Source organism: Rhinolophus ferrumequinum, chromosome 7 (genome assembly GCF_004115265.2).
Source record: "Rhinolophus ferrumequinum isolate MPI-CBG mRhiFer1 chromosome 7, mRhiFer1_v1.p, whole genome shotgun sequence".
In the NCBI taxonomy this organism is placed as follows: Eukaryota; Metazoa; Chordata; class Mammalia; order Chiroptera; family Rhinolophidae; genus Rhinolophus; species Rhinolophus ferrumequinum.
Window position 1 is genome coordinate 46,292,346 of NC_046290.1, and position 144,179 is coordinate 46,436,524.

The 144,179-nt window shown below is 43.8% G+C and overlaps 1 protein-coding gene and 1 long non-coding RNA gene across 2 annotated transcripts; one reads left to right on the forward strand and one right to left on the reverse strand.

Moving 5' to 3' along the window:
- Positions 1–12,560: 12,560 nt before the first annotated feature.
- On the reverse strand, positions 12,561–97,505 carry LOC117024487 (uncharacterized). The gene is made up of 10 exons (XR_004423463.1): positions 97,147–97,505; positions 56,383–56,516; positions 51,021–51,146; positions 35,735–36,961; positions 33,453–33,611; positions 29,803–29,910; positions 20,887–21,132; positions 16,015–16,085; positions 14,467–14,588; positions 12,561–13,552 (listed from the first exon to the last, which is right to left on the reverse strand). It is a non-coding gene; the product is annotated as an uncharacterized LOC117024487 (long non-coding RNA).
- TMEM174 (transmembrane protein 174) lies at positions 19,676–20,891 on the forward strand. Its single transcript, XM_033109836.1, has 2 exons — positions 19,676–20,343; positions 20,514–20,891. Exons 1-2 carry the CDS (start codon positions 19,718–19,720, stop codon positions 20,617–20,619), a joined length of 732 nt encoding a protein of 243 aa, XP_032965727.1. The 5' UTR covers positions 19,676–19,717; the 3' UTR covers positions 20,620–20,891.
- Positions 97,506–144,179: the final 46,674 nt, after the last annotated feature.

Sequence of the window (144,179 nt, forward strand, 5' to 3'; positions counted from 1 at the left end):
TGGGTGTTTTCTGCTACCTTGTCTTCCAAATCTCTAATTTGATCCTCTGCTTTATCTAATCTACTATTGATTTCTTCTAATGCAATCTTCATTTCAGTTATTGTATTCTTCATTTCTAACTGTTTCTTTTTTATGTTTTCTATCCCCATTTTTATGTTTCCTATCTCTTTGTTAAAGTTTTCACTGAGTTCATCTACTCTTCCCAAAGTTCATGAGCATCCTTATAACCAGTATTTTGAACTCTGCATCTGGTAGATTGCTTATCTCCATTTTGTTTAGTTCTTTTTCTGGAGTTTTGTTCTGTTCTTTCATTTGGGACGTGGTTTTTTGTCTCCTCATTTTGACTGACTTCCTCTGTTTGCTTTTATGTATTAGGTAGATCTGTTATCTCTCCCAGTTTTGGCCAGTGGTTGTTTGTACTTAGGTGTCTTGTGGGACCCAGTGGTACAGTCTCCCTGGTCACCAGATCTGGGTGCTCCAGATGTGCCCCTTTTGTGGGTTGTGCGTGCCCTCCTGTTGTAGTTGCACTTTGGTTGCTGTTGGAAAGTCAATGGGAAGGATTGGTCCCCAGGCTGATTGGTTTTGAGGACTGGCCATGACTACAGTGGAGGAGCTGTTGTGCAGGAGCTGACTGCATGGAGCAGGATTCACTTTAGTGGGCCTCTGGTGCCTACTGAGTCTTCCCTTTGGGTGTGTCTTTTGTGGAGGTGGCTGGGTGGTGCTCTGGTGTGGTCCAAAGCTGGCTACTGGGTGGGTTGGTTCTGGGGCCTCTTAGGAGGGGCTCTGCTGCAGACCAAGGTCCGCCACTGCCTGTGCCTAGCCCAGGACCATCTGGTATGAGCTACAGAGAGATCTGCAGATGGTTACTACGAGTGTTGGGCTTGGGGCTGCTTAGCAAGTTATATGGGGAACGCTGAGGCCAGACATTCAAATGTTTAAGAGATTTTAGGAAAGTCTACAGCACAAGGCCAGACAGGCTTTTTGTATGGAAAAGCTGCTAGAAGCAGCTTGGGTACGCCTATAAGTTGGGTGGACTGGGGTCTCAGGGAATTACCAAGGCAGGGTTGTATATAATATATTATATATTATAGTATATAATATATAATATATTATAGTATATACTATGTGTAATACTCTATTAATAGTATATATAAAATATATACTATTATATATACTATATAGTATATACTACATATAATATATAATGTATGTAGTATATAGCATACATAATATATACAATACTATATACTATATATAGTATATAAAATACTATATACCATATATAGTGTATAATATACTATAGAATATATACATCTCCTTATTCTTAGGAGATGTGTGCTGAAGTATTTAGGATTGAAATGTCATGATGTCTACAATTTACTTTCAAATGGTTCATTAAGAACGAAAATATGTACACAAACTATGATCTGCAGATGAGTTGTCTATTTTAGTAAATAAAATTTTATTGGAATATATACTATATATAGTATATATTATTAGTATATTATATACTAGAGACGGTAGTATACATTATAGTACATATTATAATATATACTATACTATACTATATATAATACACTACATAATATAGACTATACTAGTAGTGTAATATATATTATATATATAGTATTTAATATACTAATACAAACACTAATATATGCTGCTCTGCACCTTGCTTTTTTTCATCTAATATCTCCTGGGAATCACACCCTATATAGAGATCTTTTTCATTGTTTTTTTTTTTTTTTTTGGTATAGCTACATAGTACCCCACTGTGTGAATATACCATAGTTTGTTCAACCATTCCTATAATTACGGAAATTTAGGTTGTTTCCAATCTTTTAATATTACAAATAATATTACAATAAATACTTTGTGCTTATGTTGTTTTTGATTTGAGAACTTGCATATTACTAAATTTTCCTCTATAAGATATGTACTTCCATATGAAAGTGACTATTTCCTTAGTTTCAAACCCAACTTTTGGATTTTTGCCAGACTGAGAGGCAAGAGATCCTATTTCAGGGCAGTTTTAATTTACATTTCTCTAACTATGAGTGAGATTGAGAATCTTTTGAAATATTAAGAGCCTTCTGAATCTCCTTTTCTGTGAACTATATGTTTATATTCTTTGCCCATTATTTACTAGATTGTAGTCTAATAAAAAAAGAAAAATCTAACCCAAATCTTTCTTGATGCAAGCAAAGTCACTTTTCTCTTGTACCTACCAGACTGATTTAAATATAAAATCAATCAAACAAGGAAACATCACAATATTGTACCTTACTCCCTCACCCCCAAACTCACTCTAAACCAAAAAGTATTGTTGAGCCCTTAAGTTTTAACTTTTCTTCATAGGCTCTATTGAGTTGATTGGAGTATTTTGGCACCAAAACGTTGTTTCATTATTTTTCAAAGTCATAGCCAGTCAGCTTGTTTTGTCAGAACATGGTGTTATTGACTCACCAAACTGTCACCAAGTGGCAGTTTTGATACCCATGTATGCTATTGGCTCTACATCGAGAAAAGGTGTTCCCCAGCCAGAAATGGGGCTGCCCACCTGCCTTACACTCACACATAGACTCAAAAGAACACGTTGTGGGTAAGGAAGGGGCAATGGCATCATCTCCAAACACATTTCACCCAGGGGGTGGCTGCGACTACTCCTGATTCTTTGGAGGCCTGGTGTAGGCTTCTGACTGGGAATTTCACTGTGAGGTCAGCAGCCAGTTAAGAAGACACATGTATCAAACAGGAAAGCATGCAGAGCCCTGCATAGAGTTGTTCTCAAATAGAGTGGCAGATGGGGCTCACTGGCACCACTCCGGCAGTAGTCCTAAAACTATGTGCAAAGTCCTTGTATCAGTTACCCACTGCTGCATAACAAACTACCCCAAAACGAAAAAAGCTTAAGTAATAATAAACATATATTATGTTATATGTTTCTGTGGGTCAGGGATTCAGCAGCAGTTCAGTTGGATTGTTCTGGCTTATGAGATCTCACGAGATTGTAGTCAAGATGTTAGCCAGGGCTGCAGTCCTCTGGCTTGACTTAACGACAGCTAGACAGCCCTCTTCTGAATGGTCACTCACAGGGCTGGCAGGTTGGTGCTGGTTGTTGGCAGGAGGCTTCAGTTCCTTTCCATGGGGACAGTTCCTTTCCTGGAGTGTCTTCACAACATGATACCTGGCTTCCCTCAGAGCAAGAGATTTAAGAAAAAGGGGCAAATGCAATGCTTTTTAGGATCTAGTCTTGAAGTCACACATCATCATTTCTGCCACATTCTATTCGTTTGAAGCAAGTCATTAAGTCTGGCCCACCCTCAAAGGGTGAGGAATTAGCTTCTACCTTTTGAAGAGAGGTGTCTCAAATAGTTTGTGAACAAATTTAAAGATCAGCACAGTCCCTGAGGCCAGGATGCTTTTTCTCTTTGACCCTTGGCTGTGAGGCATGTCTGGTAGACTCAACGGTAAATCAGATAAGATGGGGCCTCCTTCCAGGTGACTGCTTCCCCACTTAGGAATTGACTTTCACCACACCTGCTTTCCTTTGACCTATTATAACAGTGGAACTGGTTAAAATGAAGATGTCTGGAACTCATCAAGAGATCCTATTTCATTGGGTCCAAGGAGTCGCTGAATCTGCATTTTTTTACAACTATTTCAGATAAAGTGAGCCCTTTGGCCCTGGTCTAGAAAGATATGGTGAGATACTGGCTTTTCTAGCACCATGCTTTTCTGCTGCCCAGCAGTCCTGCCCCACCCCCCAAGGGTAGAGTGGACCCTGTCACTGTATCCCTCAGAGCACTCAGCACCGCACATGGCACAGGGTGAGCGTCATAGATCCTTGATGCGTGGATGATGAGTGGGGCAGTGAATGGGTTCATCAATGATTAAAGAGCAGTTGCACTGACTTTGATGATACTTTTTCAAAGTTAACATTCCCAACATTACCCAACACATTATTCTTGACAAAAAATACTTAACATGACTTTCATGAAAACCCCTCATCTAATGAACAGTTTATAGAGAATACAGACGATGAAGGAATACATTACACCAAACTTTGAGAAAATAACTAGATGAATCGAGAATTTGGGGAATTCAATAAGAGGACTGGCTTGGACTCTTGAAAGAGTCTATGTCATGGGGGGAAACGGACAGAGGTACTGTTCTGGAACAAGGGTCACCAAACTATGACCTGCAGGGGAGTTGTCTATTCTAGTAAATAAAATTTTATGGGAACACAGTCATGCTTGTTAGCTGACCTATTGTCTATTGCTGCTTTTGTGCTACATAGTTGAGAGACTGCCACAGAAAAATCGTGGCAGGCAAACCTAAAGTATTTACTATCTTGTCCTTTCAGAAAAAGGTTGCATCCAGATTTGGTGAAAACAAAGCTATAAAAGATATTAAGATAACTGGGGAATTTGAATATGGCCTGGCTATTAGATAATATTATAGAATGATTGCTAAGGGTCTTCAGTGCCATAATGTTATTGTGATTGGGTGGAAGCGTGTCCTTATTCTTAGGAGATGTGTGCTGAGTATTTAGGATTGAAATGTCATGATGTCTGCAACTTCCTTTCAAATGGCTCATTAAGAACGAAACTATGTGCACAAATACACACAGAGGTGAAACAAATCTGGCAGATATTAATAATTGTTGAAGAAAGTGCAGAGTATATAGATTTTCTTTGTACTTTGAACTTTTCTGACTTTTCAATATTTCCCATCTACTTTCCATAATAATACAGTAGTCATCATCATCATAATTTATTATTATTATTATTGGAAGAAAAGTTAATATTGAGGTATTATAGCTTACCCCAAAGTCTACAAATTCTTCCTAAGGATACTTATGAAGACACAGCTACAGGTATAATTTTCTCCAAATTCTTCTAAGCCTGTGCTTTTGAACAGAACCCCAGGAACAAAGAGTGTTATCTTGTTGCAGCTGTGCTGACCTCTGGCTTCCTTGGCAGCTCGCTGAGGCACAGAGTGTCTCAAAATGCGCTATGTCAGGAATACCAGGTCTGGGGCCACTTCTCCACTGCCCTTGGTAGGAGGGAGGTGAATGGTTAGCCACCTTGCTAACCATTGAAGCCATCTCTGAGTCTGCCCAGGTCGCTCCCTGGCTGAATTCTGCTTGCCAGGCTAAAAGTCTCACAGCAAAGTCACAGGAAAAACAAGGCCCAGGTAGCCCTGTTTGCTAAAGAGTGAAAACCCAGTTTACTTAGGCACCTCACAGAAGGCTACATTTTTGCATTAAAATGTCTTCCCTGAGAGCTCAAACTCACTGATACCCTGAGACACTTTCCAGAGCCGGGGGCAGGTGAGGTCTTGGAGACGAGGGAAGGGTAAGAAAACCTCAGCGCTTCCTTAGTAATGGGGCACTTTTAGCAAGTCGGGGGCGGAGCCAGTGAAGGGAGGAGACTTAGAGTCTGAGAAGGGAGGAGTGACATGGTGAGGTCCAAACCTTGAAAGGGGAGGGGACTGAGTTCAAAATGCACCTAGGGTAGACAGTGTGAGATGTTACAGAAACGTCCAAGGTTAAGGGCTGAAACAAAGTTCAATAGACATGGTTGCTCGTGGGCTTGGGCATGAGGGCCAGAGTAATTTCTTGAAGGAAAGGTGGAGGAAATGAAGGTACAGGTGCAAACTATTTTTCAAGAAGTTTGGTGCAACACTGGAATGGTTGTGGAAGAGAGCGTGAAGCAGGCACAGGAGTGGGTTTTCAGTGTTTGGAGACCTGAGTGTGTTTGAGACACACAGAGAGTCTAGGACAGGGAGCTAAGAGCAAAGAGAATGGGATGAGGTCATAACCCACATGGTTTAGCAAGAAGAGACTTCTCTGAGATGGAGGGAAAGAAAGAAGAGGGCAAAGAGACGGGAGTATTTTGGAGTCCTGGGTAAGATACCAGTGCTACCCAGCCAGTTTTTCCACTACAGATGCTACTTTCACATCTTTAGAAATAAGAATGACTGTAGTTAATACTGCTGTTCTGCATATTTGAAAGTTGCTGAGAGATGTTCTCATAACAAGAAAAAATATTTTGTAACTGTGTATGGTGACGGATGTTATCTGGACTTACTGTGGTGATCATTCTGCGTTATATGAGGCCTGACAATTAAGTACGTGAACTCATCCTAGAAAAAGTGCTATGTACCTCATTGCTGAATATCACTATGGTCACCTTCAAAGCACTCCCTTGGGAAGCTATGCACTGATGTCAGCACCTAGTCCACCCTTCAAAGCAATTTTGGAACTCTTTAACCGGAATGGCCATCAGAGCTGTCATAGTACTGCCCTTGATGTCCTGAATGTCATCAAAATGTCTTCCTTTCAATTATTTCTTTTTTCTTTGGGTAAAGAAAGAAGTCATTGGGGCCAGATCAGGTGAGCAGAGAGGGTGTTCTAATACAGTTATTTGTTTACTGGCTAAAAACTCTCCCACAGACAGTGCTGTGTGAGCTGGTGCATTGTCGTGATGCAAGAGCCATGAATTGCTGGTGAAAAGTTCAGGTCATCTAACTTTTTAATGCAGCCTTTTCAGCAATTCCAAATGGTAAACTTGGTTAACTGTTTGTCCAGTTGGTATATATTCATAATGAATAATCACTCTGATATCAAAAAAGGTTAGCAACAGCATTGCAACAAGTTCTCGAATTTAATTGTCAGACATCGTATACAAATATCAAATCATTACATTGTACACCTGAAACTAATATGTTAACTATACCTCAATAAGAAAAAATAAGAACCTCATTTTATGTATAGATGTGGATTTAGGCCTACTTCTAATCAGGAAGAGAAATCAGAAGAGAGAGAGGGGAATAAAGAAAAGGACAGATGTCTTGGGAGTCTGAGATGATGAGGGAAGTCAAGCGACGAGGTGATTGAAAGGCATGGAAAAAGTGGCAAAGCAGAGAAAGATACAAAGAAGAAATCACATAAAAACCCAAGACATGCATAGTTAGGGCACACACAGAGAACTCTCCTGGGAAAGCAGACTCAGCGTGTCCCTCTGGCCGAATCATTGACTTTCACAGGACAACACACTCTTTTAGGGTCTTTTTAGTTTGGTATGCTTTCTTGCATCTCTAAGGAGAAGTCACACGGCCTATAGCCATTATAGGCAATGCTAGTATTTCAGTCCTGCACATTTGTTTGAGAAATGTTTCTAACTTGGCGGGGATCCATTCTTGTGGAGTAGAGACTGACAAAGAAGGTAGATCAGATTTTGTTTTATAAACATTCACATCCTACGTGTGAAGCATTGTCTTAGTGCCCCTACAGATATAAAAGTGAAAAAAGAAGCTCTGTCTCTGAGGCAAAATGGTTCGGGATGAAGGCTGTGAAGTGGTCTGTAGCAGGGAGCCTGAGCTCAGGGCTGGCAGGCTCAACGGCAGAAGTCCAAGCTACGGTAGGTTGAGGCTCAGAGGTAGTGATTACCTGGAGGAAGGGGCTGTAAAGTAGATACTAGACTGGGCTTTTTCTGCCTGAAGATGGTGCCATCTTAAGGCTAAAGAGGGCAAACAGGGCTTTTGTCATTCTTACGACAGGTCCCTGTGGTGGCTGCCAAAGGTAACACTTCACGGTTTTGCTATCAGTGTTTGGGGCTATCATTCAAGGGCATACTTCCAGAAATATACAAATCAGGGAAATAATATTGCCATCTGAGAGTTAACCTTAAACACAAATCAACTCAGCACATATTGGAGAGACCAGAGATAAGTAAATTTACTGAAGGAGACAGGATAGCTGTAGGGACGGAGTCCCAGAGAGCAGTTTCCAGGCTCTCGGCCTCACGTGGAAAGGTGCTGGCTCGGGTAGTAGATGGCCATCAGCTGTAATCAGATGGCCATCTGTTGTGGCTGGGTGGCCATGAGCTGTTACCGGTTAGCCATTAGCCACTAATATAACTGCCATGGCTATGCTGGCAAGGGGGTTGGTTGGCAGAGAAGCTGACGGTAGATTGCGGCTAGCAAGTGCGGTTAGCAAACGGATGGCGGATTGCGGATCATGTTGATCCTACTTCCTGTGTCTCTCCCGGCCGCCAGCAAGACTAGGATGTAGGAAGACTCCCCTGTTGGGGTACTGGCGGATGTTTGCTTTTGTGTCTCGACCAGCCGCCATCGAGAACATAGTGGTATGACTCCCCTATCTATGGCTCCGTTGTTCTTTCTTTTTGGCCTCACCATATGCTGTGTTCTTGTGCAGGGAGCAAAAGCTGAGTCCCTGCATTACAATAGTTCCTAGGTATTCCAGAAAACAGACATGAATCCCCAGGAGTGTGTGCCTTTACATGTTGTTCCCCCTGCTGGAACGCCCTTCCTTGCATCCTCTAGTTACCAAAATGCTACCACCGATGGAGACTCCATTGAAATGCTACCACCCCATGTACTTTTCTTTCCTGATCTTCTCAGTCAAAATCAACACTCCTTTCTCTACACAGTAAAAGTATGTATTTAACGTTGTTGTCATTCATATTTTACTCTATCTTGGAGTAGAGTTTATGTTACATGTGGGTCCTCCCTACTCCAATATAAACTCCTTGACCAAAGGAACCGGATCTTATTCCACACTCTTTGCATACTATGGCCAATAAATATTAAATGAAAGACTGAGTGAATGAACGAACATGGGTAACCCCTTGACTGTGTGTTGAAAGCTCTGGAAGCCAATACCAGCTCAGCACATTATTAGAAAGAATGCATGCACTCTTACTAGTAGCCAATCACATAAAATCACACATAGATTTCAATTACCTAGTGCACAAAAATGGTTATTCACTTACCCTAGGAGAAGTCTGTCCTATGTTGGGATCCCCAGAAACAGCCTTAGACGGGGGATTCTTGTCCGTGTGGTATGTTGAGAAAATGCTCTCAGGAGAAAAGCCTTCAGGAAAGAAGCGGGGAAGGGGGCAAGGGACGCTAAGCCAGGACGCAGCTCAGCTGGAGACCAGTGCCAGCCTGAGCCCACAGAGTACTGGAGCATGAGTTGTGCCACTGAGTTGGTACTCTGTGAAGCAAGGAGGCTGGCCAGTTGTACCCCCATGTCAGCTTGACTCTGATTGGGGGTTTTCTTGGCGGTGGGCGTACTCCTCTGGGAGAAAAGGCTCCCGTTGGCCGAGGGCAGTTCTCTGGATTGGGGACAGCTGTGAGCCAGTAGCAGCCCAGCTAGAGCATGGTTACCAGGGTTTGGGTAAGGAAATCCAGGCTGGGATTCTTAGTTCATTTAGCACTCATCTCTAATGGTCCACAGGAGCTCTCCTCCTCTAGTCTCCCTGTCTCTTCCCTATTTTCTCCCTCTCAGCCAGCCCTACAGGGTCCCAGTTCCAGCCAACTGGTTCCACAAGTGGTGCCACTGTAAGGGCCACAGGGAATTCACGCAGATGGTGACCCCATATGGCTCAGGTTAAGTTCTATGGAGAGGCACACCCACAGAGAAACAAACATTTCATACACTAATACTATTCACCTTTCCCAGTGTAACTCTGAAGTGTCCTTCAGCTAAAAACGATCTTTCCCAGCAATGGTGAGGAGGATGGGGAATGCAAGGAACAAAGGATACCAGCAAATTTCTACTGTCACCCATGTAAAGATGCTACTTAGAACTTCCTCTACTGCAACCGTGTGACACTGGCTAGGGTCCAATCTAAGCTGCTATAACAAACAGACCCAAAGTATTCATTGAACAAGACAGATGTGTATTTGTCTCTCACAAAACAGCCTGGAGATAGGCAGCTGTGGGCTAGAGAGGGGGCTCTGTTCCACGAGGTCGTGCAGGGACCAGGAACGAGAACCAATCTGCTGTCACATTATTATCCTCAATATGAAGCTTCATCGCACAGGCTGTGATGGTTGCCCCAGCTCTTACTGCCGTATCTGCATTGCAGCCAGGGAAGGGGGAAAGGGTCAGAGGGGCTCACTTCTTTTATATGTTTAGTTATTTGTTCATTCATATTGTGGTAAAATACACATAACATAAAACTTACCATTTTGACCATTTTTAAGTGTACAGTTCAGTGACATTAAGTACATTCACGTTGTTGTGCAACTGTCACCACTGTCCATCTGTAGACCTTTGTTTATTTCTTTTAAGGGCATTATCCAGAAGTGGCATATATCATTCCACTCACTTCCCACTAGCCAGAAATTAGTCATATGGCTACACTTATGTGAAAGGGAGATTGGGATGAAATGTATTCTCTACCCAGGCAATTATGTGCCCAGCTGAAACTCGAAACTTCCCTCGATAAAGGAAAATGTGCAGGCCTAATATCCCCACTCTACCTTCTTCTATCCTCTGTTCCTTTGAGGCTCTGTTCCTTTGCCCATTTGTACAGTCTTGTGTTTGGTCTATTGTCTGTATGCTCGTCATGCGTCTGCTGGCACCAAGGCTGGGTGTTTGGGGTTCTGATGCCTAGAAAACAGAGAAAACAGCTGCTTTTAATTGCTGGTGGTGGGCCATGCATTCTCCTGAAAGGTTGAGTTGAGATCAATTCTTGTAAATAAAAATAATTTTCTTTAACTTATTTGAAATACCTGCTTATATAAATGAATATTTTAATAAATCATTTGGTAAAACAAATAATTGTTTTTAAGATATCGGCCGCTCTAATCTGTCATTCATGTAAATGTGGAGTCAATTCCTAGCTTGGGGCTGCCTACTGCACTTAGCTGGGTCCTTTTGGTCCTGCTACGGCAGTCATGATTCTGAAGAGAGATCAGGACACAGGTTTTTATCACTTCTCAAGGCCAGCTGCTCCTGGTATCTACTGCTGTATAAAAATCACCCCCAAACTTAGTGTCTTAAAGCAACAACAATCATTTTGTTATCTCCTATAAACTATGGGTCTATGGTTTCAGAATCAAGGGAGGGCTTAGCTGGTCACTTCTAGCTCAAGGTCTCTGAAGCAGTTGTAATCACATACTGGCTGGAGTTGTAAGAGAGGAGGGCTGAAGCATCTGAAAGCTGGCCAAGCATCTCTCACCTCATGTAGTCTTAGGACAGCTCCATGTGGAACTGCTAAGAGTTCCTCACACCGTGGCTGCCCCGGGCAGTCAGACAGCTCACATGGCGACTAAAGGCACCCAGAGCGAGTGCTCCAGTGAACAATGCAAGCTGTGTTTGATGACTTAGCCTCAGAGGCCACTCAGCGTTCCTTCTACTGTACTCTATGAGATAGTCGCAAAAGCCCACCAGTTCAATGGTAGAGGAAGTAGACCCCACCTCTTAATGAGAGCAGTGTCTAAGTAACAATGTAAGAAGAGAATGAGCAATGTCGTCACAGCCATCTTTGGGAAAATCAATCTGCCACACCAGCTTTGGCTGATTAAGAGCTTTGTGAGCTCCAGAAGATGTGAGGTGGGAGTCCATATGAATTCTTCTTGGGTGTTCCAACTTGAAATTTGTAGGTGTCCTAGATTTTGCTTATTTCTTTTTAATTTGAAAGATAAGCAACACTGTTCTGGAGAGAACTAGTTTTAATACAGAAGAGTCTTCTGCTATAGCAGTCTCCTTGGCAAGGAAAGCAGAAGCAGCAGCAACAGCAAACAGAAGCATCTGGAAAGAGTCTCCACAAGGATCTGCAATTGGCCACGGTGGTTTTCAAGGAAGAAGCTACTGGAAGTCAGTTTTCCTAAAGTATAATCAGTGTCCTCTACTTGCTCATCGTTTCTGCTCTTAAGTTTTGTTTACATGTGACTAACATGGCAGCTCTTCAACTCTCCTTTCTACAGCATGGCACTTCCGGTTCAGCCAATGGCCTCCATCTTTTAGTCTCCCAGTTTCTAACAGAAAATCTGATTTCCCAAGCTATGGTTTTCAACCTGGCCACACAGGTCACAAGTCCCTTCCTGATAGAGTGACCAACTTGTCCTCATTGCCTCTGTACTTTTCCAGTGTTAGCACTGAAAGTCCTGCATCCTGGAAACCCCCTCAGTCCCAGGCAAACCAGCATGGTTGGCCACCCTGCCCCCTATCTATGGAAGGGCTGCTCTTGTATCAGATGCCCACCTCAAGAATAGGAAGGCGGGTCAGCTGGTATCCAGCAGGCCTACTATCTTTCAGCAGCATGGGGTCGCTTCTCTGAGGAGTTGGGCCATCAATGATCAACCTCTCTAGTTAAAACTATACCTGGATGAATTTCTCATTAGAAGGGAAGAAATGAGGTATTGTAAGAACATGTGCAGCAGTTTGATGTAGTAGAAAGAGCAGTGCAGCAGGAGTCAAAATACCTGGTTTCTGCCACAGAGTGGCAATAAAACCCTAGAGCCAAAGAATTCATCTTCCAGAGCCTCAGTTTCTCCACCTGTAAAATGAAAGAATTAAACTAGGGCTTGTTTCCTTTTTTACCTTTTGTTTTGGAATTTCATTCTAGAGGGTAGAATTACTCATATGCCTCAAGACAAGGTCTGCTATTATCATTGTTAAAGGAAGTTTCTCCCCTCCCTTCAGCTCCCCTCTCTTACCCCCCTTCCTCCTCACTTCCTGCTTTTCCTAAGCACCATTTAAAAATTATCTCCATGGGTACTAGGTATTGGTCTGTAAGGCTCCTTCCATGGTGACATATTATGGTATGAACATGGTTTAATATTGCAGAGTGCTCTGTTATCCCGCGTTCTAGCTACCTGGAATCAAATTATTGGTGTGTTTTCTAGAGTGGCAGAGGGGAGAAGAAAGTATCTTTAATCACCCCCCCCCAATTATATAACTTTGGTCTGCACGAAGCAGACCAAATGAATTAATATGTAGAGCACGTTAACGAGGAATAAATGAAGTGTTGGATGGCAAGAGCAGTTATGAATGCGTCTTTGGGCCTCTGACTCTCTGAACTATGAAGCCTTCCCCAAACCTCCCAGATCTGCGGTCCTATGAGCTCTCACTGGAGGAACTCAGCTTCTGCATGAAGCTGGTGGACATTTTTCTAGGGGAGATGGGAAGAAGGGTTTCCTGGCTCTGGCTCTTCTTTCATCAAGTACAGAAAAGTATGGCAGACGCCTAAGACCTCCGCCAGAGATGGACCTCAAATAGTGCGTAAATCTGCAAGCTCTGACTCTTCCTCCCCAGGCAGGAGAGGACCCAGCCGGCGTTCTGCCCAGAGAGTTCCTGTGGTTATTAGTGGTTATTAGCAGAACAGTGTCTCTCAGGCGGAGCTGCTCTCCTGGTGGCATTGAGGCTAAAGGAGCCATGTGGTGTCTGGGAACGGGCTGCAGGTGGGGAGCAGCTGTGGGGATTGGCCCCTCATGTTATTGCCTGCCTACGCCTGGTCGAATGGATTCCATTTCAGGCAGCAGCGATTCACACTGGGTGGCCTCGGCCTTCCCTCCCACGTCAGTGCCACCGAAAACTACCCAGAAGGCTGAGAATAGCGTAGCTCCCCTTGGAAGAAACAGGCCCTGCTGAACGGCGTCTCTTCTCTCCCATGCTTGCTGCTCAACGAGGTCTTACTCTCCATTCAGGCCTCTCGGCAAACTCAGGCAAGATCCTGGAAGGTTTGCAGTGGGTGGCCACGTAGTGTAGTCACATAGCGGGAACCTGCGCCTGTAGAGAACAACCTTGAGTCATATCCCCGGTGCATAAGCAACAATGAGCGGACAGAAACATAATCGCAGGAGAGATAAGCAGACCCAGGGAAAGTTTTTAAAGTCAAGCATGAACATTAGTTAAATGAGCTGGCCTGTAGTTAACTTTACCTCCTTATCATAATAAAATACACTCTCGTTGGCGGAGATTTAAGATGCTAATGAGACATGCAATGCACGAAGTAGCATGTAGGTCCACGGCACAGGCGCAGGGAAGGACCCACCTCAACATGCTTTGGGGAGGGGAAAAAAAAGAGGAAGGAGTAGCCCCGAACCCCAAGAGCCCATAAAGCCGCTGTACCTGTAAACCTCGGGAGCCACATCCATGCTTCCCTGGAGAGTGCTCCCTGGGTGCACCAAGCTTTCACTTTAATAAACCTTTCTCTCTGCAAAGCTGTTTTGCCCACTCTCTTGGTTTCTCGTCTGACAGCGGCAAGGACCCCTGCGCCTGTAACAGTTTGGTGAAGCCCGTGAAGTTATGGTGGGGTGAGTGGAGGGCGGCTTCAGGTTCCCCCAAGTGGCACACCTTCTCACCTGACCTTTATACAAAGGTACCTCTTGACTCTATTCCAGGCCTTAACTATTTCTGCTCCTTTGAAGACGCAAAACAATGACAACAAAATACAAAATATAAAATAAGCATACACACACACACACACACACACACACACACACACAAGGCCTACTGTTTGCAGCCCTCTCCCCACATCTTGGCTGATTCTGCATTAAGATATGTGGTTTCCATCTTGTGTTCCTCTAGTTCCTTAGAGGAGGAGATAAATGCAGTTACAGGACTATGTACACACTTTATGTAAGTGTCTTCCTTTGCAGTGATAGGACTTCAGTTGACCCTAAGAATCAGAGAAAATTCACCTTGGCCTTCATGCCTCATAGCCGTCATCCTCAGTATCCATGCAATGGCTTCAGGGCCTCCTGACAAGGGCCTGGGTGCTCCAGCCCTACCAGGGACCCTCCTCAAGTAGCCAAGGAGAAAGCTTAAAGAAACAGAGCAAATAAAATAATTATAGCTGATACTCGCTGAGCTTACTATGCTATGTGCTCTCTGTATTATCTCACTGATCTTCATATTCTTATGAAGGAGGCACTATTATTTTTATAAATGAGGAAACTCTGGCTCAAAGAGTCAAAGCAGCAACCCAGCTACACAGCTAGTAATTGGTAGAGCCAGGATTTGATCGCAAGAAAGATTTCAAAGCCTGAGCTGTCAACCACCACATATGTATAGAGACACACACACACAATGGTGCATACAATTGGTTTATACAGAGTAATCATTTCTATAGTACTCACAGGATCATAGGTGGTTGGGGGTGGAAGCCACCCTGGAGATCTCCTACCTAACTCCTTCCCAACTTTGCATTTCCACAAAAAAGAAAACTGGGGACTTGCCTTAGAGAAATAGCTCTCGATTGAGCAAGCATCAGAATCACCTGGTTAAAACACAGATCTCTGGACCCAAAGCACAGAGCATCTAATTCAGTAGGTCTGGGGTGGGACTCCAAATTTGCACTTCTGACCCGGTCCCAGGGGATGCTGATGGTCCTGGGACCTCACTGTGAGAACCACTGCAGTAGAGTCAATTGGATGTGTTAAGGCCCATAAGACCCACTGCAGTTACGTAAACTGTTTTAGCAGTGCTGATGAAGCCCAGACAAACACATTCCCAGGAGGGTCATTCTTCTCTGAGTCACTTGTTCCTCAATAGCTCTCTTTGGCTCTCAGCAACAGAACAGAATGTGGTGGGCAGAATGCTAAAAAAGCCCTCCTCCAAAAAAAGATCCCATATCCCTTATTCTCCCAGAACCTGTGAATGTGATAAGAATATCATTCCTGTGATTGTCTTATATTATATGGCACAGTTGACCTTAAAAAGGGATTCAATGGGTGGGTATAATTTAATCACATGGGTCCTTAAAAGCAGAGCACTTTCTATGGCTGTCTCAGCAGAAGAATAGGGAAGAAGAAGATAGAATGGGAAGTCAAGGAGATCTGAAGTCTGAGGATGACTAGAAGTTCTGTAGCTGTTTTGAAGGTGGAGAAGGCCACAGGGAAGGAAAGTAGTTGATGCTAGAAGCAGAAGTAACTTCTGGCAAGGAAACAGGCCCTCACTCCTGTATTTACACGGGGTTGAATGTGCCAGCAACCTGAATGAGTCTGGGGACAAATTCTCCCCTAGAGCCTCCAGGTAAGACTGATGTCTGACCTACAGAACTAACTGTGAGCTACTAAATGAGGGCCATTGTAAGCCTCTGTTTGTGGTTATGCCACAGTAGAAATCAAATACACAAATACAAAAATATCTGAGTTCCAAAGGGAACTACTGCCCGACACAGACCCCTACCCCCCACCTCACCATCCAGAAGATCCTCAGACCCCAAGCTAGGCCCCCGGGAGGCTCACCTTGTTGTTTGCTGAAAACGTCAGTGGCTGTGACCTAAATTCCAACTCCATCAAGGTAACATTCATGTTAGCTGGAAAACAAAAAGCTAAAGGTTATCCAAGAGAACACCTGGAGAACCACCTGCTGCAGCAACCCTCTGCAGACACAGCCTGGCTCAAGACCACAGGCAGAGAACACTTGTCAGCGAGCATGTGTCCTTCATGGAAGAGCAGTTTGAAAACAGTTTAAGAAAACAGATTGTCCTCCTGCACTGCTGCGCAGTCAGATAACATAATTTCCTGTTGCTGAGATTAATCATCTATAGAATTGAGGCACCGTCCCTCACCTGGTTATTGGGAAGCTCAAGCAAGAGGCTGGGATAAATGTGCAGAATCCATACAGCAACGATCCCCACCCCCTCCAATATTCTTGTTATTCTTGTAACAAAGTAAAATGTGTGGGGACAGTTTTGGTTTTCAACATCACCATGGTATAGCTATGATTGCACAGCTATGGCTCAACCACCATGTCTTTTTATTGTAAAACGTGAATATAACTATCTGTCGCCATAATCAGACACAATTCAAGTAAATGAAACAGGTTAGCAGTGGATAATCCCTATTGAGATTTCCTCCAAACACTCTCCTCCAAATAACCTATAGACACCCAACATTCATTAAAATGCAGGTTCATCTTTCAGGGTTGAGGTTACACATCTGGTCCATTCGGAACACTTAACTATGCATCAATCCTCTCTCCACAAGTCCTATGGGGGTGCAGTCGAGTAGCATATGTGGTCTTGTTCATGTTCCCTGCAAGTCTGCGACCTTGGCCCTCCGAAGGCACAGAGCTGGTCAGGGCATGGCTTTCAGATCCTAGCCACCCCTCTACATGACAGCTGCCTGCTTTTGCTGCTCTAGCCCTAACGACCAGCCATGTCATGGAGGAAGTACCTGCCTTATGTGGGACACCAGGGCCAGTCTAGCTTCTGGATTTCTGAGCAGGGTCAGGAGCTGTGCTTTCTGATCCCCTTTTCCTCTCATAGCTACGGGATGCAGAATTGAGCCCATGGACCAGTTGCCTTGAGAACCTAATAATGCCCTCCAGACCTTTTCTGACTGTGTTGATTTTCTCATGATTGCGGGATGATGGGGCCAGTGACAGGGCCCTACGGTGCTGAGCAGAGCCGCCTGCCCCCTTCCTACTGTTTCTTTCTTCTCCCCCCTCGCCCTCTACTGTGTCTCCCCCTCCCACAGTGAGCCGGGTGTTAGGGAAGCCAAACAGTGTCTTTTCTACCCAAATGTTTGGGAAGAAATTCTTTCTGAATTTTGGAAATGTTGAACGGTTTTGAGACACATTATTTGAAAACATAACTAGCAGATTGCTGTTTTTTCATGTTGCTCAAGCTCATGGCTTTGTTTTATTTTATTTTGCTTTTCATGTGCTTTAAGTGGTTGAAATATGTGGTACTTTTTGTTACTAGAGAACTGGTGGTATTTCATCCGTGGTCAAATCAAAGAGAATATGGCCCAGACTGCTGTGAAAACAGATTATACGGCAGGATCACGGTCTGAGCAGCTAGATTTTTGAAAGATGAATTTGTCACTTTACCAAACTTTTTGAAAAAGGCATTTGATCTCTCTCTCTCACACACACACACACACACACACACACACACACACACACACACACACTCTCTCTCACACATCTTCCACAAAGCAATTTACTTCCTGCCATGATGTATTCTATCAAATGTTTTGTGAATATACGACCATGCTAGTTTCACTTCCCACAAAAATTCTCTGATAAGCTCTGAAAACCTTTTTGTGGTTTTAGTGTCACTTTTCATTCATCTCTTTGAACTGTAATCATTTCAAAATTACAATTTTTAACTAGGAATGTGGATTGGTGGTTACAAACAGGAGGTTTGATGTGTAAGTCTGAAAAACAGTGAAAATATACAAGGAACTCAGGAACATTCAGAACTGGACATTGTTGATGACTGTGTCAGAGTGCTGCCCATGTAGGTCTCATCAAGAACTTGCCAGCAAATAAGAATGAGGTTATTAACCAAGCATGAGTGAATGAGGATACGGTATGGTTGAACTAAAATCTTGGGACACCCTTGGATGTCCACACGGACAAAAAGGAAAACAGCATCACAGACTCAACAGTGAAAAGCCCATATTCCTTTGTGGAAGATTGTATTTTCCAGTAAGCAGCAATATCTCCTATCGCACATGTTCTTCTTTACAGTGACCTTGACATTCTTCCCATAGACAGGAAGAATCTAGTTCCCTTCCTTTTGTATCTGGGTTGGCTTAGTGACTTGCTTGAGCAATCGAATGAAATGGGGCAGACCACTCTGATTGCAACACACTCCATCCTTGCTGCTCCAGGACATGCCCAGGAAGATAACCTGCAGGGTCATCTGCTTGCCTTTCCATCTGGTCGGCAGTGAACTTGGAGATTACAGGTTTTGTCCTGTAGCAGGGAGAGGCATTTTGGTGGGGGAAAGAGTCCCTCAGTCTACCAGGAGCACTTGGAATCAACTTGGAGTAGGGTGTCCAAAGATTCCTGATGGCAAGAGCCACCTGGCGCACTTATTCTCCCTTGGAAATTTGGTTCTGTTGTTCTGAGTTTTGAGCTCAGATTTTTGCCTTTTAAAAAAGTGGCCTGGATGATTTTTATCATCAGGGAAGTTTGGGAAGCCCTGACTTAGGGCAAGAGGGCAACTCTTTTCCTTCCGTTCAATGCTGTGAAAGGGATCTGATATAATATTTAACCACGGAACACAGACGTCTATTTGCACAAGATCTGTCTGGGGAAAAAAGAAGGCTACTATTCTGTGGAGGAAGACATTTGTGGGGTTGCTTTGAAGAAGCTCTGTAGTTATGAATGACAGATAATGTCATTGAAGTTGGAGCTTTCTTCTCTACATCAGCTTGGGTTTGGTTGCAAAACACAGCAGGCCTGAAAATGCAGCTGTTTACTTCACCTTGGAGGCCGGGGACTAGGCTGCCACCTCAGAGGGAGGGTCTGGAGCACATTTTCCCCCGAGACACCAGGTCACGCCTGATGCTCATTCAACCTCTGCCAGGGATGTGGGACGTGGGAGGGTCTCCTGTGGAGTCCTTCCTCTGCCACAGCTGGAATTATTCCCCAAATGCTGAAAGCAAAGGCACATGGGAAGTGAGAAGGAATACACACAGTCAAGAAAGAGGTGTCTGCCCATTTCTAATGAGCTGACCCAGCAGGATAGTTGGGTTAGGTGTCTGAGCATGTGGTCAACACATCAAAGGCCATAGCATAACCAGAGGTCCTGGGGTCGCTCTGCCATTTCTACAATCCTGGTTTTGGTAAGATGCTAACAGAGCCTTGGAACAGGGCCTTAAGTGTCCAGAAAAGCACCTCCTAGGACATAAGGCAGCTAACTTCATGCTTTTGAATGAGCGAATAAAAATGTGAGTGAGACAAGAGCTTGTCGTTGAATTGCAGAACAGAGAACTGCAATTGTTGACACTATATGAGAAAGTCTCCAGTGGCATTTCTCAGACCTTTATTCTTCTAAACAAAGTTCAGGCCTCTGCCTGTTCTACTCTGTTAACCACAGAAGCCCAAAGTTCTTCCATAACTAATCTGAACCTGTGATTCCCTTGCTCTGTTCTTAGGAGCTCTCACAACCCTTTTCCCTTCTAAGAAGCGGGTGGTTGCCTGAGGACGATGGAGCAGGGCAGCAACCGCTTGGAGGACTTCCCTCTCAACGTGCTTTCCGTCACTCCTTACACACCCAGTACGGCGGACATCCAGGTGTCCGATGATGACAAAGCAGGGGCCACCTTACTCTTCTCAGGCATCTTCCTGGGACTGGTGGGGATCACGTTCACCGTTATGGGCTGGATCAAATACCAAGGGGTCTCCCACTTTGAATGGACCCAGCTCCTTGGGCCCATCCTGCTGTCAGTCGGGGTGACATTCATCCTGATTGCCGTGTGCAAGTTCAAAATGCTCTCCTGTCAGTTGTGCAAAGACAGTGAGGAAAGGGTCCTGGACTCGGAGCAGGTGGCAGGAGGACAATCATTTGTTTTCACTGGTATCAACCAACCCATCACCTTCCACGGGGCTACTGTGGTGCAGTATATTCCTCCTCCTTATGGCTCTCAAGAGCCCCCGGGGATAAACACTGCCTACCTGCAGCCAATGGTGAACCCTTGCGGTCTCACACTGTCTGGAGCAGCGGTGGCTGCCGCACCAAGCCCTCCTCAGTACTGCACCATCTACCCTCCAGAGAACGCTGCCTTTGTTGACGACCAGGACGAACCTTCCTTCGTGGATGGTGGAAATGACAGGTATGGTGTGTGGGGGGGATACTCCCCTTCCAGCTCTCACAGTCATGGTCTATCAGGAAAGTGACAGGCGAATACAAATCTCTGTGCAGCCGGTTGCGAGGTTGGTGGCATTGGTTCTGGGAGTGGTGCTGTGGGCTGTAACACATCTGTGTTTTCTACTCATCTTTCAGGTCCAGCCCTGAGGTTGAGCAGCTAGAAGAGACACAGCTGGGACACGAGGACTCTGCCGGCTTCTCTCCTCCCCCCTATGAGGAAATATTCTGCCTCCCTCGCTAGAGACTATGAGGCTGAGGGGAAAGTATTTAAGTTATTGTTGCTGACAAATGAAGTGCTCTATGCTGTGACCTTCAGAAGTTAGACAGCAGAGCAGCCCAGGCTGCCTGGCAGATACCATTCAAAGGGGAGGGTGGGAGGTTGTGGGAAGTAAAATGTCTCAGATGGGTAAAAGTTAGGCTGGGATGGACAAATTCCTTTCTGGTACAGCTAGAAATCTCCCACATGCAGTTCAGGGGCAAGAATCTCACCTGTTTATCCAACACCCACCTCTTTCCTACAGGAAGGCATTGGTGTCTTAATTTTAACTCCAGCAGCCAAGGGAAAAATCACTACTGCTGGGACGTAGGGAGTTTCCATAGTCATGAAAGTGGGGGTTAGGAAGGAAGCAGGGGCGAGGAAACAGGTCCAAGTGGAGATTTCCCAGTGTCTGTTCTGTCCCCAAAGTGGATGTGCTTATCCCAAACAACTTGGTGGCCATCTGGTGTCCCTTGAGGAGTCTGGATACTTCAAAGTCTGTAAAAATAAGTAAGTAAAACAAATAAATAAATAAATGAAATGAACTAAAGGATATCTCCTGTTAGAATATTAGACAGCTGGCAAAACTGTACAAAATAAATAATAATAGGACAATGACGTCATGAAATCCTTAAGTTATCACTGAGTCACAGAGACTCTTGGCTGCTGATGTCCTTAACAGCAAGGTTGAAGCTTGACGTGTCCACCTCAGGTTGGGATCTGTGCTGAGCACTAACTATCTGGGCCCAGTGGTCAACAGGACCCGGGGACTTCTCTAAGCAGCCATTGATGAGTTCTGTTGCATTAGAATAGAGCTGCGGGTCAACACCTGGAAAATTGTGAATCATGGAAAAAATCTTTATGGCCAAGACAAGCTCACCTTCTTTATAAAAAAAAAAAACTTGGCTCCCTTCATTTCCCTGGATCTGGACTGTGTAATAAACAACCAGAACAGATTCACAGACTTTGGAAGAGACAGTTAAAACCATCAGGTTTTCAAAGAAAATATTTTCCTTAGGCTACAAAGTAAGGCCATTCAAGGTAAGGGAGGCTTACAAAAAGCAAGACAGGATTTAACAATTCTTTAAAGGTTTGATACAATGCTTATATATGGAGTGACTTTTACTAATTTTTACCAGAAATATCCAGTTTTCCAGGGATATGATTAATATAAGCTTGGTATATTAATGTGAGCTGTAGTATATCTCAGGAACAAAAGGTTTTTATATGAGAATTCATTTTCATGTTTGATGATAGAAGGTGGTGGAAAAATATAATTCAGTTTACAGAGACTAGCTTTAGTCTCAACATATTCGTGGAATACCTAATTCCTAGCTGAGGGCAATTGGCTCTGGGGAGGAAGTTGGGTGACAGGGACAGGTTTGAGCATCACCAGTGTCCCACCAGCAGTGACACTTGGAGCCCTGCGTGCTTGCCTCCCTCACCCCTTTCCCTCCTCATCCTCATCTACCCCACGACTTTCTGTTCCTGGGTTTGGATTATAATGATCACCCAGGGAAGCTCAAATTGGATAAGATGTTAGGAAAGGATATCATGGCATGGAAGCTGGGAGGGTAGGACAGCCCCTTTGTCTGAGTGACGCTGGGAGTACCATAAGTAAGGAAGTGGTCTTGGGGAGTTTTTAGCTCCAGGCAGCCGTGTCATTCAGCACCAATTATCCCTGTTCCAAGACAGAGAAAAAGTGCTAACTGTAGAAGTAATTGATGCTTCTGAAGGCAGTGCATCAGAGTTAACAGCTTCAGGAGCTCAAGGTGGGAGGCCAGCCTGTGACAGTCAGGGGGTCAGAAAAACGGAATTTGTTCATTTACTCAACATTTATTGATTGAGCATCGACTCTGTGTCAGGACCGGGGCCATCGTGTGGGTACATAACAGTGAAAAACCAAACCAATAGAAGAGCAGATATGGCTCTGCACTTGTGGAGCTTCTAGTCTACGGGGGGAGACAGATACTGATCGCTTCTTCTCTGACACCAGTGAGGGGTCCTGGGGCTTTAAGAGGGGTTTGGACTCGTCAGGAGAGTCACAAGGGTTTGCCTGGAGGGAGTGAAGTCAGTGCCCTAGCTGCCTGTAACTCCAGGAAGCAGTGTTCACATGAATAGTCGGGTGACTGGTGTCGTTCAGCCTCTGCGGGTTGTCCTGGTTGCTGCATAGCTGATCCCTATACAAAGAGGAGCAGGGAGACGCCTGGCAAATCCCCTGAGTGGGAGGCAATATTAGGAGACACCGTGCAGGCTGTATAAACCTTTACTTTCACTGCTGCTACAACCCTCAAACAGCTGTCTGCCTGTACCAGCTCTCTTGATTCAAGACAACCCCACAATGCTCTCTTTCCGTCTTTATTTGGGGGTTGTGGGTGCTAACACGACGGGAAGCCCACTGAGTGGCCCCTGGACTGATATCGGTCTTTGCTTCATCTCTTTGACCAGCGAGGACCCATTCCTGGCAGAGTTTCTGGCTTGTCATCCAAACATGTGCCTTTTATCATTCTCTCTGTATCTTATCATAGATGAATAAAGAACTGTGATCTGGGGATAGTGAATTGAGTCCATCTGGCCCCGGCCATACTAGCCACCCTGAGGTTATCAGTGAAGGAAGTGGCCTGCTTTTGAGCATGTGCTCAAAGGCTCAGTGTCTGGGCCAGCTTTGTACAACATTTTAGTATATCTTTGCAGAGCAATTAGGAAGCCATTAAAGTGTTTTAATGAGATGTGCGATCTGATGCTGAATACCTACCATTAGGGCAAGACCCAGAGGCACATAGGGCATAATACTGACCTTGCTGGCAAAGCTCAGACCTAGGTGACCAGAACCAGGAGACATCCCTCTCCTCCACCCGCAGCCATCCTGGGCCGTGCAGGTAGGCTTGCTCTGGCTGTCTACATGGAACCCCAGATAAACAAAAAGGTCTCGTTAATCAAAGCAGACAAGTTTCTTAAGAACTTAACCTTATCTGGAAACATCTCCTGCGAGCCCAGTTGGGCTCCTTTTGGCTGGAGAGACGGAAGACAGCTGACACTCTTGGTGAGGCAGAGACGGGATCATCCAGGCCTGGGGAATGATACCCAGACACCAATGGGAAGAAGCTTTCACAAAGCTCTTAGGACTTCTTTCTTCCCGTGAGCCAGTGGAGGGGCTGATCTCTTTCTTATGCAACGTGAACCTGCACTCACTGCCTTTGGCAGAGCTCTGGGAGGCGTCTGTCTTGCAGGGGTGGAGAGTTTCCCAGAGACTGCAGTCCAGTTCTCTTTTGCTTCAGTGAGCCAGGCACAGGGCCGAGCTTCAAAGGCACCACATGGCTTTATGCTATGACACCAGCCCTTTCAGTGCTCTCCCCACTTTTTTGAGCAGTAAGTACAAAAATAAAGCCTCTTGTTTGTGAAGAGCTGGCCCTGGGTGTCTGTTTTCAGCTTCTGACCTCTGGGTCTCCTCCCTGGCCTTGTTTACTGTAAGATGAGTGGAGTAGGTTTGCGATGAAGCCCCACAGCCCTGGGCAGCTGGTGTTTCTCCTCCACCAGAAACTCCTCACGGTAACTGTGGGGTAGATGCCTCCTTACCACCTGAGAGGAGAGAGATTCCCACACACGTCAGGGAGGCGACTGCGGCTTAGTTCTCAGTAGTATCCCCACCTGTCACAGAAACCAGGGCGCTGTCTGCAGAGACTGCAGCTCCCACCACGGGGCATTCACCAAAGATCTCATTCAGACCTCTCTACACAACCCGCACTCTCCATTCCTGTTGAATAAAAATGTGAAATGAATAAATGAGAACTTTTCACATAGATGACAACCAGTCTAGCTCAACTTAGCTGTTTTGTTGTTTTCTATATTATGAAAAATGTCAAACAAGTGCAAGAAATTTTGTATAAATTTCAAACAACTACAAAATTTCAAGCAAATACATGAAACCTTATGTAGCCATCACCAAACCTCAACTCACGGCCAATCTTGTTTCTTCTATACTCCCAATCACAGTGCCCCGACTGGAGTTCTAAAAAGTTTGAAAAAGTAAATCTAAACTATCATTTTATCCTAAAATATTTCATTGTGTATTTTTAAAAGATAAAGACTCAAAAATTACAAAACTATTATTACACCTAAAAAATTATGATCATTTTTTAATGTCATCAAATATCTAGTCAGTGTTCAACTTTCCCCAATTTTCTCTCTATTGCTTATTTTATTTTTTCCTCCTTGTTTTGTTTAAATTAGGATCCAAATGAGATTAGCTTTTTGCTAAATGCATCCTAAAGTTCTAGCTACACTATACTATATTGGGGAGGTACACAGTTGGCAAACTATTCATGGTAGCAGGTTCATATTTATTAAATTTCACTTTCCAAACAAACATGTTTTTCAAGATTTTTCACTTCATATTTCCTTCTCTGTCAGTTCCCTGAAACTCTAGGACTCCTCGGGAATTAGAAACATTTTTTTTTCTACTTTTAACATAGTATGAGAGATTTTTCTAAACACTGGCCTAGAAAAAAAAGTGCATGAAAAATACTCATAAATGAGTATTTAATTGAGAAATACCTGTTGTAAAATAATTTCAAGAGAATCAGAAAACGCTGACAACATTTAGCATTTTTGGCTTGGCCAGTAAAACATTTTAGAAAAAAAAAAAGTTATTTTCTTCAGAGATCAGAAAAACTTCTCTGAACATTTCAAGGTGGGAACCAGAGTCTCCTCCTTAAGAAATAAAGGGCAAAGCCTCTTGCTCTATATGAAAATATTACCTGGTACAATATAATTCTCAGAGGTCATCGACTATGAGCCTCTTACCAATGAGTTCTCAATTCTCCTCAAATTAAATGAATATATTTTCTGCACATGCCTACAACTCTCCCTTTAAAGGTGAATATGCATAAGTGTGTGTGTGTGTGTGTGTGTGTGTGTGTGTGTGTGTGTTCCCATACTCTCTCTTAGTATAGAATGTGATTTATGGATTTCTTGTCCACTTACTGCTTGTAAATCATCAAGAGTTTTATGTCCAAGCAGTCAGCAGTTGGTTATAAAATCAACAGAGAGCTGTACTAAATAAACCTTTACTGGATTGCTCTTAAGAATTGATGACAAATCAGAAAGTGAAGACAACTCCCCAGGACTGATTCTCACCTGCCTCTGGGACACCATGAAGGTCTCAGATATGGGAATTTTATTTGTCTTGAGCTTTTAGGAAGATTAATAACCAGAAGAACTGGGAAGGAAATCCATTTTCTAGGTTCCAGAAGTTTTCTTATAACAAAAAACTTGTCCTCCAGCACAAAACCTATACATGTGTAAATCACAGACACAGATATGTGTGCTGGAATTTGTGCTTACACACAGGGGCTGAAAATGAAGCTGAAGTAAGAAGATCTTTTCCTGTTTAACCTTCCCATTCAATAGCTTAAAAGAACACATTTTTTAAAAAGAGGATGTGTGTATGTATTCTTTTATAACACATAAGAACTGGTAATATTCATTCCTGGGGCAGAGGATGGGAGATTTATTTTTCAGTTTACTCCATGCTAATTAATGATTTATTTTTTATCATGTTCATAAAATTATTTTTAGAATAGAGGAAGAAGAGAAGGAAATGATCTTACTCCATATACTTTTACTGCTATCATCTTCTTGGTCCCAGAATAAATAATGTTCATGGCCACTGCTGCTTATGTATGTAACAGATAAATACACATAGGACACACAGATACTAGTGTGGTAGGTTTACATACTCGTACATCTATGAGAACACAAATACACTGTAATATGAATAACACTTTTACATGGACACATGCATATGAGGTCTCTGGGGGACAGAACAGAGCTTTTATCATGTATGTAAGATTTTTCACATATACAGAGGGTGCCAAAACAATGTATATGCATTTTAAGGAAGGAAAACTGTATAAAAATTGTAATAATATATACCGATAACAAAAGATGAATACAAGTCACGTTTGACTTCTGCAATTACAAGAAGCACTCAAAGTGGTTACCATCAGCGTCCAGACACTTCTGATTACAGCAAAATATTGCTTGAGCGACATTGACCAAAGCGTCCACTTGTATACATTTTTTTGGCACCACTGGTATAGCTGAAGTCCTCTGCTGGCTAATGTGTGACACTAGGTAAACCCTAACAAATATCAGCGTAATAGCAGCACACAACAGAGTCATAAATCAAATTCCATGGGGTTCTTTGTTTGACAGTTTTTTCTCAGCCCAGCCTCCACCTTCACTCCTGGAAAACCGTTCACAGCAAACGGCAATTTGCTTACCAAAGAGGTATCATCTTTGTATCTTCAGACACGAGACTGAAAGAACCTAACTAAACTGGTTCCTCATCAGAAGGAGCTGCAGGGATTAACTTCGCACTGTTTCCACTCGGATGGGTGTGAGAGGGAACCAGTGCCCCTTTCCCACTTGTTCCTCCTCCTCCTGGGCCTCTGGGGCTCACCGATCCCACGTCAGTCAGGAAGGAGCCCTGATCCCTCAAGGGCCAGAGCAAGAGCCATAAAAACATGCTTGGAATTTTTCAGAAGGAAATTAGATCGCAAAGGGAAACAAAAGGCTTTGTCTACAAACCTTAAAGTGGACAGGTTTAGACTACCATGTTTCCCCGAAAATAAGACCTAGCCGGATCATCAGCTTTTGGAGCAAAAATTAATATAAGACCTAGTATTATATTATATTATATCTGGTCTTATATTATTATCTTATTTAAGACCCAGTCTTATGTTAAAATAAGACTGAGTCTTATATTAATTTTTGCTCCAAAAGACGTATTAGTGCTGATGGTCCAGATAGGTCTTATTCTCGGGGAAACACGGTAGAATGTGTCTGTATCCTGGTAGGCCACTGGGAACTCACCTGTGGGGATTACTTTTCTGGTCCCTGTGCTCAAGTGACACCCCGACTTCCCAGCTTACTCTGTGGTCTTTGAAGGCCTGTGGCAGGAGGCACTGTGGCTATTCAGACTTGTGTATTTGGCAGACCTTTTCTCAGAACTGAACAAAGTTAGCCTGTCACTTCAAGAGAAATAACCAACACTATTTGTTGCCAATGAAAACATTCAACGTTTCAGGTGAAAATTAGAATTTTTGAAAACTTATGTTTGTCATCATGAGCTTGACAACTTCCCCAAAAGTGGACTTTTCTTTTGAGATCTGTAGTGATATTTAACTAGATTTTTAAAAATTTATATAATAAAGTGTGTCAACATTTGAAAGGTTTGCATAACTCAGTGAACAAATATTTTCCACATGACCACTACATGGTATTACAGAATCATACACAGGTAAAAAAATACATTCACTGTACAAGATAGACCAATGGATTTTTATGTAAGAGAGTACAAAATACTCATTGACATAATTTTAGATTTCACACAACAACTAGCCTTTAAGAAACTACCATGTGAGTTTTGGTGTAGCATCAAAGAATAATACCCCTAATTATCTGAAAAGCTTTTAAAATATTTCTATATTTTTCCAAGTATATATCTATGTGAGACCAGATTCTCTCTATATTGCAACAGATTAAATGCAGGAGCAGATATACGAGTCTGGCTGTGTTCTGTTAAGTTAAATATTAAAGAAGTTTGCAAAAATAGAAAATGATAACACTCTTCTTGTTTTTTTTCCCCCTTTGGAAAATATGTTATTTAACATGCAAATGATTTATAATTGTAACTTTATTTTAAAAAATTTTGGGAGCTGTTTTTCTCCTCCAGTTTTATTGAGGTATAGTTGACAAATAAAATTATAAGATATTTAAAGTATAATGACTAAATGTTTTATTTGGTTTTAATTTCTAATATGTAAAATACTAATAAATATTTCTCACATAAAAAATAGTTATTTGGATTTCTCAATAAATTGCAAGGGTATAAAGGATTTCCAAGACCAAAAAGGCAGAGAACTGCTGGCTTATATTAGTAAGAGAGAAGGGGGTGACAATGTGCCCAGTTAAAAGACTACATTTCCCAGCCTCTTTTGCAGCTAAACTTGGCGATGTGATTAAGTAGGATCATTGGATTTAAGCAGAAGTTTTCAAAAGGGGCTTCCTGAAAGACTAGCTGGAGAAGAGATAGCTGGGAGGAATTCCTTTTTTTGACTTTGTGCTTTTCCTCATTCTTGAAGATTACAATTTGTATGTGATTGCAGCAGCCCCAGCAGCCATTTTGAATCCTAAATTGAGGCTACCTGTTACAAAGACACAAGAAGGCTGGGTCCTTCGTGACTGTGATGCTGCTTGACTGTCAACTCCAGACTTCTTTTAAATGAGAGAGAAATCAACTTTTACATTTTGTGTAAGCCGCTATTATTTCGGTTTCCCTACTGCATGTGGCAGAACCTAGTTCTGTTTCCGTTAAGTGTGACAATGTGCTAAGACAAGCCACAAAAGACCCAGCTTTATATGGATTATATAATTATTTCACATGTATTTCTAAGACTGGGTTTTATTCCCACATCAACCACTGTCTTAATGTGTGTTGTTGAAAAAAACATTATTCGTGGTTAGTATTACAGGAACTCAAAAATTTGTTCAACTCGTTGAACAGCAAAAGTTTAGGAAGCCCATCCCATTGACAGGAAGTGAGCCCGGCACTGGGCATCCATGTACTCAGAGTCCTTGCGGTCCATGGCGGGAATCCCCGTACTCCAGGGCCTAGCATTGCTCTCACAGCTCTGCTGCAGGCCCAGCGTTAGGATAACAGACTGTTCCCAGTATGGAGAGAGAAGCAGACAGCTGTCACTTAATTAGTATTTCCAGGGCAGGACTTAAAATTCTCTTGAGTAAATTTTATTGTCACTCACACTCATTGAACCAGAATGGCCTAAATAAACAAAGAGCCTTCCTTCTCCCCTCTCCTTAATTTTGATGGGTTGACATATCTCATTCCCCCAATTAGCCATGTGAGTTGTTGAGTGCTCTTTCATGCTACATTATCAATATAGTAACTGGATAAATTTGAAAGCATCGTTGTAGGTGGCCAACAAACCTTGTCCCGGAACTACCTGAAACTAAAATCCTCTAAACAAAGGTAACTTTCTGTGGAAGTTCAAGTAGTCTCTTCCCTCCTGTTACAGAGTCTATTACCATTTACTGGGGGCAACATAGGTGGGGGCTAGATGAAGGAGAGATACACAGAAGACTTACAAAGGCCAGCATATTCCAGAAGAGACAGCATATTTGGGGTAAGCAAATCTCTCCCAGGCTCCTTGGGTTTGGGATGGATCAGGCCAGACTTGACCACTGAAGAGCCTGCTGAGGATTAAACATGGAAATATTGGTGAGTAAAAACTGCAAATGCCATAGAGCTGTAGTTATTAATTGATGCTCCTCTGACAGGGAAAGCAGGTTCAAGCAAAAACATAGGTGGAATTAGAATACTGGCTCTGCCACTTATTAGCTGGGTGACTTTAGGCAAGTTGGTTAACGTTGCTGAGCACAAGAAATAGTTACATACATTAAGTTACATACATTTTTTCAAATAATGCTGTTCACTGTACTAGATGTACTAACTAGATGCAAAAATGTTGAGAGATGACTTTTCTGTTAATTTTACCATACTATAATCTATCATTTACAATTAAATTTGTTTTCATGTAAGTAAAAACTCCAAATAACTCTCACTTAAACAAGATAAATTTATTTCTCTCACACATATTAAAAGTTTAGAGGTAGGTAGGACAGGGATGATCCCTCTGTTATCAGTGGCCCAGACTCCTATCTTTCAGCCATCTTCATTCAGCACCTAGCTTTCCTCTTCAAAGTCATCTCCTGGTCCAAGACAGCTGCTGGAACTCCATTATGTCTACGTACTACCTTGTTTCCCTGAAAAGAAGACCTAGCTGGACAATCAGCTCTAATGCATCTTTTGGAGCAAAAATTAGTATAAGACCCGGTCTTATACTATATTATATTATATAAGACTAGCTCTTATAGTAAAATAAGACCGGGTGTTATACTATACTATATTATATAAGACCGGGTCTTATATTATAGTAAAATAAGACCCGGTCTTATATTAATTTTTGCTCCAAAAGACGCATTAGAGCTGATTGTCTGGCTAGGTCTTATTTTTGGGGTAACATGGTAGAAGGCAGAAGGAAAAGAAAGGAAGGAAGGAAGGAAGGAAGGAAGGAAGGAAGGAAGGAAGGAAGGAAGGAAGGAAGGAAGGAAAGAAGGAAGAAAAAAGGGCACACCTCACACCTGATTCAACTCTTTTAAAGAAACCCTTCCTGGAAGTTCCACGTTATACTTCTACTTCTACCTCATTGACCAGAATTAGGTCCTATAGCCATATCAAACTGCAAAGGAGTCTGGGAAATGTAGTTGCTTTTGTTACTGTTGTTCTAAGTATTACAAAGGGAAAAGAGTAGAATAGATGTTGGGTAAGCAACTAGCAGCCTCTTCCATACTTGGTTCTCTTTCTCACTTTGGTCTAGATTCAAATGTCTGCTCAAGAATTCGGAATTTTTTATTTTTTACATATTTATTTTTTTAGGAGGGCACAGCTCACAGTGGCCCATGTGGGGATCGAACCGGCAACCTTGGTGTTATTAGCACCATATTTTAACCAACTGAGCTAACTGGCTACCCTGAATTTGGAACTTTTTAGAAAATGTTTGTTTTGAATCCCTCTGATGAACCAAAAAATACTAACTTTGAAATACCAAATATAAATATACATGCCAGATGTAAGTTTTCAGCCAAAGACGCTTGACTTGTAATTTTAGAATGACGGATGCACTCATCAGCGGGGAGCATCAATGAGTTACAGAGCATAAGTTGTAAAATAGGCAAGCTTTTGACTGAACCACGACATCATGGACTTGCTTGTGTCACATATTTGTCTCATTTTTCTGGTTTTCTGTGGGATTTTTGGTCTCCCCTATCTTCCCATTTGAAGGACATTAGTTGTTATGGAAACGGTGACATTAAATTCATAGGGCAGGATTTGATGGTATTGACACATGCAAAACAAAGTAAGTTCATTCCAGAAGCTACGATTTAATAAGTTTGAATTGTTTAGAATTTAACTTGCTCCCTAGGGTTGGGGTGGAGGAAGGGGGAGAGTTTGGGAAGCCAGACACCTTTGGGAGCTGCCATAACTTCTTTGGGGCATTGGAGCTATATTTAGTGCAATCAAGTTGCTAATTCAGTAAAAACCACACAGTTCCCTTGTGGCCTGAAAAAGTAAAATGCAGCTGCTAATGGTGGCTGATTTATAACCAGGGAATGACCTAGGCATCAGGGGAAATGAGCCAGATTCTTCCGAGAGCCTAAATCACTCTCTCGGCTAGGCGATCAAAACAGCATGTTCACCCTGGGCAGAGCACCAGAGCTGGGCAGCCTCCAAAACCAGGCTTGAAAACTTCCAGTTTTCAGCAGGATTAGACCCCTGCCTCTCCCTCATCCCTCAGATGGATGTAGGAGGTGTCAGAGAGCCTGCAAAGGCTCAGGGGTCAGTACCTACACTCTCAACCTCAAGTCCAACCCTAGGGAAAATACGACTCAAAAGGCAGAGAAGTATGTCTTTAGTCTGTGGTCTCTCCTACTAGCAATTTCATATCACAGACAATCGTGTATGAAGAGTGGCGGGGGCAACGAGAAGGGCTAGCCGGCTGTATACCACATATTCCCCGTGGAAACCATCAACAGAACAGTCTCATTCAATGGTTCTCAAACATGACTGATTATTAGAATCACCTGGGCAGCTTGAAAAATCCCAATTCCCAGGCTGTACCTCAGACCAGTTAAGTCAGACTCTCTGGAGGAGGGACCAAGACATCAATAACGTTTCAAGTCCCTCAAGGGATTCTAATGTGCAGCCAAGTTTAAGAAGCAATGGTCTGACTCATAGACTTTGATGTGAATGGCTCTCCCTGCAGCTGTGCTGGGGACAACTTGCACAGACATGTGTCATAGTCCTTGGCTGGGGTGGAGAAGCAGCGGTGTCAGAGGACAGTAGGGAGATGGATATGCCTTCCAGACGGAAAATAACTCAAAAGGAAAACTAGAAATTGGACCTCAAAGCCACAAGCTGTGACTGGGGTGAAAACATTCAGGCAGTGTATGATTTGGGGTTCCTGAACAATTTACATATCCCCAAATTTCACTTTTAATTTGCCCCAAATTCCGGAGCTTCACTTCTTGGATATTTTCTAAGTCATTCATTCTGACAATTAAGTTCGTGAACTTGTTGCAACGCTGTTGCTAACCTTTTTTGATACCAGAGGGATTATTCATTATGAATTTGTACCAGCTGGACAAACAGTTAACCTAGCTCACCATTTGGAAGTGCTGAAAAGGCTGCGTGAAAACGTTAGATGACCTGCTCTCGCATCACGACAATGCACCAGCTCACTCGGCACTGTCTGTGAGGGAGCTTTTAGCCAGTGAACAAATAACTGTATTGGAACACCCTCCCTACTCACCTGATCTGGCCCCCAATGACTTCTTTCTTTACCTGAAGATAAAGGAAATATCGAAAGGAAGACATTTTGATGACGTTCAGGACATCAAGGGTAATATAGTGACAGCACTGATGGCCATTCCAGAAAAAAAAGAGTTCCAAAATTGCTTTGAAGGGTGTACTAGGCGCTGGCGTCAGTGCTTAGCTTCCCAAGGGGAGTGCTTTGAAGGTGACCATAATGATATTCAGCAATGAGATATGCAGCACTTTTTCTAGGATGTGTTCGAGAACTTAATTGTCGGACCTTGTATGTAATTAAAACAGCAACCCACACTCAAGTATCACTTCAGACTTCGCAAAGCACTTTTCCCCTACCCATCATCCTTACCAGGTGGTACAACTCATAAAGACTCTGCCTCCATCTGGGGAGTCCAAATCCTTTTCCCTCTCAGATCCAGATGTCATTAGAACCAGAGGGTTAGTTTCCCATGTATAGTTTCTGCTGGGAATTTTTTTTCTCTTTTTGTCTTCTCTGAGTTTTCAATTCCTGTGGAGTTAGAAAATAGAGTTTAAGGGCAAAATCAGCATTTGTGATGTAGCGTCATCCTCGGCAAACTTCAACCTCAAGCTGGGTCCCAAGATCAAATAGCCCTGCCTACCCCCCACCAAAGACCCAGTGTTTGGAACCAGGGAGCTACTCAGTGATGCTTAGAGGAACATGTGTGTGGGTAAATGATACAGGGGCAAACCCTGTTGGAGGCGGTAGGTGAGAATGAAAGTTCTGGGTCTGGAGAAAAATGGAACATATTAAATGGTATAAATTTGGCTGGGGGTTCTTCTGACTTCAGTATTCCCTCAGCTTTGTCAAAAGCAACAGACAAAGGGGCCTCCTACACTGTCTTGGTGAGGCAGCGTGCAGGCCCAGGTCACGGTCCTGGTCCTCTGGTGGCCCTCATGTTCACCTGCAGTCACCAGGTTTCTGGCTTGCATGCAGTAGAGCACAGCAGTCAAGAGCTACTTCTGTAGCCAAAGGACTCAGCCCCTTACTGGCTGAATGACTTTGCGTCCGTACATCCCTGAAAATTGTCATGCCTCTGTCTCCTTTATCTGTCAAGTGGAATTGTCTGGGCAGCTTAATGTTGCTGCAAGGCTCAGCTTGGTGCTTAGCACAGGCCTGGAGCCCTGGTAGGAGGTTTATAAATGGTGGAAATGTACCCCCACGGGCTCTAGGTCTCAGGTTTCACTGCCTTCACCAGTGAAAGCCAGCAGTGGAGCCTGGTCACCCTCCAGTTCTCCCCACTCTGATCTGATGGGCCCTTTGTCACCAGGCCATGACGTGTGTTTGACAGATCTAGTGAAAACACACACTTTTAGCAGAATACATTTGAAATCCAAGGTTCTGGTTCAATGTTTTTCTTTAATGACATAGAATGGTGTTTAAGAAAGGAGCTTCTGTTGTCAGATGGGCTCATTTCATCCCATCGTTCTGTTATGACCTTTTGTAAGGTCTTAGCTTCCCTGAGTCTCAGTTTCCATCTCTGTGAGATGGAAGTAACACTACTATTCATGCCATAAGTTACTGGGAGACTCTAAGGATATAATGCATGGAACGTAATTAGTACCCGATTTTTAAAAAAGAGCTGAGATTATTGGGCTGTCCTGTTTACATCTCCTCTCCTCATAAACCAGGCCCAAAAGTTCTCTTCTTGGCCCCATGGCTTTCCATGACAGTTCCTGCCAACTTCAGGTCTGCGCAATTCCAAGGACCCCCAGACAGCCCCATTTTCCAGGAGTCCCCGTTCCGAAAAGCCCCCCACCTGATAGAAATTCCTTATCTCCTAAAAGAGTTCTTGCCTCCTAGGGCCATAACCACTCAAGAAAATATTCCAGCATTTGATCACCTACCTCAGTGTGCCCCATGAAGTCACCCCTCCCTTCATCCCCACTGCTCCTGTGGGCAGACCATGTCTTGTTTCAGCCGGGCCAATACATCTATTCCAAGACACTTGACCTATTTAAAATGGACACTTCCTCACACGTGCGCCACCCCACAGCCTCCCAGACCATTGCATCCAAAACACAGGGTTTGGGAGCGGTGACCTGCAGTAACTAGCAACTCCTAAACCTAATAATAACTCGCACCCTCTGTGATGAATTATTTCGTGTTTATTCGTGGCCCAGAGACCCACCCATATCAATGTGACATCACTGTTTCCATAGGAAATAATAATGTTCAAATGGAATAAAGCAGAAGCTGAACGCCCCACAAAATGCAGCCAAATGAGACCAACATGTTCCTGAAACAATGGTTACAATGGTATGGTGTGACCGCAAGTCTGTGAATTTCTGTTCCAGATGATTTCCATTCCTCAATGCACGGTTCCTCCACTAACGAGGAAAGCACAAGACTTGCAACTACGAAAACAATACAACACAACCTCCCATGTCCTATGGGAGCATATCTTTATATAGAGACATGACTCTCATATCAAAAGTTAGGACTTAATGCAATCCTGCATCTGGAGCATGTGTTAATCCTCAACATTTCAAAGTAAGTATGTGGACTTCAGTTCTTTATGGAATTTAAAATGCAGCCTGTAGTTTTACTCTCATTCACTGTCTGTAACCCTCATTTAGCACTCAGGACAGGTTCTTTCCGAGGCTGCCTACCTTTTAATGTTTAGGTGTGGAATACAAACTCCTTCGGGCCAGGGGCCCAGTCTTCGTACAGAGCCGTGAGTTCCCAGAATCCAGCACAGAGTCTACAGTTGGAAGTAGGTGTTTATGTTTACTGATGGACAGGATAACACCAGACTGCCCAGGAGAGGAGGGAACCCCCATGACAGGTAGTATCTGAACACAGGGAAGGGCGTTTTGTTCCAGGGAGTCCTCAAAGGACATTAACTCCTCTTCACCCTCAGGTCTCAAAGTGTGGTCCAAGGACCAGCATCCTGACATCACCTGGAGCTGATTAGAAATGCAGAATCTCAGGCTGAAGCCCAGACCTCCTGAGTCAGAACCTGCATTTTAATAAGATCCCCAGCTCATGCATACAATCGGCCTACAGACTGCACACTTGTAACCATTATGTTATATATAAGGAGGCCCCGTCCTTCTCTGGTCACTGCCTGGGGGGCTCAGTGCTTCCGTGCTGTTTGCCTGACCATGTGGCTGCTGTCCCTTGGCGTCACTCACCCAAACACTCCAAATTTCTCAGTGCTGTCAGTCGGCACCCTTGTTCTGAAGACCTTGTTGTAATCAGCCTCCCCTTGCCACCACTTTGCTGGAAGCATGAGTGGGATCATACTGGCAGGCTCAGCCGGGGGTTGAATTCTGGCTCCAACCCTTGGGAGCTTGTGTCAAGTTCTTTGTCTTCTCGGTGTCTCATTTTTCGTTTCTGTTAAAAGGGCATGATAAGAGTGCCTGCTTCATCAGCTAGTTTTGAGGGTCAAATAGACTCACCCAGAACAGTTCCTAGAACACAGGAAGCACGTAATAAAATCTAGCTTGAAGGCGCCGACCACATCTCCCTCCTCTCAGCACTTTGGTCTGTGCCTGAATACATACTTAGTGAGTGATCAACAGCTCCTATAGGAAGATAGAGGCAGTAGTTTGTGTGCCGATTGTAGAAACAGAAGACTGCAGTGAGGGAGGGCGAGCGAGTGGGGACGTAGCGGAGTCCGTGCCAGGTGGGTGTGAACCCATCACACCAAACTCCGCTGCCCCGGGTGCATTTCCATCCAGCACCTATATACACTCCGGAACCTGCAGGGTACCTCTGGAAGCCTCAGGCTGGAGCATCAAGCACTTCAGAAAAAAAGTGTCTTTTGATAAAAAAGCACTTTTGAAAAAAAAGTGTCCTCGCTCCATGAAAGAGTCATTGTAAGCTCCAAGCACCTGTGAACAAACAGCAGAGACATCCTAAACGTCAGGATCTGACAGCTTCAAAAGCAGATTATTCAGTTCCAAGTATATTCAAAGACTCCAGATTGATGTATAACTTCTGAAGATCTGTGCAAATGAAAGAGGGGACTCTGCAGGGAGAAATGTCCCGAACTGTCAGCCCTAGATGAATGCTCATTACTGGGAACCGGCGGGGACGCTGGAGGCACGTGTTACGGTTCAGGACTCCCTGGCACTTTCGGGCCCTCTCCATTGAAACCCACCCAAAAATGCCCCACCAGCAGCTTTGCTTTTATCTCAGCTCAGCTACCCTTTCTATGTGCCACTGTGGTTTTCATGTTTAGTTTCATAATAATACATATTAAGTTTATATTTAGCTCTATTTTCATGGAAAAGATGTGTGTAACTTCCCTTGGGAAGAAGCATTGTGGAACTCGAACAGCGTGAACGCATGTGAGATGGTCATGACGCAGGGAGCGGTGCGTGGGCTTGACCAGTGGTTAGCATCCTCATTAACTGCTCTAGCTCTCAGTGAGGATTCTTCCTAAGACGTAAGACTCTCGAAACTTCTGCCACATGGGGATGCAGCGGGCATGCATTTTTGCCGGACCTGCTACATAATTTTCATGTAAGTGCAAAATGAAAATGTGGGGCTTCTTGTTCAAAAATTACTAAGTGTTTTAAGGTGGTGACAGCAGAGTATTTAAAACCCAGTGCAGGGCTTTTCTAAGTGTGAGTCTCTGGGTAACAGCACAGGTCACATACCCATGTAGTCAACCCTGCATTTTAGGCCACAAATTCAAGAATGTCCCATTTCTTTCGTCTGCAAAATAAAATTTCAAAAACTCATGGTGCTCCCTCACCCAGTCCTGGGAGCCTACAGGAAACCTGGGCGTCTGTGGTGCTAAACAATGGCAGGGGCAGGAAGGGAGGCTGTGGCCTTGGGCCCTGCTGGATTCCCTCTTTACTGCTGTTGCTCCTTTGGCGACATGAAGCTACAGATGACCCTGGTCCTCACCGTCTGTCTTTTGGGCACCCTAAGAGGCTCAGAGAGGCCCCCATAGCTCTCCTTCCAACTGACCACAGTCTTGGCATCCACCAGCCACCAAATCTCTGCCTTCCCGTTTCTGGACCCTCCTTTTTCCTCCCCAAGTCTGGAAGCAGTCAGAACCTCTCTCAGGATCTGGCTGCTCCACCTGCTCAAGGCCTGGTCTTTCCCCATCCCTTCTAGATGTTTCCAGATTATCCCCCCTCAGAGGGGATTCAGAAACAGTGCTGCCCTCTCTTTCCTGAGGTGGGACAAGGGAAAGCAGGTGCTTACCTCAGTGGGGCAAATTTTTTATATTCTTGCCCCTGTTGGCGTCACCAAGGTTGTGGTGAGACCTGGGCCTCACATCTTCTGAGTCTTTAAATCCTTTTCATTCTTTGCAGCTGCAGAGGACTGGGCGGCAGCCATCAGGAAATGGGTAGGAGGAGAGCAGGTGGAATAAATGCAGTGGAGAAAGTGGGAGACCTTAGTGAATTCTGACTTCATTGCCCTCTGCGGCTGTGACCTTAAGTTCCCGTCTGTGCAATGAGTAATAGCACCTGCCTCCCAGGATGGTTGGGCTGAGGAAATCAGTGGAAGCATATACCACGCCCTTCACCACTATTAGTTCTCTCCTCCCGGCCCTTTCTCGCATCTTCTAACCTCAAAGCGACTCCAAGCCAAAGGTAATCGGAGGAGTTTTGTGACTTGGAAAACTACCTCAAGGCGTTGGTAACAGACTGTTGAGTGAAAAGGCAGGTGATAAACAAGCATAGCCTAATTCCATTTCTGTCACATTGCACACAGACCCATTTCCATCAGAAATGTTTGGAAGGATATTCATCAAAATGTTCATGGTGGTTTTCTCTGGATGGTAGGATTTCCGGTGATTACTCCCTTGTTCTTTGTACCTGGAGGAAGGGGCAAGGGATCTTCCTGCATCCTCTTTCATGGCAGCACTAATCCCATTCATGAGGATTCTGTCCTCATGACCTAATCACTCCCAAAGATACCACCTCTTAATACCATAACCTTGGGGTAAGGCATAAACATCTGAATTGTGGGGGGAGACAAATATTCAGACCATACATACATCAATAGGCACTTGGATAGTAAAATGTGATATATTCATATACTGGACTGTATATATATATATATATATATCTGTGGCAAATCTCAAAATATAACTCCAAGTCAAAAATCAAGTTCAGACGTCCTTTATGTGTATATTAAAAACACAAAACATGATATATGATATAAAAAGGACTCAATGGAAGCACCCCACATTCATATGAGCAGATATCCCAGAGCATGAGGGGAGGGGCATGTGTGTGAAGCAAATAGGGCTGAAGAGGGTGGTGGGATCTGGATACGTGCTTCAAATGTGACCGAAATGTTTTATTTCCTTTATAGAAAGAAGATCTAAAGCAAATGTGACAAAATTTTAACAACTATGAATCTTGGCTGGTGGGAGCTGGGGTGTTTGTTATTTATTTTTGTCCCGCTCTGTATTTTCAATTTTTCTCAAGAAGAAGGAAGAAGAGGAAGAGACAGAAGACCAATCATGGAAAACATAAATACTCAGCCATATGCAATTATTAATATATAACCACATACCGCTTGGCTCCAGAAGAAAAAATTTGTAAGGATGGTGGTGAGAAAATGATTTTTTTTAAAGCATCATTTATCCTCTGTTTTGAAGAATATAAGGAGTCGGTAACTTGCCTATACAAGGACAGACAACCGTTGAATCTAAGTGGCTTAACACAACAAAAGATAATTTTTTCATTCATGAGAAATCCACTGCACATCCAGGTGACTCTCTAGGCAGCAATCCTCCAAGTGGCAATTCAGATTCAATTCTGTGACCCCATATCTGAGCCCAAGGCCTCCATTGTAGCTGCAGCCGGGGAAGTGGAAAACTGGAGAACCACACAGGGGGTTCACTGCCTCGGCCCAGAAATAATGCAGACATTTCCATTCACATTTTATTGGCCAGGCACATGTTCCTGCCCAACTACAAGGAGTTCTTTTAAATGAGAATAAAGCTAAGTGTTTCTTTATGTTGCTATTGTTCTTTAAAAGTGGTCATATGTAGCTTTGTCTAAACATCTGAAATCAGATTTGCAGCCTGCTTTTGATTGTTTTTTAAAATGGGTTAAATGATCTTGTGATAATTTCTGGGTCTGTTTAATACGCTCATTGTTATGCAAAGAAATGACTCAGGAAACTACTTTATTTGCCTAAGAAATCATTTCACTATCTCAGACAGTGGCAATACGTAGTTCTGAAACTCCCAGGGAATGGGACTACCGTGGGAAGAAGGCATGTGACTCCACACTTTCTTTTACTTCCACGTAATACTTCTACATAAATTCCTGGTAGTCCCAAAGAGTAAAAGTTCATCCCAGCCAGTACATTCCCCCATTTCTGCCTCCACCTAATGCCACAGAGTCACTCTTGGCGTTGTTTTTTATTACTAATTTTCAAGTTTAAATGTTATTAAAACATTCTGCATATACCTGCAAGGCACCCTGCCCTAGAGTTGCTGAAATCCCCTGTCTATGTAAAGAACCCAAGTTTCACATATGGTGCCATGTCCTGGGCAGAGCAAACAGAGGGACCTCCCTACCCGGAAAAAGTAGGAGCTCCCCAGAATCTGAGCACCCTTCAGGGAACACAGTGCCAGGTGAGCAGAGGGTCTTGCCTGCAGTGTTTGTCTTTTAAGGAACGACCAGAACACTCTTCCTGGGAGGAAGCACAGTTGAGATGCCCTATATGGAGAGCCTGCGTGCCACCCACTAGAGAGGACGGATGAACACTGAACTTGTCTTCACCTTTCAGACCAGGGTTCCTCTCTGCCTCATCTCTCCCATCTTGGAATCGGCCCTTCCCTGGCCCTTATCCAGGCTCTCCTCCTTGCATCTGCCCCGCTGTAAGTGTTTCTGGGCCAGTCTTCCAGCCTCCAGTTTGTCCCACACCCAAAGTCCTCTGGCCCCTGCTCTACTGGGATTCCACAAACTTCCCTCAAAATTGCAGCGGCTCCCCCTACAGGACAAAGGAGGAAACTCAGTGGGGCCCGACAGCCTTCTCCAATGGGATCCAAACCATACCTATTTTCTGCACGTTACCCTGCACAGGTCTTCAGTCACACTGGGTCTAGTACTGGGTGGAGGGTAGAGAGGGTGAGCAGGACTGCTGTTTGACTGCAACCCCATTTTCACAAAGAACCTCAAATTTAGACTTCTGACATAATTTGCAAATTATATTATATATACAGTCCCAGGGATAAACTGTCAGAGGTTCCCATGCAACTTTATCTTAGGTCCTGTTACTGGTCCACATTGCCTGTGGGGAACTTAAATAAATAAATATATATATAATTTATTGGGGTGACAATTGTTAGTAAAATTACATAGATTTCAGGTGTACAATTCTGTATCACATCATCTATAAATTACATTGTGTGTTCACCACCCAGAGTCAGTTCTCCTTCCATCACCATATATTTGATCCCCCTTACCCTCATCTCCCACCCCCCAACCCCCTTACCCTCTGGTAACCACTAAATTACGTTCCCCAGTAAGGGGGAAGGTGAGGGGATTAGAAAACAATCAGTAACCACAAGATGGCCACAGGGTTTTGAAAATAAATCAATATATTTTTAATAAAATCTGTAATTTTTTATGAATGGTACAATTATCTACCGTGTTTTTGTATTAAAATAATTTAACTGTTCAATGTAAACATATTTTTTAAGTTTTCAATTACAGTTGACATTTAGTATTATTTTATATTAGTTTCAGGTGTATAGCACAGTGGTTAGACATTTATATAATTTAAGAAGTGATCCCCCTAACTAGTCTAGTACCCACCTGACACTATAGTTATTACAATATTATTGACTACATTCCCTGTGCTGTACTTTACATCCCCGTGACTATTTTGAACTACCAATTTGTACTTCTAATGTAAACATATTTTAAAATGACCACAAAGTTTGTCATTATCTTGAGCATTTCTTTTTCTTATCATTTTCTTCCTTTTTTCCTTTTTTTGGAGGGGGGGCTGAATTAATTTTTTAGTGTACAGATTTTTTTTTTTTAATGGCCTGGCTTTCCTCATCTCTGCCCTGGGTATGGCTTTCTCCTCTTCTCCGCCAAAATGTCACCAAGCTCCCCAGCCCAGAATTCTCCCCTTCCTGCCGAGCTCAAGCAAGGCTCCTCCAAGGCTCGGCTCTCACCTCCCAACTTCTACGGCCTTCCTGCAAGCCCTGACACTTCACTGAGCTGCAACACATAGTGTCAGCCCTTGTTTGGGCTTGGCATAAACTACCTTGACTTCATATTATCTTTTTGCTTGTGCAGTCATGTCTTTTCCACTAAACTGGAAGCCGGATTGTGTCTCATCCTTACTTGTTGCATCCACAGCATCCCCAATGTGCCCTGAAATCATGGACCCCACAATAAGTGCCCCATAAACCCTTACTCAGGCTGCTGAGGATCCAGCTCATGGTGTCTGTTTGTGGACTCCCCTTAAGGGACATCCTTCAGAATGGACATTCTTAAACACCCTGGACATGCCTGTCCCTGGACAGGCTTCAGGGTGCTCCAGAAAGCCTCTGAAATTGTGCAAAATCTTCTGCACCTGTGCAGTTTTATGGTGAGAGAGTTTACATCTCTTATCAGAGTCTCAAAAAAGCCTGTGACCTCAGAAACATGGTGACCTCCTGCTATGAGATGCTCCAGTATGTAGCAGAGTAATGAATGAAAGAACTCATCTGCAAAATAGGAATAATGATGATGGGTGCCTGCATGTGAGGGGTGCTCAGGAAATGGCAATGATTAGTGACCCTGACCTTATGCCAGAAATGCCTCTCAGGAAGGGGTGTCTCCTACCCCCAGGGGTGGGCCTTAGGTCAAGGAAGTATCACAATCACCTGGAGAGTTTTAAAAATACAGGTTTCTGATCTCCATTCTAAGACCAAAGGAATGACAATCTCCTGGAGAGGACCTGGAGATCTGCACATCTTTATCAAGCTTCGTCCCTGGTGTTCTGATAAATAGCCAGGTCTGGGAGTCGTTGCCCTGAGTGTTGTTCTGTGCTCCCCAGCCTCTCACCCTACTGCACCCTATGCGCCCCACTCCATGAGGTATTCTCACCCCTGCCTTTACTCATTCTGGGAGGTACACATGTTTAAGGAAACTGCCTGAGCCTCTGAGGGAACAGTGGGCTGCAAAAATCTTTCAGAACAAAGAATTAAGTATCTTTATAATTATATCCAGGCCTATATGTAGGCCATGGCTCATATGGCCTCATGAACTTCAAATAAATACCTTTTCTGGTCCTTGTTTGAACAGGTGTAACAATATTGGGGAGACTAGATGTATCCAGGCAGGAAGGCAGCTCCCCCAGCTGTCAGAAAGCAAACTGCCCTTTCATTCCTCACAAGAGGAAAAGCTAATTATACTGTCATAGAGCAAAATAAACGTCCAACTTCTACCCCGGAGCTCATTGAGCCACTCAGGGTAGACTTGCCTCTGGGCTGCTCGCTGGCAGGATTCAGGGTTTAGAGGCCACTGCAGTGGGGCTCTTCTGGGCTGACAAGGCCCAGAATGTCTACACTCTCACACAAACTCACCCACACACACTCTCATAAACACGGACGTACATCCTCTCATACACTGGCACACACTCCCACACACTAACGTACAACTCTCTCACACACACTTCTGCACCACTCACACACACTCACATACTCTCTCACACACATTCACAAAACTATCTCACACACCCACACACGCCCCTCCTTTGACTCCATAGCGCCACCACCCAACTATGAGATTTTACTCCGTGGATCTCAGACTTCCAGTTCCCTGTCCAAATGCCTGGGACGTTCCTGATTTTAGCGCATAAAATCTCACATCTGGGAACACCCCTCTCTCCTAAAGTCCTGGGCAAACTGTGATGGCTGGTCACCCTAAAACACACTTACACAGGGAGAGGCCCGGAACACTTCCTCTGCCACACAGTGTCCTGTGAATGAGGTTCTACAAGCTCTTCTGAGAGGGGCACCGGCACCTCTGCAACTTTTATAGCCAGAGGTTCAACTCCTCTCTCCGATAGGCCCTCATGTTTCCTGACTCGGCAGAGCTGACACATCCAGACAAGTACTCACAGTGGCAGCAGGCATCTACATATTTCAGGAAAAGGATATCATCTGACTGGTGGGAGATCCTGCCTGCAGTGGGCCTGGCAGCACATTAGAATCACCTGGGAGACTCTGAACCTTGATGCCCAGGCCCCACTCTATAAAGTGTGGTTTAATTGGCTGGGGTGGTCCTGGCCCCTGACAGGTGTCCCTTGCTAGTGTATCCGTGACTAGCACAGGGCCTGGGAAGAAGACATTAACAGCTACTGGGGGAAAAAAAAAAAGAATGGGGATGCTCTTTTATTCTTTGTGTTGTACCAGAGTGTTCCCATCAAATCCAAAAGAAGGTATTCTGCTCTCAAGTCATGTAATTAGGTTAATGGAGAATATTGATTTCCTATTGCTGTTGTAATTACCACAAATTTAGTGGTTTAAAGAATGTAAGATTTTTAACTTACAGTTCTGGAGGTCAGAAGTCTAAAAGAGGGTACACTGGGCTAAAATGAAGGTGTTGGAAAGGGCTGTGTTTCTTCTGGAGCTCCAGGGGAAGATCCACTCCCTTGCCTTTTCCATCTTCTAGAGGCTTCCAGCATTCTTTGGTTCTTAGCCTCTTCCTCCATCTTCAAAGCCAACAGTTGAGCATTTTCAAATCTTTCTGTGACTCGAACTCTCTTGCCCCCCTCTTTCATTAGGAAAAGGACCCTTGTTTTATAAGGACCCCCGTGATTACATTGGGCCCCACCCAGACAATCTAGGACAACCTCCCGTCTGAAGATCCGTACCTAAATCACATCTTCAAAGTCCCCTTTGCGATGTAAGGTAATGCAGTCACAGATTCTGGGATTAGGAAGTGAACATCTCTAGAAGGCCATTATTTTGCCTGCTACAGAGGGAGATGTTCGTCACTTTTAACCTTTTTCCTTTCCAAAAGTTTGTCTTTAACCTTTGACACCTGCTCCCACTTGACTGATAGCAAATGCTGGCAGAAGGCAGAAAACAACAGTGAGCAAATTAGCATTGACAGAATATTCCGAAGCTGGCAATCAGGGAAGTCAGCAGTTTCCTTTCTGTGTGTGTGGGAACTTGTTTACTTGTGATGGTGATTTTATAGTACATGCCGTAGCAGGGTCATGGTGATTGCTTGTAAAATTGTTCCTAGCACATTGGAGGGTACTAACCTGTGACATGGTGCCCTGCAGAGATGATGGTGACTTTGCAGGCCCTCTGACCTTGGACAAGTCTGAGGATGGCCCCTGAGGGCTGCCAGGCTTAGAATTTTACAAGACCACTCCTCCCTAGAGATGGGTACCCTTGGCAACCCGAGCAGGAAGTGGGTGGGGAGGAAGGCTTGAATATGCAGCGAGCTCCTATGTTCTTCAAATGAGTAGAGAACTCAAATCTGGAGTTTGGACGGGAAACTGGAACTCAGTGGGAGGTCTGTAAGGGTGGAGGATGGGGGGTGCTTCCAGGCTTTCAAAACACAAAACAGGTGGTTTTCAGTGGTGCTGGCTGGCTAGGGGAGAGATGGGGAGGGAGGAGTGAATACAAAGTAGGCAGGCTTCTGGAAGGTTGGGGCTGGCCCCCGCAGCCTGGGCTGACTGAGTGACAGGTGAGGGCTCTGAACCTCCCTGCATGCCACGCAGGGAAATCCTGAGACTGCCAAGCGGGGCAGGGAGAAACCTCAACACTGGACTGGGAAATGCTTTTCTCAGGCACAGAGGCCATGGGGTGAGGGGTACACTAAAGTACCCCGAAGAAAACCAGGGACAGAATGGTGGGTACTAACTTCCTCTGATGAAGCTGCAGTGATGTGTGTGACAAGGAATCTGAAGCCACGAGCCCAGCCAGAGGCAGGATCAGCCAAGTCTGACAAGCTTTAATTATTTTAGGGTAAGAAATCTGTGCTTTGTAAACATGCCAGATGTCTATGCCTTTGTATATTTTGGTTTTTTGTTTGTTTTATTTTTTGTTGTTGTTGATGATGTTGTTTTAGTAAAACTCTAAATGAGAAAAGGGTAATGGGTTGTTTTCCTGGCCTGGGAAGGCCCCGCTGGAGAATCCAGGAATTATTGTGCAGCGGAGGCCCCTGGTGAGGTGAATCATAAATACGTGATAAATCCCAACGCTGAAAGTGGCTGCTCTGGTGTCTCCCTGGGAGATTACCTCTTCCACACTTTGTGTGAATGAGGGAAATGGTGATTTTAGGGGCCCATTAGGTATGGGGACAGGAAGACCGGACATCAAAATGCACACCTTAGCCATACCCCACCTTGCTCACACAGAAGACTGGATGGCAATGCTTTTTAAAGTAGTTTGGCAGATAATGCAAAATGCCTTCTGGCTTCACCAAAGGGCTTGAGCTGCCAATTTTCCCTTTACCCTCTCTACCCCTTATGCAAATGACAAAATAAATAGAAGTCTCCAGTCTTCACAACAGACCTGCCTGACATCAATTAACTCTAACCTCTGGGAAGTGGCAACCTCAAAGAAGCTCCGAGATGTTTTCATCCTAAAGATTTTAATGTGTTCTCTAAATGAGTATTCTAATGGCCCTTTTCCTGACAACCAGGTTCAGGATAGTAAATGGTGACACTGTTAAGTGATCCTACGAGCAAGGGGTAAATCTGTGCACAGAATAAGGTCCAAGGGCCCCAATTCCCTGCCTAGTCCATTAGACATTCACCATCTCTCAGTCAAGCATGGAGCAAATGGGTGTCCCAGGACTGGCTACTGACTGATACGGCCCAGCGCTCTCATTCCAAGCTATTGTCCAGGGGGAGTGGCAGCTGAGAGGAGGAGAGGATAATTTATTCAGGAGCCTGAAGCTGAGAAATAGATTTGGTAAGCAAATATTTCAAAGCCCACTGGAGAACTCCCATAAAACACAAACCCTCTGCAGCAACTGGGGAGTGATTTAAATCCACTTGGAATTTCTAGGGGGAAGGAGTAAGACTTATCAACTCTGTTCAGAGTCTCATGAATAATTTCATCTGACATGGGACACTGAACCAGCAGAAATGTGGGATGCACAAAGGAAAATAGGTTTCCAACTGATCTTTGTGACTCCAGTCTTATTCCTATGTGGGGAACCAGGGTGGGTGAGGGAAGCCCAGACAGGAAGTTCACCATTTTTAGACACATTATATTTTGTCCTTGTGCAAGAAGTGTTGGATGGGAAACACATTTTCTGGCAGCCAAAACCTAGCTGGCTGGGTTGGCTAAGGGAAAGGCCAGGCACCCACGTACTACCCGGACGTGGAAGTCACTTGTAACTCCTTGTGTAGAGTCTAGTAGAGGCACTGAAAGGGGGGACTTAAAATTAAATCAACACCTCAGCACGGATCTCCAAAGGTGGTGGCTGTGTATTCTTGTTGCCTTGAACCCCAGGCTGCGACACCCCCCACCATCTCCTACCTCCACTCTGCAGATCCACTGCCCTCCCTCCGTTGATCATCAGGTTATTGTCAAAGAAGCAGCCAGCCCCGCGACGGGAAAGGGTTTCCCACTTGCTGTGGGTAAACAGCCTTAGATGGGCGGGTAGGGAGGCGGTGCAGAATTGCCTGAACCATCCTGAAGATCGCAGAAGGTCTCGGTCGCGCAGGAATAACCACAGCCCCCCTCCGAGAGCAGCTTTTTCTGTCCCCCCACCAGCGCGGCGCACCCGCGCGCGACCCCGGCGCCCACGGGGGAGGTGGCAGCAGTGGTGGCCCTGGCTGTCCTGGGCCCATGAGCGGCCGCGCCGTTTTGCCCCCGCTGGCCGCAGGAGGGCAGGAGAGAAGGACTGAGGAAACTGGCCAGCCGAGGAGCTGGCCGGGCGCAGAAGAGGTCCCAGGGCGCTGGAGCCCCGGCGGGAGGAGGGCCCGGGAGCCGCCCGGAGACACCCATCGCCGACCGCCTCGGCACCGGGCACTGAGGCCCGCGGCGACTCCTGGACCGAAACCCTGCAAGTGGCCGCACCCTCCCGCCGCTGCCCGTGCCTGCGCGCGGGACTCTCGGGAGTGACATGGTTGTGTCGGCCTAGAGGCCCTGCTGCCCCAAGAGCCGGGGGCAATCATTGCAGCTTCCGAGAGAAAGGCCGCTTTGGGAAGAAAGGTGACCGGCTACTCCCTGCGTCCCTTCTTTCCTAAGACCCGAACCCAGCTTCCTAGCATCTGGCGACCGGGTATTACCTACCCCCTGTTTGCACATACTGAGATCTGGAGGTGTTGGAAGCCTAAAGGACATAATTTAGAACATAAATCATAAATAGGCTAATTCTGAACTCTGTGATTCAGAAAGTTTAAATTCGGGAGCCAGCATTTTTTTTTTTTAATCTAATTGGCTGGAAACTGGTTCTTTTTCAATTTCCCTTCCACACCAGAACCCCCATTTCAGTACAGACCTCCACACATTTTCTTCATTTCACCCCAAAAAATTGCGATGAACCCGGTTTTGTCTTCCCTTCATCAGATCATCTCCAATTCTCCTTTTTTTCCATTTCCAAATTTAATTCCTGATGCATTTGAATCAAAACTAGCCATAAATTCTAGTCCAGAAAGCTCCAATATAAATGGAAATAGCACAGGAAAAGGAGGAGGGGGGAGAAACAAGCCTACCAAACATTAAATTGCATCTTTGTGGGTTTTTTTTTTTTTTACAAAGAGTGGACATGAACTTGTCTAATAAAATATTCTCATCTTTTGAAAAACTTTATAATAAAATGGCTCCCATCGACTTGTTTCATTGATGATATTCATTTTGACATTTCAAAAGCCTTACAGGCCATGTAAAATTTTTATGGTCATTAAAACTAGACCTGGTTTCAAAAGGATTGTGAAACATTTCTGTTCTGACGTTAATACAACCGTCAAGTTAGAAAACCTAAAAAGCACCAACAGGGGGGAAATAATAAAGTGAAGGTCAGTGGAATTTATTAAGTAGTCCTCAAAAAAAGGTCTTTGTTTTCCTTTTCCTTCCCTCCTCCTGCTGGTAGATGGTGTTCGACTGGGTAGAGTGCTTGGATGGGTCCACCACCTCTGGTCCTTTGTGCTGTGATCTGGGAGGGGCATATCCAGCTTATAACATGGCCTTGCTCACCTTGCATGAACTCACACAACTGGTCCAACTAGGCAGACAGCTTTGATCTAAGCATGGCAGCATTGCAAAATAGGATGGTGCTGCTCCTGGAAACTGCAGCCCAGGACTCCAAGGCACAGGCACGCGGGTGGTGGCTTCTTTACGCTAGGACTCCAGTGCCTTCCAGTCCTCAGTGTCTGCTTTTCTAGCCTGGCAGTGGACCAGGCCCCTGATTTTCCACTTTCCTTTCGATTGGCTTTGTTTCTGGCAGTGTGGCCAGTTTATTAACATCTCCACCAGAGAGTGGGCAGGAACACAGGGAGCTTGGAACTCCAGCCTTGCTCTTCTTAGTAGTCTTTCCAGTACTGGGCTTGGTGGGAAAAGAGCCGTGCTATTGGCTAAAATGAGATTTTGGGATTATCTGTGGATTTAATCTGGTCTTCTTACATCTACCATTTCTAGTAATTAGAGATTACTAGATACATTCAGAAGTTGCATTAGCCTTAAAGAATTTGGAGAAAATCTAAATAGGCTTAAATACCATCTTGGAATCCAGAATGTGAAGCTCTATGCTCCAGTTAATTAACATTTTTAAGGTCTTTCCCCTGCTGGCGCTAAATTCACTCCTATGTAACAATTTACTGAACACATTTTCAATATATTTTGCAGGAAGGGTGAGCTGAGTAGAAAAGCAGTTGAATCACTACAGGTGCATTAAAAGAGAAAAGGCCAGATAGCGCTGGCGACTTGAAACTTCTCTTTTCTCCAAAGATATATTCTGATCCTGGAGGTGGTGAGAAGAGCTTTTATGATGAATAAGTGTGACAGACCCGCAGGTGGAGGGCAGTTCGTGGAGTCATGTCCTCTCTGTGAGCATAGCGTGCTGACTCGCCTACTGGCGAATACTCCGGACACAGACTGTCCATCAGGAGAAGTGGGTGATACTGATACTGAGAGAGGGAGCATGGCCCTTCCTCAGTGCCCAGAATGCTCCTTTCAGAGAGCTTGAAGGGAGGCAGTGGCATACCTGTGATTCTTCTCTTACTAGTTGGAGCCCTACATTAGCACTGACATGAAAATGTTATCCTGTTATTGCAGGATGGTTGAGAATATAATAGGACCTTGTGCTCTGTAGTGTCTCACAGTTTTCAAAGCCATATTATATATGTTCTCTTATGGAATCATCATAATAACTGTGAGGTAAGAAGGACAAATATCATCTCTGTTTCTTTTTGATGGGGCGACTTAGTCACAGTCAGAAAGCTAGTAAGAGCAAAGCAGAACTAGCACTCAGGCCTTCTGACCACCCCCCCCCCACATACCATTAAAGTTCTGTAATAAAACATCATCGTTTCTTTTTTGATTACATTAGCACGCCTGCTATATGTCCTTTAAATGGCTGCTACACTCAAGCAAGCTAGTTTTACACTGGTTTAATTATACAAATTATACTTATAAAAAATTGTGTTTTTTAACACTCTCTCTCCTTTGCATTTCCATTATTGTAATTCAGGCTGTTTGTGGTATTCTCTCCTTCCCTGATAATCAGCAAGGCTTTAATCTAGTCATGTTGGCAATTTTCCAAAAGCTGCCTAAGTTCACTTATAAAATATCACCCAGTATTCACTTTATCCCACGGATCTTCTTCTCCATCACTATAATCCAAATGCACACTGAGATATTCCCCAAAGAAATGGACCAAGATCACAACTTACCAAAAAGACCCTGGCACAAATAAAATGTTGAGTATATATAATAACTATAAATTTTTATATCTATAGATATTTTTAGAAAGAATGATAAAAAATTCTCTGACATACCCCACATGGTGATAGTCCAATTCATGCTTGAAAAAGCATTCCAACTTTTTCCATCAGCACCATTCATATCTTAGAAGACTGGCTTTGCAGGGGCCTCCCAAAGTATTTCCTTAAACTTCTGCCAACCTGGGGAGAGAGGGAGTAGAGATATTACATAAATGTCAGCATCAAGTTCTTGGATAGAGTTGCATGATGGCCATATATGGTGAAAGGTAGCTTTTCCCCTGTGACTATATTCGTGGAATATGTTAAAATGCATATGTCTCCATTTCTGCTCCCAAGAAGCTGGTGTACAGATGTTAAGTACTGGGGTGGTAGAAACGCTGTTGTCTACAGTTTACATGATGTCTAGTAGGCCTCTAGAATGTGCTTAAAAGGCTGTGTTCAGAATTAGGCTCCTAACCTTCTTTGACGTAATTGTCTTCCTTTGGAGCCACATCTTAAAGGAAAGGATGACGATTTGGAAAGGGAATTAATTTTCGCAACCAGACTTATTATTTTTTCCTCTTGCATTTTATAGTAATCCTTTAAACTCAAAAAGAAGTCAGCTAATTATGGATTTCTACCTGAATAATGCTGCCATTGGAGTGGCTGCATGTCACTGTTTCTGGTTTCTAACCCTCAGTCAGGCCAATTCTGTCTGATTTCACTCATGTGCTGCTGCTTTTTTATAATCTGAACATTATTTCCACTCAAATGTTTTCAGCTTTGCAGAAAACCAAGAATTTGAAAGGGGGTGGAGAGCCCCTTACAGCTGTTATTTGGACCATTATCACTTTGAGTTCTTCTGATTTCTGCTGTAAAAAGAATACCCTGAGAGAAACATTTGAAAAAGTTAAAAGCTAACTTTAGTTTAACAGCTAAATTTTCTACTTTACATTTTTAAAAATAAGGCTTAGGCAGTCTCTCTGGTAATTAAAATATGATTTCCCCTTTATTTTCCATGTTCAATAAACTCTCTTACAATATATTTTGAAATGTAAAACATTGAGTATAGGGCATTAAACAAAGAAGTTAAAAGGCTTTAAGGAGATTTTTAAAAATCCAGTTTCCTAATATGTAAAATGGAACTTGGAAAGACTTCATGGTGTTTAATATGTTTTTTCCCTGTCTTCTAAATGCAATAATCTCTAACCACCACTTGATCATTAGAGATTTATATTCACTATAATTTATGTCAACTTATATCTGGGACTCTTTTTTTTTTTTTTACAACTTTTGGCAGCCAACTGCTGGTGGAAACTAGAATGTTTCACATTAGTCAGCAGCCCTCTTAAATTATTTCTATGAAATAATTTACTGTGGATTACAAATTCTTATATGGCATTTAAAGTTAATGATTAGGCAGAGAGATATATCAAAAATATGATTAGTCACATATGTACCTGACTTGCATGGTTTTAACTCTGCATGTTTTATAAGAATTGCTTTTTAAAAATATGTTTTAGGGCTTATGTATTTTTCCACTAAATTTCTTTTTCCATTTTTAAAGGAAAAGAAAGATAGAAAGATAGATGCACACACTCTTATAAACTCTCTCCTCTAACTAAACATCCATAGAATTATTTTCTATTTCATGATGGCCATTTAGAGCACAGGTATTGGTGTGTGGTCTGAAACTACAAGAACTGACAGTGGTAAAGATCTCTTGCCGCATCATTTGAAGTCAAGATGTAGAAATCCTAACAAAATAGGAGATTTTCGATCAAAGTTGTGATGTCTCATTTTCACTGTAAGGAAGTGATGTGCCGCCAACAGAGTAAGAAATGAAATGAAACCCAGAGCTCCTCATTCAAATCTTGGAATGAGCTACTTCCTAACTCATTTAAATTTCTCTACATAGTTATGGTTAAGGCTTTTAGATTTTTGTTCCTGTTGTTGTTGTTACATTTCATTTATCACCCAGGAAAGTAAGATGTAGAAGGTTACCCCTGATGGGTTGAAATTTTTATTTGCCTGGTAGCGTCCCCCAGAGCATTTCCTTTGTATTTCAAACAGATATTTCTTTTTCTCTTGTCTTCCCCTCTCTTCCTACTTAACAGTGGTTGTCTTCACCCAACTATTTATGATTCATTTCATGAAAGGCTAGGTTTTCTCTGAGGGTACTAAAAAGTCTTCAAGTAGTTTTAGAGACTAGCAGCAACAGGGAACTATCTTCCTTTGTGCTGTAAAATAAAGTCATTGTCAATAGCCTGCAACCTGCAATAAACTATTAAAAAAGGAATTTATGATGGCTGGTCATTATCCTCCTGAAATAATGTTGTTACAAGTCTGCCCTTGTCAGTCATCTGCAGGAGTCACATGCCGAATCTCAAACAAAGGGAGGGTCTGGATCCACACAGAGGCTCATGGCCAATTACCCGGGGATGGCCTGGCCTGATAGTCCCTTAAGCTCTTCATCACCTTCTCAAAGCAACAACAGAGGAAGAGCCACACATGTATTCTATCTGGAGTGCACAAAAAAGGCACCTGTTTGTGAGGTGGAATTTGAAATGGGAATTAGAAAAATATTTGCATGGCTGATAACAGCAAATGACGTGCTAATGCCTTGGGGCGTTTGGGGAATGGCAGGTAGGACTTTACAAAGACAATTGGAAGCATCCTGCACACACTTAAGGCTTCATATCATTGACTCTTCCTTGTTTATAACATTAATGTACGTCCTCCCTGTTCCTCTTTGGCCTGCGAGCAATTTCTTTTGCTGAATCCGGGTTTATCTGACATGCCCCTTGGGGAGTCCTCTTGGGTATCAGCAAGGAGGAGAAGAAGAGAGAGCATACTATCTTGTTGCTGAGTGTGATGTGGGAGCGGAAGGATGTGGAGAATGGAGGAAGGAATAGAATTATTCCTCAGTGGCTGGATTAGTCTAAAGTTCAGGAACTGGAATAGGTCTGCTGGTGTTGCAGATCACCAAAGGCAGAGGATCCACCTCAGAGAGAGAGAGCTCTAGAGAATGAAGAATAATGAAATTGTGTGTGGCTGGGGAAGGATTCAAGATGACACCAGGAGAAGGAATGAGGCGGAGGATTAAAGAGGAAGTGATAGCCTGAAAATAGTTTGACTGGATTTTAAGAGCGGACTATACAAAATTCCATGTTCTAAACCTTTATAAGGGAAATCAAGAAAGTAATAGAATTTTACTGGTAAAATAATGCTTTCTTTATTTAAAAAAAAATTATGTTGTGCCTGCAATTGTGGAAAAAAAAAGTTCTCCAAGATTTGGGGGAATATTGCTTAATAGTAAATACTGCTAAAGCAAAAAAAAAAAAAAAAAAAAGTTTTTAAAAATGAGACAAAATGAGAAACTAAGAACGGTCACTTTTTGGACATTAATTTACATAAGCATACTCTAACATATTGTGCCGTTCACTACGTGTTTCCGAAAGTTATCAGAAGCATATGTTGAGTATGTTCTGAAAACCAATTTGCTTAGTTCTGTGGAGCAACGTCTGGAGTTAGTGCCTATGGAAACATAATAGCATGCACACGACTTTAATCTCATTATTTTGAAAACTTGGAAAAGCTTTTTTATCATCTGAAATGGTTGATTTTCTTATATTGTGTACCTAGAAAAATACTAATGATTTTATTTAGGGAAAAAATTATGTAGTTTTAGAAAACTGAAAGTCAAAATCTAGAATTAAAATTGTCACTTCATACAAAGCTGTGATTTGTCTCGATATAAGTGGCATCACTTTGTTACTGCCTCGTAGGATTACCTCTATAGTTTCACAAGAGCTTTCTAAAACACATCTCGAAAGGAAAATCTAAAATCTACTAAAATATTTGAAAATTAAAGACCTAATAGAAATAAATATAGTGAAACGACAAACGCTATGAGCCAAAGTAATGCTAATTTATATTTACAACATGTTTCACTTTTTTATGCAAAATTTCAGAGCAGCCACTACCCACTAACACTTATGAATGATGGTCTATGTAGCAGTGCCTGAAATTACTTAATCACCCCATAAGTGCAAAGCTGGAACATTTGCAGCAACATTTATCAAGGGTCACTTTTAAGTGATTGAAACTATCAATGATAACCTTTTAGTAGACAATCTACTTTTGGTCAAAATATTACTGTAGAGGTCATCCCCCTTTGAAGTGCCATGTATTACATCTGCAATCATGCTGTCAAGATAAACTGTATTTAAGACATAAGGAAGAGAATTTCTTCATTAAATGCAGAAAAAAATACACAGTGTTCTTTATTGTAACATGGTCCTATTCCATGATTATCTGTAAATAGCCAGAGTGAAGGAGACTCAACTCAGTGGCCTTCTGGTCAAAAGATGGAAACTTTTACATGTTTAGCCATTAGAAACTTATGAGAACTTGTCACTGTACTGGAAAAATAAAATCCAATAGAAAGTATGATTTTCTAAAATATTTTTCTAATTATCACCTTATGTCTCTGTGGTTCTGCAAATACAAATAGAAAGCTAAGTCCTTTATTTCTTCCCAACTTCAAGTTTAGCTACAAAACTCCTAAATGAAAACAAGTTTTCTGGGGTTCTAAATGTCAGGAGTGGTGAAGAACAGAGATGCAAGAATTCTAGAACAGGCTGTGGAGGGTCCCAGAGGCTCGTGGGAGCAATCGGTGGTGCTGAAGAACGCCCTGGGTCTCAGGTTGTCCACTCCTCACCCTGATGTACTCATTACAGTTTGCTAAAAGACCATTTTGGACGAGTGGAGCTGCTAATGTTGGACTCATTATCACAAGAACCACTGAACTAGCTATCATCGATGTCACCGTTACTCCTTGGTAGCAAGAAGGAAAGTGGTCTCTCTGGGAATGGTTTCCAGTTAACTAGGGGCTAAATTGGGAATGGAGTAACTCCTGACTCTCAATCTACAGCTGTTTAATGTGTTAATATTAGAAATTGGTTTAGCCAAGGGATTATAGATTAGAACATATTTTGTTAGATTTATACCTAACTATTTCTTGGTTTTCTGTACCAAAATTTGGGATTCCCCAGAGTCCCGAATTAAACCTGAAGCACTTTTGCCCCATTTGAGCCTCAGAGACTAATGCTGTCCAATAAAAATATAATGTAAACTACACATGTAATTTAAAATTTTCTAGTAGCCACATTTTAAAAAGTAAAAAGTGGCAAGTGAAATTCATTGTAATTATAGTGCATTAGTTATTTATTGCTGAGTAACAAATTATCCCAAAACTTAGCTTAAGACACACGTTTATTATTTCACAGTTGTTCTGGGGCAGCATGCATGAGCCACATAGCTGGATGGTTTGGCTCAGGGTTTCCCCTGAGTTTGCATTCAAGCTATCAGTATGGCTCTATCATGTGAAGCATTGATTAGGGCAGGAGGATCTGCTTCCAAAAAGGTCACTCACATGGCTGATAGTTAGTGCTGGCTGTTGGCTGAGTTGTCTCAGTTCTTCTCCACATGACTTCTCATCCTGCAGGGCCTCTGTTCTCCACTTGGCATCTTCAGCAGGAGAGCCTGTTCTTTGCCTGTGGCTGGGCTCTAAGAGATAGAGATAGAGATAGAGATAGAGATAGAGATAGAGATAGAGATAGAGATAGAGAGCAAGCTAATGAGGGAGAGAAGGAACACTCAGGAAAGAAGCTGCATCTTTTAATAATCTAATCTTGGAAGTTACCTCCCATCACTGCTGCCCTATTCTGTTAGAATTGAGCCATGAAGTCCAGCCTATATTCCAGGGGAGGGAATTACATATGGACATGAATACCAAAACGCTCAGGTCATTGGGGGTCATCTTATAGGTGGCCTACCACAAATATATGTTAATTACGCCAATATATCTAAAGTATTATTTAACATATAATTAATACTAAATTATTAATGAGATATTTTACATTCTTTTTTATTCTAAGTCTTCAAGTCCAGTATGTATTTTATACTTACAGCACATATCAATTTGGACTAGCACATTCCAAGCATTTGTAGCCACATGTGGCAAGTGACTACTGTAGCATACCACACATGCTCTGCAGACACCTGAAGACCCAAAGACCCTAAGAGAATCTTCTTCGCTAGGAACTTAAACGATTTAAGTGATTTATCAGCAAGTGCTTTCCATGTGCCAGGCACAGTGCTAAATCTGGGGAACGCCGAATCAACAAATCATAGGAACTAAAGGAAATCGGATTAATAAGTACTTAAATTCTGAATCTAGATCTGTCATGTTGGGCCCATCTCAGAGAGCTCTAACCTGTGATGGGTTCTGGAATAAGCAGAGCTCAGTCTCTCCATAGTCCTTAGAAAGGTGGGTAACCCAGAGTCTGCTCAACTCAGCCAGAGCCTCTGACAATGACCACACACATCATTCACCCCCCCAGGCCCAACCTGAGTCCATGTCTCCAGCCCTGAGCTGGAGCCCACATGTTGGCCTGAAAGCTGATTTGCCTTGGACGTGGAACAAGTTAAATATTTGTTTAGTCAGTACATTGTACTTTCCACTATTCTCCACAAGCAGGGCCTGTAGGGAAAGGAGATGTATCAGGACACCTTAACTATTTTAGGCTTCTAGAGTGCTTTGGAGGGAGCCCTGCAGAAATGCTAGTACATGTCATGGTTGCACCAAGCTTCATATACATGTGACTAAATTTATGTGCGTAAAGAATACCCTTAATTTTATTTCAGCAGCTATGAATGGGTTTAGCATCAGAGAGAATTATTTTCAGTCTATTCTCTGTCCTAATGCCAACAATGCAAATTTCTTTGATTTGGCAGAATGTACATATGGACTTGAGTTGCATTTTTCTCACAATGTATGTCCTGAATTGTATTTGTGGTAAGTTATAAGCATCTAGGGAGAGTATAACCGTGTGCAACCAGGGCCTGCCACAGAAGCTTCCTATATTCTAAAATAGCACTTACATACTATTTATTAATGGTGATCGACCTGGCAGTTCAGCTAAAGCATTCCGGGTTTTATCTGGGGGAACTGCAATATAATTTTCATTAGCAGTAGAGGAAGGCAGCTTTCTGAGTGGTCTTTCTACCAGTGTAAATAGTAATCATTTGTTTTAAAGTCAGAAGAAAATCCATGCTTGTCTCAGTGGGAAGAAATCAGTTTCATTCAGATAGTGTCTGGAGAAAATGGTCTTGAATAACTTCTTTATTTTTTTGTCTTTATAAAAACCTTGTTTTAAAAAAATAAAACAACTGTGTCAGGACAGTTTCAAGTGAAGGACTACAAAAAAACCCTATATCTTTTTTACACATAAAACCCATCTCCAAATTTTTGTCATATATGCATGTGCTGTTTCATCAATGTTACATGAGTTGCATCTTTAACATAAAATGTCTTTGTTCCACAATGTGAACACAATAAAAAATGACACATCTCATTGCTGTGTCTAATAATGTCGTGATTTTGGTTGAGCTGCCGTAGACTACGGCTCAACCATAAAACCTGGAAAAACATTCAGGGGGTCTGGAACATAGAAAAATCCCCAAAGCTGTTTGGCTGGAATTTGAAGGGTGAAATTAAAGCTTCTGTTCTGTGTAAATCTGTCCAGAGTTAGTGTTTTACAGCATCAGACACTGTTCTGGGAGCCAAGAACTGACTCTGACTAAACGCCCCTCCAAGAAGAGAAACCCCCATGCCCTGAAGTCAGGATACCTTAGAGAGAGAAATGAATTTTAAACATTCCATAGTAAATTCAATGTATGCATGTCATCTTGTCACATGTAGAGTGGCTTCATTCTAAAAATGCACTTTGTTCCGGTTTTGGAAATGCTTAATAAAAACTAAAAGAAAATAGTATTTTAATTGGCCTTTGAGAAGACCAGCATGCTCAAGCTTGCCATATGTCATGGGATACAGGACTGTATTTGTGCAGTTTTAGAATGCAGAGTTAAGTCCACGTATATCCTGTAGCAAATATATATGGATCTATCTATATACACATATACACACACTCTTGCACATAATGTGCATAGGGACAGTGGTAAAAATATCTGTATTTTTTAAATTATAACTTTTATTGTCATTTATGCTAACATATCCCACAAAACAAATGTTTAGTTGCTGTAGTAGGGCAGGCAGCTATGAAGGCTAGGGTACCTGCAGCTCTTTCCAGGAAAAGAGAGACTCGAAGGTGGATAGAATCTTTTGCCTTTTCCATACGAACTTTGAGTACATCCGCTAACCCTTGAAGGTTGAGATTTGCTTTACTACTGGAACTCACACCATTTGGCTGGGGTGGGCTGCAGCCAGCAATCTCCTTGGGCGTCCAGTTCCTGGCAGGGCTTGCGTGGCCTGTGTACCAGGCTTGGTTTGGAACGGTTGGGGGGGCTTCCTATCCCAGGAAAGATCTAGTTTGTTGCCCGCTCCCCCAACGCCAGGGCCAACCGTGCCGCGTGAACCCGGAGACGCGCGCCCTCCGCGGGGTAGGTAAGCCAGCGGTGCCGGCGCCTACCCAGCGGGAGGCGGGAGCAGGCCCTCGCTCTCTGGCTTGCTGGAAGTGCGACATTGATGTGTCCTTCTGGCCGGGGCTCCCGAGTCACAAGAGCAATTTTGCAGCAGGTACTGGCCAGCACTAGGAGACCTGGACTGTGGGGCGCGGCCTCCCCAACCCCCTGACAAGCCCGCGGGCCAGAACCGGAGGAGGCCCGTCGAAGTCCCGGGACTCCTGGCTGGAGGCGCTTATGCCCAGGTCTCCCCACTCAGACTTTCAGATGGTGCCGGGGGGTGGGTCGGGAATCCCTAAAAAGTCCTAAACTCTTCCGGGGCATTCGTAAATTATGCGCAGTGCCCTCATCGCCCCAAGTGCCGCGTCCACGCGGACCCGACGCCTCTTAGAACCAGCCGGCTTCCGCTCAGGCCGGAGCGGTTTGATGGCCATCCTAAAGAAGACTCGTGTGGCAAATAGATATATTTTTAAAACCCCAAAGCGAATTTATCGTAAAACTCATGAAGCTTAAGCTTCCGGGTCCTTGACTGGCACTATCCCTTCCAAGTCCCTGGGAGGGGCGCTAGCAATTCTGGATTGCGAACTGTGTTCTTGATTTTAAAGCCCCCACCCCCCTGCCTCATTGTCAGCGGTGGCCCACCAGTCCCGCCACTGCCTCCGGCCCGGAACCGCTCTCCTCCTGCAACTCTCGCTTTGGTTAAGAGTCTGTTTGGGGCTCCGCTGGCAGGCGTAACTTCTGAGTAACTCCGGAACGCCAAACAGGCTATTATGGGGCACAGAGTCAGATTTATTACGTCATTTTCACACCTCCTTTTTCGGATTGTCTTGCCTATTTGAGTCCACCGAGCGACTAGGCCCACACAGCACCTTAAGCAAAAGTGTTGCAATTCAGAGGAAGTATAGATTCGGTGGAAATTCTCATTTTCCTAGGCATCTTTTTTTTTTCTTGGTATAATTTCATCTCTTGGCCAACGTTCTGAAATTGAGTATTAAATTTCATGGTTTTTACATGTTGTTGAAACCAGTGTGGCGTGATGAAATACATGCAATATGAAATCTCAAAAACAAAACAAAACAAAACCCCAAACCAAAGTCTCCTCTTTAGGGCAGGCTGATTAAGCAGCTGGAGAGCGGAGAAGGATTTCGGAATCAGGAGAAAGGAGCAGGAAGGTCTCCCTTGCTATCATCAGAACGTCCTCCCACCCCAGAACAAATAAATAAAGCTCTGATTGCCCCTAAATCTGGGGCCTTACTTGAAAAGGCCTAATTGCTATCTGCAATTCAGATAGCATCACCCATTTCTATGCAAGGAAACAGTTCTGTACTTGGCAAACGCAGGTTTTTAAATTTTCTGACTTTTATACTTACAGGAGGGAGATGGGATAGGTAATCTTTATATCGCAGTGAAACTCAATGCCTTTCCCCAACTATTCTCTGGCCAAGAAAAGCCTGTATCGGAAGCCTACAATTACAAAAATTTAAAAATCTACTTACAGTTATAAACTTTATTTTGTATTTAATCTTCAACAGGCTAAGGGCATTTTAATAAACATTGGTAATTAGAAGTCAAATGAGAATAAACAGATATTCAGCAAGTAACGTTCGTCCTCTATTTGTGGACAGTGTTGCTTTCATTGGTTTTCCTCAAAACCATACGGGTGGGATGAAAGAAAAATGTGGGTAAGTGTGCATTTTGCCTGGATCTGAACCTTTCCATCTTAAATCTTTGGCTCCAGCACGGTTACGTCTGGTGGACCCAAGCTGGCTTTGCCTGGCTTACTAACCTGGGTTTCTGCGGTATGGACTCAGAACTCCGGTGAATTTCAGCGATTTATGCGGGGCGGATGCTATATCTAACGTCAACTGTGGAGTACCCCGGTGGCTGCAGCCAACCAGCGAGCTGGGAGCCCAGAAATCCTCCCAGCCACTTCCCTCGTCCCAGGCCAACCGGGAAACTTTTAACCTTGAGCTTTATTTAAAGCACACGGTTTTCACAAGCCGCGCCTTCCCTCTGCTTGGCCAGCAGACCCCAGCGCGTGTCCTCTGCTGCGTGGGGAGGGCTCAGCAGCTGGCGGATCCGTCTGGGCTACAGCTGTAGGGGTCAGGAGCTCCTCTCGGACTCGGTCCTTTCAGAAAACTCTTTTCTTGTCGGATGTGGTTTCCCTTTAATTAATCACTCATGTCTGCGTGTCCGCGGCGCCGCTTCCCCACTCTTGCTCCAGCCCGGCATATGATCTGTATTTGGAAGCAGGAGCTCAGGTCCGGCATCTGGCGGTGGCGCGGGTGTGGACTCCGCCAGCCACCATCGAAAGACCCCAGTTGGCAATACTCTGGAAAACCAGCCTTCTGGAAGATCCACTTCCCTCTCCCGGGCTTTCTAGCGGGTTGGCTACGCAGGGCTCAGGGTTCGCAGTTCCAGGCCTCGGCCTGGGTGGTCCAGGTGTTCTGGGTGGTCTCGAAGACCATATTTCCGTCAGGTTCTCTCCCTTCTCCACCTTTTCCCCTCCCCTCCCCTTGCCCTAGGAGCTGGCATCCGCTGGCACTGCCACCTTCTGCTCCCATCCTCACCCCATTGCTTCAAGGATCCCTCCAGGCCTGGCTTGGCCTGCTCTGGCACTGTGGCTTACTGGATTACGCAGAGCAAACTAGCCAACCTCTCCGAACGTTCAGGCTCCGGAGGTTGCTGGCTGAGGCCTGTGCAATCTCTTCTCCAGAAAGCACTGGCCCCAAACCCCAACATCAAGCTATTCTCAAGACTGTGGGCCACGCTGGCGAGCCCTGATGCAGCGGGTGTGCATTAAACACGTTTTCGTAGTTCCATTTAATTCCCCTGTCACTTCCAAGCCACGAAGGGAGGCCTCCTATGCTGGCCTCAACTTCAAGGGCCCAGCCGGATGTGGCAGGGACCACCCTGGGACTCGGGTGTCTGCAAACGTGGCGCAGGCCGCCCCACACCCAGCGAGGTGGGATATTCCTGTTGGTGAGCTTTCGTAGGGCTGAAGAGACCACATGAGGCTCGGTGTGCAAACTTGAGTAGTGTAATGACCGGAGCTCTGTTGCACCCGACGCCTCAGGCGGCTCAGGTGTCAGGTCCGTGCGCCACCTTCCGCCAAACCGCCGCGGAGCGCAGGGCGCGGGCCTCGCCTGCCCCAACCCCGCCGCAGGCCCCTGTTCTGCAGCCGGCTTCCGAGGCCGCAGGCGCTGGGCGAGGAGACAACTCGCTTTTGTCCAAGCTCCGAGAGGGCTGAGCCCGCCAGCGTGGCCCCGCGCGTGGACTCGGTCGGCATTGGGCCCAGGACTCCTAGCCCACCCGCGTCCTGGCTCCGCCGCTTTCCCAGCAGCCGGGAGCGCTTCCTCCCTCAGTCACGGATCCAGGCCGCTGGTCCAGCTGTCAAAACAGGGGGTGTCTCTTTCATTCTGGCTCACAAAGTCCCAAAGGGGAACAGGGGGCCTTAATGCTTGTGTTTGGACACAAGCAATTATCCCTAATTATTCTTTTTCTTTTGAGCCTGCCCGTCCCGCCGGCGAGCTCGCCGCGGAGCAGGCCCCGTAATCCTCCCCGGTCCGCGGATCGCAGTGGGTTCTGTGCGGCCCGAGGCTCGGGCGCTTTCATGTCACTGCGGGTTTAGAGCTGATTCAAACTCATTGCGATGGGGGAATTAACCCCGGGGCCCGGGCTTTCTGGGGCCTCTGATAAGAGATTATACGTGTTGATGGCAAGCTTTTCTTGGCAAAATGTTTTCAAAGGGCTTCGAGTTGTTAAATCAAAGCGCCATTGAATTGCTCGGGACCGCCCCCTCCCCCTCCTCTTGCCCTTCCCCCGCTCTCCATCGCTTTTCCCTTCATCCCTCCGCCTCCTACCGCTGGCCAGGACTGCCCACGGTGAGCCGCCAAGCCTTCCCCGGAATTGCAAGCCACTTTCCTTAGTAAGATTTTCCCTCGGTGCCTCACCATGTGAAGATTGTTTTTGTAGGTGCTCCCGCTGCTGGGCACGTTGGTACCCCTTTCCCCACCTACGCTCCCTCACACACACTTGCTCTGGTAAAGAAAACACATCCCAGATGAAAGACTTTTTTTTTTCCCCAAACGTACATGTGTTTTGTAGAAAACGGAGGTGACAGGGTGGGATAACAAGGAGTAAAGGAAGGGTGGTTTTCTTGCTCTCCCCCTCCGCCCCCCAAAGGTCAGCACACTCAGAGAGGTAGCCTTAGGGGTTAAACGGTGCTACGGCAGAGTTCAGATGTCCCGGGAATCTCACGGTCCTGCCCTGGGGGCCATCTGGGCAGCCCAAAGGAAGAAAGCAAGTGTTGGGAGGACTGCATGGATGACCATTCTGCACTGTGGAAAGTCTCTTTATTCAGGGACTGGGTCTAACTTATAAATGACAAAAGCTTATTGGGTACTCTGCTGGGCCCTGCAAGGGTGGAATGGGGAATACAAAATTTAGATGCGGGCTGAAAAAGTCCTACAGGGAGTAGATCGACATCTCCCTTTGGAAAAAAAAAAACACAAAGTATTACAAAAGAATAAAACACACACAAGTTCCAAATATGTGAAACCGTGTCCCCTGTCACCTCCTCCTCCTCCCCCATATATCACACACACTGCACTATATCGGTCGATTCCCACAGCAAGATTTCTTGGCCCTCCAGATCTTCATCCCTCATCGCATACTTGCCCCCTATCACTTGGACTGGGACCCTGCCCTCCATCTATTTAACTGTTTTCTGCCAGGAACCCCGGTGATATGTAGAACAGGGTCTTGTTCTTTGTACCTTGGCCACTATCTGGGGCCCTGCTGGGAATGGACTGGTTATTGGGAGAGCTGACTACCTGACTCAATATCCACACCCTACACTGGGTTGGACCCCATGGCATACGAGCTGCTGCCTGTGTTCACTAGAATTCTGCAGTGCATAAAGCCTCTAGGCTGTTTAGTTCTCCACCCTGTTCTCCCCTTCCTGTTTACTTTTTCCTTCCCACTCTAGCTTTGCTGAGACCCAGTGTGCCTGTGCAGAAGCCTGCCCATGAGCCTGCCCAAGTTATAACAAAACTTGGTGCCAAGTTGGCCCCATTTGGTCTGCTGGTTTCCTGAAGGATCAACTGGTTCCTTGATTTGTTTTTCTGCTTCTTTCATAGTAAATGAGCTATGGGCCCTGTAGGATGCAAAATTTAGTTTTGACTTTTCGTTTTATGTTGCTGTGGCATCTTTGGTAGTCTCCCACTAGCTGGCTAATATGTAGCTACTTTTGTCTTTTTTAGCTTATATTGTCTATCTACACATGGTGTTTGTAAGCTTAATCTATTCATTGGTAATATTTTATTTAAATTTTTGACTCTGACTTGATACCTGAGACTCAATTATACTTCCCTTTTTCACACTGTTGCCTGGTTTTATTATCTGTTATACTGAAATTCCATTCCAATTTACAAATATTTACTGAGTGCATCCTACGTTGTAGGCACTCTTAACAGTGAACAAAATAAATGAAAAAAGGCAAACATTCCTGCCTTTGTAGAGTTTACATTGTGGTGGGGAGACAGACTTATAAAAAAACTTAAGAAATATTAATAAATAAATAAGTGATAAGTGCTATTGTAAAAATAAAGCAAGTATAAAACGATAGACTATAAAATGTGTTGGAGGGGATATGGAGGAATTTGAAAACTTTATGCATCATGGGTGGAAATGTAAAATGGTGTAGCTGCTTTGGAAAATAGTCTGGCAATTACTCAAAAGGTTGAACATGGAGTTACCATATGACCCAGCAGTTCTATTCCTAGATATATAACCAAGAAAAATGAAAATATATGTTCACACAAAAACTTGTAAACAAATATTCATAAAAAGCATTATTCATAATAGCCAAAAGGGGAAACAATCTAAATATCCATCAACTGATGAATGGATAAACAAAATATGGTATATCCATACAAAGGAATATTATTCTAGCGTAAAAAGAAATGCAGTAGTAATACCAGCTACAACATGGATGAACCTTGAAAATTTAATACTCCTAAGTGAAAGAAGTCAGTCACAAAGGACCACATATTGTATGACTCCATTTATATATATAAAATGTCCAGAATAGGCAAATCCATAGAGACAAAAAATAGATTAGTAGTTGCCAGAAGTTTGGGGAGGGGAATTTTGGAGGAAATGGAGAATGACTGTAGGGGGTACAGGGTTTCTTTTGGGGGTGATGAAAATGTTCTAAAATTGATTGCAGTGATGGTTGCACAACTCTGTGGATGTACTAAACATCATTGAATTGTATACTTTCCAGGAGTGAATCGCATGGTATGTGAATTATATCTCAATAAAGCTCACAAAACAATAAAGCAGGGTATGGTGATTAATAGTGTGACATTGGTGGTGGGGGTTGCTTGCAATTTTTGATAGAGAAGACCTGTTTGAGAAGATGATACTTTGGCAAAAACTTGAAGTAAGGGCATTACCCACGTGGATATCTGGAAAAGAGCATTACAGGCAGAGGAAACAGCGATAGCAAAAGCTCTCAGGTAGAGGCCTGGCTATTCCAGGAACAGTGGGTAGACTGATGGCTGCAGTGGAATGATGGAGGAGGAGTGGGGTTGAAGATGAGGTCAGAGATGAAGGGGAAGTGAGGTGTTGGGGAGGGTGTGTGTGTGGATGTTATAAGCCTTCTGCCTTGTGGGCCTGTGGAGGTCTCAGTAGAGGAAGCACAGAACCTGACTGACTTTTTAAGGATTTCTGGACTGCAGAAGAGTTAAAGATGATGCAGGAAGATGAGTCAGGAGGCTATTACGGAAGTTCAGGTGAGAGGTAGGAGCTCAGAGCAGGCGGTAGCAGAAGTAGTGATAAGTGGTCAGATTTTAGTTACATTTTGAAGTATAGCCAACAGAATTTCCTGATGGATTAGAGGTGGAAAATAGGAGAAAAAGAGTTTTAGACTGTAAGTTTGTAGGGTTGAGTTACTAGGAAGATGACATCTAACAATTGAGATGAGCAAAACTGAGGTGGGATAGGTTGGTGGGAGAAGGTCAGAATTTCAGTTTCGGACATGTTAAGTTTGAGATTTCTATTGGATATCCAAGTGGAGATGTCTACTAGGCAGCTGGATATGTGAGTTTGGGACACAGGGGGAAGGTGTAATCTGAAAATAGAAATTTGGCAATTGTTGCCTATTGATGGCATGTAAAGCCATGTGACTAACTAGAACAATGAAGGAATGAGCATAGATAGAGAGAAGAAAAGGATAAAGGGCTGAGCGCTGGTGGCACTCCAACATCAAGAAGTGAGGGAGAAGAGGAAGAACCAGTTAAGGAGACTGAGGAGTGAACAGTGACATAGGAGGAAACCGAGAGAGTGAAATATCTTGGAAGACAAGTGAAGAAAGGGTATCAAGGAAAAGGCAGTGATTGTTTTGAAACGCTGCTGAGAGATCAAGTACAAGTCCATTGAATTTAGCAATTTGAAATACTTGAAGAGGGTATTTTCCATGGAGTGGGACACGTGAAAAACATGGTGGAAATCTCCATTTCAAAGAGAATGGAAGGAAAGGATCTGGAGTGGGTGTAGACAGCACTTTCAAGGAACTTTGCCATAAAAATAAGCAGAGAAACTGGGTGGAGCTCATAGGGTAGGTGCGGTCAAGAGAAAGTTTCTTTCAAGATGAAAGAAATAACCATATGTTTACATGTTAATAGAAATGATGGTTGGGAAGAGAAAAAGAGAAGGCGGCTGGGAGCAATTGTGGGAGAGATGTCCTTCACTAGCTAGCCCTTAGGTAAGTAAGAGGAAACAATACCAGTGTCAAAATGGAGAGACTGACTTCAGATGGGAGCATGGAGAGTTCATTTATAGTAACAGGGAAAAAGACAGGGCCCAAGGCTGGGCGGAGGGCAAAGTTCATAGCAGGAATTTGGGCAAATTCTCTTCTGATTGCTTCAGTTTTCTCACTGAGCTGGAAAGCAAGGTCTTCAGTGAGTGAGGATGTGCAAAGAGGTGTTGGAAATATGGGAAAAGAAAAGTTACAAAATAGTCAAGTATGAGAGTAGGAGACAAATGGATTAGGAAATATAGTTTGTCTGCCAGGGAGCATTCAGGGCTCACTTGAGGTTCGTGATCCGGAACTTAAAATGAGCCAGTCACATTGGCTGTGTGTGTTTCTTTTGCAGGCTCAGTGTAGGTGGAAAATTGGCTTTAAGTAGGATCATGATTTTGCCAAGTGAGTAGAACTAAGGAGAAAGGGGCAGCGGCACTGAGGAATTTCAGCTGGGTAAGGTGGGAAGAGAGAAGAATATCAGGGCATGAGAAGCAATGAAAAAGGTGGCAGGCTCAGTGGAATGAAGGTCTTGGTAAGTCAAAGGGTTTGTTGAATTCAGAGTATCAGAAAGAATGATCTGGAAAGATATGAGGAGGTGGTGGTTAAAGAGGGGATGCATGAAATGGAGACTGTGGAGGGTTCCAGTGATGGGAGTCCATAGGTAGAGGACAAGATCACCGGCAGAGAGGAACTCAAGGATCCATGAGTTCAGACGATTTGAAGCGTCATCTCAGTGTGTATTGGAATCCCCAAGAATGAAGAGATAGGCAAGGAAATTATATAGATTGAAGTCAAAATAATAGCTTTATTGCTAATAAATGTTGTATTGGAGGATGTGGCTTGGAGGTGTGCCAATCATAGATCTTTTAGAATTAAACCCTAGAAAGAGAATGATCCATGCCCTCTGCCACAGGCAGCACTGAATTACCACGTGCTCCCCACATGGAGCTTGCACTGTAAAATGTGTGGCCGAGAGTGTAGATCAGAAAGCAGGTTCTCTGTGGGCAGGCTGGCTCCCCAGAGGAGGGCAGGAGGCCTGCTCTACCCTAAATTCACCAATAGACAAGTCACTCTGGCAGAAGGAAGCTGCACTGTCACACTGACTCATGTCTCTCCACATGTATACAATGCTACCCAGGTTGTTGGATGAAGCAAATAATTCTTATGCCAATAAATATAAACAAGCAAAAACTGGACATTTTGAAAATGCAAACATTTGGGAAGCAGAATTAAACATTACATGTTGAATACAAAGAATACTATATGAAACATCATATTTATCCCAAAATTCAAGGATATTATAGAGAAATATATTAAATATAGTGATATAAATGTATATTAATGAGTCACTAAGAATATGATCATCTTCATAGAGGTTCACATAAAAAAATTAAAGGACAACAGAAAAGAAGGATGCTAGTATCCAAAATTATGCAAAGATACATTTGACATGTTCACTTGAAAATCCAGAACAAAACTGGCCTCAGTAACATTAAATATCATTTTGGATACAAAAAGATGAATACATATTTCAAATAATCAGTCAAAAATATTTTTGGTAGATGACTGCATAAAAAGACAAAGGAATTAACTGGAAACTTCATTGGAGTGAAGAGTAAACAGAGGATAATGTCAATTCTCCCAAAATTAATGTGTAGTTTTCACATAATTCAAGTAAAAAAGTCCAACACAATTCTCCTTGAAACTCTATGAAATTTTAATAGGATTGCTAAGAAATATAAATGGGAATGAATAGCAAAGAATATTTTGATACATAGGAGTAATGGGGGTTGTCCACTCTGAAAATATAGTTTAAAATAAGATCTCCATATTGAAGTAACACTAAACATAGATATCAATACAATAGCATAGAAAGCCCTGAAATAAATCTTATCATACATAAGAATCTAATATGTGATAAAGATGTTTCTTTTTTAAAGAAAAGTAGACTTTAATAAACCCTGTTGGGACAACTGATTATTATATTGGGGGGAATTATGTATGTGTTCCCATCATATCACCCCCCCACCACCACCAGTTTTAAGTGGAACTAAAGAATTAAACTAAAAAGAAAGAAAAATCACAGAAAAATAAAGAAAATGTGAAAGAATACTTCTTAGCTCTTTGGAGTAGTGAACACACTATATGCTTGGAAGCAACAGAAGAAATCACAGAGAAAAGAAATCAATGAATTTAACTCTATAAAAAAGTTTACACTTCTACATAAACAAAATAATTACAATAAGAAGACATGGGAAGTACATCTGTAACATACACACACACACACACACACACACACACACACACACACACACACAATCTCCCAACCAGAAATAGTTAAGATACGTAATTATATAAAGAATTCCCTCAGAGTGGAAAAATAACTTACAATATATTCATACTGTGGAATTCAATTTAGCCATTAAAATGAATGAACTAGATCTTACAGTTTGTCAAAACGGGTAAATCTCAGCAATATAATATTGAGTTTAAAAAGAACAAGTTGCAGAATGCTGTTTATTATTTTAAAACTTACGAATCAATATACTCTGTGTGTGTACATGTATGATGACAAAAGACTAAAAATATTAAAATGTGGAAAGGAAAGATATACTGTAAGTGGTTATTGCTGGAAGAGTGGGTGGGAGTTGGGATTCAGAAAGTTTTTAAAGGAGTTCTAACTTTTCTCGATGTCTGAAATACTCCGTAATAAAAAAAAATAAGAGGATTCATTCACACCTGAAATCTATGTAATTTTACTAACAATTGTCACCCCAATAAATTAAAAATAAATTAATAAAAAAAATAAGAGGATTCATGAATTGCTAAGGAAAAAAAACCCTTAAAACTCCAACATATTTATGTGAAACAACATGAACAATTCACATGAAAAGAAATACACATATAGAAAGACGTAGAGCCTCCTTAGTAATCGAAGAAGTTAAGACTAAAATGAGATACCAATTATATTTATTAAATTAGTAAAAAACATTTTTTTTTTAAAGAAAAAACAGTGTCCCATGTATCATGTTTCCCCAAAAATAAGATCGGGTCTTATATTAAGTTTTGCTCCAAAAGACGCATTAGGGCTTATGTTCAGGGGATGTCCTCCTAAAATATCATATTAGGGCTTATTTTCTGGTTAGGTCTTATTTTTCAGGGAAACACGGTAGTGCAAAAGTTAGTATGATGTTACAAAACTTATGCAATATATAGAATTTTAAAATTTTGGAGTGGAAGGTATGGCCATCTAGTGCAAGAACGTCAAGCAATGTTTGAGATTTTTGTCTTTTTCATTTCTTTGTAGTTAAGACCACACTCATCATCACTCCTGAACCCGAGGAGCAAATTTCTCTTTTAAAGAACTTCAAACTTCCTGGAAACAAAGAGTCGTGAAAGTAGCTAAGGACAAAATCTGCCCTAAATGTTTCCCAAATAACCAACTCTTAATCCTTAAATGTCCCTCAAATAAAACTCCTAATTCTCAAATATCCACCAAATCCTCAAACTTTTCTCAAAACATTCAAGACAATTCATAATCCTGCAAATCAAATCCAGACTCTTGTGGAGACCCCTCCCACCTACTCCAGAGCCTGAGAGAGCACACACACACCCCAGCATTTACTTGTGGTTTTTTGTTTTTAAGAACTTGTCAGTCAAGAGAGAGTTCCTCTTTTGTGCCAGAGCATGCCTCTTTTATACTGGGACATACTCTACCCCCCTGCCCTCCCCCCCAGTGACTGTCATCAACACTTGGCTTTTTCCATTTGTGTTTTTTTTTTTTTTTTAAGAAAATGGTGGGGGGCATCAATGGAATAGAGATGTTGAAGCAGCGGGAGGCATTTTTATTTTTGTTTTTGTGTTTTCACAAGGGAGCCCTAAATATATTGAATTTCTGGCTCATCTCAGCTCCTAAAGCTATTTCTTTGGGATGCCATTCTTCTGTGAGGTTCTTTACCCTCCTCCCACTCCTCCAAAAGTGGCTAAAAAGAGAGACAGCAAATAAAAAGTTACACTTCCTTTAGAATCTAAATATTTGAGTTCATGAGTAAACGGAGACATATTTGTGTGACAGTTCTCACTAATTCAGGCCTCACAGCGATTTCAAACTAAAATAGAAGGGTTGGCAGATTGCAGGTTCAGAGCCGTCTAGAAGAGAATGCCCAGAGCCTATATATTAACAGAGGAGAAGTCAGGATACCAGGCTTAGTACAAAGGAGTTAGCTGGAACTAAGGCAAGCTGAAGCTGAGCCAAGAGCTCAAAGCAGGTAATTCACTTGGGCAAAACCTTTTCAGCTCAGGAAGGGATGTGGAAGGCAGCAATGGAATAATAAGAGCCAACTCTCGTAGAGGCTGCACCACGTGCCAAACGCTATCCTAAGCCCTTTATATGGGTTCACTCATTTAGTCTTCCTAAAAACTATGATAAAGATATCATCATCACTTCTATTTTATAGACAAAGAAACCAAGGTGCAGAGAAATTACACAACTTGCTCAAGACCACACAGCTAGGAAGCAGCAGAGCTGGGCTTTCACCAGGCATTTTACTTAGAAGCCGTGTTATTAGTTCCTATGCTATAGTACCAGATACTTGGTCAGAAACCAGATGGGAAGAGAGGGAAAGAGAGCTACTTTGAATGTTCTTGGTGAATTATTCCCAGGTGTCTTTCAGTTTAGAGTCATGATTCAACACTTAGAGCACTTACTCCAGGGGTGTCCAGACTTTTTTCAACGGTTTTCACCAAGAGCCATATGTGGTAAAATACACAAACAGCCAGGACACTCACTCGAGGTGAAGTACGTATTGCCTCACCTGGTTTATTTAAGTAAACTAAATATATTTTTGGAATTTGCTGTGGGCCAATTAACAATGGATCGCGGGCCGCAGTTTGGACACCCCTGACTTACTCTCTGCCTTCAGTTGTCAGGAGCTCTGGAGCTACACAGCTGAGTAAAACTTGTGCTTTGCTCCCAGGGTCTGCTCCCCATCTCACACTCTGGTAGGACCGAAGGCTCAGTTGAACTCAGGGGATACGGTGGGGTAATGGCCTATGAGTTCCAACTGTTAAATATTTTAAAAATCATAAACATTTTTATTTTAGAACAGGCTTAGATATACAGAAAAATTGCAAAGATAGTACAGAGAGTTCTATGCACTCTGCATCTAGTTTCCCCTATTACAGATATTTCATATTAGTGTGGTACATTTGTTACAATTAATGAACCAATATTGATATATCATTATTAAACAAAGTCCATACTCTATTCAGATTTCCTTAGTTTTTACCTAATGTCCTTTTTCTATTCCAGGATCCCATTCAGGATACCATATTACATTTAGTTGTCATTTCTCCTTAGGCTCCTCTTGGTTATGACAGTTGTTTTAGACTTTACTTGGTTTTGATGACCTCAACAATTTTGAAGAGCATTGGTCAGAATTTCTCTCAGTTTTTTTCCTCATGATTAGACTGGGGTTTTAAGTTTTTTTTGGAAGACGACCACAGAGTTAAAGTGCAATTTTCATCACATCATATCAAGGGTACATTCAATCAACATGGTTTGTCACTATTGATGTTGACCTTGATCACCTTGCTGAGCTCGTGCTTGTCAGTTTTCCCCTCTGTAAAGTTATTCTCCCCCTCTCCCACATTGTACTCTTTGGAAGGAAGTCATTATGCACAGCCCAAACTTAAAGAGAATATTCAGGAATTTTGTTAGCCAGTTGTTAAATATTTGGTAGTTTGAAATCAACCAGGGTGGGAGTATTTACAGCATAGAAGTTGGCAAATTCTACAACTCTGGGGCTCTTTTTGGAGAGCTAGGCTACCAGGACACCATTAGATGTGTAGCTTGGGCTGCATCTCAGGAGATGCTAGGTGGGCAGGTGGAAAGGCATTTAGATCAAGGGGCTCACTGGGTGGAAGTGAAGAAGTCTCAGAGGCAGGAGGGGACTGGGATTAAAGAAGACTCAGAGACATGGATTGGGATTGAAGAAGCTTGGCACAGGCATATAACCACCTGGAAGCCTGAGAGAAGCTATTATCCAAATGGTTTTAATATAAACAAGACTAGGACCTGATGGACCTACCTTTGGGTTTTCCTTTTCATAGTAGTAGTAATAATTACCATTTATTGAGTACCTCCTATGTATAAGGTGACATATAGCTATAAATTCAATCCTCACAAATTTACAAGGTGGGTATTATCATCCTTACTTACAGATAAACAAACTTAGGGGTTAAGTGACTTATCCAAATTACAAGCAGCGAAACTGGGGTTTAAACCTCCTGCGTAACTCCAAAGCCTGTGTCTACCAGCCCACATTCTTCTCTGTTTCATTTATTTCCTCCTTCCGCCAAGTATTAGAACTGTCTCAAGAGGGTGGTACAGTGATTGATGGTGCGTTTCCAGGAGTTGCTTAGTGACGAGAGTATGCTGCCATTTACTGTTCAGGACACTCCCTCATGGTTCCCGCTCACAGAAGTGCATGAGCGCTGGGACAGGTGCCTCTCTATAGACTTTTGAGATTTCATTTCAAGTCAGGCGAAGCACACTGCCATTTCACTATTTAGCCTTCCAGACCAAAGTCTTCCTTCTTGATCATTTTCTTTATTTTGCCTGTGAATGTATTATGAAGGAAGCAGAAATTATGACACCTTTTTGTTTTGTAGCTCCCTCTCTGTGGTGTCTCTTTGGTTTAACTTGATGCATGACTTCCTTCTTTTTGAAGGTGATTTTTAAGAAACAGACTTATAAAAACTCAATGCCAGAATTAATCACTAAGGTTTTGGTTATTTCTACAAAACTGTATAATCTATATGTGTTCTGAACAAATATATATAAAAATGCAATATATTTCATTTAAAAATTCAGACCAAAAAATGGCAAATGAAATGTTACTTGACCTGTTTCCATTTGAGTCATTCAGGGAGTTTCAAGATATGTTAGGGTAAATAATCTTAAAGAAGCTTTAAAAAGTTAGAGGGACCTACTTGAATCATAAAGAATATTATATTGCCTTAGTAAATTTCAGTTAACGTTTTCAACTAAGATTTCATTGGACTTATTAAAACTGGGCAATAGGTATTTAGGAACTGTTCTTAAATGATGGTAATGGTATTTTTACTGTCTTCTGACATCACCGAGACTGGTTTTAACAATACAACTAGAGGTGAGAGATGGTGCAAGAGTTCCATTCAAGAGAATTTGCTTTATTTGATCCACTTCCCTCTCCCTCCCTCTCTCTCCCCAACCCTCCTGCAGCTGCTTCTTTGACTCAGCGATCTGGCCTGAGACGTTTGGACCAGGGACTGACACCTCACCCAATGGGGAATCAATTTGTAGACCAACTGAGCCAATCCTCCTCCCAAGAGCATTTACATTTGGAGACAGAGAGACGGAGTCAGCCTGTTGATGGATGGTGATAGACCAAAGGTCATATGGAGTCAGAGCTGGAGTCAGTCCTTCGGCCAGTTGAAGTCATGAGGTGGTCAACCACAGGAAGCAGTGGAGAGAGGTGGGAGAACAGAGCCAAGGCAGAGACCCAAGGCAAGAAAAGGAGGGAGGAGCCCCAGTTCTTTATTTCCTAGTCCAGACCCCTATGGCTAGATGATGCTGGTTTTCTAGTTCTGAATGCCTGTGAGACTGCTTGTTATTCATTTTACTAAATTCTCTATATAGGTTTCTCTCACTTACAATCCAACTGATTCCAGACAAAGATAACTCTAAACGCCAAATGTCAAGTTCAGGCTGCAAAATAGTTCCCACTCCTTCAGCATTACACCAAGTCACTCAGATTTCAGTGGTCCCTGGGGCAACATAGAGATGAATCCAGCTGATAAGTAGGATATAGGAAATGGGTATATGAAGAGCATTACCAAGTGTATAGCTTATAAATGCCCAACTTCCACTTTGACATTTTCTGATTGCATTTCCCATTAGTCTTTTTCACCTCAACCTCTGTGGGCCAATGAGTATGTTCTACCAAGATCTACCAAGGCTCAGCATCCTCAACACAGCCCCTGCCAGTCAAGAGTGGCATCATTCCAACATGATAGTCCCCTCTTTTGCTGTGGACAGATGATTCCAGAGCTTTATAGGGATGCCCACCTGAGACAAAGGTTCATTCATTCAATAAATACTTATTGACTACCTGCTATGGCTAAGTGCTATGCACAGTGCTAGGGATACAGTGAGGAGCTAAACAGTAAATCTCTTACCTGCATGGAATTATATTCTGGGGGGTTGGAAGGGGCTTGTGAAGAACACTATGCAGAGCATAAAATGGTCAGTCTTAGAAAATGACTCATGATGGTAGGGCTGGATGACGAACCTACCTAGGTGGACTTATCGATACAGGCCTCTCCAAAGATGGAGAAAAAGTCAATCATGGAAAAATTAAAGAACAGCGGAAAAGACATGCACCAAGGCCCTACTGTGGGACAGAGCTGGGAGACATCAAGGAACTAAAAGAAGGCAGGGTGGCTGGAGCACAACGATAGAGAGAGAGCGCACGACCTGAGATGAGGTAGATGGGGCCAGATCTCATACGCCATGATGAGGAGTCTGGATTTTAGATTAAATATTTGTCAACTTTTTTATCATAGAATGATAATAATTACCCTTTCATTATATTGTATTATATTTTCTAAGGGCCTCATGTTTTGACAAACATCTGTCCATTCTAATTAATCAGACATTACAGAAAATTATTTCTTACGCTTATAAAATTTAGGGTATATAACTCAGAATGTAATTTGGGGTAATATAATCCCAGCTTTTAAAGGCAAAGAAACAAGTTTTTACTGATGTAGTACTTTTTATTGATGTGGCTAGTTCTGTGATAGTCTTCCCGTTTCTGCTCCCTTTAAATCCGGGCTGGCCTGTGACCACTTTGACCAATGGAATGCAGCACGAGTGACGTGATGTAAGTTTTGGGCTGAACCTTGAAGAGAACTGGAAGTTTCTGCTTAGAGGTCTTTTGGAGCTGTGAACTTCCATGTGAGATGTTGAATTACCTATCATTCTAAAGAAACTACATGGAGAGGCTTTGAAACTACGTGCAGAAGGAGAAGGGCCTGGCTGAGCCCAGCCTCTCGCTTCCCCATCAAGGTGCCAGGCATGGGATGAATCCATCTTGGAGCCTCCAGAACAGACTGACTGCCCCGGGACCCCAGTTAATGCCCTGTGAACAGAATTGCCCCCCAAGTCTTGCTTAAATTCCACACAGTGTAAGATACAATAAAACTATTGTTTAAGTCAATAGTTATCGTCTAAGTTTTGGGGTAGTTTGTTGCACAGCAACAGCTGTCAGCATAGTTAGCATCTGCATTCTTAACATGAATGACTAAATGTGTAATTTATATTCAGCTTTTTAAAAAACTGAAAATAGTCCATATACTTTCCTGATCAGTGGGAACCTCAGACTGGGAACCACCAGTTCATGGTCTCTCCCATATGCAGCCTTGGTGTCATGCTCTCCCAAATAATTTCCTTCTTCTGCTGATGTATTAGTCTCATCGGGATTATTTATGCCCATGTGATTGGTTGGACTCCCACTATGACTTTCCCATTCCACCCCTCCTTTCCTGTTCCACAGCTGCTGGTTCTGTCAGGCCTCCCACTCATGCTCCTGGACAACTGCAACACCTAACTATGGGGCAGTAACTCTCTTCTGCTCACTGCTGTGGTTCAGCATCTAGTGTTTGGCATAAGTAGTGCTCAAAAGACATTTGCTGAATGAATGAATGAATGAATGAATGAATGAATGAATGAATGAATGAATGAAATTTTCACTCCAGTCTCCAACCTGCCTTCTGCATCCCCATTCTTGCATCTATTCTGCATCCCTGTCTTGCATGCTGCTGTCAGGATTATTGCTCTAAAACAGATATCCAGTTATATCACTTACCAATCTAAAAATCCTCTGATGATTGATTTGTCCCTATTGCCAAAAAACCATAACCCTCAAATATTGCCTTCAGCTGTAGTAATTAAAACAGCATGGTACTGGCATAAAAACAGATACATAGATCAATGGAACAGAATAGAGAGCCCAGAAATAAATCCATGCCTGTATGGTAATTTAATCTATGACAATGGAAGCAAGAATTTACATCAGGGTAAAGACAGTCTATTCAATAAATGGTGCTGGGAAACCTGGACAGACACATGTAAAAAATGAAGCTGGGCCACCTCCTTACACCATATACAAGAATAAATTCAAAATGGATTAAAGACTTAAATGTAAGATCTGAAACCATAAAACTCCTAGAAGAAAATATAGGAAGAAAGTTTACAGACATTACCCAGAGTAAGATTTTTACTAATATAGTCCCTCAGGCAAGGGAAGTAAGAGAAAAAATAAACATATGGGATTACATCATACTAAAAAGTTTTTTCACAGGAAAGGAAACCATCCATAAAACAAAAAGGCATCCTACTGAATGGGGGAAGATATTTGTCAACGATACATCTGATTAGGGGTTAATATCCATAATTTATAAAAAAAACTCATTCAACTCAACACCAAAAAAACAAACAATCCAATTGAAAAATGGGCAGAGGACATGGAGAGACATTTTTCTAAAGAGGACATACAGATGGCAAACAGACATATGAAAAAATGCTCAACCTCACTAACCATCAGAGAAATTAAAATAAAAACCACAATGAGATATCACCTCATCCCAGTCAAATGGCTATCATCAATAAATCAACAAATAAGTGCTGGCAAGGATGTGGAGAAAAGGGATCCCTCGTGCACTGCTGGTAGGATTGCAGATTGGTGCAGCCACTATGGGTATCAGTATGGAGGTTCCTCAAAAAGCTGGAAATGGAACTACCTTATGACCCAGCAATTCCACTACTAGGTATCTATCCAGAGAAATCCAAGACGCTAATTCAAAAAAATTTATGCACCCCGATGTTTATTGCAGCGCTATACACAACAGCCAAGACATGGAAACAACCAAAATGCCCATCAGTAGATGACTGGATAAAGAAACTGTGGTACATTTATACAATGGAGTATTACTCAGCCATAAAGAAGAATGAAATCTTATCATTTACAACAATATGGATGGACCTAGAGAACATTATGCTAAGTGAAATAAGTCAGACAGAGAAGGACAAATACCATATGATTTCACTTATATGTGGAATCTAAAGAATAGAATAAATGAACAGGCTAATCAGATACAGTCTCAGAGATATAGAGAAAAAACTGAGGGCTGATAGATGGGAGGGGGGTGGGGATGAGGGAGAGGGAGAGGGGATTAGAAAGCACAATCGGTAACCACAAAATTGCCACAGGGATACGACAGACAGTTTGGGGAGGATAATCAGTAATGTAAAGATTTTGTAGGGTATCTGATGGACAATTGTCTTATCAGAGAGACCACTTCACGGACAGTGTAGGTGCCTGACCACTGCAGTGTACACTCGAAGCTGAAGCTGAATAGCGATGGGTGTCGACTGTGGTTACATATATATATATACATATATATATATATGTATATATATATATGTATATATGTATAGTCACAGGATGTGGCGTGCAGTGCAGAGAATTTGGTCAGTGGAACTGTGGCTGCTATGTGCGATGTCGGAGGGGTGGTAGATTGGGAGAGAGGGGTCGTCACTTTGTGAGGGGTGTAAATGTCCAACTATTACATTGTTTTCTACACCTGAAACGAAAAAAAAGTACTGCCTTCACAGGTCTTCAGAAGTTGTTCCCAATCTGCCTTTAGGCTCATTTCCCAAATAGTAGGCCCAGCCTCTTTGGAACACCATTTCCTGAGATACCATGTACTCCCTCTGATCAAGCTTTGTTCTCCCCATTCGGATTTGCCCACCAGCCATCTTTTCAGTCAGGGTAAATATTCCACATTCTTCAAACCACAACTCCAATGTCACCTCCCTTGCATATTTCTGATACCACCTTCTCCAGCTAGACACATACCATCCCTTCTGAGCTTAACACACATTATTCATATTGCTGCTATGGCCCATCCCTTGGATTACCTATTAGCTTGCATATATCTGTCTCTCCCAAGGGATGGCACATTCCTTGAAGGCACAGGGATTGCATCATATTCATCTTTGTGTCCCCATTTCTTAACATGGAGGCATGTGTGAAATTAATAACGAAAGCTAAAATTTACTGAGTGAGTGCTTGGCAATGTGCCACGTATTTTACACAATTAGCTCTTTAATCCTCAAAATAATCATAGGAGTTAGATCATACCGTGGCTCCTATTTTATAATTGAGGAGACTGAAGCTTGGAGAAGTTAAGTGAATTGCTTGGAGTTGCACAGATAGCAAGCTATAGCAGAGCTGAGTTGAACACAGGCAGCCTGACCCCATAGCCTGTGAGTAGAACCATTACACATGCTGTGCTTCAGAGTAACCACTGACTGTTTATTAGAATCCCCTGAGGAAAAAACACCGCTGCCTGGGCCCTGCCCCGCAACCACTGAACCACTGGACCCCTGAAGCACTGAACTTGGGCACAGGAATTTTTTCAATTTTTCAAAAGCCCCTCACGATCGAGAATCCTGATGATAAGTATCACCTGGAGCATTTGTTAAATATCTATATTACCATGCCTATCTTCCAGAAAATTCTATCTCCGTAGACTAGGGTTGAAGCCCAGCAATTTGTGGTTTAAGAAGTACCCCAGGTTGTCATCTTAAGAGACATTTGGGAACGACTGCTAAAGGTCAGGCTTTCAAAGACATCTCAACAGGTCTTTAAACATTAACCCATCAACAACGGTATACAGACTATGTGAAAGATTTTGGGCTCTGCTGTCATGTGGATGAGCCTTGAGATTTCAGAGGAATCACTGCTTTTGAGGGGACTGGGCTGCAGTAGCTGACAGCACCGTACACGTACACGTCTCTAAAACTATCCACTGATAATGCCGAACATAAAAAACCAGTATTTCGGCAGTACACGGAGTAGCAAAGCAGATAATGCAGTGAGATGCTTGGATCACCTTGGTTTCTTTACGTGTAGACTTGCCAAGGGCCTGCTGTGAGGCAGCCATTTTGCCTGTCGCTGCCCCTACAGAACTCACCCTGTGTTCTCCCGTGTTACCAGGGACTCTCTGGAATCTTGGCCGGCTCATTCTGAGCTATTTCATGGTCATCATTTTGACGAATTTCATTTTATGCTTTCCAACAGTTGTCCTTTCTGACCTTTCCCAAGATTCAGAAGGAAACGCCTAATCTTTCACATGAAACACATACATTTTAACTCCTGCAACCAAGAAAAATCTCCTCTTTTGCTTCTTTCTTCTCCTTCCCCCTAAGAAAAGTCCTGAATCTATTTGTGGACAAATGTTCCAGTTCTAGAATTTACTCTGCTGGAATAATCTTCCTAATGGGAAATCTAATGGGGCCTCCCACTGACAGAGGAGACCACCCCATCTGCAGCGAGGGACGAGAGACACTCCCAGCCCAGATGGAGAGACATGCAGCAGATCAGGGCTTGATGTATATTCATTGCTTATTTAATATTCGAGCATCTTTTTCTAAAGATATTTCTATTGAACTCACTTGTGGTGTCACCATCTGGAAAATATCAAGCCTCACCCCACTGAGGTAAACCCCTATTGCGTATTTTTCCCTTTAATGTGAGCCCAGTGGGCATGGACTGTGTATCTCTATGTTTAGCACAGTTCCTCGCCAGGGCTGCTCTCAAACACATGATACTCTCTAAATAAATGTGTTGCATAGACCCATTAACAACCCGTCCTAATTGATGCTAATGAAAGTTTAAATGGGTCTCTAAGAAGCCTCCATGACTTCTTGATGTGAGGTCTTTTTTACATTTAAAAGTGGTGGATTAGGGTTTTAAGGGAGAGTAAGCTGTCCAAAAACTCATTTATTTCGTTACAACCAGTTTTTAAATCCGGCCAAATGTTCTTCTAAGGTCTAGAATCAGACCTGTGTCTAAACCTACAAATAAAAGGTTTAGCTAACTCTTAAGGACCCAGGTAAATGGGGCACACAGTATGTTCCAGACAACCCAACCAGTGGAAATTGAAAAGCCATCTACGTTAGACAAGAGGAATAGGTTTAGGTGAAAATTTATATTTGAGTGGGGAGAGTGCTCAAAGTTTGCTCAACAAGTTTATTGTGTTTTGAAAAGTGTTAACGAAATTCATTTCTATTCTTTGGGTGTTCATAAACAGCTCATGTAGGGAAGTTTTTCCGCCGTGGTCTAGTTGGCATATGAAAAATGAGTCTTCATTTTTAAGTTTGTTGAAGATAAGGCAAAAGTGGATAAAATTTATTCATTTGAAAATGTATGAAACACGTGCTATGTGCCAGGTAATGGGGTTACCAGAGAGAACAAGGGGCCTTCCTCACAGGACACACAGCCCAGTGCACGGAGGTCATCTCAGGTAGAGATGATACGGGGCAATAAACTCATCTTCCTCCATGTCTAACAAGTATTGCATAGAGGTATTGGATAAAGGGATTCTAGGTGAAAAGGACAAAAGTGGGACTGAGTGAGGAGGAGGAGGGAAGGAGACAAACCTGTTCTACTTTGGACCTGAACTACCACGGAGAGGAAATCAGAAATCATGAAGCTGTTACAAAGCAGCTAACTCTCACAGGAATGATTCCCTTGAAGGCATTCTCTTCCCTTTCCCTCCGTGTGGCTTTGAATTCCAAAGGTAAACCCTCAAGTGAGTATAACACACAGGTTTGCCTACTCAGAGCTCCTGGCAGGACAGGGGTCAGTGTACGAAGCTGTTACCTAATGTCCTTACACTTTCATTCTCGTTGTACCTCTTGTTCCCACAGACTTCCCTGCTGTACCTTTCCAGCTCCCCGTGTGGGGTTCCTTCCACATCATCACGTGCTCGTTATTTTTGTCATTTGCGTCAGCATGATGCTCTTCTTCTGGCGCATCATGAACCATTTGGCGGTTCATCTGGTATAGTACTTGGCAACAATTTACCATACAGCATAACATCATATCAAAAATCATTCTGTGGTCATAAGGACTGAGACGATGTTAAAATCCAATGTGATATGCTGTCATTTATTTGTCATATATACATTTGGTGGCTAAATTCTGATGGTTTGCCTGCTGTCCCTACGATAATTAGATACAGCAAATGAAAAGTATTGTTCTAGCATAGTTGGTCCTGGCACAGATTTTGTATATTTCTGAATATTGATGTAATGTTTCTCAAATAGTTAGTGACACTTGGGAGTTTACCATAGGCATTTCTCCTTTCCTTTAGCCAAAAGAACTTTTGCTGGAAAACAGCAGGTGAAATGAGATTTTCACCAGGAGGCTTTTTGGAGAAGTAACCCACTTTCTGTTCATGTGCACACAACACTGAACAAATAATTCGGGGTTTGTATGTGTCAGGGAAGATGCAGAGTATCTGGACAGAGAGTGGTCTGAGCCACTCTTGCTCCTGCATTCAAGGACCTGGCAGGTGTGTGTGTGTGTGTGTGTGTGTGTTGGGGGGGTGGTTGTCTGATAAGTCTGCAGGTCATGACCTCACAGTGTGGAAAATACTGGAACAAGTACATTATACTTTTGTACAAGTACACTGGAGGGTCCTAGGAGGAGTTCCTAAGGCTACATGAGAGAGATTAGGGAAGAATCAAAGATGAGGCTTTTATTAACTTTAATATAACCTCCTATTAACTTCGTGTCCTGCAACTCTGCTACACTCACTTATTAGTTTTGGGAATTTTTTATCGATTCTTTGGGGTTTTATACATAGATAATATGTCATTTGCAAACAAAGATAGTTTTATTTCTTCCTTCCCAATCTGTATACCTTTTATTTCTTTTTCTTGTCTTTTCACATTAGGTAGGACTCCCAGTATGATATTGCAAAGGGGTGGTGAGAGGGTCGTCCTTGCCTTGTTCCTGACCTTAGTGGCAAAGATTTGACTTTCTTACCATTATATATGACGTTAGCTGTAGGTTTTTTGTACACTTTTAAAAATCAAGTTTATGAAGTTTCACTCTATTCCTATTTTGCTGAAAGATTTTATCGTTAATGAGTATTGGAGTTTGTCAAATGTTTTTTCTGCATCTATTGCCCTGATCATGTGGTTTTTCTTCTTTAGCCTGTTGATGTGATAAAATATATTGATTGATTTTCATATGCTGAATAAGCCTTGCATACCTGGAATAAATCCCACTGAATCATGGTGTATATAATTCTTCTTATACATTGTTGGATTCGATTTGTTAACATTTTGTTGAGGATTTTTGCATCTACGTTCATAAGAGATATTAGTCTGTTGTTTTTCTTTTCTATAATGTCTTTGTCTGGTTTTGGAATTATGGAGAAGGCTGGCCTCAAAATGAGTTAGGAAGTATTCTCTCTGCTTCTATCTTCTGGAAGAGATTGTGGAGAATCGGTATCATTTCTTCCTTAAATATTTGGTAGAATTCACCAGTGAAACATCTAGGCCTGGTGCTTTCTTTTCTAGAATGTTATTATTTATTCCATTTCTTTAATAGATACAGGCTTATGTAGATAATCTATTTCTCTTTGTGTAAGTTTTGGTGTTTGTACCTTTCAAGGAATTGGTCTATTTTATCTAGTTCATCAAATTTGTGGGCATGGAATTGTTTGTCATATTCCTTGATTATCCTTTAAATGTTCATGGGATCAGCAGTGATCATGCCTCTTTCATTCTTAGTTTTTTTCTTGGTCAGTCTGGCCAGAGGTTGGTCAATATTATTGATTTTCCCCTCAAAGAACCAGCCTTTGGTTTTGTTGATTTTCTCTATTGTTTGTCTGTTTCAGATTTAACTTACATCTACTCTAATTTTTATTATTATTTTTGTCTCCTTTTTTATGGCTTAGATTGCTCTTCTTTCTATTATTTTCTTTAAAATGAGTCTTTGGGACACTTCAGTTGGGAATGCTAGTCTGAATCCTGTGAGAAGCAGACAGCAAGATGGAACTAAACATCTGATTAGAGAAAATATCTGTGTGAGGAGATGGGGAAGGAGCCTGAGAAGGCTGGGAGAAGTCATCAGACTCTGTGCAAGTTTGACCTGGGATAAAGAAGAGAGGAAAGGAAGGCTGGGTTCAGTCTAAGGAAGTTTCAGCAAGGCTGTCAGGGAGTCTTCAAGTCAAAGATGGCTGTCAGAAAGTTCTGTGTCTCCTAGAAAAGGACCTGCCTAATTTTCTACCAGGCTCTTTCGATAGTTGCAAGCATCCTGTGGGAAACACGGCCTTAGTGCAAACGCGGTGATGAATTTCAGAGCATACTAGTTGGGGCCCTGGTCAGTTATGTATTCTGCAGTGGGAGGTCTGAGAGGTGCATTTTCATGGCCACCTCTCCAAGTTTTGAAAAAGGGAGAGAAGGCAGAAGCCTCCAGAAGCATAAAAGAATTCAGTACATTTGAAATAAGTAATCCTATTACTAGAGATTAGGCTAAGTGGTGGGCAGGACAAGAGATTAGTGTGACTAGCCCTTAAAGGACAGCCAGGGAGGGATCTAGTGAGGGATCTAGAGACAGGCATTGTGGGCCATGGTGACATTTTGCATTGTATCTTGAAAGCAAAGAAGAGCTATCGAGAGAGATTTTAAGCAAAAGAGTGACAAGACTAGATGAGATCAGTTATAGGGAGAGGATTCTGGTGGCAGTGTGGAAGACAGAGTAGTGGGCGGGGAGTGGAGATCAGGGGGACTATGGAGAGGGGGCCTTCATCTAATGAGAGAGGATGAGGTCGTAAACCAGGCAAGAGGTGATGCAGAGGGCCCAGAGCCACAAGCTCTTGAGGAGACAGGATTGACATGACCCAGGCGTGGGATAGGAAATGATCCCCAGACATCTGATTTAGAGGACACAGGGATCGGGGAGAAATTCACAGAGAAAGGGAATTTCAAGAGGAGAAGCAGGTATGGAGGGAGAAATCAAGAGTTTGGTCAGTTTGGGATAGGTAGCTTCTGAGGTTTGTCTGTTTACCTGGCATTTGTTCACATGGGAGACTCAGAACAGTTGCCTGAACTAAAGACAGGCAGCAGATGTTTACGTAAGTGCGTTTTGAGGCCATGAGTATGCCTGAGATCCAAATCATAGGATGTAGTTTCAGAAGAGATATGTACAGCCGAGTGCTGAACTCCAGGAAACTCCAGAGCAGAGATGGGTGGAAGAAGGAAGAGACTGAAGAGTGTGGAAGCTGACGTTTTTCTCATGGGCTGCAAGCAGAGCTGCCTGCCCTTTGCTCCCAAGAGAGTCACTATCATGATCTTCCAAGGACGCTTGCTATACAAGCATCCGTGAAAGAATAATCCAGAACAAAAGGGCAGTTACTACCTCATTCACAAGACATGCAGAAAAGTGAGACCTCCTGGGGAATTGTCCCCAACAGCAGCCGAAGTCCACATTAGGCCATCCAATGGCTTCCTATGCCTACAGAACAAAGTCGAGTTTCTCAAACCTACACTGTCCACCTCTGCCAGCCTCATTCCTCACACTCCCTGCCTCACGTGAGCCAGAAACAACTCACAGGCTCTCAGACAATCATTGTTAACTCTTGCCTCCAGGTCTCTCCTTGGGTCATATTCTTTGCCTGAATGTCCCCCTCCCTTCCCTAGAAATCAATCGTCTCATGCTCTGTGAAGGACCTTCTGAGGCTCTCATGCATTCTCTGGGTGTTGCTGGGTTAACGTTTGTCTATGGGAACATGGGGCCAGCAATCCTTACTCTTTATTGAACTAATATTTACCACTTGCAACTTTTTTATTTTCCTAAATGGACCTGCTCTTTATGGGATGAAGCCACAGCATGTTGCAGTGAAATGAGTCTCCAGGATTTTCTTAGCAACTCCTGTGGCAGAGTCAGGTAAACACCTGATTTCTATTTTCACTCCTGGTTTTGGTTCGCTTCTCAGTTGTGCTGTCTCCCCAGCAGGGCTGGAGCAGCTCCGTTCAGGTTCCATGTCTCGTTGTTCTCACTATACCAAAGTCAAAACCAAAAGCATATTTTCACTTACAAAATAGCCATTCATACCACAGCTTTATAAATCTCTGACTGGAGTGCTCCAGCCTGCCTGGGAGCCCCAGAAGTAAGGTTCAGAATGGTGGCCCAGAGCCTGCTTCAGCAATGCCATCTAATTCCACTTCTCCTCCCAAACAGTTGAATAGAATGTGCCACAAGAATAGTGCAGCTTTGAATAAGACAGCTTTGAGAAATGCTGTGAGAAAACCATTAATTCACTCCAGAAGTGAACTCTTGTGGTCATTTGACCATATTTTGAGAATCATCAGTTTCAAAAGAATTCTTAGGAATGGTGCCCAAGCAACAATGACTTCATCTAACTCCTTTCTTTCATTGCCCCTGTTTTTTTTTCTTTTGTTTTGTTTTTTTTCATTGTTGTTTATTTGTTTTTTTGCTTTTTTTGTTTTTTGTTCTTCTGTGAAATGAAATTAATAGCATGAGTTGCCAACCTGGCTCTGAGTAAAGAGAACTAATGAGAAATGATAACACTAGGCTTGTAGTGCACCGTCGAAACTTGAATGAAAAATGCTGTATGAGATCATGCGCAAGTGGGTGAATTAAAATGGTACAATTTTTCCATTTGGCATTTTCTTTTTGGTTGTGCAAGTATCACTTTCTGGGGTATCTGCCCAGCTGACAATGCCCTTTCTTACTGAGGCCCCTGATGAGCTCTATAGAATTGGACTTCTGGCAACCATATTTATGGGACATAATTCTGATTCCCATCTCCCACCCTACAGGGATCTTCTTGATTCCCTCACGTAGCCAAACACCTACAACAGTGCCTGGAACACAGGAAGTATTCAATAAATATTTGTTGATTTGATGATCCTGGGATGGAGACAAACAGAGGGATTCTTCCTGTGAGTGAGGCTAGAACTATAACTTGTGGACTCTGGAGCTGTGGGCAGCATCACCCCATCATGGAGACTGAGGAGCAGGGGATGGTGGAGACCAAGGAGACTTGGAGAGAGATCTGGAGAGCAAGAACTTGGGTTAGCTCCCACTGATTGTCTGCTTTCTGCTCTCAGGCCTTTCCAAGGCCAAGCTGCAAACCACTAACTTTGAGTACATTCCTTTGTCTGCTCTTCAACTTCTTAACCAAAGGCAACATAGAAAACTTGGAAGTTGATTGGCAAAAGTCTAGGTGTGATTAACAGAAAACTGGGCCACTCATTACCAGCAGCTCTGGAGCTGAGATGGGCTAGGGTGTCTGGGAAATTCTCAGTGAGCTGGCCACAACCCATCCTTTTCTCTCCCACCAGTCTGAACTCAAAAGAGTGTTCTGACAGTGACCAGTGACATGAGGACACTGGTTTAACATAGTGGGGAGCATGAAATGATTAAACAATAAAACCCCAGTTCCACAGAGATAGTTGATAACATATAGGAAATATTACGGAGCCCACATTGGTGCTCTAAAAACACGGTCTCGAGTGGAAAAACTTTTTCTTTCATCACAAAGCAAAGGCAAATAAACATCTTTCCTTAGTGCAATAGCCCCACGAAGACCCTAAGATCACAGTACATGTGGAACAGAAAGTTGGACAAGAAGCGGCAATACAACACATAGAGATGGTGGTCCTGCTAATCAGTGATTGGTGGCCAGCTATTCTGCAAAGTATATCAGAAGTGGAGGGAATTTTCTAAGTTCTGGACAATTAAGAATGAATTTATCGAAATACAGCTGATGAAGTTTTGCTATTTCAACTCTGAACTTTGAGCATTTACAAGATGACCCATAATTTTCTGTAGTTAGTTACTATTAAATATGGCATGAAAAGGAAGCACACACTTGTGTAGAACGCAAAAAATTCAGATGACAAAAGAAAGTTCCAGACAAAATCAAGACCAAGACATTTCCCTTAGCCATGCCGGGCTCAGAATTTCATCAGTACTAGTGAGGAGCCATACTAGTGGCTGGTTTTGCTAAGTTCTGCTGCAATAGCAAACAACTCGGCCATCTAGGGACTTACAGCAGCCAAGGTTTATTTCTCACTGCTGGAACCTGTCTGCTGCACATTGTGCTGCAGCTCCATTGCGTCTTCCCTACACGGGTCCAGACTAAAGGAGCAGTCCTCTCTGAGACATGCTGTTCTCATGCAGAGGGAAGAGAGGGCAAACCACACCATGGCTTTTGAAAGCTTCTTCTCACAGTGGCACCACCACTTCCCAAACACGTTGGCCAAAACAAGTCTCATGGCCAAACCTGCCTACAATGGGGCAGGAAGTTCAATCTCCCAGGGACAACCATTAGGGAGAGGCTGAGTCAGGAGGAGCAGTGAATCTTTTGACAATAATACAACAGCAGGGATTAAGTATATTTCCAGAACACTCTCTATTAATGGCAGTCTGACCTACATAATTATGCTTAAGTTAATTATACAGTAAACAGTTTATGATCTCAATCCATAATGTGGGCTTGGTCATTTCTAATGACTCCTTTTGTGGCTTCCAAAAATGTGGGTATTAAAAACTGCCTCAGGCATTAGTAAAAACCACTGGATGGACCAGATGAACCCCAATTGGCAACTGCAGGCTGACAGTCTGACAGTGGGAAAATGACTTCATTGGGATCTCTCAGAGGCATGTTTTTCAAAATGTAGGTCTTATTCCACCTATAGCAGAATGACCTGGAATGCATGTTTAACATATAAATTTCTCAGCTCCATCCTAGATATAATGAATCTAAATCTCTAGGGGTGGTGCCTGGGAATCTGCATTTAACCAGCATTCCAGGTGATTCTGGAACCCGCCTTTACCTGGGCTCATCCCTGTTAGAGAACATTATACTGGACACACAGGTCATCAGTTGCTGTCCTGTTGTGTGGCTGCCCATGTGCTGTGGGTCCAGCCAGGACTTGGAAATTCCTGGGAAGTCAGGGAGGAGGTACTATTGAAGGAATGGTTTCTAGTGAGGGCCTCTATCCTTTCTTCAAATACGTTTCAGTTTATATAGTTCACTATTTTTCTCATAAATCAACATCTGTGAATCATTTTGTTGTCTATTTTTAGAAATTAAATGAAACTACATTGAACAATGTTTCCCATAAAAAAGACCTCTTATAATAGTCACAATTGTTCTAAAAAGTATATTTTTACTGTTTTTCCTCGATAATGTACGTTTGGAACAAAATCTGTGATGAAAGCTTAACTGTAAGTTTCCAAACCTTATTTTTGGGAGGTTTTTGCTTGTTGTTAAATATTTCAGTTATTGATCGCTAAAATGAAAAGTAAAATTTAAAACTTTATATTCTGACTGGGTTCTATGATTTTCCAGGGCTGCTTTAAAGAGAAAGACAGCCGTGTTCCATGGGGGATCATTTCATTTGAGTTCTGTTGCGATGACCTCTGTTGCTGCCTGGGTCATTACATTCAACACTTATGCTTCCAACTGAAAGTTTCCTGGCCTCATTGCACCTTAACTGGCCTGGTCTATCCCCCTGGTGACATAAGTTGCCCAGAGGCTGCCAGCTCACTTTAGGGCAGTTCAGCGGCAAGGAGTTTTGTTAGACTGCTCTGATTCCCCGTGGATTCTAAGGCCATCACTGGGTTTCCAAAGAGAAGACATTTAGGTACAAACCCTTTCAAGTCCTATTCTGTTGTGTGATCCACACCTCACATATGAATTACTTTCTAAACTTGGTTGAGCAAGACAGTTCATGACATTAAGATCTCAAACGCTATTTTCCAGTTATTTCTTTCTGAAGTCATGTCTATAGTCAAAGTGAGGAGGAAACAATTTACCACAAAATTCATTTGAGAGGAAGGAAGGGAGAGAGGAAGGGAAAGATGGAAAGGGGGAGAGGCGGAAAGATTTTTTACTAATTGAATACTTTATTGAACACATACAATACCAAACAAATGTATTCAAATGCTTTCTAAAAACCAATATTAAAGGCCTTTCTACTCAGTCTAATAAAGGTAGATATGCTAATTTAACATAACTGTCTGATTTTATAAAGCACTTATGTCTTTTAGTCCACACGTGTATTATTAAATGATAGAGAATATCTAATACACCAATTTCTATAAAACTAGGAAATAAATTTCTAAGAAAGGAAGATTTTATAGACCCCATCTTTTATACCCAACCCCAACAAAGGAAAGGGGAGGGAGGGAGTGAGGGAGGAAGAGAGAGGAAGGAAGGTAGAGAGGGCAGGAGGGAGGAAGAAAGGAAAGAAAATGAATTTCTGCTTTGTCCATTTTCCCTCCATTTTGATTCTGCTTGTGCTGACTTGGCCTCATAGCTCCTCTCTGCTGAATCCAAACATTCACATTTCTGTGTCTCTCCAATGATGGGCTCTCTTTCCTAAGGCTCCTAAATTCTACAAGTTAAGCACAGCCAGATACATGTCATAAGATGAAAACCATCACGCCTAAGATACTTCTGGATCTCCAGGAAGCTGGCACAGAAAAAGACAGAAGGTGGCTTGAAGTCTAAACCCACGTGTCGTTGTCATGAAATTGTTGTGAAGCTCACTCACTGAAAAGGATCTGCTCCCTTTTATACCGACCTCAAAGCAACAGCTCATTAATGTGGCATCACGATGAGCCATGCGAGTGGCAGACACCGTGCCAACTTGGGGTACTGTTTTATATTCAGCTAATGTACACTTAATTTAGTTTCTTGGGATTAGAATGTTTCAATATTGTCTTATAAAAATATTCCATTCTGGCTCTCACGTAGTGCATTGGTTTAGAAAAGCTGCAAAGTTTCAGCTGCCAGTTTCTCTTGCATTCCTGTTTTTGTCTGTAATTTCTAAAGACTAGTAAGTAGACATGGCACTTTACAAATACACAAAGACAAGGGCCTGGCCTTCGGTCAGAAAAACACAACCCAAATGAAAATAAGCCAAGCAGAAGCAGTAACAGACAGTTTGGAGGGGGGAGGGCATTGGCTTTGGAAAGTGAAGTTTAAAGTATTTCTGTTTTTGTTTTTGTTTTGAGATGGGAGTGATTTGAAGGGAGGGGTCGGGCTGAGGCCGGAGGTTGTTCTGTGTTTAATCTATACAGGCTCTGGTTTCGGGAGGTCACTCAATCCAAAGCAAAGTTGTTCAAACTGACCCCTCCCCTAAAGAAACTGCTTTCTATGGCAGACAGCTCCTTTTTTTCCAATGGCTTTGTGGCTGACCTCAGCTCCCCAGACAAGTGTAGGCTTAAATAAGATAATTGCTTTCTAAGGCAATGTGCCTCCCTTGTAGAAAAGCTTCTTGAACACAGAGCACACCTCTACGGGAAGGAGACCACACCTGAAGTCACGTCCCTAATTGTTTGTTTTATTTGCCTTCATCAGAAAGCTCTACCCAAGGCACCACTCAAAAGTCAGGCATTTAACTTCCTAGAAACAAGCCAGCTACCTGGCACTGTGGCATAGTCAGTTAATCCAAGACACATTTTTATGCAAACCTCAAGTTATAACCCACATATGGTGGCAGATCATTATCCTAAGACTCTAAATTGAACCAGTTATATAGTTGGAGGTCGATCTATCATAATCTGGAAAAATTTTCTTTTTACTGGTCTATTTTAACAAGTGTAGGGAGGAAATAAAACTCAAAAAGCATAAACTGTTTTACATCCTGAATTGAACTTTGATAAAAATGGAAATACTCCAAAATAAAGAAATATTGGCAAAGGAGGAGGGAAAGATGCAAACAGAAATAAATGAAAAAATGTGGAAATAAAAAAGTTCTGGTACTGCTTTGACATTTCCTGATTTAATTAAGAGAAAATGGCAGGATACACAATTATGTAGTGATATGATCCCGAGAGAGAGAGAGAGAGAGAGAGAGAGAGAGAGAGAGAGAGAGAGAGAGAGAGAGAGAGAGAAAGACAGACAGAGGTCAAAGACTAAAATGAAATGGATCAAAATAGACTCCAATGATTATTCCTGGAAGTTGGGATTACAGGTAACTTTCCTTTTCTCTGTGGGCCTTTTTGTATTTTCCAAATGCCCTACAATGAGCATGATTTTTCTTTAACATAAAAAAAATAAGCAAAATATTTTTAAAAATTATTTCTGATTCAAAATGCAATGCTCTTTCACTCTGAGTCTCAGCACATGAGCTGATAGACTTCAGGGTTGATAAAGGCGGAGTTTCTGTGTGTGCTAGATCACCCCCGGCTGAGAGGACCAAGAAGTACACTATCCCACACATTTTGTATGCTGCTCACATGTAGGTATAAAGACTTTTCCATCCTAAACATATTTGAACAGTTCCAATGCCCCAGGCTGCAGTAATAGATGACAAAATGAAGTATTCTTTAGTGCTGACCTACTGCAAATCATTACCATTGCCATTAGTGGACACTGTCTGCAAGGTCAATTCCAACTGTCAGCGATGGTTGCTTTACACCTTATGTGTGCTACCTAATGTGAGCTTAACACAGTGGCAGCCGGTGTGCTGTGTGGAGGCCAGGCTTACCCTGGCTGTCGGCTCTAATTGTTTCAGGAGCCGTGATCTCTCAATTCTGGGCCATTCCAGTGCCTGGAAAAGCTAGTACTGGGAGAGTATGCAGAAATTTGCTCTGGCCATCTGGTTCTATCCACATCATGCAGTTGCTTGCAAAATGTCTTCTCTGTAGAACTTTCTATTTCGTTGACATTTATCCTTTGGATCTCTGTGTGGATAAAAGATACCCTCAGAAGTAGGCCCCAGATAGTTATCCTGGCCCACTGCCTAAATCTATTCTATTTGTTCCCCTACTTGAAAACCCTTAGAGGTTTTAGGGGAATAAGATCCTTTCCACACAAACGCAAATGTCTCAAGTAGGGTTATGAGCTGTCAGTCCTTCACACCTGAGCATAAACCCATTTAATCGAATGGCTTCCATTCTGAAATCTCGTCAGCTGGACTGAGAAATGGAAAATTTGATGAACTATAAAGAGAGCAAAGTGGCAGGCGGGGATGGAAGGATACAGCTTGAAGATTAAGGCAGCAGGTGGGCACTTTGACCCTGAGGCCTCCACTCTCCTCAAACCTTCTCTCCTCCCTCTGACTTTGCTTTCCTCCACCAACTCCATCAACTCTGCCGGCAATCCACCCTCCCAAGCTGCATTCACCCTCCACGGTCCTCCCCCTGGAGCTAAGTCCTCTCTGCCTGCTGGATCCCACCTCGGTTACCTTCCCACTGACCTCACTTGAGCTCCTCCTCTCTCTGTCCACAGCATCTTCAACCTCTCTCACTGACTACTTTAACCTGTTCTGTCACCCGAACAAAAACCCCCCTCCCGACTCCCGCACCCCACTCCAGCTTTGCTTCTGGGAAGAGCTGCCTGCACTCCTTGATTTCCATGTTCTCACCTTCCACTCTCTCCCCAATCTTCCTTTGTCTTCTGCTCACCTCCCCACTGTGAAACTGCGCTTGCCCAAATCTCCAGTGACACTGTGATGAAAACAATGGAAACTTCAATTCCTCGCTTATATGACCTCCCCAAAGCCCTTGACCTAGTGATCTTTTGCCACTATCTTGACTCTTTTCCTTGGCTCCTTTCCTACTCTCCCTGGGTGACTCAGTTCCCTCTTGCTATCCACATGCTGATAACTCTCATGTCTGTACTATCAGCCCAGACAGCCCTCCTGAGCTGTATGCCTACTGTCTACAGGACAACCTACATCTCACAGAGATGTCAAGCAACATTTCCAAAATGGAACTCATCACATTCTCCCTTCCCCACCACCCTGATGTCTCATGTCCCTGGGACTTTGTCCCTGCAGACTCCTCTGCTTGGAGACTGTTCCTCTTCCCCTTGACCCTCTGGCCCCTTCACCTGCCTAATTGTTATTCATCTTCTAGGTCTCATGTTAGATGTCACTTCCCCTGGGAAGCCTTCCTTGATACCTCAAGTCTGAGTCAGGTGCTCCTATGCTTTTTGAAAGCTCCCACTTGTGATTCTTTATTAAATCATCTATCTTTCCCAGTAATTTATTTGCTCCCTGAGGGCAAGGATCTTTCAATCATGTTCATTATATCCCTTGGCCCAGCATGATGTCTGGCACATAGGATGCTCAATAAAAAAAATTTATTTGAAAAAATAAAACAGCTCATTTCCAACACTCAGGCTGCCAGGAAAGGGGGGGGGGCTTCCCCTGTCTCGCCACCCTTCCCCCAGAGTCCTCCCTCATCCAGGTTCCATGACCCCGTGAGCCCCCTTTACCTCATTATTTGACCTAATCATGGGCTGTGCAGCCTGATAGGAGCCAATCCCAGCACTCTTTCCACCACGAATAACAAGTTTTTTTCTAGGAGAAAATGTATTCTTAAATCTAACATGGACTTTAAAATAAACTTTTGTAATTTTTTTTTCAAGTTGAAGACTATCTCTACCACATGTAAATATGGATTACTCAGCACAAATACATTCTAGGTTGGTTCTTCCAAGTAAAATAAATAACCTTGCCACAGGGTAATTCTTTAAAGCAATTTGGTTTATGTCTTAGTTTTTGTTTTCCTTTTTTGGAATCTAACTTTGCTAAAGGAAAATGTTCAATTCCAATATGGTCATTTCGAAATGCATTTTTAAAGTTCCAAAGGCTCAATAGTTTTTCCTTTTGCATTGGCTGGTTATGAAGATTTTATAAGTCCAAACACTTATTCTTTGATGCTTTAATTAATGCTTGTGGCTAAATGAGGGAAAAAAAAATATTTTAATGAGTTTGCATAAGTGACTCATATGATTTCCCCGACTAAAGCCACAGCACACAACACCCTGCACTGTAACGCATCTGTTTGTCTCTTTCAAAAAGTTTAGTACCAGACTTGAACAGCAAATCTGAAATTAACAGAGCTACACTCACCACCATGTTGGCAAAAGGTTTGTTCTGGGTCCTTTCTTCCTCGGCCACTATATCAAAGGATGACAGCTGTTTGTGAGATCCTGTTAAGTCGCAGCACACCTTTTTAAACCAGTGATGGGGACATCATGGTATCTCTTCAGCCAAAGAAAGGTATTCATTGTGGGAATAATAAGAGAAGCGTAAAGTAAATGGTGAGTTTAAGTGGTCAGTGAATAGACCATCATTTTGGCTCTGTGTGCAACTGTTGGTTAAGATTTGCCCTTGGTAGCATATGAATGCTCTTCCTCCCAATAGAACTTCCAAGAAAGTGCCTCATCACACTGATCAGATAACCAGGGCCTGTTAGCCCCAACCTTGGGGATGCTATAGGAATACTTTTTGTTTCTCCGTCATTTTTCATGCTCATTTCACACGGGCTTGCTTTTCAACTTCATTTTGTCTCTGGGGCATGTGGTGGGCATGTAAGTCAGAGGCTGGGACCTATTTCTCTGTGTCCTGGGATTTCCAGCCTCCATCCTATGGATCCTAATCAGAGGTTTCTCTTTAACCTCTACCATCTACTGATCATGAAGAAAGGGATCCTGGTCCCGTCATTCTTCTTGTCTTCTGCAGCACCCTGTACGGTACTGAGGGTGTATGAAGTGTCCCATCAATGTTTAAGTCATTGCTACTCAGTATTGTTCAGGGACCAGCAGTATTAGTCTCACTTGAGAGAGAGCTTGTGAGAAATCAAAATCCTCAGGCCTCGTGCTAAACCTGCTGAGATCGGGATCTCTGAGAGTGGGGCCGGGGAATCCATGTGTTGACAAGCTCGCTAGGTGATTCCTATACAGTATGAGAACCACTGTCTCAACGGACAACTGTGTGAATGAAGGGGCAGTGATGGGAGATTATCTGTGCTCCTTCCAGGGCCCAGACGAAGGGAATCAAACTTCCTGGCAGCCGGTGACAAAGCTCGCCTGGCTAAACAGGCAGCATCTCTGCCTGTGGGTCTAAACAGACAATTTTCTGAAATTGTCAGCAAAGATTAAGGACCATGCTTTACCAGCAGGGGGATTTCTCTTGAAAGTCCCAAAGTTGCTGTTTTTTTCTCCCACTGGGCCCCCTGCCCTATAACCACTTTGCAGCAACCAGTCTGATGCGCTCATTGTCTGGCAATGGCACCCCCTTGTCTCTGCCCTTGGCCCTGGGTGGGTTCCTGAACCTTCCGCCACCTAGAACTGACCCAACCTGCCCCCCACACCCTCCCACCCCCATACCCCCATCCAAGGCTTGGCTCTGCCAGTGGACAGATATTTATGGAGCACTTGCTACAGCACTTGATGGAGCTGTACCCCCTCCATCAAACCTCCTCTGCCCCCTGTTGCCTGTCCCCTGTGCAATCCTGTCTGGGTAACCACCTGACCCGCAGTAGGCACTCAGTCACTGAAACTCAGAAGCAATAGCTGAGGCCCCTTAGCAGTCTTTGCTCTAACAATTTTCAAAAGTATTTAGTAAAATAACCATATTAGAACATCCACACAAAAATGAGACAAAGCAGTATTCTACTGGTAGGAAAAAAATGTGTTTTGAAGTTAAAATGATGTTAAATTGTAGGCTAAGCAGTGAGTATAATAAGGCTATTTTTTTTTTATCCCTCAAATTGAAATTAGATGGATAAGAGCAGTCAGGTCTGCCTTTGTGTCCATTTTATTTCTGGAATGGTTGGTTGCACAATACTGAGAGGGGAAAATCCTCATTCACATAAGTAGTTGCACATGGTAATAGCTTGTGTGTGTTTTTTAAAGATAACTTTCCTTGCAACCTGGGGATACTCTTCCATTAGACAGATGGCAGGACAGCTTTGGCCAAGGTTTACTCACAGAGAGGTGTTTATGCGGCGTTATAATGAACATGTTGGCAGTCTTCAGTGTGTTAAAATTTGGCATATGTAATATTTGATTGAATCTATTTTTTATAAAGTTGGAAAAATATGTTAATGCAATTTAAATCAAATGTCTGTGGAAACTGTAAAAACCTTGCAACCCTCAGGGCTCTACAAAATACAGCACTTTACAGATGAGAGATCAAGACGAGAGAGTGAAGTCACTTACTCAGGTCCCATGGCTTTTTGGTGTCAGAGCTGGCTGCATCTCATGTCACCTGACTCCAGGTTTTCTTCTGTGTTTCACATGGATATCTGAGCCCCCCGTGTAAATTCCAAGTGCCTTTTGCTCAGGGCTGAATCTTCCAGAGCGGGAGCTCTGTTTTTCCTACTTAAATGAATTACAGAGTGGAATTTCCCCAGAGCCATCCCTCATCTTCAGCTGGAGGGTGCCAGGCAGGGAGAGCTGGGCAGGAATGAAGGTCCTAGGCGACTCTGCCTCTTCCTGGTGTCTGACCACGGGCTGGCACACACAGTCCTCTTAAAATAATACGGTTTTCCTTTCAGCAGCCAGGGTTTGGCACGCTCTCCGAGCTCTGCTCAGCTTTTCTCTCATCAGGCCTCGTCCCAGAAAGCACTTGCTCACGCAGATGAGCTGCATCTGGCATGCGCTCAATTTAGCCAACAAAGATATTATTCTAGCCATGTGGGGGGCAGGGAGGTGGGGCAGAGAGCTGGTGGGGAATTGGAGGAAGAGTAAATCTATCCAGGCGTCTACAGATCGCCTCAGATATTGAAGGCTGCCTCTCACAGCTCCTTTTTCCTAGCAGCACGCGGTTTCGAGACTAGCACCCCGAAGAAGAAGCCTTAACAGGGTGAGGGCAGAAAGGGTTCTAGGAGAAAACGGAACTGCTCTAGCAGGGTTACTGCCTAATGAAGAAAGGTGGCGAAACCTTTTCTCTACCTCAGCAGTTTGTTTTTCCTTTTTACCGCAGAGCACTGGCAGCAGTTCTTCCTGCAGAACTTGCTGCGGCCTGGTGATGGGGTATCTCCCTCTGCTCAGAGGTGAAACTCTGCCCACCTCCACACAACTTGGAGATTAAACAGGTTTCCAGGAGGCCTGTCATCAGGAGAGAGAAATTCAGTCATGCAGGCCCCAAACAGCTCACCCTCAGGTCTCCCAGGAACTTGCTGTGCTTGAATTTTTCAAACTGTTTTTGCAAGGTGGAATTTAATTAAAAATATATATATTGCCTGGCAATATATATTTTAATTTAAAAAATATATTGCATAGCTATATATATATGACGGCCCTGTCAGTAAAACTGAAAGAGCTGGAACACAGGCTTAGCTGACACTGAACCCTCTTACTGCCCTACTTTGTGAGGAAAATGGGCCCAGCACTGTGATTTATTCTTTACTTCCTGTTAGAATCAAATGGATTGCTTAGTATTTTTGTCTCTCACAAAGAAAAGTAATAAATCTAAGAAGGCTGAAGCTGTTATGTTCAGGCCTAACCTTTTTCACATAATCACCCTAGAGAAGATACTGCTGGTTGCTCCCCCAGTACGTTCTGTTCTTCCTTGTCAGAAGAAATGGTTGGCAATGTGCTCAGGTGAAAAGACTCATAGTCCCAGACTCTCCTATACATGGAAGCAGCCATGCCACCTAGTTCTGGCCAATGACATGTCAGCAAAGTCTGCAGCGTGGGTCTTCTGATGAAAATGGACTCAGATAGTATGGGAATTTTGCATGCCCCTTTCTCTGTCTTCTTCTTGGTTGGAATGTGAATATGATGGCTGGAGGCAGAGCAGTAACCTTGCAACCATGAGGATAAAATCCTCACAGAAAGAATGGTGGAATAAGAGCTAAAAGCAGTGCAGGTCCTTGATGACCACCTCGAACAGGTGCAACAGCCTTTCACTGCCCGCCTCAACTTTTTCTCAGCTGAGCAAAATAAAATCCATTTGGTTAAGACTTTGTATTTGGGTTTCTGTTAAAGGCAGCTAAAGGCAATTCTAACCGCTCCCCTTTCAAAACACAAACTTTACACCGTCACTGTAGGCCAAGGAATGGTCTGTCCAACTGGTACACAGAACAAGACTCTCTTTTCTCATTTCATCACATGAGGAAACTGGAGCAGTGGGAAAGTATAAAGTGAGAAACTTTATACTCACTTTGGCTGAACCAAATTCCACCTCTTGGTCCTCAACTTCCTGAACCTGTCTGCAGCATTTGGGCCATTGGCTACTTCCTTCTCCTTGAAATTTTCCCCTTCCTTTCTTCTGTGATGTGAATTCTCCACGCTTTCCCTTCATCTTTTTGGGCCATTTTCTGGTCTTTCATGGGTCCCTCTTCTTCTGTCTGCCCTTTAAGTGCATATATTCCCCAGGCTTTCTCCTTCTCCTAGCCTCCCATTCTCCCTTGCATGGCAATCTCATGTCTGACACCCATGGCATCCACCATAACTCCTAGAACTGGATTGAAATGGTATCTATGGACTTTGGGAAAAGATGTCTATAATGTACTAAGAAAAAAAAGAAAGCAGCTCACAGGATCAGATGTGCTGTTTGATTCCACTTCTGTACAGTAGAAGGAAGACAGAATGTGTGCATAGATGAAAGGCTATATAAACAAGATGTTAACAGTGGATGGGTGGTAGAGTTTAAAATCCTTAACTCAAATGTAAAATTAACAGTTTAATCCCTAAGAATTGAGGGGAAGTAGAAATTGCTTTAATGGATTTTTCAGTCATTTCCAAATTTCCCATTTTTACTCTACGGGTACTTTTTCATCCTTTAGACAGTCACTTTTTTATTTATTCGGTGAATTTTATTATGTGACTGCTCTGTGCCAGGTACGTGAGAAGCATTGTAAAAACACCCCAAGTGCAAGGAGCTCTCACTTGAAACAAACTGGGTATGTACTCTCTCACTTCTAAATCAACAGAGAAAGGGCATCATTTGCATACTCCCATTGAAGGGATTTTCCGCAATATATGTTACACAGCAGTTCCCCTGGCATCTTTCCTGACTGAGCACCTGGCATTGCACCCAAGCCCAGGCTGATTGCTCCTTCATGGCCCCTACAGACTCTCCTGGACTGGGGGCGTGGCCCCCAGAATCAGCTGGGCCTGTCTCCTCTGGGCATTCTAGGCATGACAGCCCCTGGGTGTTTGCCAGCTTTTCTGATTAACTCTAAGCACTGCGAAGCAAAAAGTTTAGAAAAATTATTTTTAAAAACCCAAAAGACAGAAAACCCATGCACATGTAAGACATCGCTGTCCTACAACCTTGCTGCTTTAAGAGCCCTGACCTCTGACCGTTATTTCCTTTCCCCTTGTCCAGCTCCAGCTCCATAAAACTTTGCACTTATGAAAATACTCAGGTGATATATGACAACTCTTGCCTGTGCTCAGAACTGGATGTGATGGTGAACAGGCTCAAACCTCTTTACTTCCACCACCAAACCTACAAACCCAATTGCAGCTGGTCCTGTGCTTTCTCCCTCCCCTCCTGATACAGTGAAAGAAGCTGCCTTCCCCCAATTCCGACAGTTCCTATGCTTGCTCGCTGGAGTGCAGCTTCTCACCTCTTCACTAGTCTCTCTCCACTGACCAGTCTCTTTTTCTCCTATATCTTCAACCTCTCTTTCTCTATACTAGTTCTGTTTTCATCAGCACTTAAACACACTAAAAGTCTCTTCCAAACATACTGAATGGATTGATTGTGTTATAAATTTTGGATGAGGATGGAGCTCCCCGCTGTTCGGGCTGCATCTCTGGCATCTAAAAAAAAAAAGAAAGTGCTGGGCCTTCTGGGGGTTGTAAGCCCATTAGCAGATTGCTTATTTACTGAACATTCTGCAATATTTTTTCAATTCTGAGCTCTCCCTTCAGTTTCTGGCACTGGAGCACTCCTTTGGTGGTTAAGCGCTCTGGCTTCTCTGGGAAGGCCTCTGGATGCCTCACGTGTGGAGTGTTGCTCCTCTCCTGCTACTGAGCAGTTGCTGGATGGTAATAGAGGCTGCCAGCAGGCGCTGTGGACAGCACACCAGTCACTCCATCCTTGGACATGAGTCATGAGGACATGGTGGTTCCATACACCACCAATCCTTCCATGGCGGCGGTGGTGGGTGGGGGAGGAGAGTCTGTGTGTATCTAGTTCACTTTAAATGAGGGCCACTTAAATGTGTTTTATGTCTAAAAATCTAGAATACATCCTTGGTGCATAAGCTGGAATATTTGGAAAACTGGCTGAAAAATTCATAAAAGTTATTTCCATTTTTCTGAATCTGCATGACCATTAGCATTTTTTAAACCCCATCCTTTGGAAATAAAGGGCTGATTTTTCACTTGAATCTATATGAGGGAAGTCTGATACATTTCCCCCAAATCTCCTTCATTTACCTGGAAAGAGAGCTGCAGCAGGGCTGGAATTCAAAGCTTTGAACTGTGTAAAACAGCCGTCCCTGAGGAGGGCTTCATTCACGTGACTCTTCTGGGGGCTTTCAGTGGGGCATGAGTGAGAATTTGGGTTAGAGGTTGGCCAAGCCATAGGGTTTTTGAAGCATCTAGTATAACCTCAGTTTCCCCAGGGTCTGTTTGCAAGTCTTATCTTAAAACTAGAAACTCTCATAGGTGTCGCATCTCCCTACCTGCCATCATCTCCCAGTTCCATAGCGCCCGAGGCTGAGGTAACCACAGCATGAGACTGCCGGCTTCTGCGGGACCTTTTGTGAATTCGGTTCCTGAGATTGGCCTTATACTCACTGGGGCACAGAGATTCTCAAAAGTGTTAGTGCTCATCCACCAGCTCCCCCATCCCTCAGCCCCATGCCCTCCCCACTGTACCAGTTCTCCTGGGCACCACATTCCTTCCCCCACTAAAGGGTGCCAACCCCACAGTCCCAGCAAATCATGCCTGAGCTGGTCTGCTAATGCGTTCAGTTGTGTTGAAAGTCAAAACAGAGGTCTGAGAAAACAATTAGCCTTGAAAGACACCAGGAGAGTTCCAAGAGAAGACCCCTGCAGTCTGTTACAGATAGAGGTGACAGCTTTGGACAGCATGCTTATTTATCCATGTCTCAGGTGAGTGTGTGCATGTGTGTCTGTGTGTGATCTTTCTGCCTTTGCCCAGATGTGAGTATGAGCTTTGTTGATAACAAGTGATTTTGACTTTGAGGGTATCGTGTGTGCATAACCTCTGATGTATGTTTGTCCAGGTTGAAAGGACACACATTGGTGTCTGGTCACACACATTATCTTGGCCTTTTCCTGCAGCAGCTCTCTTGGCTGGGGAGGGAGAACAGTTCCTTGAATGTTGTTATATGTCTTTCCCGTGTGCTCTCCCGGTCACTGCCCTCTGGACCATCCCACTCCCTTTATGAGTTCTCCCTTCTGGATCAAACTGCCAAAGTCCACTTGTGTTTTGACTCTAGCAGCTGGGTTGACTTGCTTTAAATTTTAATGGTAAGAAAGCCTGTTGGTTCTAGCACTCCCTACCACCTGTTTCCCAGATGAAACTTTCTAGGTGCAGAAGAAAAAAAAAGAATCAGATCCTTTGGCTACGTAAGCAGATGTGACATTCAAACCCAGAGCTCAATGGAATTTCTTGAGCGTTTGTAGGCTTGTGCAATGACCTATGAATTCCAAGTCACTAGAGTTTTCTAATTAATTACTTGCGTGCAGTAACGTTAATGCTTTAAAAAAAAATGAAAGAAACAAAGAAAGGAAATACTTTGCAATCCTAGCTACCTACTAAGATCCTGCCTGGTGAGGTTACTTTCCTCTAATGGCATGGAGGCCTCTTCTTTGTAAGAAACTGCTGGCAACTGATGATTTTGCAAACAGAATTCAGAAGGGAGGAAAGTATTGCGTGACGGCATGACTCTGAGCCAAGCATAGCATTCACTGATTGGCTGTCCCATTAGGTCAGCATTGCGACAGAGGGGCCACAGTCATCAAATCTGAAAGCAGGGGGAAATGGGGTTCCAGAGCAGGGGAGACCAACACCATCACCAGTCTGTGCAAGTGACAGCCACCCTAAAATATTAGGTGGTAAGTGGGACGCTCTAGAGCTGAACTAGTAAGAATGTGAGGGAACATAAGGGCAGCTGAGAGTGTTGGACATTCCAGAAGAGAGTTGGGGAGGGAAGAGTTTTGGGCAGAACCACAGGTTCTAACCCAGTGCTGCTGGCTTGGATGAGAAGTGGGTTTTCTACTGTATAAATTGGCCATCTAAGGCTGGGAGGAAAGAGAGAACAGAAAACCTTAGCAAAAAAAGGGTTTCTGACCTAGGTGCAGCTCAGTCTGGGAGGAGCTACAGAGCTGGGGTGGGGTGGGGCTCCCTGAAATGAAAAACTGCCCAGTGGTCAGAGCCTGGGTGGAACCCAACAAGCCAGTTGTCCCATGAACCAGTTCTTCCTGTCTGCCATGCTGAGGGGATCCTCTTCCTATGTAATGTAGTAAATTCCCCTGTAACCCCAGAACACAGGTAACAGCTTGGCCCTGCTGAGAAATGGCTGGCTTCATGTTTCCCCCCTAGTATGATTTCCTGTGCATCCAGCAAGGGACCTTGCCCACTCTCCTGCAGAGCTCAGGAGCCGAGCTGAGAAGGAAAAAACAAGGCTGATTCATGTTTGTGATTAACTTCTCACCTAATACTGTAATCCCATACGTAGAACTGGCCCAGCTGTCAGGGTTTGGCTGGGAACTCGGCTCTCGGAGGAAGGGCGGGTGGCCGCAGACTCTGCACCAACCTGGGCTCCAGCCACCCTGCCAACAACACTCTCTATGGGCTGTGTCTCAGATGTCACCTCCTCCGGGGACCCCTTTTCTATTTCTGCTGTCAGAGCTTTCCCTCCAGAAAACCTATGCCATTTTATTTGCACCTTTTTCGTAGTACTGAACTTTCCTTCTCCTTCACGTCACTTTTTCCTCCTTTAAACCTTCTTAGGTGCCAAGCCCAAAGCCAGGTGCTGGTTTAGAGCTCAGGAAATCACAGTGAAATGAACAGGATGGCAAGAGATGACCTCCCCTAAAAGGTTGCACTAGGTAGAAAAGAAGCCCAAAGCAAATTCCGGCCCCTCATCTGCCACTCAGCTGGCCTGGCAGGGCAGTGCAGACTCGACCTCCCTCTGCTTTTCTCAGCAATAATCCCAGCTCTTTGTTGCGATAAACTACTTGCTCCTTGCTCGGCAGTACATTCAGGAACTGGACTGCTGCCAAGGAAAACGCAGGAGCAACGGCAGGTCTATTGAAATAAATTAATGGCCTATGATAAATACAGGAGAAACAGTGCTAGTTAATAAGGTAGTTTACGCCAACCAAATCACATGGTTATTTAAGAGGAGAAGTTTTTATATAAATATATTTTAAGTAATAAGGCTAACTGGAAAAAAAACAAAAAAACCAACACCAAGTAATTCCCAACCTATTTAGCCAATTAAATGCTAACTTTTCAAAGTTGATATCAATACCTTCGGAAGCTCCGACTGCCTAAAACAGCTCTACTCTTACTTTCTGAGGCCATCAGATCCAGTCCAGGAGAAACATTAGATACATTACTGGATAATTATGCTTTTTGGTTTCAAGTCCCGAATGGTATCACCCAACTTGATTACTGGCCTGATTCACCAGACTTGGCTCTGAATTATTTTTGACGTTTCCAAAAATTAAATCCACCGTCAAAAACACAAATGTTTCCTCAGGCATGCGAAAGAAGGTACTGTTAAGTTCTGGAGTTCCAGAGATTCCAAAACTGTTCTGAACAAGAAAAATGTCAGTGTCGACCTCACAGGTGACCACTGCAAATGTGCAAGTTCTGATTTCTTTGTTTGAAGATCTGTCATGTCATTTTAGAATCAGAGTCCATGCTTACTCTCTCTGTGCAGACTGTCATCAGGTTCAGTTTGCACAAAACAGTTGACCCGAATCAAGGAATTTAAACTTTAAATACCAGACCAGCTATGACATTTGCATCAGTGGGAGCCTTTGCAAATCAATATGAAAACCTGAGCAGCCCACACGGGTGTTTCACCAGCTGGCCACCCTGCAGGGGGCACATGGAGTGAAATAACTAAAAGCAGCTTCTTTCCCTCTAACCTGGCATAAATCACTCTGATTCCATTTCGCAGGGGGTGGGTGTGCAGGAGAGACTGGTCAGCCTCAGCAGTAAATGGCTAATCGAGAACCTGGGAGTCTCTGTGTGGTGTGTGGGGTGGGTTTCGCCTTTCTGGCAGTAGAATGCCACGACCCACTTCCAGATGAGAACCTCAAACACTCCCAGCACTGACTGCTTCATGCAAGGCCCTGAGAGGAAAAGCACAGCTGTGCTACACCTTGGGGCAGAAATTCCTGTTACCCAAGACTTAATTCATGTGGCTCCAGGAGGTCCATCTCTTTTTTTTTCCCTCTCTTTCTCTCTGTCTTCCTCTCCCTCCTAAGAACTGTAAGTGAATAAAAGCGCAGTAATTCACGGTGTAAATTCCCATTAGTTTGTGAAGCTAAAGATCTGTCTCCTCCAGCTCCCCCTAAGGCAATGGGAAAAGCAACTCCCACTTTTCCAGCAACCCCAGGACACCCCAACCCCCCAAACCTGCCTGCTCTGTCACCCTCAGTTTCTGATGTCCCCTTTCTGGACTGAAGGTGATGTGGGAAAGGCCTGAGTCAAAGGCTTTCAGGTTAGTAAAACTGCAGCTGGTACAGCTTCAGCCATGTCCTGACTGGAGAACAAACACACGCTAACACTCCCTGGAAAAAGAGCCTGCTGGTTCTCTTTCCTCACTACAGGGGGATAAATCTGCCCAGAGCTGCAGAAAGGGGAAGACTGTGAGGAGGAGAGAGTGGTGGTCTACACCCCAAAGTGGCCTCGGCCATCGACTGCATGTGGGAACATAAGAGCTCACACGTGTTTGAAGCCCTGGTGGCCTCTAACTTAAACTATAACATAACCAGGTACATGGCAGATCTGAGGCAGCAATCCTATTGTTGACTGGTCTTCGGGAGATGTTACTGAAATATTTACCACTGTGCTGGGGTCCATGGGTTAGTGGGGAGTGGGTGGGAGTGTGGCCTCAGGGTAGGTAAGAGCACAGGCTGTGAAACCAGGCTGTCTGGGTTTGAATTGGGCCCCACCACTTACTATGTGACTTTTGGCAACTTACTTAACCTTTCTGTGCCTCAATTTCCTCTTCTGTAGAAAGGTATAAAAATAGTACCCTCTGTATGGGGTCACCATGAAGATTAAATGATTACATACATACCTAGGTTAGAACACATAGACTGTGCTCTATGAGGGTTAGCTATTGTCACTTGGAGAGATAAGACTCGTCAAGAGTAAGATCCCAGAAGAACAAGGCCATGTATGAGGTTGTGCAGGGAGAGTACGTTAGTTGGAGAAAAATGAGGGATCTGTAGGGTTGAAGTGCGCAGGGTGGACTTCTCAGGAGAAATAGGGCCTGAGTCAGGACCTTCAGGTATGGTCTACTCTGACCCTCTTCCTCTAACTTAGACGGACCTCCAATGAATGTGGGACTGCCGCCCCTCAGAAGGGTAGAAGCTGTGGCTCCCCACACTGCTGTTCACCAGCACACTGGTCTTTTGGCTTCATCTTTGATTCATTGCTTGTCCACGTGCTGTTGGATCAGGTGAGTGATTTCATTTCAGGTCAACTTTAGGACAGGACTGTTCTGAGTGAGGAGCTGGGGCTACAAAGGTGAGCGTCAAACCGTATCAAGTATCGCCCTCAAGAAGTTCCCCAATCTGTTGACAGACAAGGAAACGGTTTTATAAGCCAATGTGTTGAGGGCGGTTGCTATGGGAGCACAGAGGAGGAGGGCACAGTCCAGGGCAGAGAGAGGTCTGTTACTCTTCGAGGGTGGCTGCGAGGGGCCAGGGCCAGGGGCCTGAGGAGAGGGATGCTGGGAGAATGGCAGTCCAGACAGAAGGAAGGGCTTGAAGTTCAGTTTAGACCCCCAACACTCTCTGTGAACACTGGCTGGGACTTTCCTTTTGTCTCCTTCTTCCTGCAGCTACTCCAAAAGCTCCGCAGGATTCACCTGGAACCTAAGCAGAGGGCCTGGAGTTGGCCTGAGCTTACCAGCGTCCCTGCGGGGCTGATCACAGGCGTCCTGACAGGCCTGCTCCAGACAGTGGTGTTGGGTGGAGAATGGGGCAGTCAGGGCAGGAGACACAGCACAAGTGGAGACTGTAACAGGACGAGGTATGGGGTTGGGGGTACAGAACCCATGTGAAAATCAGGCCCCTCCTATCAGGTAGCGCTTTTGTCTGGATGAAACTGCTTTGCCCCTCTTGAGTTTTAATGACAAATTGGGCAGAATAAAACCTGGTAGAGTGGTTATGAGAACTGAGTGAGATACACGAGGAATACCTACTAAGCCCCTACTATGTGCACTGCTGGAAGGAACTGTCAAGGTCCCACTCCTACCCTCTCATTCTGCTGTCCGTGTTTATGACAATACTGAATGGCACTTAGATCATTTGCTGTCAAAGTGAATCAGGGAACTCAAAACATCCCTCTTTGAAATAGCTTTTAAAAGAAGCCAGTGTTGGTCAACGATTAGGCAGTGAAGGTGCTAGTCTTTACCCCAGCAAGAGCCCAGTGGGCTGTCACTGTGTAGACTTTCCCAAGGGTCCTACTGTGATGGGACGGTTGATGCCAGGCCTGGAGGAAGGGCCTGCAGGCTGAAAATTCCATTTCCTGCTTAGATGAAGGCAGTGGCCGATTACAGCTGATTTTGGAGAGGGTTCTGTGATGTGGACACCTGCTCAGGAGATGCCATACGCAGACCACCGAGTCATTTCACCGAAGTCTCAGAACAGCCATTGGACAAGACCATTCATTCACCACCAACCTGTCCCGTTCAATGGCCCAAGTGAAATGCTCCCTATCCCAGCACCAACCCTAAGCCATCCATATTCCCTATCACTGCAACTTGAATCAGCCTAGCCAGAGATGTTGAGCCTGAAAATAGCCAAGGAGAAGAGGAAAGAAAATGAATAAGAATGTTATTTTCACTGGGCTTGTGGCATAGTTTATAACATTCCTAAAGTTTGAGTTACTTAGATTAAAAAAGAACAAAAATGAGCAAAGGGAGAAGAAACATGCCCTTACACGTGGCTTGTTGGGAGTAGAAATGGGTGCAACCCGTATAAAAGGCAATTTGGTAATGTCTATCACGATCTCACATTTTGACAGATGAACATTTGATGAAGCAATTCCACTTCTAAGAATTTACCCTTCAGATATTCTAACTTACGCAAAGTGACAAACAAAATGTTACTTATTCAATGCAAAATTATTAACAAAAGATTTTAAACAACCTAAATGTCCATCAGTAGGAGACTTAAATTATGGAGTAGAATACTGTGCAGATGTACAGCTGTGTGTGTGTATGCACATGTGCGTGTACTTTCTATATATGTAAATATCTCTAAGCAATGCTATTAAGTCAAACAAGCAAGTTGTAGAACAGCATGTATAGTACATTACCATTTGTGTGTGTGTGATATATATATATATACCATATATATAACTCTGGAAGGATCTGAAAGGAATTAATTACATTTATGGCTTTTAGAAAAAAGAACTCTGTAGCAGGAGGACAAGAGCAGAAGGGAGACTCTCACCATTTACTTTTTTATATAATTCGAATTTTGAACCATGTGAATATGTAACCTATACACAACATTACATAAAAAATAGTTGTCTTAAAAAATAAATGAACACTTGCTGTCCATTGATGGATGAAAAGATAAACAAAATGTGGTATATATATATAATGGAATATTATTCAGCCTTAGAAAGGGAGGCAATTCTGACACATGCTACAATATAGATGAAACTTAAGGACAGTTTGCTAAGTGAAATAAGTGAGTTACAAAAAGACCAATACTGTATGATTCCAGTTATATGTGGAACCTAGAGTAGTCTAAATTCACAGAGACAGAAAGTAGAATGGTTGCTATGGGCCGGGGGAAGGGAAATAAGGAGATAATATTTAATGGGTACAGAGTTTCAGTCTTGCAAGATCAAAAGAATTTTGGAGATTGCATGTACAACAATCTCTTCATATGCTGAACTGTCCACCTAAAAATGGCTCAGATGATCAATTTAACGGTATATGTATTTCACCACCACTTGACGAGATTGATGCCATCATCCCACCTACGACTGCTGGGATTGCAGCCAGGTAGCCTGATGTGTTGGAGGATTTCAGGGATCTACTTCTCTGGCTTTTCCCTTGGCCAGATTTTCTGATTATCTGATTGCAAATCCAGATTACCTGATTGCTCTTTGCTTTCATTTTTCAATTTGAAAAGTAGGTACACGATTTCCCAACCCTGATACCTTAATTGGATTGTGACATGTTGATGCTTTTCCACTCAGGTTCCGAGCCATTAGGATAAAACCAACCCCCTGGGATTGTCTAACCTCATTTTGTGACCTTCCCTTTACCCAGGCTTTGAAGAAGTCTACCGAGTTAGTATTTGTGAAATGCTTCAAGGCCCCTAGAATTTAAATACGGCTCAGTAAAAAGGATCCTTTGGCCTATTTTGGGCAAGCCTGATTGTATGCCTTCTGAACACTATTTGCAATGGTCATTCGTGCACAAAGCAGGGAGCAGGAGGCAGAGATCACAGAATCCTCTGGCCAAACTGTGAAGTTGGCTCTGGAGTACAGAAGCAGTATCAATGTCCTGAGCTTCGCCGCCACCATCAGCTCCATGAGAAAGGTGGCAGAGAGGTGGGAAAGATGCACAAAAGGCTCGTGTTCATTCTCTTGATGCTCCTGCCAAATACCTTACAGCATCCTGCCCCAAACTGGCAAACCAAATAGGACATACCACCATCCCCGTGGGCTAAAACTTGTAGGTTACATTATACCTTGAAATTAACATTAAAAACCAAACTGCTTTTTTCTGAAGTGCTTTTCACAAGCCAGCCTAGTGTGGTGGGGAGTTGTCAGAGTCTTACATCTCCCCCGCACCAGCTCTAATTAAGAGCCTCCCAACACCTCCACCCCCAACCCCCCTCCTCACTGAATGGAGAGGAGTAATTTCTCCTTCCTTGACCTAGATTGACCCGAGTGGGGTTTTTAAGGTGCCTATTCCCACTTTGCATACCAAGTCTAAATTCCATTGCCCGGCTTTCCACAACCGTGATGACTGCACACTACCTTTCCATCTGGCCGACTTCTCACTCACTCCCAGCTTGTCCCCGTCCCCGGGCCTGGATGGGCCCTCTGAATCCTCCCTATACCTCTCCTGCAAAGCCAGGCACCAGTCCAGCCCTCCACCAGCTCAAATCCATCTTTTCCTCCTCTGAATTCCTATGGCATTTGTAGTTAACACCATACAATTTACTGAACCACTTAATTATATCCTCTCAGGTACTGCTTGGTGATTATTTCTTGCTTTTTAGTCTGGCCTTCAGAGTAGATATTGAACCCCAGTGGGACAGAAACCATACTTTATGCATTCTTGTTATGTCCCTAAAGTACATGATGATGATAATAATAATAATAATAATAATAATAATAATAATAATGGTGGCCATTTATTAAGCATTGACTGTATACCAGACAGAGTCCTTTATATATGTTATCTATTTAGTACTCACAATACCTCTAGTGAGGCATTGTCATGTCTATGTTTCAGATAAGACCAATGCTCAGAGAGAGTAACAGGGACACATGGCTGATAAAGGCTGAGTTTGGCGTCAGATCAGTGACCCCCAAAGGCTTTAATCAAACTTTCTGACAGATAGAAAAAAATTTTAAAGAAAATACTTCCTTAGGATCATCCCCTTATGAAAGAAGTGAACTGGAACTACTCTCAATGTTTCTAATAAATGTGAGCTCCACTCTCAAGGAAGCTCCTGAGAACAAGGACTTCTGTCTGTTTTGTTTACGTTTTTCTTTACTGATGTATCCCCAACCTTTAGAACAGTGCCAAGATTACAGTTGGTGCTCAATAAAATATTTGCCGCATGAACAAATAAAATGTAATCAACAAACCTCTACTGAGTGTCCACCAAGTGTAAAGAATTGCTAATACTATGAGAAAAAATAATGTAAAAATACTCTAATTTGCTTGACTTATCTTCACCCACTACAGAACTTGTAGAAGGCTATTTAGAAAGAGAAATGTGATAGAAGCCCAGGTCCCCAACTTGATGCCAAATTTGTCGTTTTAAACTTGGGAGGGCTGGGAGTTTCCTATTCCCTGTCCTTCCGTCCTCCCTCTATTAAAACAATCAGCCACCATACAAAACACAGAGACCCCAAATGATTATTTGAAATTATTTAGATTTTTTTGTTTTGGCCTAGGTCATAACCATGTAAAAGTAATGAAAACAAAACTAAGACTTTGGGGCTTAATTACTGTCAAATTGTCATTCTCTCTAATCACTTTGATGGTTTATTTCTTTTTACAATTCAGTATAACTTTATAGGAATACGAGTCAGTAAGGGCTGGCATCTGGTGGTGACAGTGGAAAAAGGAAAAGATGGATGGTAGAGACTTTGGGATTAGCTGGACGCAGAGCTAGAAGGAAGGGAGAAGACATAGGGGGCTGCAAGGGTTCCTACTGGGGCTTCTCGGAGACTTATATCATCACTGAGAGGGTCAGAGAAATGTGAGGGTCAAGTTCAGTTGGAAGGAAAGGTGATGAATCTCACTGTCCTGCATGCTCATTATGCACAAGCCACACCAACTACCTTTAGTTTGTTTCTAAGCTACCCTCATCTCATCTATTCAAATGAAGAATATTCTTTCTGGAATATTTTTCTCCCAGATCTCCCCATGGCTATTGGTCACATAGGTGTGTTAACTTTGTGAAAATTTGTTGATGCTGATTTGTGTACTTTTCTGTGTGTATGTTATACACAAAAAAAAAAAAAGAAAGGAAGAAAAAGAAAAAAAATGATGCAGATCTGCATTTATTGACATGGAACATGGAAAAATATGCAGGCCCTGTCACAGAAGTATATTCCATTTATGTTAAGTTGTACATATCAAACCTATATGCAAAGAAAGTTACTCAAAGAAGTGGTTCTCATAAATGTTAACAGTGTTTACCTTTGGGTCAGATTTTGAGGGTTTTTTTACTTTCTTCTTTATAGTTTTCTGCATTTGTTTGCATTTTTACAGAGCATATGTATTATCTTATACTCAGAAAATGGTTTTTATTCCTTAAAAAACTCCTCCTTGATTAAAAAGAAAACCAAAACCTGCTTTGTATGTTCTGTAGACAAGAACCAGTAAATACCAAAGCTTATCAACCAAGGACATAAGAGACTCTGTGTGCATCTAACACACTTGGCAATTGCCCTAGTTTGTAAGTATTTCCAAGGCTGGTTCTGAACAGAGCAGCCACCGTCCTTTGTGTGAGTACACACCTGTGGTAAAATCTGAGGGTGGATGAAGGAGAGAGGTCAGAGTCTGAGAGTTCAGGGTAAATGCTTTAGAAATTTTAGGCTATCTGTCCTTCCTCCCTTTGAAGCAGAGAGCAGATGGGTCCGTTCATTAAAGTAATCTCCTTACCATTTATCTTCCTTCTACCTCTAACCCACATGCTTTTCCTCCTCTCTTTTGCCCAGGTCTAGGGGATTCCACTAGTTTTTCACCAACCCTGCACTATCTAGCTTAGTAGAGAGTTTCCTATTTCTTCCTTAATATTCTTTCCCACCAAAAGCCTCCTTCACGTGTTCACATACTCAGAAGTTTTTACATGGGGATAAATTCCTTTTTTCTACAATCAAAGACCTAGCTTAAAATGTAAATAACCCTGGGTAAATTAACACCTGGCCTTAATATTCACCCTAAGGTATAAATGATTAATATAATTTTTAACAAATAAAATTTGGTTGAGGGATGGCGATGGGGAACGAGAGGCCCCAGTCTTGCACAGAGCTGGTCAGGTTACTGGTAGTAACTGCTTTCCCTCCACCGCAGCCCCCGGCTTCCACCCAGGCCTGCTCAGAAGATCCCAAGCCACCCAGAAGCAGAAGGCAGCCACCATCACCCTGACCAGATCTATATCCATTCCAGACCCCGGATTACAATAATTTGGGAGAGGGTCAACCAAGTCAGCGCCCCAGATGGCAGAAGAGCTGCTTTAGCTTAAGACTCTTAACTCTTTTTCCTCAGGGCAGGAAAGGTTTGAGACAATGAAGGATGAGGCTTTCCAGGCCCGGGACACAACCTTGATCCAAAGCCTAGTCATGGCTTTAATTTTTGTAAATCAAAGCCTCAAGTTTTTCTTTACTTTCTTAGCTGAAGACATGTTTCCCAGGATGCATGAAAAATAATAAAAGGTACCAAGTTGGAGATTGTGTGGCATTGTGTGCCCCTTAAACCCTTTGCAGGCAGGCAGAAATCACTGCTTTACTAAATTCCCTTCCCTAAACTTTTTCCTCCCCCCTTCCAACCATTGTCTTCACAAGATCTTCCCATACTTGGAAAACATTTGTCTAATTATCATCACACACGATGGGCCTATTGCCAGCTGCTTTTTATTTTAACTTCAGATTCTTTCCAGGGTGTTTGTTTTTTTTTCTTGGGAGTGGGGAACAGGAGAGAGGAGTGTGTGTCTGTTTTTGCTATTACACAGAACTGATCAGATTTCCTTTTATAATCACAATTAAACTTCCAGACTCAATCATACGAATACTTCACGTTTAGAGGATTTGAATGCCCATTGATTTGGCCAATCTCACAAAAACTTCCATGTCTGGAGGTGAGAAACTGATCCATGAGGATGAGCAAGTCATCGTCATAACACAAGGAGTACAGATGGACTGGAGGAGCCCAGTGCGGACTCCCAGCTCAACATCAGCTGAGACAGGGTAGCGTGGGGTGAAGCCCCAGATACATTTGCCATCCTCCCTCCGATAGAAAGGTAAGCCCAAGAGAGCAGGGTCTTTGCCTATCTTGTTCAGGATGGTAGCTTCAGCACCTGTTCAGTTGGCATAACAAGGGGTGGGGAGCAAACACTTGTTGAAGAATGAATTACCCTTTGCCATGACCCTACAGTGGGGGTGGCGGCAGGGTAGAGTAAGGGCATACTTCATAGAATCTCTATAGGAAGCAGGGCTGTCAGGTATTAACACTGGTCAGAGCCGTGACAGCTGTAGAAGGGGCTTAAGGCCAACAATCTGGCTGACGAGGAAGGTGTTGGGGCTTAGGGATGCGTGGGCATAACCAACACAGTTTTACTTCTATTCATTTTATTTCTGGGTTCCTCAAGGAGTCTGTGGGGTGAGGGGTGGTGGTGGTAAGAGGACCTTCAATTTCTTTCCCCATTCTCTGGCACCTCACTGGCTTAGACCAGAGACAGGAGGTGTGAGCTGTGCTAATGGGAATCTGGGGTCAGGTGACCAAAAAAGATGTAGGGGACTTCGAAGAGATTTCCCTTCTGCTCCCAGGAGTCTTTCCTGCCCCTAGAATGCAGACAGCATGAGGAGGAACACCTGTGAAATTCAATCTGGCTGGTCATCTTAACCCAGAACTTCAGTTATAATATTTATACATTCTTAAGTGAGAGCATCTTCACCAGGCTTCTAAAGCCTTTTACAAATGGAGCCCTAAGTTATCCTTCACTGCTCTTCTGCTGCAAACAATGGCCCCCCTCCCTGACTAATGTGAAGATTCATGGGAATAACCGGTTCTCTTTAATAAATGCATATGTATCCCAGTGGGGTTAACCCTGTAAATTAGTCAAACTTCAGTGAGATTTACTTTAAAAAGGTAAGCTAACAGCTAATGTAAGAGAAAGAAAGGTACTTTAATGTTTATTCGAGTTTCCTTCCTTCTTTTTTGGGGGAGAAGAGGAATAGTGAGGGTTTATTATTAATTGAAAATTACTGCTTGCTTTGTATGGGCTAGGAATTAACAGTATAATCTAGAAAGGGAAATAGGACAGAGGACACTCAAATGACTATTAAACACATCTATATAGGCGATATAAAAACAAATTACTTTGAGAGTCGGGGGAAGGAATGATTTCAGACGGCTGGAAAGTGAATAGGTTTTGAGCAAGGTCTTGAAAGACTTTGACCAGTGGAGATGGGACAAGGGTCTGCCAGGCATTAGAAGGTTTGAGGAAAGGTCTGGGAACAGAGAGCTGGAGGGACCAAGATGCTGGAGAAAAGGGTGAGAAAAAATGCTCACAGGAGAGGGCTGGCAGGTGGGCAGGGAGCGGAGCTGAGGTAGTCCAAAGGAAATCTCAGTCAGCCAGGCTGAGAACGGACTCTGCAGTGGGTCTGCTGGATTCTTGCACTAGCAGCAATCTTCAGCTTTAGCGGCAGTGGCAAGCCATGGAGGCTTTGGGTCAGATAAGGGACATCAAAGTTGGCCTTAGATGATTGATGTGATGCAGTTCAGGGTGGGTTGGAGGGAAGGGAGTGGAAGAATAGGAGACTGGCTGTCCCAGTGGGGCAAATGAGGAGGAATAAGGGGCCAACCAGCGGCAGAGGAAATGGGAAGAAAAGGCAAAAAGTTATTCAGCAGAAGAGGAAAAGCATAGACTTGGGGGAACAGTGGGGAGAGATGACTGGGCTTTATTGTGTGAAAGAAAGAGGACAAGTAAATCCTGAGTTTGACAGCCTAGTAGAACTCAAGGTGGATGTGTTAGGCAGGACTAAAGATAAGGGGTGTGATAAGAAATAGCCTCTAAGGTGGGGGGCGCTCTTAGAGACTGAGCAGTCAGCAAGTGCACAGGGAGTGCCAGAGGGTGACGCAGAGCAAAGAAAGGAGTGGGTGAGCCTTTTGCAAAAGCTTGCAATTTTCTTCAAGACCGTTCACAAAAATCTCCTAACAGGGGTTGTCTCTAGGGAGCTGAACTGGGAGGCTGAGAGATGAGAGACTTTTGCTGTTATGCCCATTTGTATCTTTTGAATTTTGAACTTCTTGTATGTATTACCTGTCACAATTAAATTAGAAAATGCTGGGACCCAGGGTGCTGGTGGCTGCATGCTGTAGTAAAGAAAGCCTGCTTTTCGCCTGTTTCACTGGCCTGGTGAAAATGAGGTAAGGAATTTCAATGTTTCCTTCCCTTCCACCCCTCATCTTCTCCCCCCCACACACACCAGCGACTTGAAGGCATTCTTTGTGTTTGGGCTTCCATTTCATTACCTCCACCAAAGAAACATAAGGACGTTCTCGGTTTCCTCTAAGAAGCCTAGGGATCGAGGATATTTCAGCTAGGCCACTCTTAGCTGAGCATCACTGTGTCGCAATCTGGCGAAGGATGAGAGGTGTGAAGAGTGGGGAAGTGGCTGTTGGAAAAGGAAGCTATGGAGAGAGGTCCCTGTCGCTGCTCCAGTTCCGACTGACCCGGGAAGCAGTGTCAGTATCCCATCTTCATCATACCCGCTCACTTAAGCCAAGCAGAGGGTGGGATGGTACGGCACCGTCCCCGAACGGTCACTTCACTAACAATACGTACGCAGCACCTCCCAGTGTGTCCAAATCCCCGGGCTCCCCCGGTCTTTTAGGGCTTGGGACAGCCCTCCCCCCACCAATCTCCAAGTGGACTGGAGGGGAACCCCGGCCCGGGGATGGAGCTGCCAGCCTGCTCTTCGTCCACCTTGGACGGTTGCCCACTCGTCTCCAATCTTTCTGGCAGGTTCCACCACAACTCCTTCTCCCTTGACCTTCCCACGGCGGGGGAGAGGGGGACGCATGGCTCTCCCACGGCGGGCACCATACAAACTTAACCGGCGGGGCAGAACCTGGAGAAAGCGCCCGAGGGGCGCCGCGGGGGACGCGCAGCCCAGTCTCGGGGCCCAGCCTCCTCTCTGGCCCCCAGTTCCGCGCGCGCTGCTGGTTCCCGCGGGTCTCTGAGCCTGGCCGGAATTTGGAGCGGCGCCGCCAGCGTCGGAGAGCAGGGCCCGCAAGCCGAGGCCTCCGGCGCCGGGGGGCGCGCGTTTTGCTGTGGCGGGAAGCGCGCCCTGACGGTCCCCTCCCGCTGCTGGCGCTATTGAAGCCCCAACCCTGAGGGTTCGCGAGCAGCTTCCCCCCAGCGGGTACGAACCCGGACTGTCCTAAATTCTTTTTTCCTCTCCCTATAGTCTGTTAAATTGACTAATAAACTCAACACAGCGTTCTCTGTGCGGCTTCAAAAAACTCGGTAATTTCGTTAGAAAACGTTGAAATTCAACCCTGAAGTATTCCGCCCAAATGTTTAGTTAAAGTAACCCCGTGGGTTAATAAACTAAACAAAGGCAACCCATGCAAAACTGGAGCAATGAAAACCAGGCTAAATAAACGAAGGGAAGTTTATAAGAACCCTTTCGGAGGGAAAAAAAGAGAAAAGGCACCGGGCACGGAGGTTTAATGCGAAGCATGTGAGCGGGGCTCAGCTTACAGGTACGCGGGCCGGCGGCGAAGAGCGCTGTCAAGCGGCCTCGAGGATTTCAGGAGGGTTTGCGCCGCCCGGGAAACCCTACCCGGGCGCGGCGAGCAGCCTGGCGGCGCGGGCGTGGGCGCCCACGGCTGCGAGCTGCCCGCTCCGCCGCTCGGCGCCCCCGCCGGCCAGCCGCGCTCGGCCTGCAAACCCGGCAGCAGCCGTGCGCCCCGGGGGCTGTGCGCGCCGCGGCAAGGGCGCGCCGAGCTGCCCTGCGGGGGCGCTCTTCCCTCCGGGGAAGAAGGGATGCGTTAGCTCGCTATAAAATAGCGGTAGTGGGGAGCACTGTGCAATGTGGAGATGCAGAAATAGTGGGGCCCGCGCCCACAGAAGTTCTGTCTCCCGCCCCCTCGCTCCCAGGCGCTGGCACTGCAGTAACAAAGACGCCTCCGCGCCGTTGACCCCGAAGAAGCTCTGATGAAAAGGAGGGCAGGCCGCGGTATAGAAGTTTATATAATTATTTTATTTTGCCTTTACGTTCCCGAAAAGGAGCCGAGGAGGTAGAAGGGAGAGACATCTGGGAAAGGCAAGACCCAGAAATCAGGAGCCATTGTGTTTCTCGTTTGGGAGAAAAGCTGTGAAACAGCTCGGCCTCTTGTCCACCTCGCGCCCAAAGCAGGTCTGAGCCTGAAAAGAAAAAGGCAGGCGAAGGAGGAGGTTTATTTTTCAGACCACTAGAACTTCCCTCTCCCAGGCTCAGTCACCCTGTGTGCCCCGCTGATGCTAGGGGAGCTGCCCCCAGCCCTGGGAGCCGACTCCGGGCGCTCCGCTAGGAGATCAGAGGCGATACAGGTTAGATGCTAAATGAACCTCAGGCCGCGGGACAATGGCGCGGACCTCACACGGGGGCACTGCGCCTATCCCCAGCCGCGCTCGGCTCCCGCCGCTTCTTTATTCCACGGGGTGAATCCCCAGCATCTCCTACCGCCGCCCAACCAATGGGCCGACGGGGGAGAGCGGGACGCGCAGGAGAGGGTTTGAAAGGAGGTGTGAGTTTTAATTTTTAAAGAACATAATTGGGCTGAGGAGGGTGATTTTTTTTTTTTCTTGACCAAGGGGGGAAAAGAGGAAGAAGGGGGAAAAAAAAGTCAGGCGAAATACAACACATTTATCTATCAACCGCTAGACAAGACAAAGAGGTTTTAACAACAGTTTGAAAAGAGCGGCCTGTGAATGGTTACTATTCAATTTGTATTTTATTCCCCGCTGGTCATGGAATTGAGATCAGAAGAAAAAGTGAAAACACATGGCTGAGGTCAGGGGATCAGAGAACCACCACATACAGCAAAGGGAAGGGAAAGCAATGGGAACTCGTGTGAAGAAATGGATTATATAAACAGAGCTTACCATCGCCTGCGCCCCATTATCCTATAATTTACCCTGCATGGGAGCATAGAAATATATTAAACTAGTGATAGGTTTTACCATTTCTTTACAACCCAGCCTCGTGCCAATCAAGCCTACTATATACTTTGAGACATGTTTAGAATTCTTGAACTAATGTGTTTATTTTAAATATCACAGGGAAATTATTACATCACCAGAAAATAATGCCAGAGCGGGGGTCTGCCGTCCTTTTGAAGTCCTGCTGCAACGAAACATGATTTTAATTACATAATCACTTTGAAACTATAATTATACAATAAACGATGAGGATTAAGCGGGAAGTATAGAGTACATTAAAAATTGCTTAGGTCTTGAGAAAACAAACTGAACATGCAGAGGCAAAAGAAAGAGATGAAATTCGAGGTCCCGAGGAGGGGGTTGATAAATCCTGCATTCACCTTCCTCTGAGCTGCGGCAGGGACCCCGACCTGGTTCCTGCGAGCGCGGGCGGGTGGCCTGGGCCGTGTAGCCGAGTAAAAACTTATACATTTGAGACACAATCAAAGAGAAGCGAAAAGAACGGCCTGGTGCGTTCGCTAACCTTCCTACACCAACACAAATAAACAGGCGTTGTTTTGGCATTTTCCAAATGCATTCACATTGACAACCGTCAGTGTTGCCACCCGGAGGGTGAACTTTGTCAAAGATTGGTTTGTTTGCCCTTCCCTTCCAGGAGGAAAGGCATCCACCCCAAACCGCGTGGTCGCTGACCTGATACTTGCGAGGAGTTTATGAACAACAGCGTGTCTTTGGCGCAGGCAACCCAGCGCGCCTGCGAACATTCCTCAGGGCGCGCCTGCTTCCCGGGAGGGTACATTTGGCCTCCTACCCGCTTTCTCGCCTAGATCCCCCTTTCCTGAAAGTTGCCCAGCCGCTTAATTTTGCTTTTGCGTTTGTTTTTCAGGCCAGGCCAAGGGCAGGCGCACGGTCCTTTCTGCAAAAGGCCGAAACTTGGCTACGTCCAGAGCCCCTCCATGTGCGTCTCCCTCCTCGGTTTCCCTGCGTCCCAAGAGATTCTGCACAGCGCACGGCTCAAGGACCCAGCCATGGACGCTGGTCCTCATCTCCTGGTGGGGTGGGGAGTGCTGCACTGGAGCCCGCAGGAGGAGGGGTCTAAGCCTAGGCACCGAGTCCTGAATGCGTTTGGAAGCATCCTAGGGACAGAATTCCCCGATTGAACTGCGCAGGTACTAGAAGCTGGTGATTATCTTTTTTCAGTGTCACCTATTTTACCTCCTGCGCTTTGACAGGCCAGCAGCTCTCTGGGGAGGGAGGAGTGCAATTCCTGATTTAGGCCTCATCTGCCACCACGTCTGGTTTTTAGGAGACTGCCACCACCCACATTCTGGCCAATGACAGCCTGTGCTCGCTGGCCTGTAATACTTCACAACAGGTGTCCTGGGTGAGGGTGGTTTGGAATGTGGCTGCATGGCCCAGCCAAGTTTTACATATAATGGGTTAACTGCTCCCAACCGAGGCAGACTTGGGGCACCCCGGCGGAGGAGAGCACTCCTACTTTTTGCTCAAACAGAAAATTGTGACCGCAGAAGCAGCGAGATTTAAATTCACTCGCAACCCGGAAGTTCCCCCCCCCCGGAATTCTGACGTGTAGTACTGGGCTAGAGAGGGAGAAAGTGACGTCAAGAATCTTTCCGTGCCTCGCTTGGGCCTCTTGGTGGCTCCCAGCCCTGCAAAGGCAGCCGGGACAGCGTGAGGCGTGAGGCGGACGGCCGTCTTCAGTTCGGAACCATTAATATTAAGATACATCAGTACCGCATTAGTCTGCAGCGGACCATCAACCACCAAGAACAAAAGCAAAAGAGAAATAAAATAGTTCACCCGAAGAGTCCTACTGTGAACGTGTTTATTTTTTGTTTTGCTAAACCCAGAATATAATTTACTCACTGCCCTCTTGCAAACAAAAGCGCGGCGCTAGCCTGGCAACGTGGAAAAGCCCCTTTCAAAACCCCCAAGGAAATTACAAGCCGGCACGAATTCAGGGACCGTTTTATACTGAACCTACAGCGCCAGTTCGCACAGTTCTTTGCCTTGATGATCACGTGGTGGGAGGTGAGGAGAAGTTTTTTTTTTTTTTTAAGGAAGAAATAAGTCCGATTTCCCGGGAGTAATGGTAATACTAATAAGTATTATTTATCTGCCACTTACTTAATACGGGCAATTTACCTACATTATCTCACTTAATATAGCAACACTGCAGGGTGACTATTATAATCCCTGCCTTATTAATCATACCAGTGTTTATTATGTGTCCAGCACTGGTGTTTTACATCCATTTATTCCTCACAACAACCCCATGTGAATAGGAATATTACCCCCATTTTATATGTAAGTAATTGAGGCATGCCGAGATCACTTAATCTTTCCCAGGTCACATGGCCATACATGGCAAGGATGGGATAGGAATTCAGACTTTGAAATCTTGGCCTCGACATTATACCACTTAAAAGAGTGACAGGCTCAGAAAAATTGAGGCTTATCTGAGGGCCCAGCGAAGACGACCAGGGGCCCACACTGGAACCCAAGTCGTAGAGAGCAGGGACTGTGGTGCATCGCCCCACCCACAAGCCTCCAGCACGCACCCAGCCCTGTGAATTGCCTTGGAGGCCCACCGTGCGGGCGGGGCAAAGAGCAGTAAGCTTGCAGCCGGAGCCCCACAGGGAGCCAGGGCCAAGGATGGTGAGGTCCACAAAGCATTGAGCTATTTCCTCTTCGGCCCGATCCTCCACGCCAGGGCAGCAGAGACACATCCAAGGAACCTTAAAGAAGGGCCATCTGCCTGGGATCCCAGAGGAACATTCCCGAACGCGAGAAGCGTGGGGACTCGGGCATCCTGCCAGATTGAGAGAGGAAGAAGGCAGGGGGGCTGGCTGGGAAGCTGGTAGAGAGCGTCCTGCCTTTGAGGGGCTCAGCAGGCCCTTCTCTCCGGGACCCCGACTTCGTTCCCGCGAAAGAAAGCCTTGGGGCTGTCTTAGGAGCGCGCCTTTCGTGGACGCGCAGCGAGCACCCCAGAGAGGCGCACTGTCTCACGCTGGTCAGCGCCTGGGTGCTATTCTTTGGTGTCCGCATTCCCGCGCTGCGGAATCGAACTCAAGTCAGAAAGCAGCTGAGAGGTTGGCGGGCTGGTGTGGAGAAAGGTCCCAGAAATTGGCCAGGAGGGGGCGGTTTGGAGATTATGTCTTGGACATGTAAAATCAGATGAAAGAGTCGCCTCCGCCATCCGGGGCTCACCCCATCTCTGCAAGGTGTATCAGAAGGGACCTGCAGATCTGCATCTCGAAGACACCCCTCCCATTTATCGGCGAAGTGTGCGGCTCGGCCTGTCTTGAGGCTCTTTGCTCCTGGGCTTTATCTTTTTTTCTCCTTGAAGCTAATAATTCTCAAGACAGAAGTTATCATCCCACTTAGAGAAACCATTCTGTCCTAATTGTTTAGCACAATGTCCAGCACCTCTGAGGGCATAATACATGACAGTTCCCTCCCATTTTACAGGAGGAAAGCACTGATGGTTAAACAATCTTTTTTGGTAGACAAAGCCAGGCGGTGCCTGGAATGGATCTTTGGACAATCACCTGATATCAGGATGCCTTCTACTTCCCCACTGACGTCTCAGAGCAGGAAGTCACCAGCCTAATGTTTCAGAAAAACTCAGGATGTGATTTCTGGGCAGAATTGGGGATGGGGAGAGGGAGGAAGATCCTTGCCAGAAAAATCCGAAAGGAAGAAGGTCCACAAGAGGGCTGTTGAGTACAGAATGGAGTTTTGAATCATCATCCTTATTGTAGTCCTATGAGAAGCTCATTATTTGAGTGCTGATTATTTGCCCAGTGCTATGCTGAGCCCTTTAACAGCTATGCTTTCCATCTTGGCAGCACAGTTGGAATCGCTTGAGGGAAGTTTTAAAATCCTGGAGCAATTAAGTCAAATCGCAATTTCCAGGGGTAGGACCCAGCCATCAATGTGTGTGTGTGTGTGTGTGTGTGTGTGTGTGTGTGTGTGTGTGTAAGCTCCCCAGGTAGTTCCAATGTGCAATCATATTTGCGAACTACTGCTTTAGGGAAATTGTCTCATTTAATTCTCACAACTGCACAAGGTAGATATCATTATAATGACAACATTTCATAGGTAAGGAAGCTGAGGCTTAAAGAAGATCTATATATATTCCAAGGTCATCCCAGAGTCAAACACAAGTTTCTCTGGTGCCAGAGAGCAGGTATCCAGCCTCTCTGGTCCGAGTCCCTTCTAACTTTAATACCTCTCACCACATTCCCCAAATTTTAAACCACTGGAGAGACACCCTAATGTTCCAGCAGGCAGAGTTAGGAAGGCCACGGGCATTTCAAAGCCTCAGGGAACTTCAGATCACCTACATTCAGGGTCTTGAGTAGAGAGGGAAGCAGAATGGGGAGAAAGAGACAAGAATAGCTTTGGTTTTCTCTGGAAAAGGTAGGTCACCAAATGACCCTGGGCCCAGACAGAGGGCTGGGTTTGGGAAGGTGATGTGTAAGGGTCAGGCCCAGCCATGTGGGTGTCGTATGGACCCTGGGGAAGTCTGTGAAAGGAGCAACTGAACTAGGAAAGCCGACACCTGGCTGGCAGTATTGCCTTGAGCAAGTCTCTTCACTACCCGGCTTCAGTTTCCTCTCCTGTAAATTAAAATGGTTGGATAGGACTCTCTAAAGTTGCTTCCTGTGCACACACTTTATGGTTATTTAAGACTTCTGTGTGCATAAACTCAATTCTGGATTTACAATACAAATAACAATATTTTAGCATCTTCATTTCTCTCACCTGCTTTTCACACCTCCTCTAAAAGTAGGAATTGCTATCCTCCTTTTGATAGTTAGGAAAACTGAGTGAGACTCAGGGGTATTCTGAATCCTCTAGTGGTTTCTAGTACTACTCCTAGAAACATATGTCAGCCCCCCTCTGTTCTTGGCTTATTGACCACTCCATAGTTGGAGAACCTCAGGGCAGTGGGAGAAGTCAAAAGCACGTAATAGATGGGAAACTGAGGTCTTATAATCACCCTAAACCAGCCCCAGAATTCAAGCAGGGTCAGGGCAGGTTTTGTGTTTGGGAAAGGGTCGGTGGAGTCGAGAACTAGCCTTCTAAATCAATCTTTTCTCTTAGTCTCAACTTTTTTTGTCTCTAGCCCAAGGATCTCTTCTGGTTCCCAGTGGAGCTACAGATTCATCAGTTAATGCCTATACAGAGGTTTGAAACGTCTGAGGGCTAGAGCTGTGATTTATTTTCCTGAAGGAGGGCCCAGTGTAGGAATGCAATGGGGTTCCTGTCCCAAGCACTTTAGCTGTCTACATATATGTGATGTGTACCTCACTGTCCTAATTTCATTAGACTCGCCCAGAGAGATTTTAAAATAATCATTTCCAGGTCTCATTCAGATCAATTGAATCAATAGCTCAGGTGGTAAAGCCCACACATAGGTATTTTTTTTACATCAAAGCAGCCATGATTATAATGTACAGCCAGCATTGAGAGCAGTTGCTCTAGATGCTTATAGAGCATCCATGGAGAGGCCAGTAGTCAGCCTGGAGTTTCAAGGAAACAAGTCTGGTTGGAGATCTAGATCTAAGGTTCACATCATGTGGATACATGTAGTTGCCCAGGAAAAGGGTGCAGAGTCTGAGAGAGCTGAGGACCTTCGACAAGCACACCACCAACAGGAGAAGTGGAAGAAGAGAATACTGAACTGGAGGAACTTGAGATGCAGTTGGGGGAGAAGAGAATGCCATGGTGGGCAGAGAGGGCAATAGTGCCAGTGCCACTGCTAGGCTAATTGAAGATTAGGACTGAAAAGTCTTCCTCGGACTGGACATCTGGGAAGTCTTGGGTGGCTTTATCAAGAAGGGAAACATGGTAAGGCCAGAGCAGCTGAACTGTGGTGAGTTGAGAAGTCTATGGAGGTGAGCCAAGAGAGACAAAGACATTTCTTCCCCTAAGCCAAGGATGCAGTTAGGATTGGGACAGATCTCTCCTGAGAGTATCAGCCTCTCTCCACCACTCCACTGAGTTTATAAAAAGAATCTGGCTGCTATTTTTGATGCCCAAATCGAAATGGGCTCTCCCTCACAGGTACAAATGTGCATACGCAAACACTGAGAGTACTAGCTATGCCAGAGGGAAGCCAAACCAAAACTCGGAACCAGACCACCAATCCTATTTAAAACATGCTTGATTCTCCACAGAAACAGTGTCTAACTTCGGGTAGAACAGTCCACTAGAGCCAGGTGGCAAACTAAGCAAAACCAGCTGACTCCGGGCCACAAGAATCAGTGTGGAGCTGCCAAGCCGTGGAGGCCGCATTCTGCTGCCTGACAGGAAGCTGGTGGAGCAAAGCAGCCTATACTCCTCCCCCTGAATGGTTGACCACTATAAGGCAACGTGGAGAGCCTACAATGAAAGAAAACCCACAAAAACACCAAAAAAGAACCAGAAGAAGCCCTATGTGAACAATCCGATGCAGTCAAGTACCACCAAGAACTTGACGCTGAGAGGAGACCTGTGTCTTACCTTCACAGGCCTAGGGCAGGGCGAGACCAGCGCTGCAGCCAGGTGGGAGGGGCAGCGCGCAGGTCTGGTCTCCTCCTTTGCTAGGCCTTTCTGTCTGCAGGCCTCCTCTCCTAGAAGCCCTGCCCACTCCTCCTCTCCCAGTCTGACCCTGTCAAGATCCAAAGGCGCTGCTGGGCTAGCTGGGACCCAGCGGGCTGCCAGGCTGGGCTTGCAGCTCCAGAGTTGTGGGAAGAATATGGACAAGCTCCGCCAAGCTGTCTCCTCCTCAGCTGCCACTTGGCTTACATTTAAAAGACAAGGCCAAATCAGAATAGCAGTTCCCCTTGGGGCAGGGATGACTGGAAGGGGACAGGAGAGGATGTTCTCTTTCTTGATCTGGGTGCAGGTTACAAGCTAGGGTTATAACAGTTCGTTGAGCTTCATGATTTGTGTCCTTTTCTCTTTGTATATTGTACTTCCATAAAAAGTTGTTGCTGTTGTTGGTGGTGGTGTGTGTGTGTGTGTGTTAAGACAATGATGAGCATGCCCAGTGGCCCAGTGTCTCTAGGCCCCAAAATACCACCCTGCTATTTCTCTCTCTCTCCAGGCAATGGCCTACAATTTTCCTCTTGCCCTACAGCCACCACCATGCAATTTGCACCTCACTAATTTCCTGGCTAAGGCTTAATGCTATCTGGTCACTGCTCCACCCTCTCTGAATGCAGCAGCGATCTAAAGTCAGTCCTGCCCAACTGTTTGCTGTTTGGGGCTTAGAGGCTCCATCTGATTGGCCACCTGTGACCAGGGCGATCCTTTTTAGAAATTCAGCTTTAAGGAATCACACAAAGGGGTAGACGCTTTGGTGACACAAAATAACTGTCTCAGTTTCCTCAAAAGCCGAGGTGTGAATGGAGCTGAGGTGGTTTTGGAGTTGTTCTGAGCATGCAAAATATTCCATTTCACTTAGGTTTGAGGGGGTGTCATTTGGCAGGACCAAGTGATTGACACTTGCTCTCCAATTTTCTGCTTGCTGAAGCGTTAAATCGACAACCCTTCAGACAGGAGAAAGCCAACGGCCTGGGCACAGAGCACTTAATTCCAATCTACAAGTAAAAAGCTTCTATTAGACCTTCTTTCCTTCTCATTTTACCTTAGATCTCAAATTGTCTTTCACAGGGGCTTGCCAAAAAACAACTGTAGCAGATTGTGAAGTCCTTTCGCAGGTGGCAATTAAAACAGTTGAGTTCTCCTCCATAATTAAGGGTTAGGAAGACTATATATAAGTGGTGAGTAAACACCTAAGGCTCTTTATTTATGCTTCCTGATTCTTAAGGCAGGGTGAGTTAGTGGAAAAATTCACTTGGGTTAGGTGTCAAAAGAGCTAGGTTCTGGTACAGATTAGCTATGTGACCTCAGATAACTTATTTAGCCTCTTTGAGCCTCAGTTTTCTAATCTATACAACCAAACGACTGGAATAGATAATAGTTGTCCTGGAGGGAGTCCTCAGGCGCGGTCTCTGCTCTATAGCTGTAATAATGTTTTATCAGGGTGTGGGGATGTCACACAAGGACAGAAAGGGAGTGTCACACAGGGCGTCTGGCGGGGTCTCAGCTCCCGCTCCCCACACAAGAACACAGGATATGGTGAGGCCAAAAAGGAACACCCACAGAGCCATAGATAGGGGAGTCGTACCACTATAGTCTCGCTAGTGGTTGGGTTGGAGACACAGGAAGCAGGAGCCACACTGTCTGCAACCTGCCATCCACTTCTCTGCAATCCGCAACCCGCACTCCGCTGTGCTAACTGCAGTCCGCGCTTGCCAGCCACCATCTTCTTGCTAGCCCCCCATTTTCTGCTAGCGTAGCCACAGCAGTTATATTAGTGGCCAATGGCTCACTGGTTACAGCTGACGGCCAACTAGCCATAGCTGATGGCCATGCAATCACAGTTGGTGGCCATTTACTACCTGAGCCAGCACCTTTCCACGTGAGGCCGAGAGCCTGGAAACTGCACTCCTGGTTCTGTCCCCACAATAGTCAAGGGTCTTTTGTTGTCCAAAGTTCTACCATGTTTCCCCGAAAATAAGACCTAGCCGGACAATCAGCTCTAATGCACCTTTTGCAGCAAAAATTAATATAAGACCCAGTCTTGTTTTACTATAAGACCGGGTATGATATATTATAATATAATATAATATAATATAATATAATATAATATAATATAATATAATATAATATACCAGGTCTTATATTTTTGCTCCAAAAGATGCATTAGAGCTGATTGGCTAGGTCTTGTTTTCGGGGAAACAGTACTAACCCGTGATATTTTCACATTGTTAAATATACATTCATCCACCTTAATTAAATGTATTATGGTTTGTGAGAAAAAAATCCCATTCACTTGGAGATGAGCATTCACTAAGCAAATATTTATTTAACAGCTTCTCTGGTGGCACACTGCTAGACTCTGTGAAAGACACAAAGATGAATACAAGTACGTTCTTATCCTGAGGTGTCTGTGAAAACCCAAATAGTGCATATGTCACATGTCTCCTTTGAAAGACAATGATAGTGATGGACATGTAACTACCTTTGATCTGAGCATGGGTGAGACATCAACTCCTGGCCACGTGACAGGTCTGCCCTGATTCCTCCAGCATATTCCGTTTAAAAGTAACCTCTAAAGTTTTCAAAGTCTAAATGTCTTACTAGGGTTTTCAAATGAGTCAACTTGGAAAATTCACTCAGTGCAAAGCGTATGCAAGTTGACATTTGATTCACTACCTACCTTAAATTGCTCTAAGTCTATTTGGCTATTTTAAGATTCTCTGTGTGCATGTTTGTGTATGTGTGTATGCACATATACAGAGGGTGCCAAAAAAAAATGTGTACACATTTTAAGAAAGGAAAAACTGTATTAAAATTGTAATACTCAATGTATACCAACAACAAAAGATGAATACAAGTCATGTATATACATTTTTTTGGCATCCCCAGTATATACACACACATAAGTCTGTATCCACTCACAGTGGAGATATACATTTCTTTGTGCTTTTTGTTGGAAAAAAAACTCCCTATCTAAGAAGTATAAGCATATTTTTGTGGTTATGTGCTTGCACACCTGAGTAGCCATATCCACACATCCCCACAGATCTCTTACCCCTGGTACCTGTGGCAAGGGTCCCCTGTCCCCACGAGCCCCTGATCCAGAAAGCTGCCCATTGGCAAGGTACCCTGCCAGGATTGATTATATAATATGTGGGGCCCAGTGCAAAACGGAAATGCAGTACCCCTTGTTTAAAAATTATTGAAAATTTCAAGATGGTGACAGCAGAGCATTAAAGCAAGTGTGGGGCTTTTCTAAGCCTGCACGCCCATGAAGCCAGCCCTCTGCTTTGCCTGCCTGCACTTTTGGGGCAGGGCTTGCATTAGGGCAAAGGGCTGCTGTGCTTTTGGGCAACTACACCAAGGGCACCATTTCACTCTCACTGCCATGAGCTCAGCGTCCCTCCAATCCTGCCTCTACAGGCCAACAGGGAAGGACAAATAGGACAGGATGGCAGAGCAGGGTACACCAAAGATGGCGCATGCTCAGCATCAGTGATTGTCAGCAAGGACTGTCAGAGATCATGACAGCCAGCCCCTCACTTAAAAAAATGATAATAATTAAAGGTTGCAGGGTGGTGGGGTGGGAAGAGACGAGTGGTCAGGTTTGGGGAATCTTCCCTTTCTCGCTGTCCTCTTGGACCTGGATCCTGACTTCTTCAGCAAGGAACTACTTTGCTCGGAGCACCTTTGACTGCAGGTAGAAGGGGCCACGCATGGATTTATTATTCACCTTGAATGAGTGTTTGTAGTTCTTGTGGATCTCTTCAGGGCTCAGCTTAGAGATGTTGACAGCCCCTTGATTTACAGATCGGCAAACAGGCCCAGAAAGGTGCCATGATTTTCCCAAGACTAAAGAACCAGTTAAATAAAGCCCAAGCTGAGACCAAAACCCAGATTTGAATGCTAGCCCAGGCAGTTCCCGCTAACACATAGATAATCACACCCAGATTGACAAGTCCTCTGGAAATGCAGCCCACTTATAATGATGAACATGCTTTTAAAACGATCTAAAGTTTGGGGAATAAGTTCTATTTTAATTCTTCCAGTTGCAGATGAGGAAGGAGGACCCGGGCATGAAGCTGCAAAGTCTTCTGAGCCTGTCTTCAACATTGCCAGACTCCTCTTCTTGGGCCCTTGTCACCATGGTGGCAACATTCAGAACCTTTAAGCTCTCCCAGCTGCACTCCTCCCTCTTCATCCAGTTTGAGGGGTTGAGACTTCTGGTATATACAGGTTTTAGTCACAGAAAAGCGGGATTTCCCAGCTGGGAGGGACCTTGGGGATCTCTAGAGAGCAGTCCCAAGAATGGGAGAAGTGGGAAGGAGAAGGCAGGTGGGAAAGAACCCGTTCCAAAGAAACCTCCTTCTTTGGACCCAGAAGGCACTTACTTAGAGAATCTACAACACCAGATCAAGAAGGGATGGCAGAGGCGGGGCCAACCTCTTCACTCTGATGTCAAACCCAAAGCAGGCAGGCGACTTGCCAGGGTCACAGTCTATAATGATGGCTCCCGACTTCCATCCCAGCCTCTTCCCACCTTGCCATTCCGTTAACAGTCTATCCACTGTTTTACTTTAAAATCTTTATCTTGGGGCTTTTTATCCTTCCAATGTATCTTTATTAGGCAAATGCCGGCTGCCTCCCCCAACCTGCCATAACCCCCATCCCTGAGGGTGAGCTACTGCCAGCGCTCTAGCTAGTGGAGATCCTTCTCAGTAGCTGCTTGGACCCTGAAGACTGCTAAAATCTCCTAAGACCTGGGCTGACTTCTGGAGGGAGGCCCTCTGTCCTCAGTTCTCGCTGAGCTGGGACAGCTCCCCTTTTCACCTCCTTCATACATAGTCTACCCCTCGCTCTCCTCCTGGGGACCCAACACTCCCAGATACATCATTTCTGTTTTCTGGCAGGTTTGAGGTTAGCTCCATTAGTGTTTAATAATTTTTCATGTCGTACCCCTCCCCATACCCAATACCCCCATGCCTCTGGTGTGATTTCTCCTCCAGCTGCTGTCTCAGATGAAGGCTACCGGCCTCTGGAATGTACTCTCTGGGGTACGAGAAGTGTCAGCGTGCAGAGCAAGCCAAGTGAGGCGGGAGCGTGTGCCTGTAAGCCAGCCTCAGCTAGGACAATGGGACTTTTATTTCTGGCCTGGCTCAGCTGGCAGTCTCTCTCCCACTCTGTGTCTTGGTTGGGCTTTGGTTTAAAGTTACCCTTTCAGGATTAGGTTGGTGTTTTCTTTCCCATGCCACCAGGGAAGTTTCTGTTTCCGAAGTGGACTGTACACAGACAGGTCAGTTAGTCACCGGCCTTTGCCGGACCACAAGCGTTGCTGTTCAAAGGCTTCTCTAAATCGCCCTGGCATACGGAGGCCAACCAAATTTGCTTCTTGCCATGTGGAAAGGCGTGTTGCAGTGCAGGCTAATCTTTAAATTATTGTTTTCTATTTGGTATATGTTATTATAACCAAGCACCACCCCGACCAAGGCTTTCACAGAAAATTCTGGAAGAACTGCTGAGATAGGGGGGTTGTCTGTTTAAGCAGCCTTGGCTCTTTGCTCCTCATTTTTATACCTTCAGTCACCACAAAGTCTGGCCATCCAGGATACCAAGATCCCCTTTTCTCTGAAACTCAAATGAAAAAACAAATGAAAAAACAACAACAAAAAAAGTTCTTTGGTTCCTTTTAGCCCAACTAAGACGGACTAGCATTTTTTAAAAAGAAACACTAAAAACCCTGGGGGGTGGAGGCTGGGAACACAGAAACTCTGTTAAATCAGTGAAGCTCTTTTGGAAATCCCAAGGCCTTTATTCTAAGATCCTTGTCCCTGAAGGGCTGGCATAGCCTCCCTCCAGCCATTCCCAAGGCGCTGTGGCTAGCTAGCCCCCTATTATTTTCCGCTTAGGGAAACTGTGCCCCTTAAATACCCCCAACCCAGATTATGAGACCTCAGCCTCCACACAGGGGGATCTTCTAGAAGCTTGTCCCCCTGCAAGCCTGAAGTCTGATGTTAATTTAACCACACAGTAACCATACGCACAGCTACACCCACACCGTAAGTGTAAGCACATTAAGAACCAGGGGTGACTTCTCTCACTGTACCATTATCTTATCTAGACTTTATCATTTTTCTTTCTTCTTATTAGTACAAAGGTAATACCTATTTATAGGAAGGGCACAAAGTTAACAGAGCAAAACAAAATACACTCCTCTCATCCCTTTTCCCTAAATCGTACTCCTAGGAGTAACCTGACTAACAGTTTGGTGTCTATCCTATAAGATCACAGACACTGTCAGCGATACAAATAAAACACCAGGGCCAAGGTTTTGTTGTTCATGTCATGTTCAGCTTTTGTTTACAAACTTTATTGAGAGAAATTTGCATACAATAAAATACACCCATTTTAAGTGTGCAGTTTGATGAATTTTGGTGAATGTACGAGGTCTGACAATTAAGTTCATGAACTTATTGCAACGATGTTGCTAACCTTTTTTGATATCAGAGGGATTATTCATTATGAATTTGTACCAAATGGACAAACACTTAACCAAGTTGACTATTTGGAAGTGCTGAAAAGGCTCCATGGAAAAGTTAGGTGACCTGTACTTTTCACCAACAATTCATGTCATGGCTCTTGTATCGCGACAAAGCACCAGCTCACACGGCACTGTCTGCGAGGGAGTTTTTAGCCAGTCAACAAATAACTGTATTGGAACACACCTCCCTACTCACCTGATCTGGTGCCCAATGACTTCTTTCTTTACCCGAAGACAAAGGAAATATTGAAGGGAAGACATTTAGATGACATTCAGGACATCAAGGGTAATACGACGACAGCTCTGATGGCCATTCCAGAAAAAAAGAGTTCCAAAATTGCTTTGAAAGGTGGACTATGTGCTGGCATCGGTGCATAGCTTCCCAAGGGGAGTACTTCGAAGGTGACCATAGTGATATTCAGCAATGAGGTATGTAGCACTTTTTCTAGGATACATTTGTGAACTTAATTGGCAGACCTCATACACAACAAACATTTCCATCACCCAATAAGTTCAATTGTGCTATAATTTCCTACTCTAGCCATAGGTGACCAGTGATCTGCCCTCTGTCATTACAGATTAGTTTTGCCTTTTCCAGAATTTCATATATACTTTTGTGTCTGTTTTTTTTTTTACCTCAGTAGAATGTTTTTGAGATTCATTCATGTTGTTGTGTGTATCATACTCCAATCTTTTCTATGGTTGAGTAGTATCCCATTATATGATGTACCATAATTTGCTCATCTGCTCATCTGCTGCTGGACATTTAAATTGTTTCCAATTTGGAGTTATTACAAATAGCCCAAGAAACTGTTATATTGTTGTTTTAGACATATATATATATATTTATATATATATAAACATATATATATAGAGAGAGAGAGACAGAGAGACAGAGAGATAAGAGAGAGACAGAAAGAGAGAGAGACAGAGAGAGAGAGAGCGCCAGCAAATTGAAATTTAGCTCAGGCCTATGTATTTCATAACTTACTAATTATCAGGCATGTTTCCAAGGCAAATATCCCTATGTGAGCACAAAGTACAGATGAGCTATTTTAATCATGATTGTAATGATGAAAATCATTAACATTAAAGGCTTACATCACTTGCAGACACTATTTTATTTTTTTTAATTATTTAGTTTTTCAGTTACAGTTGACATTCAATATTATTTTATATTAGTTTCAGATGTACAGCATAGTGGTTAGACATTTATATAATTTATGCAGTGATTCCACCAATTAGTGTAGTACCCACCTGACACTAGACATAGTTGTTGCAACATTAGTGACTATATTCTCTAGGCTGTATTTTACATCCCCATGACTGTTTTGTAACTATCAATTTGTACTTCTTAATCCCTTCACCTTTCTCACCCTGCCCCCCACCCTCCTCCCCTCTGGCAACCTTCAATTTGTTTGCTGTATCAATTAGTACAGACACTATTTTAGACTTGACACTGTTTAGTAATTCTATAAATGCCAGGCTCTTAATATGTTCTTTCTCAATTTCCAAAAAATTTAAGGACATGTATACCTCAAAGACAAGGTATTACTGTTTCACAATACTTGACTACCACTGAGCCCTTTTTTTCTGAGAGAACTGGCTTTCCCAACACTTGATTCTACTATGGTCTGAAGTTGAGAAACAGCAAAACTCAGAAACAGCAAATTTCACATGCTCCTTGCTTCTCCCTATCGCAGGCAACTCACTACCTGATTTTCTCTCTCTTTTTTTTTAATTTATTGGGGTGACAATTGTTAGTAAAATTACATAGATTTCAGGTGTACAATTCTGCATTACATCATCTATAAATCCCATTGTGGTTCACCACCCAGAGTCAGTTCTCCTTCCATCACCATATAGTTGATCCCCCTTACCCTCATCTCCCACCCCCCACCCCCCTTACCCTCTGGTAACCACTGAACTGTTGTCTGTGTCTATGAGTTCTTGTTTCTCATTTGTTTGTCTTGTTCTTTTGTTGTTTTTGGTTTATATACCACATATCAGTGAAATCTTATGGTTCTCTGGTTTTTCTGTCTGACTTGTTTCGCTTAGCATTGTACTCTCAAGACGCATCCATGTTGTCACAAATATTCCTATATCATCTTTTCTTACCGCCATGTAATATTCCATTGTGTATATATACCACAACTTCTTTATCATTATTTTCAACTTTAGGTTTTGTAAGACACCTACAGACACATCTCCTTTCTTGATTCCTTATGTTAACTCTTTAAGTAACATAGAAGTAAGAACCCTAAGGACTCCCTAATGAAAGGAGCACTGAACAGCTGTGCTCGCCGGCCCCTCTCTGTGTGCCTCCTGTTTTCTCGCCACTACACTCCCCTTGGTTTAAAAAAAAAAAAGAATACATGATCAAATCCCATGATCAGAGTCTGTTTTCTAACGACTGCTTCAATCATAGTAAGGAACATTTATGTATTATTACTCTCAACACTGATCTTGATTGGCTAGAAATAATAGCAACTATTCATTCCATAAGGAGACAATATGGATGATTATAATGTATCAAGACTCTTTTTATAAATGAAAAGAGAGAAAAAGAAAGCAAACAGCTGTGCAATGACCAGGATGTAGCAATTTGCAAGGCAGTGACAAGGGACACAGAGCCTAAGGAATAGCCTAAGTGGGCTATTAAAGTCTCTTTGGTTTCTATGTGAGTTGCCTTGTGAAAGCTATGTTGGTCACTGACATTTAATAGAAAGTACCATAGATAACGTTCTATCGGTCCTGCAGCCAAAATGTCTCTGTCCTCTGACTCTGCTCCACTAGTAGAGACCTGGCCTTCTTGGATGAGTCCTTTGCCATACAGGCCGGCCCAAAGGATGTGAGAACTGCTTGGGGTGACTTCCTGAGAATGACTTCCCAGCCCTTCCACAGTCCACGAAGAGAGACAAGGCTGGCTCCACTGGTAATTAGAAGACTTGAGGGATCCTTAGTTCTGCCCTTGAAACACTGACATGTGCGCCTGCTCACACAGATCCTTTAAATCCTGATTTAGATCAAGTTTTAGGGAATTTAATAAGAACGATTCCCAGGGACCCCTCAACGACAGGTCTCTATATATACATCTTTTAATTAAAAAGAACCCATTAAAAAAGATCTTGAAAAAATATATAAAGTAGATAGCACCAAAACATGGTTTGAGTCACTTTGCTGACTTCATGAGGTAATTTGGGTGATGGAAGACATGCCACCCAAAAAGCAAAATCGTCTAGTGAAGTGGTAGAATAAACCTATACATTCAAGCCATGACGTCCATGCTTCTAGCCAGGAATGCAATTTTCCCCTTTCGAATTATTCATTTCCTTTTTAATAGGTCACGTCTCATTTACCTTGATTTAGCATCAGACCGAGTACAGTTATGTATTTGGGGTAGGGGAGGGAGTAGAAGGAAAAAGAACAAGAGAGAACTTTATGTGAACTATGGTGACCCTGTCCTTAAAATCCAAGTCCACGCAGGTCAAGAATTGTACCACATCTTTGATTCTTTTTATATTCTGGGAAGCGTATAGGACTTCCTTATGTTTATATACTTGAAAGAATAACGAGAAGTATGTTTGAAAATACCGTTTGATGAATAACGCTTTTGCATGTGTCACTATGAGGAAGTATCAGAAGGCACATTTCACCACAGAGCCAAGGAGCATATTTAAAAAGAAAACTCCACTATAACGTGAAAAATAGACCGATTCTACATCTGTCTACAGGATGAATAAATCACTAAACAAATATTTTAATGGCCTTAAAATACAACCTAAAAGAGCAATTCCCTAAGGTGGTTAGCTTGAGTCCTCATTAGGAGGTTTATTTTCTTTGAGTGCATAGATTGTTATATATCTACAATTGCAATTATGATAAATTTACAGGAGAAATATCACATGACCATATCATGTTACACGGGTATTCTATACATGATAAGGAATAGAAATAAAGAATTGAGATGAAGCTGTAATAACCAACTTTGACGAAGGAAATGCCACAGTCTGAGGTTCCAATTCTGACAGGAACTGTAGGTGATTTAAAAAAAAAAAAATCTATCTAAAACCCTGACTGCTTTCCACTATATTCCCCCTTTTTACCACAGTTCCTGTTGTACTTACAAGCCCATAAAGGAAACATAGAACTCAACAAATACCTGTTGAATAAATAAATATGGAACCCAATGCAGTTCTTAACGTTCTACTCACTTTTTTATAGCATTCTTTGTTTGTTTTTTAACTTACATTGGCTTGGTGGTTAGAGATCATTTGATGAAAGGTTAGGAAATCATCATGATCTTCAAGAGGTGATTAACCTTCCTAAACCTTAGTTTCTCTTTCGATAAAACACATTTTTTCCATTAACTCATGTATGAGAGTGCTTTGAACATTTTAAGCAAGGTCTAAAAAAAATTTCTATTTTTACCAAAAAAAAAAAAAGAAAGAAAGAAAGAAAGAAAGAAAGAAAGAAAGAAAGAAAGAAAGAAAGAAAGAAAGAAAGAAAGAAAAAGGCAATACAAACTTGTCTCACCAAGTTGGAGACAGGAATGCATAAATTATGCAAAATGTGGTGGCATTCTGACTGAAAGTCATCTCAGTCCTCATAGGTAACCATCATAAAGCAGTGCAAGGTGTAATCTTTCAATTATTTTTTTTCTACGTTCTTCTAAATGTATAGTGATTTTTTTTTACTTTGAAGTTCACGTTTTTCTTAGGTTCATCCATTATTCACTGCCAGCCTTCTAAGAAAAGGATCTCTTTCATTCATTAATCCATCCATCAAACATTTCCTGAGCCTTCACTGTGTGTCTGGCACTGTTCTAGGCATGGGGAATACAGCATAGGGTCCCTGCCTTTATGGCCAACTTCCCTGTGTCAGGACCCAGCGTCTCACTGTGAATGTTTGTCACCTATCTCTTGAACCTTTGGGAACACATATTTTAGTTACTGGGAGGAGCTTCTGACTGCAAACCTTCCTTGGGGGTACTCTGTGCTAAGTTATAAAATTTAATTCAACTAAATATTTTTGCTAATAGAACTGTATTACATACATGCTGTATAATTTCATCGAAACCAAGTTATTTTTGTCTTTGAATTTAGACTAGAATATATTTTGTTTTCCTGTTGTTTCATTTGGGGATCGTTGATGTGTAATACGGTGTAACTGTAGTTGTTTGTAATCCCCCTCGACCTACCAAGTTTTGCCTAAATTGTACCACCAACCACAAGAAGAAAACATTCCTCAGGAGGAATCTAGCCTTTTCTCATATACCACAGAGAAACTGCTGTCCTAGCTTAGACAATATTCTGGAACGGGAATATTCATATGTACTGTTTTAGAGAAAAAGGACAAAAGCCTTCTAGATTATCTTGCTTCGTGTGCTTCCATGACTAGGGCAAAAAGCATGTGCCCACGTGTGCACATGTATACACACACACACACACACACTCACACACACACACACACACACACACACACGTCAAGCGTCTAAGCTCCCAGAACCCTGGAGTCAGCATCCGTTATTCACTGCCCCAGGCCCCAGTAGCTTCCTCTGGGGAATAAATGCAAACCCTGTAGTAAGGAAACTACCTGAGGGGCCATTTCTTAATGCTATCTCCCTCTGATATACCTGACTGGTTATGAGAAGAGACCAAGCCTCAGTCCCTCTCCAGAAGCTGCTGGCTGGTGAATCCGTCCTCCAAGTCCCTCATGAGCACCCAGAGTCAACCAGCTGCCCTACACAGAGGTCTGATTGAGGCTCAGCTCTGGCTCTCTTGCTGGCCTGGTCAGGATAACATTTATAACTGCCTGCTGACCTCGCTTGGCCCACTGTAGACTGTGGGCATTTGTGCGGTCCCCCATGAGAACACCTCTGCCCAATTCTCAACCTTGGGCAAGAACTTTTTGAGCCCTGGCAGCTGAAATGAACTGCCTGGAGAACAAAGAGGCATTTGCTGGGGCCTGTACATGAACGCCTCCTAGGTGAATAAAGGCAATTTCTCAGCCCTGCTGGGGCTGGGCTGAGGTTGGGAGAGCAGCCTGTGGGGTGAGAAAAGGGGCTCCGTGTTGGGAAGAGGCAGTCCAGCCTGGGCCCTGTGTGTCCCTGTATGTCCTTGCTGAGTGTGCCAAACTGCAAGGCTAACAGTCCTCTGCCCCTGAGCCACGTCTGTAGCTACAGCTAGTCATGTCGACCATGAAGCAGGGTGAGAGTGATCTGCCCACCAAGAAGCTTTGCATCAACTCTGAGCACAGAGTGGACACATGCTGGAGACCCTGAGGGAAACAGGGAAGACCATCACCTACCTCAGCCCCAACTAGCAAAAGCCTGGGCCCTGGCCGCAGGATGGGCCAAAGCGGGCAGGACAATGATCCTTTCCTGCCCTCCAGACAGATCTGGAACCTGCCAATCCTGCTCACAACGGGAGTTCCTGCAGAGACCCTCACTTGCCATGCTCTTCCCTAGCTTCCCTGCAATAAAGTCGAGCTGTTTTAGTTAGGAAAAAAATAAAAATAAATAATATGCAAAATTAGCACTGATGTCAGCAACACTTTTGGGTGATATTCCTACACTTTCATGATTACACTCACTGACATATCTTTATACTAAAAAGGCCTAGTGAGGTCATATTCCTTACATGACACCTTACAGCCAGTCTCCTCTCGCCCCAAGACTCTCTTTCAGGAATGAGGTCCCTATGTTTCACTTACCCCCTCCCATGTTAAAAAATCTCTCCTATGATTCCCATCCCACCTGTGAGCAGTTGTCCAGCTGTTTCCTTCTCCCTGTGTACTTTCCACCTCTGCAACCAGTCAGACCACATGGCTTGACGCTCCAGACCACGGGATTGCCAAGCTCAGACAGCTTTTGTATGGCAGTGCCTGCTTGATTTATTGTTCCCACTACCCCCAACCAGACACCAAGCTCTGAACTGCATGGGTCACTCAGTCCAGATTTCTAGGTAGAAATCTGTAATTATAAGCAAAGGGTCTTTTAATAACAGATTTTGTGGAGACAAAACCAATTGGCTGATACTAGCTTCATGATGGGAACAAAATTATGAATGGTTAACTTAAACATATTGTGAAAAATCGTAGAGAAGTTTTCTGCTAGCTGCTCCTAATTCTCCCCTCTTCTCAAAAAATGAACTGGTGAAAACCACCACCCACTGTGGTAGCCAGCTTTCAAGATGGCCTCCAGTGATCCTTACCTCCTGGTTTGCATTGTTCCCTTACACATTGTAACTGTGTGAGTCTGTATGACCAATAGAACATGGCAGAAGTAATGGTATATCACTTCCACGATTAGGTTATAAAAGGTACAGAGGCCTCCATTTTAATCTATCTCCCTCATCATCATTCTAGGGGAAGCCATCAGCCATGTTGCAAGAATGCTCTGTGGAGAAACCCATGTGATGAGAAACTCAGGCCTCCAGCCAACAGCCACGTGAGTAAGTCCCCTGGGAAGTTGCTCTTCCAGCTCCAGTCAACGCCTTGACTACAACCTCACAGGGGAACCCAAGACTAAACTGCTTTCCAATTTCTGACCTACAGAAACTATTAGATAATAACTGTTCATTATTTTAAGCCATGAAGTTTTGAGGGCAGTTTGTTGCACAGCAATAGATAACTAATATAAGCAGAATGATGACCAGTCCCAACTTATTCCTCCTCTGGATGTCCTAGCTCAGCTAACCTTCTTCTCAGACCTTGCTGCTCTTGCCATAGAATGGTGAGCAGTGAGGTGGGAGTATCTTTGCACCAGGAATCTCACAATCATCTTTAGCCTTAGTCCATGGGCTTAGACAACACATACTCTAAGAAGGGATAACATGTAAATTGCTAATAAAGGTTAGAAAAAATTAAGTATTTAACTGGTAACTAAAGATGAGTAAATGCAAAAAAGGAGATTCTACTTTTTTACTTATCAAAATAGTCAGGTTTTAAAAAAAAAAGAACTGTAAGATAATAAATTTGTCTTGTTTGAGCCACTAAAAATTAGGTTTTAAAAAATATTCATATTTACCTAATAGTATAGGTATTAGGATAGTATAGGATAGTTCAGTATTTCTGAAATGTATTAAGAACACCAAAATTTTTTTATACTCTGATGCAGGGTTGATTACACGTCTAGGAATAGCTCCTATAAAAGCAATCTAATGCAGAAATGCAGATAGAAATTTATAGCTGAAGATGTTCAGTGCAGCATTCACAGTAGCAAAAAGTTAGATACAACCTTTGTCCTATAATAGAGGATTTGTTTTTTAAAAAATTATGGTACATCCATTTCATTTGAAGTTCTGTTGCTATTGAAAACTAAAGTTATGAAGGTTTTTTATTATGTGGGCAAATGGTTAAATAGAAATGCAGAATACAAATTTATCAATGCAATATAGTTTCAACTCTAGAAATATAAACATATATGAATCAAAGACTGGAGAGAAATATGTTAAAATATTAACATCACTTATTGTTTGAATGATTCTCCCAGGCAAGGATTTGGGATAATTTCTTATTTATATGTCTCAGTTTTCACATTGATACATATTAGTTTCATAATCAGAAAACAAAATGTTTAAAAATGCAAATGTATGGGGCAGGCGGTTGGAACTCCGTGCTCCTAACTCCGAGAGCTGCCGGTCTGATTCCCACATGGGCCAGTGGGCTCTCAACCACAAGGATACTGGTTAAACTCCTCAAGTCCCTCAAGGGGTAGTGGGCTCCGCCCCGTGCAACTAAGATTGAACACAGCACCTTGAGCTGAGCTGCCTCCCAGATGGCTCAGTTGGTTGGAGCGCGGGCTCTCAACCTCAAGGTTGCCAGTTCGATTCCTCGAGTCCCACAAGGGATGGTGGCTGAGCCCCCTGCAACTAACAACGGCAACTTGACCTGGAGCTGAGCTGTGCCCTCCACAACTAAGACTGAAAGGACAACAACTTGAAGCTGAACGGCACCCTCCACAGCTAAGATTGAAAGGAGAACAACTTGACTTGGAAAAAAGTCCTGGAAGTACACACTGTTTCCCAATAAAGTTCTGTTCTCCTTCCCCAATAAAATCTTTAAAAAAAATGCAAATGTGTGGAAAATGTCACTTCTTAAAATATCTAATATATATGCATTGTCCTTTAATCGTGAACCACAATATTTTGGGTGATCCGTGAATGATTCACATCAAAAGTCTTGGCCACCTAAGCTTCACACTTTATTTTTTTCAGGTAGAGGGGACCAATGGACATTCTCCAATAAGACTGTGGATTGGGAAGCAAGTGTGTCATGAGCCCAGGAGGACACTGGGAAGATGTGTCCACTGCAGCATTCATGGTGTGACAACAAAGTATCCTGGGTGAGGTGTTCTGAAGGAAACCCTGTGAACACAGGATTCTGTTTCCTTTACTTAGAGATGGAAGCGGGAAGATAGAATGTAATTACAAAAAGTTGGTCACTGACTCCGAAAATGACTCAAATTACTGACAGCTTAAAGTAATCAATGCTATGAAAGCCATAATTATCCCAATACTGTAAAGGTCTGGGGTTTAAAAAAAGAAAAGTTCTTCCAATCTGTGTCTTTCTGTCTGGATCCTGGATCTCTCTAGTTACATAACTAGAAAAGGGCCCGCTCAGGAATGAATCACAGATGGCTCTGCTCAGTGTTTGCTTTGAAGTCAGTTCAACTTGATTTATCTGGTCTGTGGTTTGAGGATGGTGTGGAAGAATCCAGCGACACAGCCACGTTCGGGCTCCAAGTTAGGGACAGAGCATCTGATTCCTGGGCACAGTGCATGAGAAGAGAATGTGCCCTTCTGGGTGTTGATTGTGATCCTGGCGACTTGGTGGAGAGGGAGGGTGGAAGGTGTTGCTTCCTGGTCTGCTGCCCTGGGGCCTGGGGGCTGGCTGAGGCTGCTTCTTGACCTGCTGTGTGACCCTGCGGCGCTAAGCATGAACCAGGCTTGGCCTGACTGGTCCCTTCCAACCACGGAGGCGTCAGACCTCTCTTAGCTGGGTAAGGTCAAGAGGGGCTCCTGGTTTCAGCCTCCATTGTGGGTCTCGGTATTTATAGCTTGTTGTTCTGTTCATTTTCTTTCAGGTGTTTAATTATATCATTTCCCTCTCCAGTTTTTCTGAAAGGAATAATTGACTCGAGAAGCTGGAATGTCAAATATGTGTGCAGGGTGGTGTGAGGTGACTGTGGGAAGCAGAGAAAGTGAAAAGGTGTCATTGAGAATTGAAGAACAATGAAGACCAACACCAGGAAGGCACTAGAAGCCATCGAGTTCAGGGGCCACAGACCCAGGCACCTCCAGGGACACAGCTGGTTACCTAAAGGTGGAAACTTGGCAGGTATTACACAGTACGGAGCAGAGGGACTGTGGACTGGAAAATGCACATTCTTCCTACTGGTATGCTAAATAAAAAATCGTAATAATAATTTGCAGGCCAAAGAAAAACACAACTGCAGGTTGGATGGCCCAAAGGTCAGCAATTTGACATTCTCGTGTGATCCCACCCCTTCAATGTACAGATAATAAAAACGAGGTTTGACAAGTAAATTTGCAAACTTGTCGCAACGCTGTTGCTAACCTTTTGTGATATCAGAGGGATTATTCATTATGAAGTTGAACCAACTGGACAAACAGTTAACCAAGTTTACTATTTGGAAGTGCTGAAAAGGCACGTGAAAAAGTTAGACTACCTGAACTTTTCACCAACAATTCATGGCTCTTGCATCACGACAATGCACCAGCTCACTCAGCACTGTCTGTGAGGGAGTTTTTAGCCAGTAAACAAATAACTGTATTGGAACACCCTCCCTACTTACCTTATCTGGCCCCCAGTGACTTCTTTCTTTACCCAAAGATAAAGGAAATATTGAAAGGAAGACATTTTGATGACATTCAGGACATCAAGGGTAATACGACGACAGCTCTGATGGCCATTCCAGAAAAAAAGTTCCAAAATTGCTTTGAAGGGTGGACTAGGTGCTGGCAATAGTTCATAGCTTCCCAGCGGGAATACTTCGAAGGTGACCATAGTGATATTCAGCAATGAGGTATGTAGCACTTTTCTTAGGATGAGTTCGTGAACTTAATTGTCTAACCTCATATGTCCAGGGAGACAACACATTTAGTTAGTGACCAGCTGGGCCTAGAACCCAGGTCTTCTGACTCCCTGGCCAGCGGCCTTCTCGTCCAAATCTCTGCTGAGAAACTGCCTTGATGGCAGCCCCTATTCCCCCACTCGGGCCATGATAACAGTTTGACCACAAAAAGTACCCCATCAATTAGAAAGTCCAATTAGAAAGTCTCCCTGCTTCTGAAACTCCCACCTTAGCAGAATGCTTGCCCATCACAGACTGTCTCAGTCATTTCCCCTTTTTACGCCATGAAGCTACTGTCTTTTCTAATATCTTTCAAACTCGTGAAACAAAAGTAACTTGCAGAAGGGCTCCCACCCTGAAAATTTATGAATTAATAGCCGGTGTTCATTTCGTCCAGGCTTAGTTTTGCCTTTGTCACTGCCACATTTGAGAAGACTGCAGCTCTCAGAGATTTTGCCCTGTGTCTGTCTGTTCCTGGTCAGTAGATATAATCGGTGCCCCATCACCAGCAAACTCTTACTAACTTTCCCAAACAGCCCCCATTTCTAGGATAGCAGCAGCCAATCTCTGCTCCCCCTGCCTTGGAGAAGCAGAAGAGGCTCCTGAGCCCACAGGATCCTGGGGACCTGCCTGTCTGCCCCCCGGAGCCTTGCACAGTGCCTCCTGGATAAGGTGTTCTCCTGGAGCCCCACCCACCTGCGCTGCCGAGGCTCCCCACCCTTACCCCTCCTCCATCTCCTTGCCACCCAGTCTTCCCTAGGGTCCTGCAATCTTTGGAGTCACAACACCTCTCTGCACTCCTGTTTTGAATATGTACTCTGTGGCTCAAGTTTGAGCAAAAGCCTTAGTGACCAAGACCCCTCATTTTTTCTCCCCTGTAACAATCTGCTGAAGGCCACCATTGCAATCTCTAGCATTTATCAAGCACTTATTATTCCCTCGGCACAGACCTAAGCACCTCACATTCTTCCTCTCATTTAATTCGCACAGAAATTTTATCAGGTAGGCATTCTTATTCCCTTTGTGCCAGTGATGAGGGTCAGAGAGGTTTAGCAAGTTGCCCGGGGTCACACAGGGGCAGAATTCAGATCTGAACCCAGGATTAAGCTGGACTCTTGACCACTTCCCTGTATGGCATGTCTGTCTTTCACTGGGCGTGTCAGCCTTCCC

Bases quoted from the DNA above. Each gene is read 5' to 3' on its own strand.
- TMEM174 (XM_033109836.1), top strand. From the start codon at position 19,718: ATGGAGCAGGGCAGCAACCGCTTGGAGGACTTCCCTCTCAACGTGCTT. The intron at 20,344-20,513 runs GTATGGTGTGTG...CTCATCTTTCAG, and splicing joins GTGGATGGTGGAAATGACAG to GTCCAGCCCTGAGGTTGAGC.